The sequence below is a fragment of the Artemia franciscana genome, chromosome 1, assembly GCF_032884065.1.
Source record: "Artemia franciscana chromosome 1, ASM3288406v1, whole genome shotgun sequence".
In the NCBI taxonomy this organism is placed as follows: domain Eukaryota; kingdom Metazoa; phylum Arthropoda; class Branchiopoda; order Anostraca; family Artemiidae; genus Artemia; species Artemia franciscana.
In genome coordinates this window covers 11,242,149-11,353,737 of record NC_088863.1, presented here as the reverse complement: position 1 = coordinate 11,353,737, position 111,589 = coordinate 11,242,149, and the positions used below count along the sequence as shown (strand labels likewise).

At 34.2% G+C, this 111,589-nt stretch overlaps 2 protein-coding genes and 1 pseudogene across 3 annotated transcripts in view; 2 read left to right on the top strand and 1 right to left on the bottom strand.

The window, feature by feature from the left end:
* The first annotated feature begins 21,378 nt into the window (after positions 1-21,378).
* LOC136025508 (repetitive organellar protein-like) lies at positions 21,379-55,034 on the top strand. Of its 2 annotated transcripts, none has more exons than XM_065701547.1 (3): positions 21,379-21,525; positions 40,746-40,842; positions 53,927-55,034. In XM_065701547.1, exons 2-3 carry the CDS (start codon positions 40,764-40,766, stop codon positions 54,973-54,975), a joined length of 1,128 nt encoding a protein of 375 aa, XP_065557619.1. In that variant the 5' UTR covers positions 21,379-21,525; positions 40,746-40,763; the 3' UTR covers positions 54,976-55,034. The 2 variants fall into 2 exon arrangements, with proteins under 2 accessions (XP_065557619.1, XP_065557612.1); XM_065701540.1 differs by lacking the exon at positions 21,379-21,525 and adding an exon at positions 25,739-25,878.
* A 1,436-nt stretch (positions 55,035-56,470) lies between these two features.
* On the top strand, positions 56,471-57,608 carry LOC136025520 (actin, cytoplasmic A3a-like; annotated as a pseudogene).
* Positions 57,609-90,286: 32,678 nt separating this feature from the next.
* LOC136025501 (transportin-1-like) overlaps positions 90,287-111,589 on the bottom strand; it is a 73,938-nt gene continuing 52,635 nt past the window's right edge. The window contains 3 exon segments of the mRNA XM_065701532.1: positions 90,287-97,948; positions 104,271-104,404; positions 109,514-109,688. Of these exon segments, the coding sequence (XP_065557604.1) occupies positions 104,297-104,404; positions 109,514-109,688 (283 nt within the window). The 3' untranslated portion in view covers positions 90,287-97,948; positions 104,271-104,296.

Here is a 111,589-nt window from a genome sequence, read left to right as displayed (position 1 = left end):
AAGTGACTCAGGCCAGAGCAGCTCAAAAGTAAAATAGAAACAGTTTTCAAATATGATAACCAATCAACATTTATTTAAATTTATTTAGCTACTTATTAGTGTTAAAAGATTTAAAAAGGTAAAAACAACTAAAACATATGACTCAGAGGCAAAGCCTAAGCATGCCAAATATTTGAACCTTGTACAATATAAAAAGGAGACAAAACAGCATGTGGAGCAAGAAACCATCAATACACTACCAAGAAGAAAGAACAAAAACAAAGAATTAAACACTATAACCGTGCCTTAATTCATATAACTTTCTTTCTCAGCAGCATTTCTTGCAAGTGGATCATTTGTGAATCACCTGTTGTAATTGGACAGCCTTAGAAAACTTCGAAGGCTATGATTGCCTGTTCAGTCGAAGTAAGCCCTGCTACTCGCATGGTTAATAATGTTAATCAAGACAAGAGACTTTAGTTTACAATGGAATGATAGGCAATGACTATCAGAAACGGAGAAAGATTCAAAGGCTATAACTGAGCCACAGCGACAATTTCAAGCCAGACTTTCATAAAAGGGACCAAGCTGAAATCAAACTGCATACTGTTTTCGGTAGGTCAAGGGCTGTAGAACATAATTGGCACAGTGAACACTTATTGATATATTGAGAGACAAAGTTTGGAGTAGAGCTTGTAAGGGTTAAACTTGTGAGCTGAAGGTTTCTCAGTTGAATTATTTGCGAGAAGACGTTCATACGCAAATCAAAATACAAATCTATAAATGGGTGTAGTTGCAGAAGGCTAAAACTAGCATTTACGGCTAAAACATAGAAGAACAGTAAAAGTCACTTGGAATTTTTGAAGAGAAATAATGCATTTCAAGTATTTAATCTAGTTTTTGGTGAAAGTAATTGGCAGAGCACCAATATATAATCTTTTAAATATACACTTTCTAAGATATAAATTTGTGCTCAAACTCTCCCATACAATGACTTCTAGCTACTAGTTTTTCCGCAATTTTCTCTTTTTAAATAATATTTAAATAACTTCTTAAATACATTTACGGCCTAGTCAGAAAAAAATGCCATGCTATTGTTAACATTAACTTTGGTTTAGAGGAACTGAGATATTTTTCAAAATTTGTATAATTCCATTTACAATATATTTCATTATGAGGATGAATTTAAATAGTGGTTACAATTCTTGAATCAGCTAGATATGGCAATTTTTTTTACTTGTCAGTTTTTATAACACGTCATTTTAATTTTCGTTACTACTGGCTGAGGTTCATAACTTATTAGGCTATAGCTGTCACTGCAACCACAATATTGAAAATGTATGCACGCAATATGCAAATCGATATCAAATCACAGATGTCAAACAAATGTAAAAACATAAGAAATCATACAAATTCCTAAGAAACAAAAGATATCCTACAAATATATGCGAAAGTATTTATCTGCGTCTGGGTTACAGGATACACATTTTCATTTCAATTGCTAAGAATATATTTATTACGTAAATTCAACTTTAACTACTAAAGTGAATGCGTATTTCATGAAGCCGTTTAGCTAAAAAAGCAGCAAAAATCTGGACTCAACTAGTAGTTTGCTCATTGTTAGACATTTCATAACATTCCCTCACGAAAAAGTACAGAACCAAATCAAATCAGCATATCACCACATAAAACACAGAAAACAGGGAATGTAGCATCACACTACTGTGCTGAAATAATAAAAATCAACCATCATTCGTAATAATACAACCAATCGAATGGTATAATAGACCTCGCACCAATTTGGCCGTTATACCATCGCAATCATGAAATAGCTTAACATCTACTGTTCTATTACAAAGAAAAAATTGAAAAAGTAATCCAAATATGTGGAGGGGTTCCCCTCTGAGAGAATCGATATAGAGGGACAATTTTTCAAACATATCCAAAAATATAAACTACCAGCTCCTTGGACAAACGTTATTGCCATCGAATAAACAGAGAAGAAATTATGATTTCTTAGTCTTCATCTAGCTTCCAGCCTACAAGAATTTTGGCTCTTACCCAGTGAACCAAGTTTTTCTTTCGGGGTGTTAACTCTTGAAAAAGGATTGTTGGACATAGGCTTGTTTGTCCCGAATGTAGGCTGAGAGTCTTTGTAACCTCTGTGAAATGTGGGGGATATAAATACTCGTCCTATGCAGGAGCAAAACATAGTACCAAAATCGATGCAGTTAGTTGGAGTGAGAGCTGGTGTTGTCCTGACTGCTCCTCTAAGAAAATTTCAATCATACAGGGAAATTCTTTAAATTTACCTGGTTTACCTTCACCTCGCAACATCCCCCCCCCCTGTTCTCCAAATTCAAGAGGTAGGATACTTAATGTCCCAAGGAAATTAAATCACCCTTGCCCCAACCCCCTTCTGCAGAGAGTGAGATACACTTTTATTATACAAAATTTCCATATGCAAAAGAACCACATCAGCCACTTTAGAAAGTCAAAGACTTGTTAGTATTGGCTGACAAACATTCAACAATACCAACTTTACAAGCAAAACAAAATCATTAAAAAAAATGAAATGAGGCAAAAAGTGGGAAAAAAAGAAGATCAAGAAGAAAACAGAGAGAGAGAGAGAGTGAGAGAGAGAGAGAGAGAGAGAGAAAAAAAATCCTACTTAAAAAACAAGGCAATAAGCTATCCCATTTAAATTATTTACTTAATCGCTTCTCAGAAGGTGGCTCTTCAGTCTACTCTTAAACTGGCTAACATTTTCTGATAACCTTATACACTTTGTTTAAGAATTTTATACTACTTGTCTAGCAAACCCGGGACTAAAACTTACCCTGTTGGAGCTGCAATACTCATATACCAGGTCATCCATGTTTCTAGTCACATAACTGTGTTACGAAGAACTCCTTGTATGCACTTGACGAAAATTTTCAGAGGACAAACCATAAATACACGGAAATACAAAAATAGCAAGTTGATAATCATGAGGTTAGCTAATAATAAGAATCATGAGTTTTCTAAAACAATTAACTGTATCATTTTAACCAGGGACAAAATTTCCTAATAGTCTAATAGCTTTGTTTTGTAAAACCTGAACACTTTTAAAATTTGTATAAAATCCGCTAGTCCATACCACACAACCATAAGAAACATAAGGCATGATCATAGAATGATACAAAGTTAAAAGGGCAGAACAAGGGAACTGATTTCTCAGACTCCAAATCAGACCAAGTTCTCCAGGTATCCCAGCCACCACCTTATCACTATATGCTTTCTAACTCAGATTTTGATCAAGCTGGAAACCAAGGTATCTCATCACAGCTACTTGCTTCAATGACCTATTACAAAGGATTATTTTTTCACTTAAATCAACTGGACTTCCTTTCCGACTAAATATTATGAAAGGCGTTTTTAAAACATTCACCTATAAACGGCTAATCTTTGTAAAAAATTAAAAGATGACTTAAAGCCTGATTAATTTTCTCCAAAAGATCATCAGAATTTCTTAGAACAGGTGACAATACCGTGTCATCAGCGAAAGAAGTATTAACAGCCCCTGGAACATAAAACCGCATAGTATCTATATATACAATATATAACAAAGGACCCAAAACAGAACCATGCGGAAAACCACAATTTATAAAAAAATTTAGATTTAACATTATCAAAACATACACGTATAGACCTCCCTATCAAAAAAGATTCAAACCACTTTTAAATACTATCTGTGACTCCAAAGGACCTTAGCCTATCAATTAAAATTTGAAAATCAACTGTGTAAAACGCATTTTTTACATCTATAAAAACCGATAAAAACATTCCACCATTTTCCATTGGTGCATTCAGAAAATCAAGAAAATACTACATAGCATTAACAGTAGAGTGGCCTTTCCTGAATCCAAACTGACTATCACCTAAAAAACCATTTTTTTATGGCACTTGGTATTAACCAAGTGACATATAGCAATCGCAAATTCTGTCGGTCTGTCGGTCCCGATTTTGCTACTTTAGCAAAACTCTTCAATAATTTTTATCTCTTTGGCAATCTAAAACCAACTGATACAGTAGATTCCTCTTCTCAATCAACTCAATAAGTTCCAGTGTAACCCAGGGCTTTCTTGGTGATTCCTTTTTATTCCTAAACACTTTTGTTGGACATATTTTATCATATTTGGACTGGAGAATATTGTAATGCTATTGCTTTGTGAGATATTCATTCACAAAAGCACCAGATTGTGCAAGCTTAGACTTTGCTTCAAAGACAGTACAGGCAACATCTTTGTTAGAAAATTTGATAATCACGGGGGAACTCGACTTTCATCTGTATTCTGAGCTGTAGGGCTGGGTAAACGAAATCATTGTACAGAAATAATTTGATCACTCGTAATAGCACACAAGCCCATCTTGCCATGTATAATACTGTGCATTGTTGCTTTGAGGTCAACACCAGGGGCCTATTTGACCCCTACGAATACAAAGGAATCAAGCTGAGCTTCTTGTTGATATTCGTCAAGTCTATTTTCCGTTTTCGCAATAAGGTTTGCAACCGACTCGATTTGAGCTCTTAATCTCTTAAGTACTTTGCCAATCTAATCATATTTTCCAATGTATTCAACTGATATTCCATCATAAACTTGGGGCACACATGGGTTGATACTATTCTTTTGTACTACCTTTTCTGTGACCAATTTCTCGATGTCTTTAAGCATGTTTTCCTTTGTCTGGTACTAACTCTTGTTCCAAAAAACTAACTTTTTAACAAGAACAGCTACCGATGATTTCTCAGAAATTGGGTTAGTTTGCGTAGAGGGACTTTTTTTCAATACTGTAAGTAGATATCTGGGAATACCTCCAGGTCCTGAAATGCCTTGTTAACGCTCCGCTCTATTTTCTCTGATGCTTCTTTAGACCTTTCCGCACAGAAAACCAAATTCACTTCTAAGACTGTTTGAAGATCATGGGATGAGCACTAAGGAATTGTCTGATATTTGTAATGTGCATAACCTTGATGAAAAATTACTACCATTCACAAAAAGCTAAATGACAAATATATAATTTCTTCCGCTTAAAAACACTAAAGAACTGCTCCAGTGCCAAACCATTCAACCTATTGACGATCACGCCCCATAGTAAAAAAATATATTGCCCATAACTCCTAAAACTAGAATCAGATCAGAAAAATGACGTACTCTATTAGAACTCCCTTGTCTAGAACCCCCTATATAGGAAATGTACCTTCTGTTGGCTTAAACAACAAGGCTTGAAATATACTGTAATATACTGGCTTGAAAATCAAGAAGGGTGGCTGAAACCACGATATTCTGTATATACACCATTTTTGTATTTAATTTTTTCTTCCTTTCCAGAGATAACTTGGCACTAGAACATCGTAGAAGACTGTTTAACGGCTCATTTTAAAGGAAATTGCTATATCTAGTGTCTTTTGTAATTAAAAAAAAATAGTTTCTACAACAGAATCATTTTTTACCAATAATATAAAGGAAAGAACAAACTCTATATTAAGTGAAATATTAATCGTAATTGCTGAGGTAGATGTAACCTAGTAAAAGACGAGCATGTAGATGATGACTATATCTATCGATCTATCTATCTATATATATATAAATAAGTTGTCTGTGTGTGTGTGTCGAGTAACGTCATGTTTGTGTGTCAACTGACGTCATGTGTGTCGACTGACGTCATTATAAGGATTGAGCTGTATGCGTCAAGAAGTTGTTTGTCAACTGACGTCATGTGTGTCAACTGATGAAATTACATACCGGGACACCGGGACACAAATGACGACCGGGACACAGGGAATATAAATGACGACCGGGAACCTCAAAGAGAAATTACAGCCTGGAACACCCGGACACAAATCACGACCGGGACACAGGGAATATAAAAGACGACCGGAACACAGGGACACAACTACAACGGGGACGCTGGGGGCACAGGCGGGATATATAAATGACGACCGTGACACAGGGATTGTTCGAATAGAAATTACAGACCAGGACACCGGGGCACAAATGACGACCAGCACACCAGGACACAGGGAATATAAATGACGACCGGGACAATCAAAGAGAAATTACAAACTGGGACACCGGGACACAGATGACGACCGGGACACAGGGAATATAAATGACGACCGGGACACAGGGACACGTCATTAGAATAATGAGGTAGAGATCTGAATACGGATTGTTTTCCCCACAATATATATATATATATATATATATATATATATATATATATATATATATATATATATATATATATATATATATATATATATATATATATATATATATATATATATATATATATATATATATATATATATATATATATATATTCACAGGTGGGACACAACTACAATGGCGTGTAACTAATATGGCGCGTAACGACTTACGCGCGGGGGGGGGGGTTTGGGGGAGGTGCGAAGCGCCCCACAAACTAGGTGTTGGGGTGGCGCGAAGTGCCACCCCAACATCTAGTATATATATAAAAATAAGTTGTTTGTTTGTTTGTCTGTCTGTCTGTCCGCATATGACGTCTGAATTATTTCATCATATACCAATTCAAAAATGAATGTATTCAAGCCGAAGTAGCTGAGTTGGTAAAGCGTTATGTTCCAGGTTCTAGGTCCGAGAGGTTCCAGGTTCGAACCTTGGCTTTAGCATTATTACAAAAGAAGAAAAAAAGCTAAAAAAGGTAAAAACTACTACAAAAAAACTAAAAAGAAAATACTAAAAAACTAAAAACTAAAAAAAAACAAAAAAAAATAAAATAAAGGTAAAAAACTAAAAACATAAAAAGAAAAAAAACTAAGAAAACTAAAAAAAACTAAAAATAAAAAAACTAAAGACTAATAAAAAAAAATAAAAAAAACTAAAAACTGAAAAAGAAAACAAAAATAGAAAAAGGAAAAAAACTGAAAAATAAAGAAGAAAAATAAAACTAAAAAAATAAAAATTAAAATAAAAAAAAAACTAAAAAAGGTAAATGTATTCAAGCCGAAGCAGCTGAGCTGGTAAAGCGTTATGTTCCAGGTTCTAGGTCCGAGAGGTTCCAGGTTTGAACCTTGGCCTTATCATAATACAAAAGAAGAATAAAAATTAAAAAAAGTAAAAACTACAAAAAAACTAAAAAGAAAATATTAAAAAACTAAAAAAGCTAAAAAACTAAAAAAAAACTAAAAAAGGTGAAAAACTAAGAACTAAAAAAGAAAAAAAAAGAATAAAAAAGGGTAAAAACTTCAAAAACGAATGTATATACAGAACGGGACACAGGGAATATAAATGACGACCGGGACACTAAAAGAGAAATTACAGATTGGGACACCGGGACACAGATGACGACTGGGACGTGTGTGTCGGCTGACGTCATGTTTGTGTGTCGACTAACGTCATGTTTGTCAACTACAAATGATGACTGGGACACAGGAACTCGCCGGAGGGACACAGGGACACGCCGGGGGCACAGGGGGGATATATAAATGACGATGGGGACACAGGGAATGTTTTATTAGCAATCACTATCAACAAAGCTCAAGGGCAATCATTGGAATAATGAGGTATAGATCTGAATACGGATTGTTTTTCCCATGGACAATTATATGTTGCATGTTCAAGAGTCGGTAAACCTGGCAATCTATTTATATGTACAGACAATGGGACAGCGAAAAATGTTGTATATTCGCAAGTTTTACGTAGTTAAAAACATATATCTATATATATAAAAATAAGTTGTCTGTGTGTTATGCCTGTCGAGTGACGTCATGTCATCGTGTCGTCATGAAGTTAGTTGTCGTCATGTTTGTTATGACGATGACGTCATTAAAGGCATTTAAGAAAATCGTTCAAAGAAAAATTTTTAATTGTAAGAAGATCATGGACGGAAAATGTTTAATTCTAAAATGACTGAAGAACCTACAATGGCAACAGCCGAGGAAGATGCTCAAAGAGTCTATGCCAAAAAACTTGCCGCTGATAGAGAAAGTAAGAAAAGAAAGCGTGCCGAGAAATCACAAGAACAGCAAGAAAACTACTGACAAACCGGGACACTCAAAGAGAAATTATAGACTGGGACATCGGGACACAAATGACGACCGGGACACAGGGACACAACTACAACGGGGACGCCGGAGGGATATATAAATAACGATGGGGACACAGGGAATGTTCGATTAGCAATCACCATCAATAAAGCTCAAGGGCAATCAATAGAATAATGAGGTATAGATTTCAATACGGATTGTTTTTCCCATGGACAATTATATGTTGCATGTTCAAGAGTCGGTAAACCTGACAATCTATTTATATGCACAGACAATGGGACAGTGAAGAATGTTGTATATTCGCAAGTACTACGTAGTTAAAAACTGGTAATATATATATATATATATATACTAGCTGTTGGGGTGGCGCTTCGCGCCACCCCAACACCTAGTTGGTGGGGGCGCTTCGCGCCCCCCCCCCCAAGCCCCCCCGCGCGCGTAAGTCGTTACGCGCCATATTAGTTACGCGCCATTGTAGTTGTGTCCCTATGTCCCACCTGTGAATATATATATATATATATATATATATATATATATATATATATATATATATATATATATATATATATATATATATATATATATATATATATATATATATATATATATATATATATATATATATATATATATATATATATATATATATATATATATATATATATGTTTTTAACTACGTAAAACTTGCGAATATACAACATTCTTTGCTGTCCCATTGTCTGTGCATATAAATAGATTTTCAGGTTTACCGACTCTTGAACATGCAACATATAATGGTCCATGGGAAAACAATCCGTATTCAGATCTATACCTCATGATTCTAATGATTGCCCTTGAGCTTTGTTGATGGTGATTGCTAATCGACCATTCCCTGAGTCGCCATCGTCATTTATATATCCCCCTGTGCACCCCGGCGTCCCCTTTGTAGTTATGTCCCTGTGTCCCGGTCGTCATTTATATTCCCTGTGTCCCGGTCGTCATTTGTGTCCCAGTGTTCCAGTCTGTGATTTCTCTTTGAGTGTCCCGGGCGTCATTTATATTCCTTGTGTCCCGGTGTCCCGGTCGTCATTTATATCCCCCTGTGCCCCCCGGCGTCCCCATTGTAGTTGTGTCCCTGTGTCCCGGTCGTCATTTATATTCCCTGTGTCCCGGTCGTCATTTGTATCCCGGTGTCCCGGTCTGTATATACATTCGTTTTTTAGTTTTGTTTTTCTCCTTTATTTTTTTCCTTTTTTCTTTTTTTTCTTTTTTAGTTTATTTAGATTTTTAGATTTTTTAGTTTTTTTATTAGTTTTTAGTTTTTTTGTAGTTTTTACCATTTTTTAGCTTTTTTAGTTTTTTTTTTTTACTTATGTCCTGGTCGTCATTTATACTCCCTGTGTCCCGGTCGTCAGTTGTGTCTCGGTGCTTTGTTGATTGCTAATTTATATTATATTTATATTTATATTTTTTATATTTATTAATATTTTTTTAGTTTTCTTTTTCTCTTATTTTTCAGTTTTTTCCTTTTTTTTAGTTTTTTCTTTTTTAGTTTTTAGTTTTTTTTTGTTTTTTACCTTTTTTTAGTTTTTTTAGTTTTTTTAGTTTTTTAGCTTTTTTAGTTTTTTTATTAGTTTTTAGTTTTTTTTTTAGTTTTTGCCTTTTTTTAGTTTTTTCAGTTTTTTTTAGTTTTTAGTTTTTTAACCTTTTTTTAGTTTTTTTTAGTTTTTTAGCTTTTTTAGTTTTTTTTCTTTTTAGTTTTTTTTTGTAGTTTTTACCTTTTTTAGTTTTTTTTTCTTCTCTTGTATTAGTGTGAAATAATTCAGACGTCATATGCGGACAAACACGACGTCACTCGACAGACAGACAGACAGACATAACCCACAAACAACTTATTTTTATATATATTTATTCATATTTTTTTAGTTTTCTTTTTATCTTTTATTTTTCAGTTTTTTCCTTTTTTTAGTTTTTTTCTTTTTTAGTTTTTAGTTTTTTTTAGTTTTTTAACTTTTTTTAGTTTTTTTTTAGTTTTTTTAGTTTTTTAGCTTTTTTAGTTTTTTTATTAGTTTTTATTTTTTTGTAGTTTTTGCCTTTTTTTATTTTTTTCAGTTTTTTTTAGTTATTAGATTTTTACCTTTTTTTAGTTTTTTTTAGTTTTTTAGCTTTTTTAGTTTTTTTTTCTTTTTAGTTTTTTTTTGTAGTTTTTACCTTTTTTAGTTTTTTTCTTCTTTTGTATTAGTGTGAAATAATTTAGTGTGACGTCACCTGATCCACAGATCCACAGATCCACACACAGACAACTTATTTTTATATATATAAGAAGATATATATGTATGTATATATATATATATATATATATATATATATATATATATATATATATATATATATATATATATATATATATATATATATACATATATATATATATATATATACTAGCTGTTGGGGTGGCGCTTCGCGCCACCCCAACACATAGTTGGTGGAGGCGCTTCGCGCCCCCCAAGCCCCCCGCTCGCGTAAGTCGTTACGCGCCATATTAGTTACGTGCCATTGTAGTTGTGTCCCTATGTCCCACCTGTGAATATAGATAGATGTATAAATATTTTAACTACGTAAAACTTGCGAATATACAACATTCTTGGCTGTCCCATTGTCTGTGCATATAAATAGATTGTCAGGTTTACCGACTCTTGAACATGCAACATATAATTGTCCATGGGAAAAACAATCTGTATTCAGATCTATACCTCATTATTCTAATGATTGCCCTTGAGCTTTGTTGATGGTGATTGCTAATCGAACATTCCCTTTGTCCCCGTCGTCATTTTGTCCCAGTCTGTAATTTCTCTTTGAGTGTCGCGGTCGTCATTTATATTCCCTGTGTCCCGGTGTCCCGGTCGTCATTTTTGTCCCGGTCGCATTTGTGTGCCGTTGTCCCAGTCTGTAATTTCTCTTTGAGTGTCCCGGTCGTCATTTATATTCCCTGTGTCCCGTTCGTCATTTGTGTCCCGGTGCTTTGTTGATGGTGATTGCTAATCGAACATTCCCTGTGTCCCGGTCGCTTTTTCTTTGAGTGTCCCGGTCGTCATTTATATTCCCTATGTCCCGGTGTCCCGGTCGTCATTTGTGTCCCGATGTCCCGGTCTGTAATTTCGTCAGTCGACAAACATGACGTCAGTCGACACACAAACATGACGTCACTCGACAGACATAACACACAGACAACTTATTTTTATATATATAGAAGATATACTAGCTGTTGGGGTGGCGTGGGGGCGCTTCACGCCCCCCCCCCCAAGCCCCCCCCCCCGCGCGTAAGTCATTACGCGCCATATTAGTTACGCGCCATTGTAGTTGTGTCCCTGTGTCCAACCTGTGAATATATATATATATATATATATATATATATATATATATATATATATATATATATATATATATATATATATATATATATATATATATATATATATATATATATATATATATATATATATACTAGCTGTTGGGGTGGCGCATCGCGCCACCCCAACACCTAGTTGGTGGGGGAGCTTCGCGCCCCCCCCCCCCTCCAAGCCCCCACGCGCGCGTAAGTCGTTACGCGCCATTGTAGTTGTGACCCTATGTCCCACCTGTGAATATAGATAGATATATATATATATATGTTTTTAACTACGTAAAACTTGCGAATATACAACATTCTTTGCTGTCCCATTGTCTGTGCATATAAATAGATTGTCAGGTTTACCGACTCTTGAACATGCAACATATAATGGTCCATGGGAAAACAATCCGTATTCAGATCTATACCTCATGATTCTAATGATTGCCCTTGAGCTTTGTTGATGGTGATTGCTAATCGAACATTCTCTGTGTCCCCATCGTCATTTATATATCCCCCTGTGCCCCCCGGCGTCCCCGTTGTAGTTGTGTCCCTGTGTCCCGGTCGTCATTTATATTCCCTGTGTCCCGGTCGTCATTTGTATTCCGGTGTCCCAGTCTGTATATACATTCGTTTTTGAAATGGTAAATGATGAAATAAATTTTTGTATTTTTCCCCTTTTTTTCTTTTAGTTTTTTTTTTTGGTTTTTACATTTTTTTAGTTTTTTTTAGTTTTTTTTCTTTTTTCTTTTTATTTTTTTTTTTATTTTTATTTTTTTAGTTTTGTTTTTCTCCTTTATTTTTCTTTTTGTTTCCTTTTTTTAGTTTTTTTTATTTTTTAGTTTTTTTAGTTTTTTAGCTTTTTTAGTTTTTTATTAGTTTTTAGTTTGTTTTTTTCTTTTTAGTTTTTTTGTAGTTTTTACCTTTTTTTTAGTTTTTTTTTTTTTACTTATGTCCTGGTCGTCATTTATACTCCCTGTGTCCCGGTCGTCATTTGTGATGGTTTGTTGACGGTGTTTTGTTGATGCTGATTGCTAATTGAACATTCCTTGTGTCCCGGTCGCTTTCTCTTTGAGTGTCCCGGTCGTCATTTATATTCCCTATGTGCCGGTGTCCTGGTCGTCATTTGTGTCCCAATGTAATTTCGTAATTTCGTCAGTCGAAAACATGACGTCAGTCGACAAAGAAACATGACGTCACCTGACACACAGACAGACAGACAACTTATTTTTATATATATAGATATATATATATATATGTTTTAACTATGTAAAACTTGCGAATATACAACATTCTTCGCTGTCCCATTGTCTGTACATATAAATAGATTGTCAGGTTTACCGACTCTTGAACATGCAACATATAATTGCCCATGGGAAAAACAATCCGTATTCAGCTTTATACTCATTATTCTAATGATTGACCTTGAGCTTTGTTGATGGTGATTGCTAATCAAACATTCCCTGTGTCCCCATCGTCATTTATATATCCCCCTATGCTCCCCGGCTTCCCCGTTGTAGTTGTGTCCCTGTGTCCCAGGCGTCATATTATAGTCGACAAACATGACGTCAGTCAACACACAAACATGACGTCAGTCGACACACACGTCCCAGTCGTCATTTGTGTCCCGTTGTCCCAGTCTGTAATTTCTCTTCGAGTGTCCCAATCGTCATTTATATTCCCTGTGTCCCGGTCTGTATATACATTCGTTTTTGAATTGGTATATGATGAAATAAAAAAAAATCCTTTTTTCCTTTTTTTTTGGTTTTTACCTATTTTTTTGCTTTTTAGTTTCTTTTTTTCGTTTTTTTGTAGTTTTTATCTTTTCTAGTTTTTTTTTTATTTTTTTTTAGTCTTCTTTTTCTCCTTTATTTTTCAGTTTTTTTCCTTTTTTTAGTTTTTTTCAGTTTTTAGTTTTTTTTATTAGTTTTTAGTTTTTTTTTTCTTTTTAGTTTTTTTTGCTCTTTTTACCCTTTTTTAGTTTTTTAGTTTTTTTCCTTTTTTAGTTTTTAGTTTTTACCTTTTTTTAGTTTTTTTTTAGTTTTTTAGCTTTTTTAGTTTTTTTAGTAGTTTTTACCTGTTTTTTAGTTTTTTATTAGTTTTTTTCTTTTTTAATTTTTTTCTTCTTTTGTATTAATGCTAAAGCCAAGGTTCGAACCTGGAACCTTTCGGACCTAGAACCTGGAGCATAACGCTTTACCAACTCAGCTACTTCGGCTTGAATACATTTACCTTTTTTATTTTTTTTTTTTTTTTTTTTTTTTAGTTTGCGCCAACACAGGTAGTTATATAACTGAGCTACTTCGGCTTGAATAAATTCGTTTTTGAATTGGTATTTGATTAAATAACTCAGACGTCATATGCGGACAGTGACGTCACTCGAAACACAGTCACACAGACAACTTATTTTTATATATATATAGATATAGATATATATATATATATATATATATATATATATATATATATATATATATATATATATACACACACATATATATATATATATATATATATATATATATATATATATATATATATATATATATATATATATATATTTGTATTCACAGGTGGGACACAGGGTCACAACTACAATGGCGCGTAACTAATATGGCGCGTAACGACTTACGCTCGCGGGGGGGCTTGGGGGGCGCGAAGCGCCCCCACTAATTAGGTTTTGGGGTGGTGCGAAGCGCCACCCCAACAGCTTGTTTGATATAACCCGATATAACGGATATAACCCGTTTTATTTGATATAGCCCGATATAACTTCTCTAAGGTATGTCCTGGTTGCAGCGGTAGCTAGCATCCTAGTAAGAGCTCTATAAAGGATCACTTCAGTTAATCATAAATGGGGAATAGGTAAGTTTCATCGGTAACATAATTGTCTAAATGGCTGAAAACTAGTAAAGAACAAACCATGAAACATATTAATATATTAAAGAACGAACTCAAGCCTATAGTAATTGAACTACAAAGCACACCCTGAGACTAAACTGAAGGATTGATCTAGTCAACTACAGATGGGAATTATGTAAGTTCAATTGGTATCAAGGCTGTAGAGATACATGAGACCTGGTAAAGAATAAACTATTTCACATTTTGGGTTTAGTTGGCTGCCTGATTCTTTGAAGTTTATCTCTTACTATATAAGAAACTTACCGTTCCTTGGCTTGAACAACGAGGAAAGTATGTTGGCTTGAAAGTCAAGAAAAGTGACTGCAACTACAATATACTGCATTTATGGCATCTATTTACTTTTCTTTTTTTATTTTCGGTCGGTGGAAACACCCTCATCTAGCGTCTTTTGTAATAATGAAAAAAAAAATTTGTTTATGAAAAACTTCATTTTTCTATGGCACTGTAGTAGCTTTTGTTCAGATTTAGGTGACTCTCACAAAGAGCCTTTGTGCCTCAATTCTAATTAAAGGACCTTTGTGTTTCAGGACTCATTCTTAAGAAATCAGGACTAACAGTCAAACTTTTGCTTAAATAGCAAGGTATTGATGATATTTAAATATCTTGTATTTTCTGAACCTCAATTATTGTAGTTTCATTTAAGACTGCGTTATACGTCAAACTAATGCACCGCTAGTCCGTCCCAAATTATAAAACCTAACCCAAACTAAACTATTATTTCTAGTAATGAGGCATACACAAGTTTACACTAATTCAAGCACAAAATAACACATTTAAATTCTTTTACACATTTGATGATATAATCAATTTTGCCGTTAGTCAAACTAAATAGTTTCTAAAATAGGATCATTATTTTACAACAACAAAAATCCATTTTTCTATAGCACTGTAGTTGCTTATGTTATTATAAAATCAGGAATCATCGGATTCATCACATAATCGGATATACCTGAAACCTATTAAAGAAGAAACCACGGCAAATAGTGGGGGTTAACATAATAAAAGCATCTTTTGAGAATCGAGGTTCCAGCGGTAGCTTGGAACCTAGTAAGAGAAGATAACGTCCAAGTTTCACAAATAAAATAGCCCATAATTCCAAAAAATAATGTCCAAAACAAGAAGTACACTATTAGAACTGCCTTGTCCGAAATCTTTACATAAGTCGTTATGTTGCCAAGTTTTCAGAAATGCTATTAATTTTTAAAGTGACTGATAATCACATGAATAAAAAGTCAGAGTTATAAATTTTATTATATTCATGTAAGCAAGAATGTGAATTCAGCACCAAACACCACTAGCTAGAATCCCTTTTGACTAGCATTCTGAATGTCGTTGTTGTTGTTTTGAGGTTTGACACATTTGACCAATAGCTCAAATGCATTCGTATCACTCAATTTTTCTGTACGTCCGGTAATCACTACCTTTCTTGGGTGTCATTTTAGGCAATATTCACTGAACTTGGGTCACTTATCAGCACTTGCCTGCGTTGAGAAATGGGAATCAAGATAATGCAACTGTGTTTGTCACACATCAATTAAAATACATATAAAATAACATGATTTTACATTATAACCTGTCTCAGAAACCCAGGCATAAAAATGTAACAGATAAATGCTGATAATATTAATAAAGCCAGATACGTTCTGGATTATTTCAAAGTCCGATTCTCTTCCTCCCGTAAATAACAGTCTGGTAGCTTTTTGCTAGTCACAAATAATAAAAATAAACTATGGAAAGCAAAATTGGCTTTACTTTTCGTTAAAAAAGTCTTTAAATAATCCTAAGTTCCAATGGAACCTGACTGGGTACCAATTACAAAGAAATTGGTGATTCTAAATCTGAAATCGTGTGTTTTTTTAGTGTCACCTTATAAAAAATGTTCAAAAGGGAATTAAAAATTTTTTGTTTCAAAGTATGAACGGCGATCCCAAAGGTTGTTAACGAGCTAATATAAAAGGTAAAAACCAATCAAAATATAATCTTAAACCTTAAAAATAAAATAAAGATTCCATTTACTTTTGTAACTTATAAAACAATTATTGATTATGGAGAGGGTAAAAAAATTAAAACCTAGTATAATCTAGTAAGAATTTAAATAGAATATACTGTTTTAACATAATTATTACTGCGAGTAATGGCAGTTTTTTAAACAATTTCTGGAATTTTGTCTTTAAAATTTTGAAATATTTTTTGCGTCTCAGTTATGGGCTCAAACTTGGAGATCTCTTCATCTCAAATGTAGACAACTTGGCCATTCTAACGGGCTCCATCAATTCATTGCTGGAAGTGGTTTCTGGAAGTGCTTGCTGTCAATACTCCTGTCAGCTCAAGTAGAACAACTAGCATCAAAGTTGTCAGAATGTCCACCTATCTAGGCTCCACATTTTCGTCACATGACTTGTTTCTTTCCAAGCTGGAATCAATTATATATAAATTGTCTTCTGACAAGGGCAACATGAACTGTCACATTTGGCAAAAACCGAACATCAGTCATTCAACTAAACTGTGGATTTTCAACAGCCTCGTTGATTCTACAATGCTTCATTGAGCGGAGACATGGAATAAATCAACTGAAACACTAATGGTCATCGATGTATTTTATACAAGGAGCCTGAGAAGGATTAAAGGCTTAAGATGGTTTGATTTTATGGGTAATGAGAAGCTGATGCAGTTCACCAAGCAGTCTTGATTTTTTACTCAAGCAGCTGAGCGTACCTTAGGAAGGTTTAAAAACTAACACGAATTCTCCTGTACTTACCCGTAGAGACAGTCTTTAATTTTTACCCCATGAAAGCGGTTTGAAGTAACCTTAAGGACGACCAAAGAAACCATGGTCGGAAAGCCTATTCGAGTTTCTGGCGATGACAAAGATCAGATCTAACGAAGCACAGAACCAAGCAATGGAACGAAGCGGATAGAGGAGGGTGACATCACTCTCTACACTGAGCAGTGCCCGACAGGATACCTAGGTCAAGTAAGTCAAATCGTGTGGACGAAGATTTTCTGCCTATTTTTGTATGTCCGGCAATCGACAAAGGGCCGAGAAGAGCGATCGAAAACTTTTTATTTTTCAAGTGACAATGATGCATAAGAGCGCGAAAATTTGGATTATAAACACATTTTTAGGCTGTAAATAGACTAGATTGTTTTAATTTTGCTGTTTCTATTTTAAAGATGCTTCTTATAGAAATTACTAGTCAAATGAGAAAACTTTTAAATAGCCCATAATAAATTTGTCACCAGTTCTGTCTCAATTATGGGAATTCTTGAGAACCATGTAGGCCTAGCTGTCAACACCATCTAGATAGGAATGACCATAACAATAGGAAATGCTAAAAGCTGATACAGAGAGATTTTTTTGGGAAGTTTCAATTAAAACTAGATCAAGTGGTTTTGGCTAGGCTAGTGTATCTTGAAAAATAGGAGATTGACTTCCAGGAATGATTTCAGGCCTAATTGTGCCATGTAACTATGGAACTTGGGTAAAATACTAGTTAATTGACTTCTTGCTATCTCAGAAAGGGTTTAGGTTAGGAAAATGAAACTTTCAGGGATGAATCTACAGACTAAAGTATGTCCTGGGAAGGTATTTTGAAGCAACTACCTCCACTCCTCCCTCTAGAGGGCCCTGACCTTTGATGACCTTTAAAAATATGTGTGTTATAAAAGTGAAACCTTGCAAAATAGATCTTCTGCTTAATTGAAGTACAACGAAATTGTTTTTGCAATCATAACTTTGCTCAATTCCACTTTATAAAGTTTTAAAGATATGCACATACATTTCCTAAATTTTAAAAAAAAAAACATTGATATGGCTCAAAATTCTACTCAAATAACAGGAATTGCATTTTCAAAACCAAAGGCAGAGAAAAAGCAACTAGTAGCCTAACTGAAAATTAAGGTAAATTGCTGTTTTGTCAAAATTTCAATAGGTGTCAAACCTGTCATGTATGCAAATTTCAGGGCCCTCTAGAGGGAGAAGGAGTGGAGATGGGTACTTTAAAATACCTTTCCAGGACATACTTTAGCCTGTAGAACCATCCCTGAAAGTTTCGTTTTCCTAACCTAAACCCTTTCAGAGATAGCAAGAAGTCAATTAACTAGAATTTTACCGTGACATGAGCCTACTTTTCTTGGACTCTAGGTTTTGTCCCAACATTTCTGGTGATATGAGTATATTTTAAGCTATATTTTGGTATTTTTCTAAAGATACATTTGCTAAAGGTCTGGAATAGCAGCTCTTCAGAACAAGACATCCTTAGAAGGAAAAAAAAACACTTTTTTAGATAGCATATATTATGTACATTTTAATAGTTTTATCATAGGCTAGCCATAACCTTTTGATCATTTTTATGGTCCTGTTTGTAATTTTGGCAATTCATCCCCAGCCCTTCTCTAATAATCTCATCTACTTAGGGTACTGTAGCCTGTGTTATTTTTTTTTTTTAATCTAAAGATTCAAACCCTCTGGTATTGACAACAAGCTGTTAAGTCTAGGCCTGCTGAAATGCACCATCACCAGGCACTCTCATACAGTCTTCCTGAAACTTTAACAAGGCAATTGTTAGACCATTCTTTGATTTTTGAACATGTCTGACTTCCTGCTCCTACAAGCATGACACTAGAATAACTGGAAGAGTTCAAAGATATGCCACCAATTCTATCATGGGTCTAAAAAATATTAAGCATGATAAGAGACTAGAACAACCAAAACTAGCAACTCTGGTCTTCAGACATCACATATGTGATATGATGCTGACCCACAAATATAATAGTCAACCAACCAACACCCTATTCACAAAACACACAGGTCAACACAACACTAGAGGACACTCACATAAGCTAGAAAAGCAAAGATTGAAGATCAGAATGCTCCAAAACTTTTTTACCAAGTATATATATCCAAAAGCTAGAACATCTTTCAAGACAAAAATATGACTGCACCTGCTAGTGCCTCCCTCAAGTCAAGACTTAACAAAAAATGAAACAACAAGCTATGGAAATATAAGTGGAACAGTCCATCCCTATCAGTTGCCAAGTAATACAACATTACTGGGCCCATAATACAGTGACATTCTATATTATCATCATTGACACAGAGCAGAACAGATCCAGCATAGACCTTAATCTTGCTCTGAATTGTGAATTAAGGTAAATCTGATTGAAAAACAGGTGAAAATCAGAAAACAAAATAATGCAGTATGACTCAATGTCACTTTATGTTTACCATAAAGTAAGAATTCCATTGTTTTTTGTTATTTTTTTATTATTATAAAGCCTTGGGTTATATGAGACCATTACAGGGGGGGGGGGGGACTGAGGACTTATTGCCAAAACACAAACTAAAGCAAAAAAGATAAACATAAAATTAGTAATCTAAAGTGTCTCTGTTTTTGTCTTGGATTTCTCCTTCTGAAGAGCTGCTATTCTATACATTTACCTACATTTTTGTAAATTCTTTAAAATTTCTTAAGGATTTTGCCTAGTCATAGGTTTCAGAACACTTTCTGTTGGTGTTCATTCTTTGTATTTATTTATGGAAGTTTAAAATTTGTAATACATTGTTTGTGTAAGTTTATTGAAAATCATTGCTTTTTAGAGGGGGAAAGGTTAAGATAGGTACTACCAAAGATTTTCTATGCTATATGCTTGTTTATGTTGTGGAAACTCTTTGTTGATAGGAAAAAGTTTTGTCTATACATTAGGGCTATATGTAGGTATTAATTGGAGAGGGCTTGAGTGGAAGTATTAGTAGGCATATTAATTGTTATACACAGCAAAGGTATAGTTCTAGAATAGTGGTTTTTCAGCAGGGGACATGATAGAACAAAAAGAGAGACTCTTTTAGATTGCTAATTTTAGATTTGATTTTATTGTTTTGTTTGTATTTTTGAAAATTTGTCCCTAGCCTCACTCTAATACTTTCATATATCTCTAGGCTATATGAAAAAAAAAAACATACTAATTGATGAAAACTGATTGATAAACAGTTGAGAATGAGAAAAAAAGGAAATAGTATTCATTGATGCTTGCTCCAAACTGAAAAGTAAGAACTTAAATCATTTTTGGGTAGTTTTTCATGTTGGCTAAGGCTTATTGGATAAGAGGGGGCTATGGGTGAATTGTCAAAACTGCAAACAAAACCATAAAATTAGCAATCTGAAATACCTCTTTGTTTTAGTATATCTCCTTCTGAAGAGCTGCTATTATAGAACTTTACCATAGGAAGAGCTAGGAATAGAAAACTGTGTAAATTTGGAGTTTTTTCTATTACACAAGGCTTTTTTCTGCCATCTAATAGCTACTTATAACAAATTTTGTTGCAACAGCTAGGACAGAGCTGCTTGTTAGCATAATAATTTTGCTAAAAGTTTACAGAAAGATGATAATTGGGTAGGACATTGAAAAGCCATAATATTTGTAATAAACTTGAAACTTCTGAGGATTATTATGAGGTTAAGAGGACTTCAAGGCAAAAAAAAAATGCTAAGAATATGATAGTTTGAGAAATATTAGCAGTCCAAAATTCTATCAATATTATTAAAATGGAAACTAGTCATCCTACTTTGCTATTTTATCTAGTTTTTGAATATTATGCCTGAAATTTGTAATCAATTATTTAATTTGTTTCAGAAATTCTCTATTAGTTTTTGTCTGCATAATAGAGATTTAATTGTTCAAAAGATTGTTAGCTACTAGCTTTTGTTTCAATGGTTAAAAAAGAATGTTTGCTAGGTTGAGAGTGAACACACCACTAGATACATCTTTCTAAATATACTAATTGATTCCTATACTAATTTTATTTTGAACCCTTAAAGAAGTTTTTAAAGTGACTAGTTTTCATAGTCTTGCTTCAGTTTACCCCTCAATTATTGACACTGTATATTTTACTTGCCTCTGTTCATTTGCCTGCATATTTGCTTTTCAATACTCTGTGTATTGAGTCTCTTCTCTATTTATTCAAGGTGAAGATTGCATCAATCTCTCAGCATACCAACTCTGCAAAGCTTGTGGTCCTCAGCTTTAATTTGTAATCTGTCTATACATAACTGATATGCAAAGCTTTATTGAAAACTAATTCATAAATTGAGACTGTAGATTTGCAGATTCTGCCAGATGGAAATGCAGTTTACCACTATGTTTCCATTTGAAGTTTTACAGATGAATTGATAATGAAATCAGTCAGGTGAAAACTTTTTCCCTTGTTCTGTGCTAAAAAAGCTTTCCTGCATCTTAATTGGTTAGTTAACTGTCTGTAATGTCTTAAAAAAAAAAAAAAAAACTGCCCTTAAGTTAGATATAACTATAAATAATTTTTCTGTTGATTTAGATACAAGACAAGCCCATGGCCTACTCTGTTCCTTGTTTAAAATAAATGATTTGTTATGAAAGCAACATTTTAGTTCGGTTCTGATGCTTTTTGCTTATAATTTTGGTATTTTATAAAAAAAACTACTATAAATCTAAACTTCAATCTCCGTTTGGCAGATTCAGTCAATCTGCCTACTTGTCAATTCTATGAAGTTTGTAGTCTCTAATTACAGTTTGCAAACTGTGCAATACTAAATTGGCACACAAGCCTCCATTGAAACCCAATATTTAAATTAGGCTGGTATATTTGCGGAATATGTTGGATGGAAATATGCTTTACAACTTTTTTTTTGTTTCATGTTTTATAAACATATTGCCAGTAAAATCAAGTGATTAAAATCCTTCCTTTCTTAAGATATGCTAAAAATTAGCTTTCTCACATTTTCATTGGTTAGATAACTGTTCTAAGGTCCATAAAATACCAAGTGGAAGCAAGGCATAGCTTCTGGGGCTTGTGTGAAAAGTGTAGTCCTCAGTCCTGATTTGTGAATGTTACTTCACTTTTCAGAAATCTTTAGTAATTTTTAATTGAGGGTAAATAGTATTGTTTTACACTTCCTTTAGTGAGGGCCTTGTGTCACCTAAAGTGTATGTTAAAAAGAAATCACAGCTTCTGTTTCTTTGAGCAATGTTTCAAGTCTAAAGATATGTTCCAGCAAGCATGCAAGGAGACACTAGCCTGCCTTTTAGAGGTCAATGATATTTGGTGCATTTGGAACCAAAATTGTTGGAGATTCAGTGATAAGCAAGAAATTTTTCAAATCTTCAAAATGATCCTAAGGTCATTGAAAGAAATGCATGAAGGAAAGAAACATCATTATTTGGAAAGCTAGTAAAGATCATAGTAGTTTATTCAGAAAACTTAAGCCAAGAACATCATTGGATGGGAGGATCTGTTCCTTCCCCCAATGTCTTATTCACCAGGAGACACCAGAGGTCAAAAAGGAGCATTTCCCCTCAGATCAGAAATTGTAAGGGTGCAAAAATCCAAGAAAGGTGACAAACCCTTTTTTTGCGATCAACCATCATTTTACCTACCAATCAAAATCAATCTTTTAAATTTTTTTTACACATGAAAGAAGAAGAAGACAACCCATGAATTACCTATGCCAGCAACAATAGCTGTTTTACAGACCACCCTTAAGAGGTAAAAGGACTTTCATTGTGGTTAATATTCCTCATTAAATAAAAGAAGATGGCTGGGCCAATGCTGGGTCCAGGGGATATATTTCTTCTTGCCCTTGTATGTTTTGTTGAGTAATTGATAAATATGTGATATAATGTCTCTTACTATAACTGTGGATTTGGGTGAAGAATTCCAAGTAATGTTCCCTTGGCCCTCTCCTGCAACTATATTTTTGGGTATTTGAGTAGTATACTATGGTGTGAATTTTGGAAAAAAATTATTTAATGACAAATTTAATAAGGAAAATTGAACCTGTGTAAAGCCTGTGTGCAATTCAATAGATATTTCTCTTCGATTCAAGGCTGTAGTAGGTGGTATATTGCTTTTCAGTATATATTTGAAGATGATTTTAACACCTTGTAATGGTGTTTCTGTTTGGATAGGTTTCTGATCAGTATTTCTAAATTAGAAAGATAACTGCTATGGCAGCTACACTTTTGCAGAACCACCACATTGGGACGTTAACCCACTTCATTGGGATCTTTTCCACTGGCCAAATGAATAATTGTATAATTAAATGAATTGGACACAAAAATGTTTGAATAAAAAAATTGTTTAATTGTTTCCCTGACGATTTTGAAGTATATTGGGTCAAGTAAAGAACATGATACAGATTTTGCCTCGTTCCTCCCCACTTTAAATCCTCTGCCTACATATTATTCCATAGGCTACTTTAAGCAGAGCTCTAAGCAATTCAGATTTTTTTTTTTTTTTTTAATTTCTGGTTAATGACAACCTGACAACCTAAAATGTATTAGTTTGATTCACTGTCGGTTGGCTGTGTTTCTGTTGGGTCAGTCTATTTTTTCACCCTTGAGTCAAATCTGAAGGGAGTTTGTAACTTATATGTAAGTTAAGAAGCAAGTAAAATAAGGTCAAGGTCTTACAGACTGCCCTTAAGAGGTAAAAGGACTTTCGTTATGGTTACATACCTCATTAAATAAAGAAGATGGCTGGGCCAATAGGAGCCAGTGTTGGGTCCCAGGGATAGATTTCTTCTTGGCCCTGTGCGTTTTATTGTAGTAATCGATATAATTGTGATATAATGTCCCTGACTATAATTGTGGATTTGAGTATCAGAAGTAAGGAATTCCAAGTAATATTCCCTTGTCCCTCTCCTGCAACTATATTTTTGGGTATTTGGGTAGTGTATTATGGTGTGAATTTTGGAAAAAAATATTTTATGACAAATTCAATAAAGGAAATTGAACCTGTATTTGTAGTTTTGATATTTGGGACATAGCCTTGCTTTCCACTGGATAGTCCTGGACACAATTTAAAATGAATTAAAGGCTATTATTCAGTGGGAAAAACTATATTCCTGCTTTAACAACTTTGACAGAGAAGTACTTGAGTAATGCTAAGACCTTTCCCACCCATTGAATCGCCTAGGATAAAGAGTAGCTCTAAATACAATCAACAAAATAGAAGAATTCTTGGACAACGTCATAGTTGTCACATAAGCCTCAGATTTAATCAAATTTAATAAACACCTCGAATCTAATTAAAATGATTGGGAGAAGTTTAAAGAAAAATGAGGCCCAATTTAGAATGCTAATCCATTTCTGAATGACTTGTTTGACTTAAAACAACGAATAATATAATTTCTGCATGCATTTTTTTCTAAATTTGAAACCTATTTTGTTATATGAATGAAGCTTTCAGGAGTGCATCTACTGTCTACAAAGTCATAACTTTCTACCTTAATTCTCTCCCTCCTTTGAAGGCTTTAGATTCTTAAAAGAAAGTTTGGCTCAAAAGCTATTCGTCCTGACAATAAAAACACTAAAACGTCAAATTTGGCCTAATGTTTGCTTTTCTTGGATCATTGGTTTAAAAAAAAAAATCCGGGATTTGAGCTGGATTCAAACTATATTGGAAGAGTTTGTTCAAAGATGTTTTTTAGAATCATTCAAACGTTATATGTAGAGTAAGATTAGAGGTGTTTGACCGAAAACACCATCTTCTATCCTGATTTGGTCTGTAGATCGATTTCCTGAAGTCTGATTAATCTAATATACAGACTTTCTAACTTCATCAGTAGTTAAAACGAAAAAATTCGTAAGAAGAGAAAACGAGGATTTTAACAGCCAGTGTAAAATAGAACTTTTGCTTAAACGCCTTCAGTACAGAATAAAATAATAAAGAATATAGAAAAAAGTCCATGGGACAATATAAAAAGGACAAACCTTAAAACAAACAAAACAATTTAAAAGAAAATCAGTTACCCTTTCATTGTTACTTCGAAAGGGTCTTCTTTTAATTTAAGTGTTCTTTTTTAAGTTTGTCTTTTTTTATATTGTCCTGTAGAGTTCTATCTGTATCTTTTTATTTTATTCTGCACTGGAGATGATTAAGTGGAGGTCTCAACCAAAATATTTGTCTTGACCGAAATTGTTTCTTGTATTTTTCACTGGCTTTTATAATCCTCGTTTTCTTTTCTTTCTGATTTTTTTTTCGTTTTGTCATGCTTAGCCAATGTGGTCTCAGAAATTATTTTCATCAGTAATAGATCCCTCAGAATACCTTCACATGTCATTCTTTGGATTTTAGATCATTTTTGCTTAATTTTTGCTTTGAAGATTTGTCTTCAAGTTAGCAAAAGGTCTTAATAATAAAATTCAACCCAGCAATTTCCAAATAAATAAATGTCTTCAGAATGTACTCTTGATGAACATTAAGATGTCGTGTAATTTTCTTGTTTGCTTACCAATTGTGTAATTAATGATGCAATGCAATGGTGAGCCAAAACAACAACCTATTTGATGATAAGTCACCTTCTCTTATCTATTAGACATAAAACATTTTCACTAATATTTCTAGCTGCACTCTCAACTTTCTTTCCTGAGACATCATCACGTGACTTCACAAGCTATTTGCCTTAATTTATTCCATCCCAAATCAGAACAGTATTCAATTGTTCCTGGAAAGTTTATCTAAATTCTCATCCTGGAGTTTACCAGCATCATAGCTTCCTGGAAGGTAGTAACCCTTCCTATCTTTCAGCTTTAAACTAACCCTAGACACTGCTAGATAGTGATCACTACTTTTAACAGCACTACTATGCACCCTAGTATCTTGTATTGATCCTACCAGTCTTTCAGTTTACAGTAGGCCTAACATAATCAGTAAGGTTAGCTGTCATACTAGATTGTTACATCCTGCAAAATTACAGTAGTCTATAGCCATTGCTGTTTTCCTATACTAGATTTACCTAGACTAGGCATATTTTATGCTAATGAAAAATATTGTTTGAATATAACACCTTTTGTACGATTTATGTCGTCTTTAGGTGCATATTAAATAAAAAAAAACTTTTTTTCAGCTGAAATTAAAGAGCAACTTTAAAACTTAAAACAAACAGGAATTATTACGTATATGAAGGGGGCTGGCCTCTCCTCAACACCTTGGTCTTCACACTAAAGTTTTTTAGTATTAAAAAAAAAATTCTGATTGTTCTAATTAAACAGACCTTGTGTTTCAGTAGTCACTCCTAAATAATTCGGAGAAATTCAAACTTTAGCGTTGAGAGGAGGGGGCAACACCCTTGATATATCTAATAATTTCTGTTCGTTTTAAGTTTTAATATTGCTCCTTACTTTCAGTTGAAAAAAACTTGTGTTTCTATTTTATTTCTGATCGTTTTTTTTTAATAATGCCAAGAAATCTGGCTCCTCTTCCTCAGAAAATCCCTCCTCCCCATGGATATATCTTCTAGAAAATTAAATCCTTTTGAAAATTTACCCCAAACAATTACCCTTAAGATCTCCACGCGTAAAATTGGGTCACTAAAGAGAAAGCCAGAAATAAGAATAATTTCATGTAGGAATTCTGGAAAATTAACCCCCCTGATAATTTCCCTCCTCATGGAAATTTCTCCCTGTGGAAAATCCCCCAACCGACAGATGTATACATACTTTTCAATAACAAATACTGTACATAAGCAATGGGCAAATTTTTTAAGTTAAAGAGCTTTCTCCAGGGGTTGTGGAAGGCTAATTTATCTCAAAAGGCACAGTTATTCGACCTTTAAACTATGCTGAATAAAATGGCTTAAAATTTTGATTAGACAATTTTGAGAAAAATAGGAGATGGCCTAGTTGCCTTCCAATCTTTTTGGTCACTTAAAAAGGGTGCTAGAACTTTTTGTTTCCGTTTGAATGAGTCCTTTTGCGATATTAAATAAAAAAAAACAAGTTTTTTTAACTGAAAGTAAGGAGCGACATTAAAACTTAAAACGCACAGAAATTACTTCGTATATGAAAGAGGCTGCTTCCTCATCAACGCCCCGCTCTTTACGCTAAAGTTTGACTCTTTCTCTCAATTCTTCTTTTTAAAACAGTAAAAAACTTTAGCGTAAAGAGCGGGGCGTTGATGAGGAAGCAGCCTCTTTCATATACGAAGTAATTTCTGTGCGTTTTAAGTTTTAATGTCGCTCCTTACTTTCAGTTAAAAAAACTTGTTTTTTTTATTTAATTTCTAAACGTTTTTGAATCAGTGCATGTTTTGATTTTGGCTCTCCGCAGAGGAATAATCAAAACGAAATTTGCATTTTTTTTTTTTTTTGGCTTAATGGCTTTCTCATAATTTTGATCGAATGATTTTGAGAAAAAAAGAGCGGGGGACGAAACCTAGTTGCCCCCCGATTTTTTGGTTAATTAAAAAGGTAACTAGAACTTTTCATTTTTTACGAATCTTTTTATTGGTAAAAGATTTACGTAACTTATAAATTAGCTTACGTAAAGAACTTTTGTATTCTCATGTTTTTATTACATATATGAGGGGATTCGCCCCATCGTCAGTACCTCGCTCTTTACACTAAAGCTTAAATTTTATCCCAATTCATTAAGAATGACCCCCTGAATCACAAAAGCCGTAGAATAAGTAGTTGAAATTACTGAAAATACTTTAGCGTAAAGAGCGAGGTATTAGAAGGAGGTGAGCCCCTCATATGGGTAATAATTTCTGTTTGTTTTAAGTTTTATTGCTGTTCCTTACTTCCAGCTGAAAAAGCTTTTTCACCTTTATTTTTTAATTGTTTTTTTTTTAAATAATGCTAGTAGCCTATATCCTGCTCTCCCTTCATGGAAATGTTCTTCTCCCATTACAAATTCTCTAAGGAAAGTTCCCCCAGCATATCCCCCTCTTCTCAACCCCTCCCCCAAACCAAAAAAATCCTCCTGAAAACGCCTGTATACTTCCCAATAACCATTACTATATGTAAGCACAGGTCAAAGTTTGTAACTTGTTGCCCCTCCCACGGGGACTGTGGGGGAGTAAGGCGTCCCCAAAGACATAGTTATAAGGTTTTTCGACTACGCTGAATAAAATGGCTATCTCAGAATTTTGATCCGTTGACTTTGGGAAAATAATTAGCGTGGGAGGGGGCCTAGGTGCCCTCCAATTTTTTTGGTCACTTAAAAAGGGCACTAGAACTTTTCATTTCCGTTAGAATGAGCCCTCTTGCAACATTCTAGGACAACTGGGTCGATACGATCACCCCTGGGGAAAAAAAAACAAAAAACAAATAAACACGCATCCGTGATCTGCCTTCTGGCAAAAAATGCAAAATTCCACATTTTTGTAGATAGGAGCTCGAAACTTCTACAGTAGGGTTCTCTGATACGCTGAATCTGATGGTGTGATTTTCCTTAAGATTCTATGACTTTTAGGGGGCGTTTCGCCCTATTTTCTAAAATAACGCAAATTTTCTCAGGCTCGTAACTTTTGATGGGTAAGACTAAACTTGATGTAACTTATATATTTAAAACCAGCATTAAAATGCGATTCTTTTGATGTAGCTATTGGTATCAAAATTCCATTTTTTAGAGTTTTGGTTACTATTGAGCCGGGTCGCTCCTTACTACAGTTCGTTACCACGAACTGTTTGATTCTAGGACTGCTGGGTTGATATGATCATTCCTGGGGGAAAAGAACAAACAAATAAACACGCATCTGTGATATTTCTTCTGGCAAAAAATACAAAATCTTACATTTTTCACAATCAGATGGTGTGATTTTCATTAAGACTCTTTGACTTCTTGGAGGTAATTCTCCCTTTTTTTGAAAATCAGGCAATATTTTAGGCTCGTAGCCTTTAATACGTAATACTAAAATTAATGAAATTTATATGTTTGGAATCAGCATAATAAGCTGATTCTTTACACATGTCTATATGCTTATTTGTCCACTATTGAGCTGGGTTGCTCTTTACTTACAACTCATCACCATCAACAGTTTTATTAATGTGGCGTCCTTCACATGAAAAATGTTTTTTTTTCAAAATTAAGGCTTTAAAGTAGAGCCAGCTGAATGGTGCACGTCCTGCCCATGACCAAATAAAATATTGCCTTGTCCCACTAGGGGGACCTGCATTCTGCGTTGGAAATCATGGCTCTACACACTGAATTGTTTGCAAGCCTAAATGGTTTTTGTAAATAAGACCTTAAACTGTAAATTAAGCACATAAATAGGGTTTTATGGCACTTGGTATTAACCAAGTGACATATAGCAATCGCAAATTCTGTCGGTCTGTGTCGGTCCCGGTTTTGCTACTTTAGGCACTTCCAGGTAAAATAAAACGATGAAATTTGGCAAGCGTATCAGGGACCGGACCAGATTAAATTAGAAATAGTCGTTTTCTCGATTTGACCATCTGGGGGGAGAGTGGGGGGCCGGTTAATTCGGAAAAATAGAAAAAATGAAGTATTTTTAACTTATGAGTGGGTAGTGGGATCTTAATGAAATTTGATGTTTGGAATGATATTGTGTCTCAGAGGTCTTATTTTAAATCCCGACCGGATCTGATGACACTGGGGGGAGTTGGAGGGGGGAAACCTAGAATCTTGGAAAACGCTTAGAGTGGAGGGACCGGGATGAAACTTGGTGGGAAAAATAAGCACAAGTCCCAGATACATGATTGACATAATCGGAACGGATATGCTCTCTTTGGGGTAGTTGGGGGGGTTAATTCTGAAAAAATAGATAAAATGAGGTATTTTTAACTTACGAACGGGTGATCGGATCTCAATGAAATTTGATGTTTAGAAGGATAGCGTTTCTTAGAGCTCTTATTTTAAATCCCGACCGGATCTGGTGACATTGGGGGGGGGATTTGAGAGGGGGAAACCTAAAACTTGGAAAACACTTAGAGTGGAGGGATTGGGATGAAACTTGGTGGGAAAAATACACACAAGTCCTAGATACATGATTGACATAAACGGAACGGATCTGCTCTCTTGGGGTAGTTGGGGGGGGGGGTATTTCTGAAAAATTAGAAAAAATGAGGTATTTTTAACTTACGAACGGGTGATAGGATCTCAATGAAATTTGATATTTAGAAGGATATTATGTCTCAGAGCTCTTATTTTAAATCCTCACCGGATCTGGTGACATTGGGGGGGAGTTGTGAGGGGGAAACCTAAAACTTGGAAAACGCTTAGAGTGGAGGGATTGGGATGAAACTTGGTGGGAAAAATAAGCACAAGTCCTAGATACCTGGATGAAATTAATTCCCTCTCATTGGGGGAGCTGGGGGGAAGGGTTGATTCTGAAAAATTAGAAAAATGAGGTATTTTTAACTTACGAACGGGTGATCAGATCTCAATGAATTTTGATATTTAGAAGGATATCGTGTCTCAAAGCTCTTATTTTAAATCCTGACCAGATCTGGTGACATTGGGGGAAGTTTGGGGTGGGGGAACCTAAAACCATGGAAAACGCTTAGATTGGAGGGATAGGGATGAAACTTGGTGGGAAAAATAAGTAGAAGTCTTACATACGTGATTTACATAATTGGAACGGATCCGCTCTATTGGGGGGGGGGTAATTCTGAAAAATCAGAAAAAATTACGTATTTTTAATGAAGGAGTGATCGGATCTTCATGAAACTTCATATTTAGAAGGACCTCGTAACTCAGATCTCTTATTTTCAATCTCAACCGGATCAAGCGTAACTGGGGGGGGGGCAGTTGGGGGACCGGAAATCTTAGAAAATACTTAAAGCGGTGAGATCAGAATGAAACTGGATGGGAAGAATAGGAACCTATCTAAGATACGTGACTGACATAACCGGACCGGATCTGCTCTCTTTGGTGGAATTGAGGGGGGGGGGGGGGTAATTTTGAAAATTGAGGTATTTGTAACTTACGAAAGGGTGGCCAGATCTTAATGAAATTTGATATTTAGAAGGATCTTGTGCTTTAAAGTTCTAATTTTAAATTTCGACCAGATCCTGTGACATTGGGGGGGAGTTGGAGGGGGAAACAGGAGTTCTTGGAAAACGTGAAAATTGAGGTATTTTTATCTTACGAATACATGATCGGATCTTAATGAAATTTGATTTTTAGAAGGAATTCATGTCTCAGAGCTTTCATTTCAAATCCTGACCAGATCTTTTGACATTGGGGGGAGTTGGAGGGGGGAAATCTTGGAAAAACACTTGGAGTGGAGGAATCGGGATGAAGCTTGATGGATAGAATAAACAAATGTCCTTGATACGTGATTGACAGAATCGTACTAGATTCGCTCTCTTTGGAGGAGTTGGGGGGAGGGGTTCAGTGATTTGGCGAGTTTGGTACTTCTGGACGTGCTAGGACGATGAAAATTGGTAGGCGTGTCAGGGAGCTGCACAATTTGACTTGATAAAGTCCTTTTCCCAGATTCGACCATCTGGGGGGCTAAAAGGAGAGGAAAAATTAGAAAAAATTAGGGATTTATAACTTAAGAGTGGGTGATCGGATCTTAATGAATTTTGATATTTAGAAGGACATCGTGACTCAGAGCTCTTATTTTAAATCCTGACCGGCATTAAGCCTCTTATTTTCCTTTTTAAATCAATCTATTGATTCATAGAATTTTGTTATAGCTCATACCATATGATCTCTTGGCTCTTCTCGCCTCGTCACAAGTGCCATATGAGCTCTTAGCTCTTGTATTAATTAAATAAAAAAAACAAGTTTTTTCAACTGAAAGTAAGGAGTGACATCAAAACTTAAAACGCACAGAAATTACTTCGTATATGAAAGAGGCTGCTTCCTCATCAACACCCCGCTCTTTACGCTAAAGTTTTTTACTGTTTTAAAAAGAAGAATTGAGAGAAAGAGTCAAACTTTAGCGTAAAGAGCGGGGCGTTGATGAGGAAGCAGCCTCTTTCATATACGAAGTAATTTCTGTGCGTTTTAAGTTTTGATGTCACTCCTTACTTTCAGTTGAAAAAACTTGTTTTTTTTATTTAATTTCTGAACGTTTTTAAATCAATGCATGTTTTGATTTTGGCTCTCCGCAGAGGAATAATCAAAACGAAATTTGCATATTTTTTTTTTTGGCTCAATGGCTTTCTCATAATTTTGATCGACTGATTTTGAGAAAAAAAGAGCGGGGGACGAAGCCTAGTTGCCCCCCGATTTTTTGGTTAATTAAAAAGGCAACTAGAACTTTTAATTTTTTACGAATCTTTTTATTGGTAAAAGATTTACGTAACTTATAAATTAGCTTACGTAAAGAACTTTTGTATTCTCATGTTTTTATTACATATATGAGGGGATTCGCCCCATCGTCAGTACCTCGCTCTTTACACTAAAGCTTAAATTTTATCCCAATTCATTAAGAATGACCCCCTGAATCACAAAAGCCGTAGAATAAGTAGTTGAAATTACCGAAAATACTTTAGCGTAAAGAGCGAGGTATTAGAAGGAGGTGAGCCCCTCATATGGGTAATAATTTCTGTTTGTTTTAAGTTTTATTGCTGTTCCTTACTTCCAGCTGAAAAAGCTTTTTCACTTTTATTTTTTAATTGTTTTTTTTTTAAATAATGCTAGTAAATCCTGCTCTCCCTTCATGGAAATTTTCTTCTCCCATTAGAAATTCTCGAAGGAAAGTTCCCCCAGCATATCCCCCTCTTCTCAACCCCTCCCCAAAACCAAAAAAAAATCCTCCTGAAAACGCCTGTATACTTCCCAATAACCATTACTATATGTAAGCACAGGTCAAAGTTTGTAACTTGTTGCCCCTCCCACGGGGACTGTGGGGGAGTAAGTCGTCCCCAAAGACATAATTATAAGGTTTTTCGACTACGCTGAATAAAATGGCTATCTCAGAATTTTGATCCGTTGACTTTGGGAAAATAATTAGCGTGGGAGGGGGCCTAGGTGCCCTCCAATTTTTTTGGTCACTTAAAAAGGGCACTAGAACTTTTCATTTCCGTTAGAATGAGCCCTCTTGCAACATTCTAGGACAACTGGGTCGATACGATCACCCCTGGGGAAAAAAAACAAAAAAAAAAAACAAAAAAACAAATAAACACGCATCCGTGATCTGCCTTCTGGCAAAAAATGCAAAATTCCACATTTTTGTAGATAGGAGCTCGAAACTTCTACAGTAGGGTTCTCTGATACGCTGAATCTGATGGTGTGATTTTCGTTAAGATTCTATGACTTTTAGGGGGCGTTTCCCCCTATTTTCTAAAATAACGCAAATTTTCTCAGGCTCGTAACTTTTGATGGGTAACACTAAACTTGATGAAACTTATATATTTAAAACCAGCATTAAAATGCGATTCTTTTGATGTAGCTATTGGTATCAAAATTCCATTTTTTAGAGTTTTGGTTACTATTGAGCCGGGTCGCTCCTTACTACAGTTCGTTACCACGAACTGTTTGATACAAGTTTAAACCTGTTTTGCCAAAGTCTGATCAAATAGCCTTGTTATCTGGTATAGTTTTGTGAGTCCAAGTAAGTTTGCAGATGGTGTTTTGGTGTTCATTCATCAATGAGAATGATGTGTCTTTCTTGACAGTTCAGTACTGGGTACTGGGTTCGATCCTCTCCGCTGAAGTTTCTGTCCAACTCAGAAAAAGCAAAATAATGTAGATTGATAAAATATTGATGTGGTTTGTGATTTGTTTTGTAATTCTCCCTCTCGACCCCCCCCCCCCCCCAGCTCCCCTCGAACGAACTTTCTGGATACGCTTTTATCTGTCATGACTTTGAAGAAGCTTTCAATCTTAGGGCATGCTTTTTGCACAGCATAGGAATTAGCATTGGCAATTGTAGGGTTTTCTCTGTCTTTGCTATACTTTGATTTGGTTAAGTTTTTACTTATATTTCAAAAATTATGTAAAGCAAAAAGCTTGCTAGCAAAAAGTTTTTGTTCTATAAATCAGTTTAAGATTATCTATTCTGGAAGTTAAATCGACGAAGATGTGGTATGACTATGCTAAAGCTGATTATGATGGGTTTAAAAAATTTACTATTGATTTAAATTTATGTAATGAGTTTAGGAAACCTGGTCTATCTCTAGATATGATTTCCAATATTTTATTCAATGTAATATCACGGACGTTAAAATTTGTCCCCAAAATAAATTTCTGCCCAAGGTTGAAAAACAGAGTGACGCTTTCTAAACCTGTACTCAAGGCAATAAAAGGAAAAAATGCAGCTTGGAGGGGTTTCATTGCTGATAGGACTGATGTGAATATAGAAACTTATAAAAAAGCAAGAAATCATGTGACCAAACTGTTGCATGAAAATAGGCGGGAGCTTAAGTCAATTTTGATTAGGAATCCTGAACAAAATCCGAAAGGATTTTGGCGGTATGTTGGTCGTTTTTCAGGAGATAAGTCACCATCGTCCATTATTTTTAGGGAAGGCACCATTCTTATAAAAATGGACGTCTGTAAAACCGAGAAGTTCAAGTATGTTTTTAGCTGTAGTTTTGGAGTTTCTGGGACAGACAGTTCGACAAAAAATGAGTTGGAATCTAGTATCAGGAATGATTTAACTAGTCTGAATGGAGTACCTGATGACCGTTTATTTTCCATTTCCAAGGTTTTGAAAGTGCAGAGAACATTGAATACAGGTGAAAGCCCGGATATTGACGGTATTACAAATATTATGTTAAATAATTTGGCATCTGTTTTATGTGAACCGTTTGTCATACTGTTCAATCGGTTATTTTCGGCTTGATCTCTTCCAAGCAGAAGGAAAGAAGCTCTTCTGAAGCCACTATACAAGTCTGGTAGAAGCGATTCTTTTCAAAATTACAGACCAGTTTCTATTGCTTCAATATTTTGCAGAGTAATAGAAAAAATTTTGGTTAATCGTTTACAGTTACACTATGAAGAAAATAGGCTATGGTCAGAGGCTCACCATGCATACAGGCAGAAGCGTTCATGTAGTATGCAACTTTTGGGGGTCATAAAAGACTTCCAGCAATTTTCTGACGAAGGTGACCCATTTGATTGCATATATTTCAATTTTTCTTAGGCCTTCGACTAAATATGCCGCTCTAAGCTGCTTCAAAAACTCCAAAATCGTGGTGAGCGTACGCGCAGGTGGATTAAAAGTTTCATGATTGGTAGAAGTCAAGCTGTTTTTGTTCGTCAGGCAAAATCCTCAAGTATATTAGTTAGTTATGGGGCTTCACAGGGTAGTTGCTTGGGTCTAATTTTACTCTCCATATATATATAAATGATTTACTGTCAGTTATAAAAAATTACACAGTTAAAATTTTTGCTGATGATGTGAATTTGTATAGGAAAGTTGGCTTGGTACAAGATGGAGGATATAGAAAGTTTAAGTGAATGAGGCAGGGTAAACTATATGGTTTTAAACACTTCAAAGTGTGCTGTCATGCAGTATCTCCGTAGAAGGTCGGTTGGAAATTCGCATCCTCATTATTTGCTTGGAAGTACCAGGGTACCGGAGATGAGGACTACCCGCGATCTTGGCATAGTATTTGATCCGCTATTGTGTTGCGAGAGCAACACTTTGGTTTTGTCCCGTTTTTTTTCCTATGCCACCGATGTCGGTTTATTCCTTGAAACTGGTAAGGGTCTAACCTGCGCGGTTTTTACGGAAAGTGTGGACTTCAGGCTGGATTGATGAATATGACATTACGTTTTGGAAAGCTCCGCAGAACTCTTGCCTGGGGCCAAAAAGGTTGGTTTTTGCTTGTCCACGAGCTAGAGCCTATGGTGTGCGAAGTGAAGTGGAGTTATGTAGCCTATGTCAGAGAGGAGTATCTGAAGTTGTGCAGCCAAGCTTTCGCTTCATCAAACCATGTTTCTGCTTCGGAGTGGAAAGCTCCGTTCTAGCAGGCAAGCTGGCAGTCACCACTTTCAAATTGAAGATGGACTAAAATCTATAAGTCTTAAATATATGCGGCAGTTACCTGGCCCTACAGCCAATATATCTTCTTTGAGTGATAAATAGACAAATTTACAGAAGCAAAAAAGCGACATTTTCCCACGGGTCCGAAAGTGCTGCCGTGATTTTTGCTGGGTTTATCATTTGTTTTTTCGGACTTGGGATTGAGGTAGAGAAATGTTATCAGATGTACCTCTTAAACTTTAAAAGTTCCGTCATTGCTTAAAAAATTGATTCAAAATCAACTTTTGAACTAAGACAGATAGAATTGTTTTTTCGACGGCAATCGATAGCTCTTGATGAGCTGATCAAAGTATATGCCATCCATTTTTGATACACAAATTCCTTTATGAGATATACTAATTTGAAAGTTTTGAGGGGTTGACAACTTTAGTAGTAGGTTACACACTGAAACCAAAAATAAGCCGATACCAATTGTGAGAGATGTAGGGGACATAAGGAAAGGTCAGTTGTTAGCTCATAATCATCTTCGGCAGTGAGGGTTTGCAAATTTTGGTATTTGGTGTAGGCTACCTATTATTTGTTTCCAGTGTATTTGATAAGACCGAGTTGGTTCCAGTGGTAAGATATGTAGGGGACTTGTAAGTGATAATCGTCTGTTAGGCTACAATCATCTTTAGTGAAGAGGGGTTTGTAACTTTTGCTAGTTGGTGTAGCCTACCCATACTCACTGTAACCTAGAATTAAGTGTTTACGCAACGGGTACAAACGATAGCGTAAAACGAGGTAGTTTCGTAAGAATTAATAGAGTGTCATCTGTGGTATTTTGATCCTGAAAAGTTACGGATAGCTTTATTATACCAACTACATTATACAAGATATTGTTCCAAGTCTTGATCCGTCACGATGTCTACGATGGAAAAGGATAAAGTTCAACTGGCTGCAAAGTCAGTTTAGTCCCTTCTATCGACATTCTTTTGTTATTGTTGTTTTTTCAACGCTGAGGAATAGCCTTTGATCATGTGATTACTGATCGCGTTCTTCTTTGAACATAACGTTTTAAAAGCTTTAACGTTTTAAGAGTAAACCAAAGTGTTGCTCTCGCAACACTTTATTCGGCAAAGCCGGACAAAGGTTGCCGCAACACTTCACGTTGCTGTGAAAGAGTATTTTCGAAGTTTAATGTGAAACATTTTTTTAAATTATACAAGTCAAAAGTTCGTCCTATCCTTGAATATTGCTCTCCAGTATGTTACCTTATAAATAAAGATGATAGGACGAAAATTGAATCAGTACAAAGATTTGCTACAAGGCTAATTCCCTACCTGAGGCATTTGTCGTATTCAAAACGTTTAGAGGCGTTAGGATTGCCGAGTCTTCACTTCCGTCGGAAGCGCTCTGATCTTCTCAGTGTCCACAGTATTGTAAAAGGCATTGTAAATTTGGATTCAGAAATTTCCTTTCAAAGAAGCCATTATACATCAACCAGGCAAAACGCATTGAAATTTGACCCCCCCCCCCCCGCACCAAAATCTAAAATAGGTGAGATGTCTTTTGTAAATAGATCAATAAAATTTTGGAACTCATTACCTGATAGTTGTGTCACTGCTTGTACTGTTCCTAGTTTTAACACTGGGTTAGTAAAGACCTCTTTTTACAGTGATGTATATTGTCAACCATAAGTCTACCATTGATTTTTGTTAAATATTCCAGAAGTTGCTATTTTTTATTTTCATTTTGTGTGTTATGCTTACAAGCTACTAGCTTACAAGGGTGAATAAATAAATAAATAAAGTATGTTGAGCAAAAGAAAATAAAGAACTCAAAATTTTGGCCAATTTTGTGATTATCCAGTAATGTTACTGCTTGTTATGAATAGGTGGCATTGGAATTGAATTAGTTAAATTTGTGTGCGATTGGATAAACCGTAAAGGGGCTCATCTTTTTTCTTGGGACATCTGAAGGGTAACAGCAATCCCACATCAACAATAATTTGTTTGTTTAATATGAATTTTAAACAAATTGAATTTGTTTAAATTTGATAAAATATGAATTTCTTTGATCATGAATTTTGAAATGCTCCTTGGAATTGGTCTAAGTTTCGGTCAAAACAACAAATATTCTTACGGTAATACGGTACCTTAAAAACGATTTAACTGTTAACTGTTTAACTGTTAGATTTGACCGAAAAGGAATATTGCATCCCTTTTGTCGGTGAGCTTGTCTATCAAATGGGGTGGCACCACAGGTAAGTCTTAAAGTGGTCCAACTGTTTCAATGCTAATTCCTTCAATCTGATTTTTAGCATTTTCTAAGCAGGTATGGTAGGAGAATAGGAGAAATTGTGTGTTTGCAATTAATTTTTTTTGTAATTCATTTGGATCTCTTAGCCGAGCTCTAAACGTTATAGCTATAACACACACATATCATATATATATATATATATATATATATATATATATATATATATATATATATATATATATATATATATATATATATATATATATATATATATATATATATATATATATATATATATATATACTAGCTGTTGGGGTGGCGCGAAGCGCCACCCCACAACTAGTTGGTGGGGCGCTTCGTTCTCCCTCAAGCCCCCCCGCGCGCGTAAGTCGTTACGCGCCATATTTGTTACGCGCCATTGTAGTTGTGTCCCTGTGTCCCTGTGAATAGATATATATATATATATATATATATATATATATATATATATATATATATATATATATATATATATATATATATATATATATATATATATATATATATATATATATATATATATATATATATATATATATGTATATATATATATATATATGTGTGTTTTTAACTACGTAAAACATGCGAATATACAACATTCTTCGCTGTCCCATTGTCTGTGCATATAAATAGATTGTCAGGTTTACTTAATCTTGAACATGCAACATATAATTGTCCATGGGAAAAACAATCCGTATTCAAATCTATACCTCATGATTCTAATGATGTGTCCCTGTGTCCCGGTCGTCATTTATATTCCCTGTGTCCCGGTCGTCATTTGTGTCCCGGTATCCCAGTTTGTAATTTCTCTTTGAGTGTCCCGGTCGTCATTTATATTCCCTGTGTCCCGGTGTCCCGGTCGTCATTTGTGTCCCGGTCTGTAATTTCTATTCGAACAATCCCTGTGTCCCGGTCGTCATTTATATATCCCGCCTGTGCCCCCGGCGTTCCCGTTGTAGTTGTGTCCCTATGTCCCGGTCGTCATTTATATTCCCTGTGTCCCGGTCGTGATTTGTGTCCGGGTGTCCCAGTCTGTAATTTCTCTTTGATTTTTACTGTCGTCATTTATATTTTTGTGTCCCGGTCGTCATTTGTGTGCCGGTGTCCTGGTATGTAATTTCATCAGTTGACAAACATGACGTCAGTCGACAAACAACTTCATGACGCATACAGCTCAATCCTTCTAATGACGTCAGTCGACAAACATGACGTCAGTCAACACACAAACATGACGTCACTTGACACACACACACATACACACACAGACAACTTATTTGTATACTAGCTGTTAGGGTGGCGCTTCGCGCCACCCAACACCTAGTTGGTGGGGCGCTTCACGCCCCCCAAGCCCTCCCGCGCGCGTAAGTCGTTACGCGCCATATTAGTTACGTGCCATTGTAGTTGTGTCCCTGTGTCCCACCTGTGAATAGATATATATATATATATATATATATATATATATATATATATATATATATATATATATATATATATATATATATATATATATATATATATATATATATATTTAACTACGTAAAACATGCGAATATACAACATTCTTCGCTGTCCCATTGTCTGTGCATATAAATAGATTGTCAGGTTTACTGACTCTTGACCATGCAACATATAATTGTCCATGGAAAAAACAATCCGTATTCAGATCTATACCTCATTATTCTAATGATGTGTCCCTGTGTCCCGGTCGTTATTTATATTCCCTGTGTCCCGGTCGTCATTTGTGTCCCGGCGTCCCAGTTTGTAATTTCTCTTTGAGTGTCCCGGTCGTCATTTATATTCCCTGTGTCCCGGTGTCCCGGTCGTCATTTGTGTCCCGGTCTGTAATTTCTATTCGAACAATCCCTGTGTCCCGGTCGTCATTTATATATCCCGTCTGTGCCCCCGGCGTCCCCGTTGTAGTTGTGTCCCGGTCGTCATTTATATTCCCTGTGTCCCGGTCGTGATTTGTGTCCGGGTGTCCCAGTCTGTAATTTCTCTTTGAGGTTCCCGGTCGTCATTTATATTCCCTGTGTCTCGGTCGTCATTTGTGTCCCGGTGTCCCGGTATGTAATTTCATCAGTTGACAAACATGACGTTAGTCGACAAACAAATTCATGACGCATACAGCTCAATCCTTAAAATGACATCAGTCGACAAACATGACGTCAGTCGACACACAAACATGACGTCACTCGACACACAAACACACACACAGACAACTTATTTTTATATATATAGATATATAGATATATATGCATGAACTCATATATACATGAACTCGACATTGTTTGATTTGGAATATGCAAGACAGTTAAAGCTATGGTTTGACCTTTTTATATAATGTTTCCACTATAGACCTGTCTATTTAAAGCAAAATACTGTTTTATGTAAAAAAAAAAAAAAATCAAAAAAAAAAATCGTTTATTCATCCTTATAAGCTCTTTTCTTCTGTTTTTTAGACCAGATGAACTCTTGAAATGGACATTGGTAATGGCGAGAAATTCTGTGAACCAATGGAAATGACCCTTGAAGTTGATCTTGAAGAATGTGACAAATGTAATACTTCTTTTTTTGCATTATTGTCATCTGCTCTGTACCGTTTTTTTTCTAGGATACCATAACAATGTTAATTTCAGATGTTTCATGGACTGGCTCTTTTCAATGAATTAAATTTAAAAAGAAATTGTTTTCAAAATTTTCCAAATATATATCAAAATCTGCAATAAGCAAAAATTGCCATATGCTAAAACGAACTTGGAATGAACTGAAATTATGTCCTTGAATGAATATGACTCAAAGAGGTATGGCATTTTGTGTATACAAATTTCGGGTAGGACGAGTTAAGTCAGCATAAGCCCAAAGGCCTTGCTTTGGGTGATTCAATCATACACATTTAAAGCCTTTGAGTGACCTTTGTAGGGTGCCTTTTCTTTATAAAGCCCATTTGTTTGATTTTGGGGTCATTTCTCTTAAGGAGTCTTGGGGCTGTATTTGTCATATTGCCTCTAAATTAGGCTCTAAAGTATCATAGGCATTAGTATCTGCAAATGTAGGGTTTTTTTGCCTCGGCAATACTTTAATTTGGTTAAGTTTTTACCCTTGTAAGTTTTAAGTTTTTACCATTTGTCATGTTATCCTTTATTAAGGCATGATTTTCAACCTTTTGGTTGTTCTGATTGGCCCGTTCTCATTCAAGGGTGCGAGGGCATATGGAACGTGAAAGGGTTTGTAAATTTTCCTTTGATTTGCTTTGCCTCAACAAAGGTAACTAGAATAAATTATTAAGTAAGCCTTTTCCTACCATAAATATTTACAACTTTCTGTTTCATATGACGGCGCTTGGAAAAAAAGCAATGAGGCATGGGAGGCATATTGCTCTTTATTAAGTCTAAAAATTGTATTGACTATGAAATTTATTTATGAAGCTTCCGTTTAAGATGATTCTCATAATTTGAGACTTTTTTTTTTAAGAGCTCTCTCTCTCAGGTTTCTATGATCATACGTTCTGTATGATGAGGACAGGAGTTGGGGAAGGACATGTAAGCCAAATTGCGCTTTACTAGGGCATCACTATTGTGTTTTATCTTCTTTATTGACTATTAATAGAATTGTTTTGAAATTTTCAATATAAAATATTGACAGAAATCTATCAATTTTATACAATCAACTTTTAGCTTAAGTCCAGACCATGATAAATTGCGAGTAAGTTACCAAAGAAAAGTGCCACCTTTAGAATTTATTTTTTGTACTATAGTCAATATATCTTTACAGTAAAAAGCACCACGGATACAACAAGGAGACAAGGAGCTCTTACTCTCTCAGCATCTGTGTTACATATTTAGCCCAAAGAAGCTCGTTCAGCTGAAGAAAGAGTAGGGGGGCCCTTCTCCACCCATGTATATGGATTTGAAGGACCAATCACTGAAAGAGAGAAAACGTTGAACTAAAGTGTCCTTTTTTAGTCTTCAAGGACCTCTCTCCCCTCCCTGCATCCACAGACATATCAATTGACCTTATTTTAAATAGCTTATATGCAACTAAATAAAACTGATAAAAATGAATGAAAACTCTATAGCAGAAATCAGCACTTAATTGTGGTGTCACCTCATTAATAATAATAGTAATGTATTGATTGCGCACATGATACATAAAGTAAATATGGCAGAGCAAGAATAAATACAAAAAACACAAAGATAAAATAATTATACACACAAAATCAACGGATGAGACGATGGTGAGGGGATAGGCTCGCATAAGCTGTACTGGAGAGTTTTCTTTGAAGAATCTCCAACTTTAAAGTTATATCAGGAACTGAACATATGCTAACAAGAATCTAGTTTTTTTCTAAGGTAGAAGATACAGAAGAAATTGCAAAATGTGAAATAATTTATGCGGATTGTTTTTAAATTACCTCTGTTAAGAAGGGGGAAAAGACCTGATGCATAAAGGTCAGAATGATCACAAAAACTAAAATAAACTTTGGCGAGTGCACGTCTATTATACTTCCCTCTGTTTTTAACAATCTTTGCGTAGCCAATCTGGATCTTTTTACTTATATCATAAACAGCACGCTGACGCAAACTCGTAAGATTGTTAGTAATAGAGATACCAATGAAAGTTCTTAAGCCGAACTGGCCAGACATGACAATAAACAACAAGGCGTGCTGAGGACGCCTTGTTTGGATACAGGCGAAATATCCGCGTTGGTTTAGTCTTTCCTCCCTACTGGCCGTCGTCTCGTTTGAAGTTTTCTTTTTGTAGAGTTTTATCTCTCTTTGTTTTTTTATTAGAGATACCAAGCCAACGGATACAATCAACAAGAGAGTAGTGAAGTTATTACAGTGAGGGGGAGTAGCAGTAGTACAGTTATAGGGAGGAAACTCACATTTATCTATATTAAGTGAAAGGCCAATATCAGAAAGAGCATCAGAAACTGTAGAGACCAATTGGGAATGACCCTTTTTGGAACGGCTAATCAGAAGCAAATGGTTAGCATACGTAAGATAAGAAACATCCACAAGACCAGAAAGGTATATGCCTGAAATCTTAGCCAGCACACTAGAAATACAAATCTTAAAACATGTAGGGGGCAGAATACCACCCTGTCTAACACCTCTTCGTACCCTTATAATAGTGTCTGGTGCAGATCTTAGTTGAAGAAAAGAATTTGAATACCAAAACCTAAGAAGCATTATTACAGAAAGATTGACCCCAGAATCATACAGAGAAAAAAAAGAGCTGATATGAACCACACTATCAAATTCTTTCGAAAGATCCAAAGCCCAAATATAAAGACCATTTATCTTGGAAGAATCATCAACCAGTAAAGAAGACAGAATCTTAAGCGCCTGCTGACAACCCACCCCATGCCGAAAACCAAAATGGTTCTCACCCTCATTTATATTTTTAGTCAGAAAAGGTAGAAGGATGTACTCAAAATCCTTGCTAATGTTACAAGAAACAGTAATAGCTCGATAGCAGAAACAGTCAGTCGGTGAGTTTCCTCTTTTTAAAATTGACGAAATAGTGCCACATAGAAAACTCTCACGTATGCTTGAAGTACATAGACACATTTGAAAAAGAAGCTGAAGGTGAGATATAAGGGGGGGGGTGCAATCAATCAGCATATGCATCTTAGAAATACTATCCCTATCTATTGAATCAGATTTTAAACTTTTCACAGCATCAATTACGGAAGAAAAAGATAATAATAATAGTTTATTCGAGAAAAGCCCGTGGGCCATAGGAATTTTACAAAAAAAAAATAAAACAACAATTTAAACTAAAATAAATTAATGCTATTTAAAGAAAACGCTCACTATGTGCAGCTGCAATCCTTCCAAACCTTGCTATCCTTATAATACTTAGAAAATTTGTCTCTTTCATTCTATCTACCATCCATACCTCATTCAATTTTTTTTACCATACATCTCTTGCCTCCATTTATTCAATTCGACACATTCACACAAAAAATGTATCAAACTTTCATCCCGAGATTCACACAAAGGACAAGCAATAGATTCTTCTTTCTCCCCTTTCCTCCCTTGGTACTTTCTTTTCTCATCAATCAAAAATTCATTTCCCCTCCAGTCCAAATATGCCTTCAAATCCTCTGTCTCAACCCAACCTTCCAAAATACCTCCTCCCCCAGCTACCCTTTATCTGTCTATATAGTTTTATTGATATGGGTACTATATGGCGGTGCGGAAGGGTTGTACTGAAGAGGGGGGTAAGAAGGCGAGCATATACAGATTACACGGAATAGTTAATCACTGGAAAAATCGAAGAATAATATTTATGCCAATGTGAAGGTGGAAGGCAGTTACTTGTCATAGTATCATCATTTAACTTGTCAGAATTGATCGCTTTTCGCCAATCTTTCTTTGTCACAGGAGAAATCCATACCGCGGTAACGTGCCGACCTCAGATAACATTTATGTTCGGTTTTAGTTTTATGTTTGAGATCAGCCACACACCCAAAACCTGGCTGACTATATTCACTCCATATCTGGAGCCATAGTATCGCTTAAATTTTTATCGACTTTAAAGAAGGGTTCATTGACCAGATAAGTTTTTTTTTACGAATACGTTCCGAAGGTACGGCAGCTTCTTCGTTCCTTTTCATACACATCACAAGTTGGTTATAATAACAGTCAATATCGGCTTTACCATTCGTAGGTACCTGGCCCTGAAGAAGATGGTATGAAACACGTATGGTAGAAGGAAAGGCTGTCAAAGTAGATATTTAGTGTGGTATATTTGCTTTGTTCCAGTTACTTTTTTCAAACCACTTTGATTTTTCTCGCGAACATAGTTACTCAAGCATAGTGATCAAGTTTCCATTTCCGTTTGAATGAAAAAACCACTTCGATTTTCTCGCGAACATCGTTACTCAAGTAGAGCGATAAAGTTTCCATTTCTGTTTGAACGAGTATTCTCCCAATATTCTGTTACCACTGGTATAAGTTGACTCACGTCTTCACTTGGTGGTACATGAGTCAATTTTTTTTAATTAATGTGTCTCTCCTTATTAAGTGTTGTTTCTTAGTCTCCGAATGCAAAATAAATTGCAGTTAATTTATATGTGAACTTGTCGTCAAAAGAAGTTTGCCACCCTCGGAGTGGTCTACTTTTTCGAAAAGTTTAGTTTATTCGTGTTTTAATTTTGAAAATATTTGTTCCTGTTTTTGAATGTGTCTTTCTTTTTCCTGTTTTTCTTCTTTTTGATACTCCAGTGCCATGCCTTTGTGTTATTGATGGGCTATAAAATACATTCATTCATTCATTCAGTTAATTAAAACATTATAGAATAGATCGGATAGGTTTGGCATTTTTTGAGTTCATTTCAAAATATCCGCATTGTGTTAAGAATATGGGGCTGTTCTGATTCTTCTTCTAATAGTTTATATTAAAATTCCCTAGAAATATTTTTTGAATCTTTCAAACTTTATATTGATTTTGAAAATTTTATCAAAACCCCAAGATGGTGGAAACGACTTTAGTAAAAACTTTCTTTTTGATATGCCCAGATTATACATTATCTGAATAATATCAAAATAGTATTTGGGAATTATTCTTGATGTTTTTTTTTTTCTTCTCGTAATTACTCTAATAATTGTATATCTAATAATTTTAAATAATAATAATTTTAATATAATAAGTAACTATAATACAATAAAATGTAGCAAATAAAATAATTTAATATAATAATTTTAGTACAATTGACATGATATATTTAATATCATTAATAATAATACATAATAATTTAATCTGCTTATGAAATTGGCCTAAAATTTAGGTGATTTACATAAAAAAATAAGTTTCTTCTTTCCTAATTATTAAAATTATTTATTGTCCATTAATAGGATCATATCTAAGGTATATCCATATTAATCAATCCAGATAATCTAAACTAAAGTTATAAGAATTCTGGCACTTTCCATTATCACCCTATACAACTTCAAAGTCTTTCAGAAACAGACAATCTTTTCTTATAACTCAATCCTTAATATTACTTCATACTAAGTGCATTAAGCCTTAGTCAACTTAATGACTTACAGTTACAACTTTGCCATTATGATGTTCAGTCTCCAACGAATCATTTTTATGATTCAGATATTCTTGTCACCCCTCTCGCCCACTCGCTTCTTCCTTTCGCCCACTCACATATTCTTGTCACCCTATCACGCTCACTCGCTTCTTCCTCTCGGCCAATCTCATATTCTTTTCATCTCATCTCGCTTTCTCGCTTCTTCCTCTCCCCAATCACATATTCTTGTCAACTCTTCTCGCCCACTCGCTTCTTCCTCTCGCCCGCTCACATATTCTAGTCACCCCATCCCGCCCACTCGCTTCTTCCTCTCGCCCACTCTCATATTCTTTTCATCCCATCTCGCCTACTCGCTTCTTCCTCTCGCCCACTCACATATTCTTGCCACCTCTTCTCGCCCACTCGCATATTCTTGTCACCTCCTCTCGCCCACTCGCTTCTTTCTCTCGTCCCCTCAAATATTCTTGTCACCCCCTCTTGCCCACTCGCTTCTTCCTTTCGCCCACGCGCATATTCTTGTCACCCCATCACGCCCACTCGCTTCATCCTCTCGCCCACTCTCATATTCTTGTCATCCCACCTCGCCCACTCGCTTCTTCCTCTCGCCCGCTCACACATTCTTGTCACCCCCTCGCTTCTTCCTTTCGCCCACTCACATATTCTTGTCACCCCATTTCACCCACTTGCTTCTTCCTCTCGCCCACTCACATATTCTTGTCACCTCCTCTCGCCCAATCTCATATTCTTGTCATCCCATCTCGCCCACTCGCTTCTTCCTCTCGCCCGCTCACACATTCTTGTCACCACCTCGCTTCTTCCTTTCGCCCACTCACATATTCTTGTCACCCCATCTCACCCACTTGCTTCTTCCTCTCGCCCATTCACATATTCTTGTCACCCCCTCTCACCCACTCGCTTCTTCGTTTCGCCCACTCACTTCTTCCTCTCACCCACTCGCATATTCTTGTTAACTCGATTCATCTTCTCACCCACTCACATATTCTTGTCACCCCATCTCGCCCACTCGCTTCTTCCTCTCGCCCACTCACATATTCTTGTCACCTCCTTTCGCCCACTCGCTTCTTCCTCTCGCCCGTTCACATATTCTTGTCACATCTTCTCGCCCACTCGCTTTTTCCTCTCGCCCACTCATATATTCTTGTCACCTCTCTCGCCCACTTGCTTCTTCCTCTTGTCCACTCACATATTGTTGTCACCCCTCTCGCCCACTCGCTTCTTCCTCTCGCCAATTCTTGTCACCCCTCTCGCCCACTCGCTTCTTCCTCTCACTCACTCATATATTCTTGTCACCCCACCTCAACCACTCGCGTCTTCTTCTCCCCCTCTCATGTATTCTTTTCACCCCATCTCGCCCACTCGCTTCTTCCTCTGGCCCACTCATATATTCTTGCCACCCCATCTCGCCCACTCGCTTCTTCCTCTCGCCCACTCACATGTTCTTGTCACCCCGTCTCGGTTCTTCCTCTCGCTCACTCACATATTCTTGTCTCCTCCTCTCGCCCACTCACTTCTTCCTCTCACCCATTCATATACTCTTGTCCTCTTGCCCACTCTCTTCATCTTCTGCTCGTTTGGGAACACTTAGACTTCCCTCAGTGAATTGTGAAAGAGCTAGATATTCAATGTAATTTCAGATCGATTTTATAGAAAATTAAATAAAAAAACAAGTTTTTTCAACCGAAAGTAAGGAGCGACATTAAAACTTAAAACGAACAGAAATTACTTCGTATATGAAAGGGGCTGCTTCCTCATCAACGCCCCGCTCTTTACGCTAAAATTTGACTCTTTCTCTCAACTCTTCTTTTTAAAACAGTAAAAAACTTTAGCGTAAAGAGCGGGGCGTTGATGAGGAAGCAGCCCCTTTCATATACGAAGTAATTTCTGTTCGTTTTAAGCTTTAATGTCGCTCCTTACTTTCAGTTGAAAAAACTTGTTTTTTTATTTAATTTCTGAACGTTTTTGACTCAATGCATGTTTTGATCTTGGCTCTCCGCAGAGAAATAATTAAAACGAAAATTTGCATTTTTTTTTTTTTTTGGCTAAATGGCTTTCTCATAATTTTGATCGAATGATTTTGAGAAAAAAAGAGCGGGGGAGGAAGCCTAGTTGCCCTCCAATTTTTTGGTTAATAAAAAAGGCAACTAGAACTTTTAATTTTTTACGAATCTTTTTATTAGTAAAAGATATACATAGTTTATAAACTAGCTTACGTAAAGAATTTTTTATTCTCATGTTTTTATTACACATATGAGAGGGTTCGCCCCCTCGTCAGTACCTCTCTCTTTACACTAAATCTTAAATTTTGGCCCAATTCATTAAGAATGACCCCTGAATCACAAAAGCCGTAGAATAAATAGTTGACATTACTAAAAATACTTTAGCGTAAAGAGCGAGGTATTAGGAGGAGGTGAGCCTCTCGTATGGGTAATAATTTCTGTTCGTTTTAAGTTTTAATGCTGCTCCTTACTTCCAGCTGAAAAAAACTTTTTCATATTTATTTTTTCATTGTTTTTTTTAAATAATGCTAGTAAATCCTGCGCTCCCTTCATGGAAATTTTCTTCCCCCATGACAAATTCCTCGATGGAAAGTTCCCCCAGTATATCCCCCTCTTTTCAACCCCTCCCCCCCAACCAAAAAATCCTCCTGAAAACACCTGTACACTTCCCAATAACCATTACTATATGCAAGCACTGGTCAAAGTTTGTAACTTGTAACCCCTCCCACGGGGACTATGGAGGAGTAAGTCGTCCCCAAAGACATAGTTATAAGGTTTTTTGACTACGCTGAATAAAATGGCTATCTCAGAATTTTTATCCGTTGATTTTGGGAAAATAGTTAGCGTGGGAGGGGGCCTAGGTGCCCTCCAATTTTTTTGGTCACTTGAAAAGGGCACTAGAACTTTTCATTTCCGTTAGAATGAGCCCTCTCGCAACATTCTAGGACAACTGGGTCGATACGATCGCCCCTGGAAAAAAACAACAAAAAAACAAATAAACACGCGTCCGTGATCTTCCTTCTGGCAAAAAATACAAAATTCCACATTTTTGTAGATAGGAGCTTGAAACTTCTACAGTAGGGTTCTCTGATACGCTGAATCTGACGGTGTAATTTTCGTTAAAATTCTATGACTTTTAGGGGGTGTTTCCCCCTATTTTCTAAAATAACACAAATTTTCTCAGGCTCGTAACTTTTGGTGCGTAAGACTAAACTTGATGAAACTTATATATTTAAAATCAACATTAAAATGCGATTCTTTTGATGTAGCTATTGGTATCAAAATTCCATTTTTTAGAGTTTTGGTTTCTATTGAGCCGGGTCGCTCCTTACTACAGTTCGTTACCACGAACTGTTTGATTAAATAAAAAAGAACAAGTTTTTTGACTGAAAGTAAAGAGCAACATTAAGACTTAAAACGAACAGAAATTTCTCCGTATATGAGGGGCGCTGTTCCCCCCTCAATGCCCTGTTCTTTGCGCTAAAGTTTGACTCTTTCTCTCAACTTTACTTTTTAAAACAGTAATTTCTAAAAAAATTTCAATTAAAAAAAAAAACAAATGTAAAATTAAATTTTTTTTGGCTAAATGGCTATCTCATAGTTTTGATCGGACGATTTTGAAAAAAAAAGGAGCGGGGGAGGAGGCCTAGTTGTCCTCCAATTTTTTGGTTACTTAAAAAGGCAACTAGACCTTTTAATTTCTACGAACGTTTTTATTACGTATATGGGGGGGGGGTCGCCCCCTCGTCAATGCCTCGCTCTTTACACTAAAGCTTAAATTTTGTCCCAATTCATTAAGAATGACCCCTGAATCACAAAGGCCGTAGAATAAATATTTAAAATATCTAAAATACTTTACACTAAAGAGTGAGTTATTAGGAGGCGGTGAACCCCCTCATATTCGTAACAATTTCTGTTTGTTTTAAGTTTTAATGCTGCTCCTTACTTTCGATTGAAAAAACTTTTTCATATTTATTTTTTCATTGTTTTCTAAATAATGCCAGAAAATCCTGCGCCCCCTTCATGGAAATTCTCTTCCCCCATGACCAATTCCTCCATGGAAAGATCCTCCTAAGTAACCCCCTCCCCTCAACCCCCCCAAACCAAAAAAAAAAACCGGAAAGTCTGTACACTTCCCAAAAACCATTACTTTATGTAAACACTGGTCAAAGTTTTTAACTTGCAGCCCCTCCACTGGGAACTGTGGGGAAGTAAGTCGTCCCTAAATACAAAGCTATTAGGTCTTTCCACTATGCTGAATAAAACGGCTATCTCAGAATTTTGATCCGGTGACTTTGGGAAAAATGAGCGTAGGTGCCTAAAATGAGCCTAGGTGCCCTCCAATTTTTGGTCACTTAAAAAAGGCTCTAGAACTTATAATTTTTGTTAGAATGAGCTTTCTCGTGACATTCTAGGACCACTTGGTCAATACGATAACCCCTGAGAAAAAAAAAACAAACAATCAAATAAACACGGATCCGTGATCTGTCTTCTGGCAAAAAATACAACACTCCACATTAGCCTCACACCTCCTCAGTACGGTTCTCTGATACGATGAATCAGATGGTGTGATTTTCGTTAAGATTATATGACTTTCAGGGGGCGTTTCCCCCTATTTTCTAAAATAAGGCAAATATTTTCAGGCTCGTAACTTTTGATGGGGAAGACCAAACTTCATTAAACTTATATATTTAAAATCAACATAAAAATGTGATTCTTTTGATGTGGCTATTGGTATCAAAATGTGTTGTTTCTTTGACAAATGTGTCTGTTTTTTAGAGTTTCGGTTACTATTGAGCCGGGTCGCTCCTTACTACAGTTCGTTAGCACGAACTGTTTGATAGGCTAAAACAAACTCTAGATTCAGAAAACTCGCTCTCTGAAAATTTGAAAATTACCAAATTTTCTCTGAAATTCAGAAAATTACCGCTCTATTGAAATAGAAAATAATGGAACGCATTATTTATAATTGATGACGGCCTCAATTTAGGAACCACTGCCTGGACCATCAGTAGCGACAACACTAATATGGACAGCTTAAGCAAAGGCCATTTCTAAATTGTGTAAAGTACTCAAAATACAAATACATGTAAAAAATAAGAATGGCTGGAAGAAAATGGTTGGAAGATGTGCAAAAAACGACAATTAGAGCGTTTCAAAAGTGAAAATAAAGAGCAAAGACACTCGTGGTTAAAAGACATGCGACACCGAGCAAGTGAGCGTGTCAAAAATGAATATGAAGAGCAAAGACTCACGCGATTAGAAGTCATTTGACACCGAACATTTGAGCGAGTCAACAAAAATCAACCTGGACAGCGAGGATCAAAACGTGTTAAAATTGAAAATAATAGGGATGATGATTGGGTTTGGGATTTTGACATGGATAAGACCATTAATGCCTACTATACCTTTGAAAATCAAAATTCTGGACTTGATGAATCGTTGGAAGAACAAGAAGCTTTTGTCCCACCGCCTGAACAATTAAAAGAAAAAAAAAGGTTCGGTGATATTTCTTTCATAATGACAAAAGACAAGATAAGGTAAAAGAAGAAGCTTTTGTCCCACCACCTGAACAATAAAAGAAACAAAGGTGGTCATCAATGCCTACCACTCCTTTGAAAGTAAAAAACCTGGACTATATAAATCGTTGGAAGGAAAAACTTTCTTTTCTTAATTGGGTTTGGAGTATTTCCGTGATAGGGAGAGGGGCACAAAAAATATTTTACCTTATGTATTCTGATTTTAAGGATCATTGAGGTTTTCCAAATAATGACGGGTCACGCAGTTTCAGTCTTAAGAAGAGAAGACTCAATCCTCTAATGGAGAGGGGGAGGGACAGGAAATTAATCTTTTATAAAATCTATTCAAATTTTAACTGTGAGTGGGACTTCGTAGTAGAAACCAGTCGTTTTAATTTTATGTTTTCTGAAGAAAATCCTAGTATTTCAATTAAGAAGGTTCCCTTATAACGGAACACACGCAACACCGAAACAAAACACAGAAATACATAACATGTTTTTCTATAAACACATCAAAGGTAATAATCACTGCTATCATAGTTGTGTTCCAGTCCACCCTAATTGGGGTGAATATAGCTCTAGGCTGTATAAAAAGTTGGTAAGCTTTCCGATTAACTCACTCATGAGATAGCTAAGAACTAGGTACATCTTTAGAATCATAATTTCATCCTGAATCCAAAAATAATGTTCGTTAGTGTCGGAAATAAACTCTACTCCAACCCCCTAATGTGCAAATATATACCCTGAATAGTGTATATCAAATGAATTTTCTATTATTTTGACAAACTGTCAAATCAAATTGAAGAAAAGAGTGACTTTTGGAAAATTCAGTGTATATTTACAATTCAAGAAATATATTTGCACATTAGGAGGGGGCTGGGGTTAAGTTCATTTACTGCGTAAACAAATGTTATATTTGAATTCAGGATGAAATTCCGATTCTAAAGGTATGTGCATTTTTTAATGATCTCATTACTTAATCGGAAAATTTATTCAAAAGTTGGTTCTTTTTGTGGGTTTGCCTTACTTTTTTTTCTCACCAGCATTTGGTCCATATTGCTTGGAAACTAATTTGATTTTGGTTCCACGTTTAGGAATAACTGGAAAACTACGTTTTAGCATAGTCCTGTTAACCTGTGAACGTTAACAAGCAATATGGTCCCAATCTTCCTGTTAACTAGACCGAATTCACTCTTCCCATATTGCAAGACGATATTGTATAAAGACCTAAGTTATTCTTCACATATTTATGAATTATGGTTTTATTTTCGTTTTTTTATATATATAATAATTACATTTTAGACCGAATCTACTCTTCCCATATCTACGAACTATATAATATATTTTTTATTTTCGTTTTTTGATATATAATAGTTACATTTTAGTCCGAATTACTCTTCCCGTATTTTCGAAGTGTATAATAAATTTTTATATTTTCGTTTTTTGATATATATATTAATTATATTTTAGACCGAGCTCACTCTTCCCATATTTACGAAGTATATAATATATTTTTTATTTTCGCTTTTGATGTGATAAATTATATTTTAGACCAGAATTCACTCTTCCCATATCCACGAAATATATAATATATTTTTTTTCATTTTCGTTTTTTTTTATAAATATTGATTATCGAATTTACTCTTCCCCTATTTTCGAAGTATATAATTTATTTTATTTTTTTATTTCGTTTTTGATATGCATTAATTACATTTTAGGCCGAATTTATTCTTCCCATATTCAAGAAATATATAATATAGTTTTTTTATTTTCGTTTTTTGATATATATTAATTATATTTTAGACCGAATCTACTCTTCCCATTTTTACGAAATATATAAAATATTTTTTATTTTCTTTTTTTGATATATAATAATTATATTTTAGACCGAATTTACTCTTCCCATATTTACGAAGTATATAATACGTTTTTTTTATTTTCGTTTTCTGATATGTAATAATTATATTTTAGACCGAATTTACTCTTCCCATATTTACGAAGTATATAATATATTTTTGATTTTGATTTTTTGGTATATAATAATTATTTTTTAGTTAGTGAAATACTAATGGATAGACTTGAAGAGAAAGACAATGAAGTTTCAGATCTGCGACAGAGGATAGAAACTCTAGAAAAAGAACTGTCAGAAGGGAAATACCTCATTTCTGAGCTGAAAAGAGAAAAAGAATTTGATAAGTATCAGTTTGAGACAAACTTGACAGAGAAAGATGTGCATATCGACAAACAATCAGAAATGATAGCCAAACTGAGAACAGAATACGATCTACTGAAAGCGAAATGTGAACTGAATTTGCAAGATAATATTAAAGACGAAGAAATTAGAAGATTAAACAATGAGCTGAAAAAATGGCTACAAATAATATCTTCTTACTTTATTGGTGATACGCCTGAAAAATTTGCTGACGAAATAGTATGTCTACTTCGAGATAAGGAGGCCCTAGTTACTGAATGTCAAGAGTTGCACAATGAATTAGCTTTAGTTAAAAACCCTAAAAAAGTTCCTGATTTGAAACGGTTGAGGCGTTTGCAAGAAAAACCTCATGAATTACCCCTTGTTCCTAATGTACCTCAAAGTAGTGATGAAGATAGTGAAATTGGGGAGCTGAAAAAGAGAATATCGTCTGTTATGGATGAAAGATTGATGCTACTAGAAGAAAAAATTAAATATGAAGAATTGCGTGAGAAAGTGAAATGTATGCAGAGCGATATTGAGAAGCAGGAACAGAAAGTATTGGAGCTGAGTGGTGAAAATCAGAAGCTGAATGAAAATTATATGTATTACAAAGAATTTTTTGACAAAGTTTACTGTGAGATAAAAGGTTTTCAAGGGGAAGGCTTGGAAACCACTACAGAAACTGTTTCTTCTTTTTTATTCAATTTGTTAGGTCAGTTTAGGGAGTTGATGATTCAGTATCAGGGAAATTTGAAAGAATTGAAACTGGTGAAGCAATCCTATTCATTTACTTTGAAATCTCTAGTCCTTTGTAGAGCAGATTTAAGCCTAGCTTGCACCAGAAACGAAATTCGGAAGAAGAAGAAAGAAGCTGTAAAAACAAAAGCTGGATGGTTAATGGAATCTTAATTTTCTTTTTTTTTCTTTTTATGTATTAAGGTGTTTAAAATGAAGCCGCCAGGTTCTGGCCAGCTGGAGCCAGCACGAAGCCAGCTGGACTGCCAGTTCGTATATAATTCTTTTGTTATTGTTTGTATTCTTGTGACTATTTTTTGTAATAAGATTGTAAAATGGATTTGGAAAAAAAAAACTAATTTAGCTGTAAATCTGTTTTTTATAATCTTCTGATTTTTTTTTAATAAGATGATAAAATGGAAATCAGTGTGTGGAAAAAATAGGCACTGGGACAATTGCTGGACATCTAATATGTTTGTAAATGTTGTTTCGTTTTACCAGTGGCGCCAATTCACGAAAATGTAGGGGGGAGGATAGAAAAAAACTATGAACTAGAAATAGTAAATTCCACCCCCAACCCTTGTGTCTACTCTTCTGATTTTTGTAATAAGATAGTAAAATGAAGGGCTATAATAGAAAACTGGGTGTGTGAGCAGGAAGAATTGTGAATAAGCTTCAGGACAACAGTTGGACAATTAATTCGTTTGTAAGTCTGTTCTTTTCTGTATTCGTATGATTTTTTCAGTGTTAAGCGAATTTGAAGTTTCAGAAAGTATTGACCACGTCAAGGAAATGTTACAGATCGACTATAGAGAAATGGTTAAAATGAAAATGAAGATTTTACAAAAAAGAATAGATATGATATAAGCACCTAACCTGCATGAAATTGCAAACATTGGTTATTTTTACACTTCCAAGCATGCATATTATTAGTACAATAAAAGTGAATTTTGTCACGATTAGTTCCGGTTATTATCTAAGTTTATTCTCTTTCATAAAAATTCATTTATCAAAGTGAATAAATTAAAAATGTAATAAACGATTAGGATAAAATAGTATTATATTTAAATGATCATAAGAATAGTTATATGTCAAAAAGTAGCTTTTTAAAAGTTGTATTTTTGTTTTCTTGTGAGTTTTCAAATTTAAATCGAATCAAAATATTGATACTAAAACACCGGAAATGTGACAGTAAAACATCCAAACTGTGAGCTTGATCATATATAAAAAGACGCACTAAACTAAGTTTGAATGGCGCTTAACAGAACTCTGTAACCAAAGTCACTACACACAATATTTTGTTACTTTGCAGGGGCTTTTATCTTTACTTTATCTTTACTTTTCAGGAGCCTTTATCTTTATTTCTTTCCTTGTTTTTTCCAGCTTTTCTAAGAAACTCGTGAATTTCTTAGAACCAGTGGTGTAATTTTCTCAAAATCTTCGGGGGGGGGGGGCAAAGTTGGAGCCAGTATTCCCAAATGAAGTGAAAATGTTACTTTGTTACGAATGATCTGCAAATATACAGTTTCTATATTGATTCGAAAATTTTCTATAAGGAAAATGGAAATTACTGTTCAGCTGTTGTGGGGTTTATTGCTTCATTTTCAATTTCCTATAAGGAAAATGGCAAGACGAATTTGCTGCTTTTGTTGTTAACAGTGGATCCAGAATGTGCATAGCCACTTTAGCCGGTGATGTTTGCCGTCTACCCTTTGTTGATCGCCCAAGTCATCAGAGTGGTATAGTCGGCATGGGACAAATGGTCCGCTACATAAGAAATGAAGTCCATTCCCAAAGAGGCATCCGGACCCTAAAGTACCAGATCAATCATGGCATCGTTACCAATTGGGACGATACGGAAAAAAATCTGCCATCATAATTTTTCAATGAGCTCCGTGTAGCGCCAGAGGAATACTTGGCGCTGCTGACTGAAGTCCCGCTTAACCCAAAAGCCAACCGAGAAAAGATGGCTCGTATTATCCTTGGAACTTTCAACACACCAGCAAAATATTTTGCCATTCAAGCTGTCTTCTCTCTTCGCCTCTAGCAGAATCACTGGCATTATCTTGGATTCTGATGACGGTGTCTCTCACTCCGTACCTATCTGTGAAGGCTATGCTCTCCCTCCTGCCATCTTTCGTTTGAACTTGGCCTCTCGCCGTTTGACTGACTACCTCGTAAAAATTTTGACTGCGAGATTCTACTCTTTCACACAGCTGAAGGAGAAACTGTCCATGATATCAAAGGAGAATTCGGCTATGTAGGTATTGACTTCGAACAAGAAATGGCCATAGCTGCCAATATTTTTGGGGAAGAAGTATGAGTTTCTTGATTTACAGGTCATCATAGTTGCAAATGCGCACTTCAGGTGTCCCGAATCTCTATTCTAGCTATCCTTCTTTGGTATGAGAATCGGTAGCATCTATGAAACCCCTTACAACAGTATTATGAAGTGTGAAGTAGATATTAAGATTGTCCTGTATATCAATACTGTTCTTTCTAGTGGAACAACAATGTATCAAGGTATTACTATGAGAATGCTGAAAGAAATCACTGCTCTAGCACCATCTACAAGGAAAATTGAAATTATTGGATCCCACGACTGCAAGTGCTCTGTCTGGATCAGTGACTCCATCCTCGCCTCCCTCTCCACATTCCAACAAATATGTGTATGATAAAAACAAGAGTATGCTGAACTTGGCCCATCAGTTGCTCACATAAATCACAAATATATATATATATATATATATATATATATATATATATATATATATATATATATATATATATATATATATATATATATATATATTTGAATACGAATGAAATTTAAAATACAAGTTATATACAGGTCGATAAAAACCTATTTCTTCTTTTACAACTGTAAAACTAACGAACTTGTGCCACTAACAATCTGCAATGATGATTTCTTAGATTGTTAGTTGCACAAGATTGTTAAATAACACTCCTAAAACTAGCAAACCATTGGTTTGTAAAACCATCATCATTTGTCAATACAGTTTTTTTCAACCAAACCGTTTTTATTTAATTATTTTGTTTCCAGTTTAAATATTTACAGCATATTAAAGTATTAAACCGTTTATATTTTAGAGTTCGTTTTTAAGAAAGTATAAAACATTTCCTAGAAAAATAGTTTTCTACTTAATCAAGTGGTTTTGCTGCTCAATTGTATTTTGTCTTTCTTTAATTAGGGCAAATAGGGTGTTAAATAAAAATTTGTGATGCTCACAATTTGTGAAAACTTATATTGTGTAAAGTGCAGTACAATTTTTTGTCGACCGAACTGTTCTTGTATCACTTCTTTTTTTTCATGTGAAATTTGTAAAGCATGTTAAAGTATAACACTATTTATATTTTACAATTTCATTTTCAAGAAAGTAGTAAACAAATTTTTGAAAAACAGTTTTCTGCTTAGTCAATTGATCTTTGCTGCTCAATTGAATTTTTTCTTTTCTTTATTCAGGACAGTGGGAGCTTTCTAAATTTAAGGGAAATGGGAACTTCTTGGGAAGAGTTAAACAAGGAGGCTTTGAATAGATTGGGACGGAAGAGGAGCGTGCGTAGCTGTTTTGACCTCAGACAGCTTGGTGATGCACTGAGTTGTTAGTAGTAATAATAGCATTCAGTACAAGTTACACGTCTAAGCTACACGTATCTAGGTTACACGTATTGCGTTGTCAGATATAAAAGAAGCATAGCTTTAAAAAGGGTGGCGCTTTTCATCTCTTCAAAAATAAGGAATGGCGTGAATGACTTAATCCATTGGTTTATTTTAAGGATATATTTGATAAGTCATTATCATAATTTCTATTTGAAAAGAAGTCTCTAATGGTAAATGCTTTTCACGACAAAGCTAATTCTTTAAATCTGATAAATACGGATGGAGTTTTCACAAGTACGCTGTCTCAGCGGCCTGTCTATCCTATAAAATCGCAAAATGCTCTGCTAAAAAGATTTTTCATTAGTAAGTAATTGTGATTAGTTTTATGTGTCTTGCCTGAATCAGTAAAGAGACTCTAGCTATTAAAATATTAATTACTTTCATTTATAATTTTTAATTCGACTTTCCGATTAATTTGGTTTTCAACCTGTAATTTATAGATCTATAAATCGTATTTAAAACAACGGAAACAAACATTAATAATTATTTTGAAATAGTCGTGTACAATTTTCATTTCATATTTTTCCATTCTTTTCTACAAGCTACAATTTCGTATTTTTTTTTGTATTTGGTGATAAAGCTAGTTCTTTTGTTCTGGTAGTTGTCAATGGAGTGTTCGCCGGTGTCCTTGTCTCAGTTTACATCTGTGTTTGTTGTGTAATGTGAGAAAAAAAAAGTATTATTAAACCTTATCAACAAGTTTTTATTACCCTTTTTAAATTTTTTTTACAATAAAGCTAGCTTCTTTTGTTCTGGTAGTTGTCAATGGAGTGTTCGCCAGTGTCTGGTCTCTGTTTATATCTGTGTTTGTTCTATAATATGGAAAAAAAATCTTCAAGTACTATTAATTCTTATCGAAAAGATGTTACTACGCTTTTTACATATTAAATATTCCTATTTATGAATTTGATAGTGTCTTTCGGAAAAAGTAAACTTATTTCACCCGCCCCCTATCAGTTAACTTTTGCACCTGGTTAATGTTTACCAAGTTTTATATTTTGTTCAGTCGTAGTTAATTATTAGTTCTGGTATCTTTTTTGCTATGTTTTAGAAATAAACAACAGTAAGAAATATAAGATATTCCTGGAAAAACTTACTTAACTTAATTCACGTAATAACTTAATTCAGGACAAAATATCTACAACATTTATTTAATTTTCTTCTTATTTTTTTCACGATCTGCCAGGTCGTAATTGTTTTTGTTTTTTTCTTAAATACTAAAATTAGGAGTTATATGGATTAGGGACTTTTTCTGAAGCCAGCAATGAATATTTGATTCTAAATGAATATTTTGAATATGTGGCTAATTGTACTTCTTGACAAAACAGAAGACGAAACAAAAGCGTAAGAAATAGAAGAGAAAGAAGCCATACAAATATATCATCTGAATTGGAAAAAAAGCCTTAGCCCAAAAACGGAACTTATGTGAAGCTCGGACAAATTTAATTTTTTCTACTGTTAGATTTATTTGTTTCATTACTTTCTTCTATTTTGTTCAGAACTTCTATTGGTAGTAAAATCAAAGCATTCGCTTATGGAGAGACAATTCTACTCTTCCAAGGTCCCAGCCATACTGCCAGCCGTCGTAAGATGTGTCTTGCTCGACTGTTTTTGCGCGTCCTCTTGGGGTGGTACTCGTACATTGCTTTTGGGAGTGAATCCCCTGGCCTACGTCTGACGCAGCAAAAGTATGTGACTCCTCGGGAAAAATCTTCTTGATTTACTATGACTTCTTGAGTGTTTGTGAGACAAATTCTAAGGATCTTTATGTGGGATTTAGATTTTAAATCTTCCATTGAATTTTTGTATCTCATAGCTAAATTTCCTCTTCTTCCTTTTAAGCTCTAAATCAATTTTGTCACATGAAAGAAATGAAGCCAGTTTTTTTTTTATGCGACAAAAGTAGCCTAAAACTTAAAAGGAAGAAGATGAGATTTTAGTTTGCGTGTTGTTGGTAGGAAAATTTAAATGCTTCTTTAAAAAAATGTAGACGGCTATTTTATAATTTGGCTCAATATTAGATCGGTTGCAGCAATGGAAATGTAATATGGTACATGACATAACTTTTACGGGTGAAGTAAGTGAGTAAGCTTTTTTTAGGGATTCAACATTTGACAAGAACAATTTTGGTATCGAAAACTTTGATTTTTAACTATCTTTTTTAGTGAAAAAGGATAAAACTAATTTGGAAAAAAGTGAAGTAAAGGAAAAAAAGAATGAACTAATCAATTGGTTTCCTATTTGTATGGGGCGAAGCAAAAATCTTTGTTTTCCAAAAAATGAAGCATACCCACTTCAGGGTCCCCTTAGATTTATTTTCCGCCTCACCCTAGATTTTGGAAAAAAATTATTTCTATTTGAAATACCTTTTTTTTGTACTTTCACTGAGGAAATAAACAACTGCAAAAGTACTCTCCCCTTAGGATTTTAAAATACATTTTGCCTAACCTCTCACTACCTTTTCTTGAATTGATACTCTTGACTGACTTGGATTACCGTATCTGAGCTAACAATGGAGTGTTTGCCATTGTGCTTGCCCCACTACCATGGGCCAGTCTGAATAGTGTATAGAATATTTTTGTCGTGACATTTATGTCATTTCGACTGGCACCACAACGTCCTAAATCATTTACTTGGCATTTTCTGCCAGGTTATACCTTTCGACGTCAACCTTTCTGAAGAAATGCATATAAACCGGTAGTTAATGTATCTAAATCTATTGTTTGGGATATCCCACGGAGTCATAAAAGGCAACAAACTTTTCCCTAAGGTTATTTATTTATTTAAGAATTAACGACGCTTCTTGACTACTAAGGTCCCTGCGTCGGCCCTGCAGTGCATTCCTGCAGCGTGATTCGATCTCTGGATCCCGTATTACCAAGCTAAGGTCAAATCCACTGCGCCACCACAGGACTTTCCCTAAGGTGCATTGTGCCCGCCCTGCTTTCAAAAAATTCGCCTTTTCAACTTTACAGCTATTTTTTAAAGCTACTAATTTAGATATTCAGGTTTTGATCAAAAGTGAAAACTATTTGAAATTGAAACATTTTAGTCAGTCCAAGACTTTTTCTATTGATTAAACTTAATTGACGTTCTTGGAAATGAAAATACGCTCGAATAAAGTTGAAATTTTTTCCAAGTTTAATTAAAGCAGATAAAGTCTATGATTGTGCTCCTTTTTATATATGCTACATATCCCAAACTTTATCGTACTAATATTTATATATTAATAATATTTGTCAATAATTGGGAGCCTTTTTCTTGTGTTTTCTTTATTTCATTTTCTTTTCTATGTACGCAATTTTCGGACAGTCCGGATTTTTCAGTCTTTAACCTTTAGCCTTGATTTTTGTGCAACTTGGAAAATCCTTGAATGGGGGAGGGATGCACCGTTAAAAAGTGCACACGGCACGAGTAAATGTTTTGAGGAGTACTAATAGAATCCACATAAAAACAGTTCTTCAACAAATGGGTGAAGTAAGAGCAGGAGGAGGGGAGATAAGAAAACAGTTATACAATTAAACAATTACAAAACAGACAAAATATTACAAAATAGTTTACTACTTTATTACCTTTGTTGACGCTGTGAATGCAGCCATTTTATCACCCCCCCCCCCTCCTCGCATTTGCGCTTTATTGAAAATTATTTTTATTTTTAGATGTGTGATTTATTTTCAATAGTAACATAATAAGTGGAGAAAATCCCAATGCTAATGAAGGGTTACAAGAGAGAGGTGCTTCAAGTAGTAGTGGAGCTTCGTCGTTTATTTTTGAGACGTGAAATAAATAACTAAAAAAAACTTTTTAACTGTATTAATTGTGTATATACTATCATGCTTTTAAGATCATAGATTTAAGAAACCCTGCCAGGATTCCGAGCAAAGACATTTATCCCTGATATAGTTCTGAAAATTCAATTAGTGGCTGCAAGGCAAGGTTGGAGGAAGGATCTACTTTTCTTTTGTTAAATTTTATTTTATAGTATTTACATGTTTTGTTTTGTTGAGGGCTCCTCTTCGGTTTTCTTCTTTAGCTTTCGATTGCTTTTGTATTTTTGACTGCAGTTTGAGAGTTGTATCTTAATATTTCTTGTTTTTTCAGTGTTTGCCAAAATGAGTGATTTTATAAGTATGCGTCACCAGTAAAAAGAATTTTTGCTTTCCAACGCAGAAAATAAACACTTTTTTGAATATATATTATCCGAACCTAAGAAAACAAATAGGGGGCTGAAAGTGTGAGAGTAAATCCATGCTGACATTGGACTTGCTTTTGCTTTTCTCGTTGTTTCTTTGAACTGGAGGAAGCCAAGGGCGCCAATGTGGATATTTGGATAATATCTTATTTTATATTTCTACTGAAAAGATCGTAATAAATCTCCCCCCTCCTGAATTCTGAAGATAATATTTTTTCTTTGTATCTTCATGAAATAAAAACTGAAGGAAAATCCTTATGCCCTCTACTCCACCCTTACATTTTTCTTAATCGATGTTCATGGAAGAAGCACTTTCGTTCAAATATGCTTCGAGCCAGGAGTAGCGCTCAACTAGTTCTGAGTAGGAAAATCCTTATGCCCTCTACTCCACCCTTACATTTTTCTTAATCGATGTTCATGGAAGAAGCACTTTCGTTCAAATATGCTTCGAGGCAGGAGTAGCGCTCAACTAGTTCTGAGTAGGAAAATCCTTATGCCCTCTACTCCACCCTTACATTTTTCTTAATCGATGTTCATGGAAGAAGCACTTTCGTTCAAATATGCTTCGAGGCAGGAGTAGCGCTCAACTAGTTCTGAGTAGGAAAATCCTTATGCCCTCTACTCCACCCTTACATTTTTCTTAATCGATGTTCATGGAAGAAGCACTTTCGTTCAAATATGCTTCGAGGCAGGAGTAGCGCTCAACTAGTTCTGAGTAGGAAAATCCTTATGCCCTCTACTCCACCCTTACATTTTTCTTAATCGATGTTCATGGAAGAAGCACTTTCGTTCAAATATGCTTCGAGGCAGGAGTAGCGCTCAACTAGTTCTGAGTAGGAAAATCCTTATGCCCTCTACTCCACCCTTACATTTTTCTTAATCGATGTTCATGGAAGAAGCACTTTCGTTCAAATATGCTTCGAGCCAGGAGTAGCGCTTAACTAGTTCTGAGTTCTTAGTTCTTTATTTAACAATAAAATTCATAAACAAAAAATTACTTCAAGACAATCTCCCCATAAGGCTCCATGGCCGGGGAAGAACAGGGGAGAAAAAAATACCAACACAAAGAAAAAATATAAAAAAAATCCAAAAACAAAATTGAGTCACCCACCTTAATAATCCCCGGAAAATGACAAGCTGGGAAGGGAGTAGCACATGATTTCACCAACTCAATTAAATATCCAACTCAATCCAGAGACATCAACTCCAAGGGAAACCGGAATATAAAAGAAACAGTACTAGTACAGAAGCTTTTACCACAATAGATAAAATTTGAAGACAGTAACCTTTTGGTATACTTATAAGACTGAAACCTTTTGATAACTTTAACATAGTGATAACAATGACTTTTCCTCCATAAATAGAACATGGTGCATGGTACACTAAAGCATTTAAAGGTGCAACCTTTGTCAAAAGCCTTTGTCATCCTTTGTATTTACGTATATGCACTTGACACTTGCTCGAGAGTAACTTTACTTGAGACTAACTACTCGTGTCTGTGACAACTTATGACTACCACTACAACTAATTGTGATTGCGAATACAACTGTAACGCGAATACTATGGGGGCTACTTGCAACCGCGATTGCGACAACTTGCGACTCAAAATGTTATCAAAACTAGTTGCTATTTTGACTGCTACTAGTTGTACTGGTACTGCCAATACGAATGTAACTGTGACTGCAAATAATTCTGCTATTACAACTAGAACAATTGAATTAAATCCAAAGAGTTCAAATGTATCCTGCTTGTCAAAATGATGCAATACATCCGGGTTGTCAGAAGGGCCTGTCTGAAATATTTCTCCAATGGATAATGTTATTCAGCTGAAATTTTAAAAGTGCGAGTACGTATCTATATTGATCTCACTACTACGGATGTTAAGTTGAAACTCTCATGGAATGCTAAAAGGGATGTTGAACAAAATCAAAGACGTCTTATGAATACAGGTTGTCAAAACGGTGTATCTTCAGTATTCCAAGAACGGTTTGAGAAGAGCATGAAGTTGACACATTCAGGGAATTTTAAGGGGAATGTCAAACTTAAAGACACTATTTGTATCCAGTTGTTAATGAGTGGAACTGCAATATTTCAAGATTAGCTAAGATTGTTAACTTGAAACTTTCAGGAAATGTAGATTGGGATGTTGAATTAAGTCAAAAGATACCACATACATCCGGATTTTCATAATGGCATCTGTACGTTAGGTAAAATAGTGGATGTGTAGTTAAAACGTCCAGAGAATGGTTGAGGGGGATGTTGAACTTAATAAAAATAAAATTATGAGCATCCTGGTTGTGAATAGGGCGTATCTACCGTATCGCAGGATCAGCTAACGGTATTAAGTTGAAACTTCCAAAGATATTAAATTAAATAAAAAAAGGCTTAAGTATATAATTGCGCATTTATAATTGAAAAAACTTGGTGGTCCAATCTGTAGGGGGGAGTATACGATACCGAAAACTTTGTATTTCTGGAAAAAATTGTTGAACTTCCAAAGAGCATTCAGATAAATATAGAGATGGGGTGTGTGAGGGGAGGGGGTAAGAATTAATTTCATCTTCCTTTAGTTAGACTAAACCCGAATAAGATTGCTCTTGGGCAGGGCTTCTTAAACTATGGGTCGCGACCCCATTTGGGGTCGCGTAGCAAAATTATGGGGTCGCGAGTGATAAAAACACAATTTAACAAAAAATGTTTTTTAACTTGTATAATTATTGTTATAAAGAAAAATAACAATCATCGTAGGTAAATATATCATAAAATCTTCTGGTTCGAAAAGACTGTTTATACTAGCATTTCTATTCCAATCATTATAATATCTTTTATAAATTTACTATGAATCAGAAGATGTTATAGAAATTTTTAAAAAATGTAGATTTATTTTTGGCAATCTCTTAAAACCGAAATAATCCTGACAAACATTATCAACAAAATTTCTAAGTGTTATTTCGAAGAAACTATATAAACATTCCGTGTTATTTTCACTTAGCCATTGTGTGATTGTGAACAAAGTGCATGTAATTCCGAATTAGTCAGTTTAACCCTTTCGCGACCGACGGGACCTTACAGTCCCGGCATGTAAAAATCCTTTGGGCACTTCTTAATTGATCGATAGCACCAGAATTGAACGATATGCTTCAGGATGCTGTTAAGGTCATAAATCAAACAGTTCGTGGTAACGAACTGTAGTAACGAGCGACCCGGCTCAAAAGTAACCAAAACTCTAAAAAATGGAATTTTGATACCAATAGCTACATCAAAAGAATCGCATTTTATTGCTGAGTTTCATTGTATAAGTTTCATCAAGTTTAGTCTTACCCATCAAAAGTTACGAGCCTGAGAAAATTTGCCTTATTTTAGAAAATAGGGGGGAACACCCACTAAAAGTCACAGAATTTTAAAGAAAGTCACACAATCAGATTCAGCGTATCAGAGAACCCTATCGTAGAAGTTTCAAGCTCCTATCTACAAAAATATGGATTTTTTTTTGCCAGAAGGCAGATCACGGATGCGCGTTTATTTGTTTTTGTTTTTTTTCCCAGGGGTGATCGACCCAGTGGTCCTAGAATGTTGCGAGAGGGCTCATTCTAGCGTAAATTAAAAGTTCTAGTGCCCTTTTTAAGTGAACAAAAAAATTGGAGGGCACCTAGGCCCCCTCCCTCGCTAATTATTCTCCCAAAGCCAACGGATCAAAATTCTGAGATAGCCATTTTATTAAGCGTAGTCGAAAAACCTTATAACTATGTCTTTGGGGACGAATTACTCCCCCACAGTCCCCGTGGGAGGGGCTACAAGTTACAAGCTTTGACCAGTGCTTACGTATAGTAATGGCCATTGGGAAGTTGACAGACGTTTTCAGGGGGGATTTTGGTTGGGGGAGGGGCTGAGAATAGGGGGATATGTTGGGAGAACTTTCAATCGAGGAATTTGTCATGGGGGAAAAAAATTTCCCTGAAGGGAGCACGGAATTTTATAGCATTATTTAAAAAAAAACAATTAAAAAATAAATATGAAAAAGTTTTTTCAACTGGAAGTAAAGAGCGGCATTAAAACTTAAAACGAACAGAAATCATTACGCCTATGAGGAGCTCACCTCCTACTAATACCTCGCTCTTTACGCTAAAGTATTTTTAGTAATTTTAACTATTTATTCTACGGCTTTTGTGATTCAGGGGTCATTCTTAATGAATTGGGACAAAATTTAAGCTTTAGTGTAAAGAGCGAGGTACTGACGAGGGGGTGAACCCCCTCATATATGTAATAAAAACATGAGAATACAAAAGTTCGTTACGTAAGCTAATTTATAAGTTACGTATATCTTTTACTAATAAAACATTCATAAAAAATTGGAAGTTCTAGTTGCCTTTTTAAGTAACCCAAAAATCGGAGGGCAACTAGGCTTCCTCGCCCGCTCTTTTTTTCTCAAAATCATTCGATCAAAACTATAAGAAAGCCATTTAGCCAAAAAAAAAATATACAAATTTTATTTTTATTATTCATCTGCGGAGAGCCAAAATAAAAACATGCATTGATTCAAAAACGTTCAGAAATTAAATAAAAAAAAGTTTTTTTTAACGGAAATTAAGGAGCGACATTAAAACTTAAAACGAACAGAAATTACTTCGTATATGAAAGGGGCTGCTTCCTCATCAACGCCCCGCTCTTTACACTAAAGTTTTTTACTGTTTTAAAAAGAAGAGTTGAGAGAAAGAGTCAAAATTTAGTGTAAAGAGCGAGGCGTTGATGAGGAAGCAGCCCCTTTCATATACGAAGTAATTTCTGTTCGTTTTAAGTTTTAATGTCGCTCCTTACTTTCAGTTAAAAAAACTTGTTTTTTTTATATTTAATTTTATTAAGAGCCATGCCCTTAACAGTCGCTTATTTTCAAATCTCTGTAAGGATACGGATTCCAACTACACAACTTTTTTATTACATGCAGAAGCAAGATGGTTGTCAAGAGGTCAAAGTTTAGAAAGATTATCAAACAGTTCGTGGTAACGAACTGTAGTAAGGAGCGATCCAGCTCAATAGTAACCAAAACTCTAAAAAATTGAATTTTGATATCAATAGCTACATCAAAAGAATCACATTTTAATGTGGATTTTAAATATATAAGTTTCATCAAATTTAGTCTTACCCATCAAAAGTTACGAGCCTGAGAAAATTTGCCTTATTTAAGAAAATAGATGACACCATCAGATTCAGCTATCAGAGAACCCTACTGTAGAAGTTTCAAGCTCCTATCTAGAAAAATGTGGAATTTTGTATTTTTTGCCAGAAGACAAATCACGGGTGCGTGTTTATTTGTTTGTTTTGTTGTTTTTTTTCTTTGTCCCAGGGGACATCGTATCGACCAAGTTGTCCTAGAAAGTCGCAAGAGGGCTCATTCTAACGGAAATGAAAAGTTCTAGTGCCCTTTTTAAGTGACCAAAAAAATTGGAGGGCATCTAGGCCCCCTCCCACGCTCATTTTTTCCCAAAGTCAACGGATTAAAATTTTGAGATAGCCATTTTGTTCAGCATAGTCGAAAACCATAATAACTATGTCTTTGGGGATGACTTACTCCCCCACAATCCCTGGGGGACGGGCTGCAAGTTACAAACTTTGACCAGTGTTAACATATAGTAATGGTTATTGGGAAGTGTACAGACGTTTTCAGGGGGATTTTATTTTGTTTGAGGGTGGGGCTGAGGAAAGGGGACTATGTTGGAGGATCTTTCCTTGGAGGAATCTGTCACGGGGAAAGAAAAATTCAATGAAAAGGGCGCAGGATTTTCTAGCATTACTATAAGAAAACAATGAAAAATAAACATGAAAACTTTTTTCAAATGAAAGGAAGGAGTAGCATTGAAACTTAAAACGAACAGATATTATTACGAATATGAGGGGTTCTAATAATACTTTAGCATAAAGAGCGAGGTATTTAGGAGGAGATAAACACCTCGCTCTTTATGCTAAAGTATTTTTAGTAATTTCAACTATTTATTCAACGGCCTTTCTGATTCAGGGGTCATTCTTAAAGTATTGGGACAAAACTTACGATTTAGTGTAAAGAGCGAGGTATTAACGAGGGTACAAACCCCTCCTATACATAATAAAAATATAAGGTTATGAAAGTTTGTTACGTAAGTTAATTCTTAAGTTACGTATATTTTTTACTAATAAAAACGTTCGTTAAAAATTAAAAGTTCTAGTTGCCTTTTTAAGTAACCGAAAAATTGGAGGGCAACTAGGCCTCCTTCTCCACCCCTTATTTCTCAAAATCGTCTGATCAAAACTAAGAGAAAGCCATTTAGCCAAAAAAGAATTAATATACAAATTTCATTTTAATAATCTATGTGCGGAGAGCCAAAACCAAACATGCATTAATTCAAAAACGTTCAGAAATTAAATAAAAAAAAACTAATTTTTTTACATTACATGAAAACTTAAAACGAACAGAAATTAGTCCGTATATGAAATGGGTTGTCCCCTCCGCAATCCCTCGCTCTTTACGCTAAAGTTTGACTCTTTGCCACAATTCTACTTTTTAAAACAATTAAAAGCTTTAGCGTAAAGAGCGAGGGATTGCAGAGGGGACAACCATTTCATATACGGAGTAATTTCTGTTCGTTTTAAGTTTTAATGTCGCTCCTTACTTTCAGCTAAAAAAATTAGTTTTTTTTATTTAATTGTTATTAAAGGACGAGATCGAAATATTTTTAACTGAACAAAATGTGAATTTGCTGTTTTTTTCCAAATGACTTGTGGCTATCCAAGCTGTGTTATCTGTCAGATATTTTTGCGAAGTTAAACGATCTTAACTTGTCTCTTCAAGGAAAAAAATTGCGATATATTTACTTCAAACGATAAAATTGAAAGTTTTATTTAAAAAATCAGCATTTGGAAAAGTAGGGTCGAAAAAAATTCGTTCGAAATGTTTTCCAGTGTCGAAAATTTTTGTAATTGAGAAAATTCATCGAAAGACTTGTATTGCAAAACTACTGTTGATCACTTAAAGACGCTAGAAATACAGTTCTGGACATATTTTATATTAAATATTGATTTACAAAAAGTAGTTTGGATTCAAAAGCCGTTTTGGATTGGCTTAAGTGAGTTTGATTCATCTGCCACTTAAAGCTGAAGAGAAATTTGCTGAGCTTTCGTGTGACTCAAACTAAAACTACAATTCCAAAAAAAGCCCTTGATTGAATTCTGGATCGGAACTAGAACTGAATTTCCCACAATCGCCGATATGGTGTTAAATGTACTTCTGCCATTCAACACCACATATCTATGTAAAGTTACTTTTTCAGCTTTAACACACATTAAATCCCAATATCGTTCAGCGATAAAAATTGTTGAAGAGGTCTTACGTCCAGCAGTTTCAAACATTACACTAAGATTTGATTTGTAATGCAATAAAAAACAGGCACATCCATCTCATTAAATTTTTAACGTAAACTTTAATCTAATATTTACCTCGCAACTACTTGGATATATTCAAGAGATTTAAGACGGTCAGAATCCACTTTTGTTTTTGAAACTAATAAAAACATTTCTATAACATTTTTTCAAATTTCAATTTTAGATTTTTATATGTTTCAAAACGAATTCTAAATTTATTTAATTTCATATGCACATGTATATTGTTACCTAATAAATATATCATCAAAAAATATTAGTCTATTTTTCTTTTATATTTGTTGGGGTCGTTGAGAAACTCGCAATCATAAATGGGGTCGGGAATTACAAAAGTTTAGGAAGCCCTGCTCTAGGGTCATACCTTGCTTTTTATTTCAGAAAAATGTTTTCTGATATTTATTTAGATCAATTTTTATGAAGGATAGGCGGTGTTTTGCTTTGTAGGGGTTAGGGAGATGCCTCAAAGAGTGTATTTTAATGCTTAAGTTTTCTAATTTTAATTGAGGTTTCAAGTAAATACAAAATGAATTTTGAGGAAGGGTATTGACTTTTGTATCTCACAATAATAGCAGAAAGAAAAATCCTGACTCTGCCATGGGACTCGCCGTCTTAGGACTTGCCGAGGGATATTCCTAATAGCTCTTGTGTAGATATGAGGTTTTAGCAAAGGACAGCCAAAATGCATGGCTAGATAGTAATTGTTGCGTTGTCTCTACTGATGCCTTATTGGTTCTTCACCATTTGTTGGAAAAAATGTAAATTTTGGTCTATAAGTTCGCTTTTTTAGGTTTAACTTCTCGCTCTTTTTGGATTTTGTTTTTACATAATGATCGGTGTAAAATAAAAGAACTGTCTTTTGGCAATCCTCGCTGCTATAATAAAACTGACCCAAGTTATTCCTATCAAAGTAGTCAAGGTTTCTTTCTAGGTTAGTACTTAGTCAGAGGTGGTTTTCGGGGGACAGAGGGGTCACCTTCGCCAGGTGCAGAAATTTCCGAGGTGCAGACTTTCAAATAAATAATTGGATAGTTATAATTTTTTTGTAATTTCCGAAATTTACTTTTTATTAAAATAAAGTAGTGGTCGCGGTTGGCAGCAACCTTAAGCAAATAGAATCTAAAATTTTCATTTTGTCCCCATATGTTCATCACGATTCGTTGAAAATAAAAGTAAGTAGACTAAATTTAAGTAATTTTAATGTTGTTAGAATTAGCTCCTGGCGTATAGTCTATCTGAGGTGTATTAATATTAATTTAAGTTTACTAAACGACCGCTCCTTACTGGCAACAGACAAAGCAATCGCAATATTTGACAGGCAACTCTTGCGTTTGCTAAGACCCCTTCATCCCCGTGTTGCGCTATTAATTCTAGCAACATTAAAATTTCTTAAATTTGATCTACTTATTTTCAACGAATGGTGATGAACATACGGGGACAAAATGAAAATTTTAGATTCTATTTGCTTAAGGTTGCTGCCAACCGCGACCACTACTTTATTTTAATAAAAACAAAATTTCAGAAATTACAAAACATTACAACTATCCGATTATTTATTTGAAAGTCTACCCCCCCCTGAAACCACCTCTGACTAAGTACTAATCTAGAAAGAAACCTTGACTACTTTGATAGGAATAACTTGGGTCAGTTTTATTATAGCAGCGAGGATTGCCAAAAGACGGTTCTTTTATTTTACACCAATCATTATACAAAAACAAAATCCAAAAAGAGCGAGAAATTAAACCTAAAAAAAGCGAATTTATAGACCAAAATTTTAATTTTTTCCGAGAAATGATAAAGAACTAATAAGGCATCAGTAGAGAATACGAAAAACGCAACAATTACTATCTAGCCCTGACTTTCGGCTGTCCTTTGCCAAAACCTCATACCTACACAAAAGCTATTAGCAATATCCCTCGGCTAGTCCTAAGACAGCGAGTCTCATGGCAGAGTCAGAATTTTTCCTTCTACTATTATTGTGAGATAAAAAAGTTAATCCCCTTCCTCAAAATTCATTTTGTATTTACTTGAAACCTCAATTAAAATTAGAAAACTTAAGCATTTAAATACACTCTTTGAGGCATCTCCTTAACCCCTACAAAGCAAAACACCGCCTGTCCTTCATAAAAATTGATTTAATAAATATCAAAAAACATTTTTCTCCAATAAAAAGCAAGGTATGACCCTAAGGTGCTCTTATTCGGGTTTAGTCTAAAAAAAAAGAAGATGAAATTAATTCCTACCCCTCCCTTCACACATCCCATCTCTATGTTTATCTGAATGCTCTTTAGAAATTCAACAATTCAGTAGAATTATTTACCGTCACAGTTACATTCGTATTAGCAGTACCAGTACAACTAGTAGCAGTCACAATAGTAACTAGTTGTAATTACATTTTGAGCCGCAAGTTGTCGTAATCGCGGTTGCAAGTAGTCGTAGTTGCAAGTAGCCCCCGTTACATTCGCATTGCAGTCATATTCCCAATCACAATTAGTTGTAGCGGTAGTCATACGTTGTCACAGACACGAGTAGTTAGTCTCAAGTAAAGTTACTCTCGAGCAAGTATCAAGTGCATATACGTAAATACAAAGGATCACAAAGGCTTTTGACAAAGGTTGCACCTTTAAGGCTTTTGACAAAGGTTGCACCTTTAAATGCTTTAGTGTACCATGCACCATATTCTACTTATGGAGGAAAAGTCATCATTATCACTATATTTCAGCTGAATAACATTAGCCATTGGTGAAATATTTCAGACAAGCCCTTCTGACAACCCGGATGTATTGCATCATTTTGACAAGCAGGATACATTTGAACTCTTTGGATTTAATTCAATTGTTCTAGTTGTAATAGTAGAATTATATGCAGTCACAGTTACATTCGTATTGGCAGTACCAGTACAACTAGTAGCAGTCAAAATAGCAACTAGTTGTGATAACATTTTGATTCGCAAGTTGTCGCAATCGCAGTTGCAAGTAGCCCCCATAGTATTCGCGTTGCAGTTGTATTCGCAATCACAATTAGTTGTAGTGGTAGTCATAAGTTGTCACAGACACGAGTAGTTAGTCTCAAGTAAAGTTACTCTCGAGCAAGTATCAAGTGCATATACGTAAATACAAAGGATGACAAAGGCTTTTGACAAAGGTTGCACCTTTGAGGCTTTTGACAAAGGTTGTACCTTTAAATGCTTTAGTGTACCATGCACCATGTTCTATTTATGGAGGAAAAGTCATCGTTATCACTATATTAAAATTATTATTTTACCATCTTCGAGAGTTTTAGCAAACTTCCAAAATTTTCATTATTTTTTTTTCGCTATATGCTCTAGCGTTAAGATTAATCAAGATATAAGCTACCAGATGTCATTAAAGTCGCAACCAGCATGCAACCTTTTTTTGTAAATGACATCATTGACGGTATCATGACTTCATTTTTACTATATGGGTTCCCAGGGTATGTTATCCATTAAATTACTGAATCTTTTAAAGTAATTACCTATTAAACCCACCATGAACTCAGTATTATATAAGTGCTTTGCCGTTGGAATTTCCGCCTCCTGCGCTGTTGTATCCGTTTGGTGGGTCTTTAGAAAATATAGACAATCTGAAGCAGATTCTCAGGTTAAAGTCGACAATACCATTCTGATTGACAAAGACATAAGTAGTAAGAACTGTTTAAGCAAATCAACTCTTGAAAAAAAATCGTAAAGGATGAAGGAAACTCAAGTAAGCCAAGATATTTTTCTGTAAAAATTGAAAATGAAGTAATTGTTAAAGACCAAAATGAACCTTCTAATTTGTTCACTTCGCTTATCAATGAGCTCATCAAAACCCCGTCAAAAGTCGCTCCAGATGAGAGAGATGACGAAACCATTTCTCTACCTATTGACTTCTTGACAGAACTTACTGAAGCTAAAAAAGAAGGTCCTACCCAGCTTCAGAAAGTTTTCAGAGCTTTAGAAAAAAGAGAGCCCAGTGACGAAAAAGGAGCACCGGTTGAAGAGATCCTTAAGGACAAAGAAAATCCAACCGACCCAGGGCGTTCATCAGAAAATGTTGAAAACGAAGGAATTGCTACAGACCAAAATCAACCTTCTAATGTGCTCACTTTCCCAATCAATGAGCTCATCAAGATTTCTGCAAAAGTGGCTGCTGATGAGGGAGATGGTGAGCCCATTTCTCTTCCTATTGGCTTCTTGACAGAACCTACTAAATTTGAAAAAGAAGGTCCTACCAAGCTTACAAAATTTTTGGAAGCTTGAAGAAGGAGCACCGGTTGAAGAAATCATTAAGGACAAAGAAAATCCAACTAACCCAAGACGTTCATTAGAAAATGATGACAGTTAAGGAATTGTTAGAGACCAAAATCAACCTTCTGATTTGCTCATTTTGCCAATCATTGAGCTCATTAAGACTCCAAAAAAATGGCTCCAGATAAAGGGGGAAAAGAAACCATGTCTCATTTTGGTATGACTAATGAAGGAAAAGAGAAAAAGGCTATTGAGAAGACAGGAAAGGCCAATTCTCAAGATGATTTCTCGAGATATCCCAAAAGACATCTTTCAAAATACGAAATGCAGAGGAATGCAACATTCATTTCAAGAAACCTTCATACGAGATACATCAAGGTGCTATTATACTAATACATCAGATGGTGCTATTATAATGGTTTAATGGAAATAGCACCAGTCGCGATGTTGACAGGTTCTACTATTATCACAACCCATCTTTAAAAACTATGTCAATGGTTAGTCCACCTCGTAAAAGAAGAAAAACCGACGAACATAAGACTTTTAGTAAAAAAAATCGTATATGAAAGACATGAATTGTGTTGTTTTCATCAAGAAGGCTGTTGTAGTAGGAGTGACAGCTGCTATTATTATCACGATCCACATTTACAAACTAGGTCAAGTGTTAATCCACCTACAAAAGTACGGAAAGATGAAGAACACAAGACTTTTAGCAAAAAAACTGCAGAAGAAAAAACGGGGATTTTGTCGTTTTTATAAAGAAGGCTATTGTAGTAAAGTAATGGCTGCGGTTATTATCACGAATCAAGTTCCTTGCGACAATAGGTATTGAACCTCGGCACCGGTTGTTCCCAGGCGAGGCTTTAACCACTCCGCTGTCACAAGGTGAATACATAATATATTTATATGTTATTTGAAATGGATACGGAAGATTAGCAGCTCATCTCTGAGAACAAAATAAATTTATATAAGACAGAAAAAACCTAGTAACTAAAAATAAAGAGCGATATAAAAACTTGAAACGAACTGAAAATTATCCTGTTTATAAGGAGTAACGGAGGGATAGAAGGAAAGGTTCTTGCTGTGCATATGATTTCTTCAAAAGTTCTATTTTTTGGAGTTTTGATTTCTATTAGCACAGAACGCTATTTATGATTTGTTACCACAAAATATTACAAACTATTGAGTAGGACTAATTCTAAAATTAACAGTCAGGTTGAAGGATGGCCATTCTCTATGACGACTCTCTATTCTTAATAAGGAGAATAACGACAATTTAAGAAAACTAACGATCATTATTTAATATAAATGACAGAACAAGAAAATTCCATTATTATAATTCTCTTTTGCACAAATAATGTACACAATATACCCAGAAAATACAAAACATTAAAGAGCCTTATTATGATAACTAATTCTAAATATACCATCCAACCTTTCTCTAAAATCTCTAATTCGGCTACTATTTAAACAACAACAAAAATAGTTTAACTTCATGAACCGAAAAAAACTGAAAAGTCTGTTTTACTGACAAAACGTAAGTTTTGTGTAAGATGCTTTGATAGGCCTACTAGACGGAAAAAAAACCCATTTTTTTCTAAATTCAGAAGGAGGCATTCACTAGGCATACATCAGAAGTTTTTCCCGTCTTAAGTACATTTAAGGTTTTCTTTTTCAATTTCATTTTTTGAATAGCATGTATCCAAACTCCAAGTCAGAGACGAGAAAATTTCAGATGTACAGAACTCTTTATTCAAAATAAGCAAGCAAGTCATTACCTTTAACATATATTTGTCTACCCTGCATGGTGTACCCTGCCATGACAGGTCGACCCCAACCTGAAAACCCTATTGTTGTCGCCTAGAAAAATAACATTAATCGAAAACTTCATGACGATTTCTTCACAGCTACTAAACGTTTAATTTTAGATATCAGAATATTATATATTCAAGATGACAGAATAATGTTTCCAAAAAAGAGAGAGAGATGAAAGACCATACCAGTTTGCTGAGGCGTAAATATTATGAAATTTGACATTAAACTTATGCACAAAAAAAAAGATAAACACAACCAGTTACAGGACGCTACACTGGAATGAAACTATCCTACCTCCAAGTGGACGTCGATTCAAACTATCCTACCTCCAAATATGCTACCTGAATTTCAACTTGTTATAAAAAATTACAACAAAATCTATTAAACACTTAACTATTAGACTTGGAATATAAGGCTTAGACTAAAAACTTGGAAAGAACAACCACCTGCAACAGTCCATCAGAAATTTTGCTCAAAAAACATGTTTTGCCGATAAGAAGTCATCCTTCTTCTTACTGTTCTTCAAACAGTAAAAACAATTTTTTACTGTTTTAAAAAGAAGAGCTGAGAGAAAGAGTCAAACTTTAGCGTAAAGAGCGGGGCGTTGATGAGGAAGCAGCCCCTTTCATATACGAAGTAATTTCTGTTCGTTTTAAGTTTTAATGTCGCTCCTTACTTTCAGTTGAAAAAATTTGTTTTTTTTGTTTAATATATATTAGGGCCCGACCAATATTATCCAGTCAATACGAGGGTCAATGTCATTATCGAATATCGGAAAGAAATATCGGTTATCGGTCAATTTAATTTTTTTATTTGTAGCTTTTCCAGAAGGATGTCACCAGATTTCCTCAAGTAATTTTGCTTCTTCAGTCATTGGGAGGGGGTGGAAAAACCAGCTAAGTCTGACCATGGTGGGGAGAGCAGCATAGCTGAGTCAAATGACGTCAAAGTATATTTGTTGTCAAGACACGCCTGGTGTAGCAATGTTCTAAACGTATGGTGACTTCAAGAACATTCATATTCAACCAAAACAACTAAAAAGAATACAATAAACCGTACATTTCTGTTTGATGAATGTTTACTTGCGTGGGTGAAAGATCCAAGATTCAATCGGCTGAAACAATTATATCCAGTCAGGATCCCATCTAAGGGGGGAGGGGGTGTTGTAAGGTGAGGAGAGGGGAGTTTCAAGGTGTTCCTGCCGTGTATCGACACCTTGGAAAATTTACCTATTTACCTTGGAAACTTAGCTTGTGTGTCCGCAATTGTTGGCACACTGAACAATTCTGTCGACACACTCTTTAAATTCCTTTTCCAGACTTAAAACTCTAGCTGCACCCCTGTATCCAGTTTGCCTATCATTGATTCATTAGTAAGAGACCATTTCATATGAATATGAAATGAAGTTTTCACATTAAGACGTGAATGATTAAAATTAAAGCCCCACTGTTGAAAATTGGAATTGAATAATTAACTTCAATAAATATTGAATCATTCAAGTTCAAATACCCTATTTGCTCTGTGATTTTAGGGTTTCTTATAAACCAAAAATAGAAAGCTTGATTATCAACAAAGAAAAGTAGAGAATATTTGAATGTCGGGTAAAGCTGCGTCTACATTCAGCGTTTTCTGGAAAACCGGGGTGGAAAACCGCATGTAGTAGTCTATACTTTATAAATTGCAAAAAATCCAAAAAATCAAAATGCAGCCGTATGATACACTTATGATGGATTTGACCCAAAATCATAATTCAACAAACAAAGATCAACATTTCCTATTTCTGAACTAAATCTGAGATACTCATATGCATGTATATGTGTATGTCTATTTGATACAAAAAACTCCGCACAGCCATGATCACAAAGAACAAAAGAAAAAAAAGAAGACAACATACACAAGCAATTAAAAGAATCAAATGAAAAGAAAAACACACAATACCGATTAAAAGAAAAAACTAATTAAAAAATGAAAAGAAAAACACACAATACCGATTAAAAGAAAAAACTAACATAAACATAACCATCAAAGAACACCCTCCCATTGGGTCGTAACCATTCGAACAAACCGCACCGGATTTCTAATTTTCACAAAACACCCATGCTTCAACAATTTGTGAACCGAAAACTCTTCCCCCTCGCCCACTCCAAAAAAATCGTCTTTCAAATCCCTTAATCCCTCCCCCTAAAAAACAACAGATATAGGGGTAATTCTTTGTTCTAACCCTTTCCTAAATGCATCCTTCTTTCCCCAAGCGGCAAAAAATTACCGATACAAGAAATCGCCAATTGAATATCGTCCCTAGACAATCTAGCTATAAAATAGTTCTCAATGTTCGAGCTGGCACACATCAGAACACGCTTTCCCCATTTAGATGGTTCAGGTGGTACAACGGATACGTCTGAATTATAGTTTAAAAAATTCACTAGTTTTGACACACGAATATGATTGTCTTCAAAAATTTTTTGGGGAGGGGTTACTTTTTGGAGGCTTTAATACGGTAGTCCCTCAAATACTGCACACTGATGTTAATCTCCACAGTTTCTCTTTGTGAGAATTAATTATTTCTCCTTGATAACTCCTCTGCCATGGCTGAATAAGTTTGACCTTTAGGTCCTATTTTTCTCTAGGTCATCGGACTTGTCCTTCCAAACTTCAACTAGTAAGAAAGTTTCTACGTTCGACCATTTCTGAGAGTTTTTAAATGCTTCTCTGTCTTTCTTTGTAAGTCTCATGGCTTTATTTTCAAATTTATTGCTTGATTAGGCTTCCATAAAACAGAACATCCCGTCCTCACTTCCTGATTTTTAGCATGCCGACCCATTTTTGGCATCTTTCTGTGCCGTACACAGAACGGAAAAATAGAACGGCAGTAACAGTCTACACAACTTAGAAAACACCGAATATAGAAAAGGCTTAGGTGATTTGGTGTTGGTGGTTAAATACTATTTTAAAATGGGTCTTGCCTTAACATTCAAGGATGTAATCAACCACAGATTCACAAACACTTATTCAACCAATTGCTAGTCGACCTGATTCACGTACCTAAATGCGGAATAGTGTTGACTGTATTCGCTCCAATATAAATATGATGTAGCTTAAGCATGCTCTGTCTCAGAATTATGAGTCATGCTTACTTTAACAAAAGCTTGAATGGCAATAGCTAGGCACGCCTAATTTCACATGTGATAAGCAAGCTTACCGTAAAAAATTGTAGCATTATTTTGATGGCGGCTGTAAGTGTAGATGAAGCAGATGGAGGCGTAAGGGAGCACTAAATAAATATTTTACGACCTTTACTATATTAAATACAAAAAAACAAGTTTTTTCAACTGAAAGTAAGGAGTGACATCAAAACTTAAAACGCACAGAAATTACTTCGTATATGAAAGAGGCTGCTTCCTCATCAACGCCCCGCTCTTTACGCTAAAGTTTTTTACTGTTTTAGAAAGAAGAATTGAGAGAAAGAGTCAAACTTTAGCGTAAAGAGCGGGGCGTTGATGAGGAAGCAGCCTCTTTCATATACGAAGTAATTTCTGTGCGTTTTAAGTTTTGATGTCACTCCTTACTTTCAGTTGAAAAAACTTGTTTTTTTGTATTTAATTTCTGAACGTTTTTGAATCAATGCATGTTTTGATTTTGGCTCTCCGCAGAGGAATAATCAAAACGAAATTTGAATTTTTTTTTTTTTTGGGGGGGGGGGGCTAAATGGCTTTCTCATAATTTTGATCGAATGATTTTGAGAAAAAAAGAGCGGGGGCGAAGCCTAGTTGCCCTCCGATTTTTTGGTTAATTAAAAAGGCAACTAGAACTTTTAATTTTTTACGAATCTTTTTATTGGTAAAAGATTTACGTAGCTTATAAATTAGCTTACGTAAAGAACTTTTGTATTCTCATGTTTTTATTACATATATGAGGGGATTCGCCCCATCGTCAGTACCTCGCTCTTTACACTAAAGCTTAAATTTTATCCCAATTCATTAAGAATGACCCCTGAATCACAAAAGCCGTAGAATAAATAGTTGAAATTACTAAAAATACTTTAGCGTAAAGAGCTAGGTATCATAAGGAGGTGAGCCCCTTATATGGGTAATAATTTCTGTTTGTTTTAAGTTTTATTGCTGTTCCTTACTTCCAGCTGAAAAAGCTTTTTCACATTTATTTTTTATTTTTTTTTTTTAAATAATGCTAGTAAATCCTGCTCTCCCTTCATGGAAGTTTTCTTTTCCCATGACAAATTCTCGATGGAAAGTTCCCCCAGCATATCCCCCTCTTCTCAACCCCTCCCCCCAACCAAAAAAATCCTCCTGAAAACGCCTGTATACTTCCCAATAACCATTACTATATGTAAGCACAGGTCAAAGTTTGTAACTTGTTGCCCCTCCCACGGGGACTGTGGGGGAGTAAGTCGTCCCCAAAGACATAGTTATAAGGTTTTTCGACTACGTTGAATAAAATGGCTATCTCAGAATTTTGATCCGTTGACTTTGGGAAAATAATTAGCGTGGGAGGGGGCCTAGGTGCCCTCCAATTTTTTTGGTCACTTAAAAAGGGCACTAGAACTTTTCATTTCCGTTAGAATGAGCCCTCTTGCAACATTCTAGGACAACTGGGTCGATACGATCACCCCTGGGAAAAAAAAAAAAAAAAACAAAAAAAACAAAAAAACAAAAAAACAAATAAACACGCATCCGTGATCTGCCTTCTGGCAAAAAATGCAAAATTCCACATTTTTGTAGATAGGAGCTCGAAACTTCTACAATAGGGTTCTCTGATACGCTGAATCTGATGGTGTGATTTTCGTTAAGATTCTATGACTTTTAGGGGGTGTTTCCCCCTATTTTCTAAAATAACGCAAATTTTCTCAGGCTCGTAACTTTTGATGGGTAAGACTAAACTTGATGAAACTTATATATTTAAAACCAGCATTAAAATGCGATTCTTTTGATATAGCTATTGGTATCAAAATTCCATTTTTTAGAGTTTTGGTTACTATTGAGCCGGGTCGCTCCTTACTACAGTTCGTTACCACGAACTGTTTGATAGTATATGTTATAGTCTATACTATGGCGTCGTTGAGGGGGGTCAAGGCTGTTGCTTCCCCAATAATTTGAAAAAAAGCTATAATTTATTAAGTAGCTTTAAAACTGTAGCTCGTTTTTAGTGTTAAATTTGCTCTTTAATTTGAGGAGATAATTTTCTTTTGAAATAATCCATGGTCGTTTTTAACATAAGGAAACTGAGAAAAATAGGGGTTCATTACGCTTTATATGTTCCACATTAATATTTTTCCAAATATACTGCATTTGAAACCTTATCATTAAGTAAAAATGTGAGCCAGAGTACTTGCAAAACTGAAAAATGTTCCATGCTTCCAGTTTCGTCAAATTTGCTCAGATCAATTTTTCCTTCTGATATTTAAGGTGTTTTTACTTCCTAAAATGTATTAGTTCAACATTAGATTCTCTCGTTTTAAAAATTTCAAAAGTGGAAATGAATACACCCTCTACATCTGTAAATAGGACAGAAATGGAATCACTGAAGAATAAGAAGGTAGAGCAAAAATAATTCCCAGAATAAAAAAAATCGTTGAAAAAGAAAATAAGACTAAGTGTTTTTTATAATGATATTCGTACAACAACTTGTATGGTCAAATCGGTTGCAGTTTGTTCATGGGATTCGGTAGAGAAAAATCCACTCCAGGAATCATTTAATTGTTTTATTTTTATTTCCAGTATTTAATTGAAACTCCGATTCTCTTATTTGTAATTGAAATGCCTAATAGCACTGATAACAACCTATTCCTTACGTTTTGAATTCACATACTAGCCCACAAATGTAGAACTGCCTCTATGTACACTGCTATGCTGACTTATCGCTGTTTTCGCTTTTCTAAATATTTCTTTTAACCAGCTCCAAAAAAAGACTTGACATAAATGTACTAAGAATTATGACTGACATCGGTCACATTTGACGCAACGACAGCGCTACTTGTGGGACATTTATCTCTGCATTGCCATACTCTACGAAATGTCTGCTGAGAATAGAACAAAAGTGATTTTTTTTTTATTATCAGTTTTATCATGCAGTACTAAGAGACCGAGTTTTTTTTGTGAAGAGAATTATAGACATAAAAATGATATTCCGAGTAACTCCCCTCCGGAAATGTAAACCCCCATACCTTGATTTACGCAAGTAAAACTTTTTCGAAATTTTTAGATTTCGTTTTTCTCAATAAAGATACAAAGGGGAAGGTAATTTTCAAAGTCTAGGAGTCAATTTTCTCTTCCAATTGGCAATTTTAAAGTAGAATAGCCGAAGTCCGGGGTGTTTTTCACAGCTGAAAACTTATTGGAAGAATAAGAAGACGAGTCTGCGAAACAAGATTAGAATAGTACAAAAATAGTCAAAAAATAAAAGAGGAATTTTTTGCCCAATCCATGCATGGGTACGGGGAACTGTTTTCCAAGTTTGACGAGAATGGGCCTGGTATAAAAGGCTAGAGCTTTTTCTGATGTTGAGAGATTGTTTGGGGTCTCTGCTCCGTCAACAGTTTTATCTCTCTATCTCTACCCCCCAACGAGAAAATACAGCTTGCGTGGCTTCATAAATGCCACAGGATGGAATTTTTTATTCAAAAGTATTAGTGCTAAAATTCTTGTAGGGTGACCCTGGGGAATCGTACACTTCGGGAAAATTATAGCCTTGTAAATGATCCAGTATTTGCACTCGGCTCTGACGAATGTATTCTTTCTTTCCCGTTCTACTATACCGGCATAAGCGCCTCGGGTAGGCTTGAAAAAAATATGTTTTCTCTGTCCTGCGCTGGTTCTGGGGCCATGGCTTTTTCGTAGGCCACAGCCACTAAAACAAACAGACCGGGTCCAAGGTTGAAATATGGTTTGCTTATTATATGATATTAATGCTTAGGCTGGGAGAAATATGTATGGAGGGTGTTTTAGCCTAGGTACATTTGGTGTAGGAAAAGAAAACAGTAATGGTCGCAGAATGCTGCAAGTTTGCAGGTAGGACAATCAGGAAAAAAGAAAACAGTGAAAGAAAAGTGAAAGAAAGAAACAGTGAAAGAAAAGTGAAAAGAAAGCAAAAAGAATGCAGGAAAAAAGAAAACAGGAATGGTCGCAGAATGCTGCAAGTTTGCAGGTAGGACAATCAGGAAAAAAGAAAACAGTGAAAGAAAAGTGAAAGAAAGAAACAGTGAAAGAAAAGTGAAAAGAAAGCAAAAAGAATGCAGGAAAAAAGAAAACAGGAATGGTCGCAGAATGCTGCAAGTTTGCAGGTAGGACAATCTAATTTGAACCTATACAATATTTGGTCTTAAAATGGCCCACAAGCTAACATGGTATTTATATGACCGTTAAACTTACTAACTATGTTATTAAGAACATATGACTGCAGGATCGATAAAAAATACTAGGGTATACAGGTGTGCTATTATTGATTTTGAAAGTAAAGTTATCTATTTAGTAGTGCATTAGGGGGAGGGATGTCCATGGGAGGCCCTTTCCATGGAGGCACTTTTCGTGGGGCGAGGGAATTTTCCGTGGAGGGGAGCCAGATTTCCCGGCATTGTATGAAAAACGATCAGAGACTAAATAAACAAACAAGTTTTTTTCAACCTAAAGTAAGGAGTAATATTGAAGCTTAAAACCAACAGTAACCTTAATACCTCACTCTTTCCGCCAAAGTTCTGTCTTAGAACTTGGAGCGAGGTATTGAGGAGGGGACCACCCCCCCCCCTTATATGCGTAATAATGTTCGTTTTAAATTTTAATGTTGCTCCTTACGTACAGTTGAAAAAACTTGTTTTTATATTTATCAAAGAAAGGGCGTAACACCTTGCAGCACTAAGATTTTTATTGAAGACAAGGCATACAAGCTTCAAGAAGCCGCGATCAAAAGGACATAGGAGTCACACACAAGATCCTTTGTGAGCACTTAGGTCAGCACAATGAGATTACGACTTATCTCCAAAACGTCTTTTCGAAGAACAGGAATAAAATTTACGACCAATCATAGTGCCTCCGCCTCTGGGGAGATCACTTCGAGAAGCTACTAAACTAAGAGCCACCCGACCAAATTGACGGCCAACTTACTGGTTCGTTCAACACATCTAAAAGGTCCAGTAATTATGTCTTTGAGGATGACACCCTTCCCCCAGAGCCCTCAGGGCAAATTTTTCTAGTTACCCATTATTAAAATAAAGTTTTTATGAAAGGGGTGGTCGTAAACACTTAGGAGGAGGCTCAATTGACTAAAAAATAGAAGTTTTCAGGCTCTTTATAAGAACCACAAGTCTACAAAGCCATCTGAGGCCTACACAGCTACGCACGCTCCTCCGTCATCCCAATCTATTTAAAGCCCCTCTCTTTCCATCCTCCCAGACAGTTCCGTTTCTCTTAAATCCTTTTTTACGACATCCTCCCACCCCACCTGCTGACGACCCGCTTCTGTTTAGTCCTAGACGGCTAGCCGAAGAAGACAATCATCGGCAATCTTTCAACCTTAATTCGCAGAACGGGCACCCAAAACAATCCGTAGGTAATTCCTCTAAAAAACATCTAGCATATCTTCATCCGTTTTTTCGGAGCTCCCATGCCACGGAACCATATTTGACCACTGTCATTTTTGTAGCTTCCAATACACCCACAGCATTGGTTATTCTACTTTTAACATCTTCATTGCTCCCACTGTCTTTACTAATAATTCGACCAAGGTAAGTGAAACTGTCCACTTGATGAATCTTTTCACTACCCAACGTTACCTTTTATTCTTCCCTTGTTTTTAGCCTTAGCGACTAAGTATTCTCAATATTAACTTCCAAACCTATTCTAGCACCCTGAATTCACAAAACCTCTAAAAGTTCATTCATTTTGCTCAAACTTTTATCTAGGACACTTAAATCATCAGTATAATCTATGTCCAGGAAAATTTTTCTTCCCCATTTGAATCCGTGTTCTTATAGAACACAACCCTGCTAAACTCCGGATCTAATACGAAACGACCTGCTAGCCTCATTTCCTACCTTAACCGCAGCAGTGGCATTCTCATACATATCACTAATCACATTCATATATTTGTCTGGATAAACCTTCGCTAAAGCTCTTCTATTGACAGAATCGGATGGTTGCTCATAAACTATAAAACTGCGGACCAAAGGTGTTAGATAACTCATGCACTTCTCAATTATTAACCTAAGACTGAAAATTTGGTCGACATATCCTCTACCCTTTCTAAAACCACACTGTTTCTTCTCTTTTAAAAATTTTGTCTGCAGCATTACTCAGTGCAAAAGTTATCATAATACTACGTAATTTACTTCCTAACGAGACTAAGTTAATGCCTCTATAATTACCACACTCTTATCATCTGTCTTATACAGAGGTTTGATTATAATTTTTCTAAAACCGCTAGGTACTTCCTCTTTTTCAAAAATCATATTCATAATATTCAGTAGCTTATATATCACCTCAGAGCCATTATATTTAAGAAATTCATTTACCATATTATCCTTAGTATTTTTAAATCCTCCTAATAGTGTCGATAATTCTTCTTCACAACACAAATCTTCCTTCACATCCAAGGTATCACAAAGTTTTTCCTTTTCTTCTATATCTTTTCCTGCAGCTCTGTCACGGTTTAGCCTATTCTAAATGCTCCACCCATCTCTCTTTAACTCTTTCCTTATTACCTTCACTCCTTTTAAATTGCGTGAAAGGTTTTTTTTCTTCTTCTTACTATTATACATTGAGATGTCCCAAACCTATGAAATTTTTTACCGTCCAATTTCGAAAAAACCTTGTCTCTTATCTTCTAATAATTCATTGCTTTTCTTTGAACTTTACTCCAATTCTTTTTTCAGTAATTGGGGATTCAGGTTTGTCACTATTCCTTTTCACTTTGTTTGGTTGTGATACCGTCCCTCTGCCTTTTTTTACATCTTAAAAAATATTACTTATTGGCAAGTCTTCAAAACCGTAACACACTCCTGCAGCGTCAGTAACTCTGTCGTAAATGCCTCAAGACTGTTTGAGGAGGAACTCCTCGTGTATCTTTTAGAGCGACGTAGAGCTTTCAGGTAAATACATTCTAAGACTACGCCTGCTATACATGACGTATGAAACAAAGAAGAAGAAAAAAAATCTAAAAGCAGAGAAAAACGAGGGTAGTGTAAGCTAGTGGAACTATATGAAGAGAAAATAAGCAAATATCTCGATAACCTCCGCCAAGTCGTCCTTAGTGCTAAAAAAAAACTTATGAAGTAAACTTCACGAGAGACAAACAGACACTGAATCAAAACAAACCAGGAAAAATGAGACATTAACCAATTGGATTGCGCAGAAATTCTTTGCTTATGAGTAGAAAAATAAAATTGAAAATAAATAAACTGAAAGCAATAAAGCTTTCAGGTAAGCTCTTTCTTTTTCCATTAATTTACATAGATAGATTACCACAAATTTAGATAAACCATGGGGGGAGGGGGTCGAAAGTAAGTTTTTTCTTATATTTGTATCTTAGAAATATTGGCAGGTCCAGTGTTTCTGGAGGGGGGGGGTCGGCTAAGAAGTAAAATTAGAATCCTTGGATTGAGTACTTATAGTTAGTTATAGTCAAGGGTGTCACTAACCCCTTTCCTTTCGGAATGGACCATGAAAATGTGCCTACATAATCAAAAAGCATACCCAATCGTATTCTTAAAACAAAAGCTTGAAGTGGTAACAATGTCCATAGTAGAGCAAGCGTATGGGTTGGACAACGTATTTTCTGCCACGAAGCAACCGAAATTTTCGAAAAAGTGCAACTGTCCTTTATTTGCATCCCTTTGGAAACCTATTTAAGAGAAGAGAATCCTTAAGATAGCATTATGTGTATTTATATTGCAGTGTTTCGTTGTTTATTTTTATGTTGGTTTCGGTAAATGGTCTCATGTTCCATACCTTTTTTTTTTTTTTTTTTTTTAGCACATCCTCGTAAGCTCCACTTTTGTTGTGCTATTACATAAAAATGACTATTTTCAATAAAATTGTTCCACTACTACTACTATGTAGCAAAGGGTCTAAGTATCTTTGAAATCAAGAATTTGAGAAATCTAATTGTACTTCTTTGCTTAAGAATGAGCCCAGTGAATGGCCTAGAACAGTATATTTTGGCAAGAAGCACCGTAAAAAGATGGGAAGTACCTTTAAACCATGCATTTTTCCTTGTGTCTCGCACACATTTGCTCGGAAATAATTAACCGTAAAAGATTGTTTTAACCTGGTTGGCAACGAAAATATTTGAATTATCAGTAAAAAGTGTATTTTTCTCGTGCATTTTTATTTTTTCATACTTTTGTTTAAGATGGTTTGCAAAAATAAGGATGGGGAAAGGGGTAGCTCATGGTCTGGGGGGGAGGGAAACTGCCCCCTCTCAAAGCAACTATGGGCTCTGCTTAAAGATTAATTACTTTGAGCTGACTGCATAAATTGACGACTTTTTTATTATTATCGAAATATTATAACTAGTAATATCTAGTAATAGTAATACCTATTATGGATTTCCAATAAGTTCAAGAAGATGTAGTATAAACATAATAGCACATTTTTCAAAAAAAGGACGGAAAAATGGAAGAAAAAAAACTATAAAAAACGGATTGCAATGTTTGTCTGCATAGACTGTTTTTCTACCCTTTATTAGAAAAACTGTTCTTTTTGCGTAAAAAGTGCTGAATGCTATTACACTTTCTCAAAAGTGTTACTGCCAGAAAAAATGCTACCCATGGCAAGCGACAACCCTGACGAGAAGTTATTGAGAGGCTAAAAGTTAATGTTGTCAGATTGAAGACCCATTTATTTTCTGGCCTCAAAACAGAGAAATTTTCCCGGAGCAGCCTGTTGGTGCCCTACAGCGTCTTAGCATATATACTACTAGTCTGTCGAGGGAACAAGCATTTTTGATCGCCGAAAGCTGTATTATTGCACGCGAAAGCAGTATACCCCTATAATGTCCAAAACACTGAAAAGCACATGTTTTAAGGAATAAGCTTTAAGGCATGAACAAATGATCTTATTGCTAGCTTTTTGATAATACACCAAAACTTATCGGATGTTTTGGTGTCGTAATACTAAATGAGTCAGAGTTCGGTTTCAGAACTAAACATTCAACTGTTCATGCGGCATACCATCTAACGGAGTGCGTTTATAGTGCCCTAGAAAGGGATTTTATCTCTCTTTCTGTGTTCATAGATTTTAGAAAAACATTTGATACCATTGGTTTTAATCTTTTATTAAGTTGGTTAGCTTGTTTAGGAGTCCGTGAAAAGTGTTTGGAATGGTTTAGGTCGTACCTGCATGTTATGTCCATCAAAGTTATGATAGATGATGTGGTAGGGAAAGCCTTCAATGTGAATTGTGGAGTGCCCCAAGGTTTTCAATTGTTCATCCTTATTTAGTGTATGGTTGTCCATTGTATTCAAGCAATTTTTCTAGTCATGTGAAAAGGGTCCAGATTATGCAGAATAAGGCAATTAGAAGTTTGGGTGAGTATCTTGCGTGTGGTAGTACTAGAGATTGTTTTAGAGATTTAGATATTTTGACTATTGATTTTATTAAGTCTCAGCAGATTTTAATTTTTGTATACCAAGTTTTAAATGGATTGTCTCTTTAGTCTTTTAGAAGTTTTTATCGATGTAATTCAAATTATCACAATTATTCTACTAGGAACTCTGAACAGTTGATTAGTGAAATCAGGCATACAACGCGATCTGGGTTTATGATTAAACATGTTGGTGTTGATATTTGGAACTCAATTCCAGAGAGTGTTAGGTGGTCTGAAAACCTTATGTTATTTAAAGGAAGAATAAATATTTTTTTAAATAAATTGTAAATTATATTAGTTAAAAATGTATCCCTTTTTTTAAGATCAGAGATAGCTGTTTAGAGATTGCATAGTGTTTCGTCTGTTTTTTCTTTGCGTATTTCTTTAATTTTGAATGAATAGTTATCATTTATATGTTGTTATTTTGCTGCTGAACAGGGACATTTTAGGTCCCTAAATTTAGCAGCATATTATTGATTGTAAGTACAATTTTAGTAGTTTTTTTTTTATGAAATAAACGCATACCTACCTACCTAGCTACCAGTAACATATAAATATGTTATTTCTTATTACATATTACTTCATATTACAAAACTTGTTTCTTTTTAAGCTTTAAGCGTCCAGCAAAAAACAGCTGTTTTTTATTGTCGAATTTGAAATTATGAAACAATTTACCGAACTCAGAATAGTAAATTCATACAAAACGATTTGATTCAATCGAATTCATCTTATTGCGGATGAACTTAGCGTGATGCTAACAATTCAGTCATTCTCAGCTCTGTTTTCATCAGCACTTACCTTAATTCACCACGATTCACTATTTCTAGTGTATCTGTCATGCACTACTCGCAACCTCCATACTCTAACTATGGCCATCAATGACCCCCCCCCCGAGTAACTCGGGGGGGGGGGGGGGTAAAAACAGTGACTTTTCTGTTTTTACTAAAAAACAGAACAGGAAAGGAATCTGGTTCTTGTTGACCTGTCCTTTTTCATTCAGGCCCTGTTTATTTCTTTTTATGTTCCTTCAGAAAGACACAATAGTGCCCATACTTAGAGGGGACTGACCAGGTAGGGAAGGAACCACTTCTCTCCAAAATTAGCTTTTGAGCATATTTCGTGGGGGGAGTCCTCCTCTTAGCCATGCCAATGATTATATGATTGAATTCATCACATAACCAGGTCCTTATTTAGACAGATTTTAATAAAAACCCTGGAGTTAGATTTGGCTGCTCTTTCCAACACGGGTTAATAAATTCGTCAACGAAACTTAGAAATCTTGTAACCAGATTCAAAAAAATTATGAAATAATTTTGAAATAATATTTTGAAACGTTTGCGCACTATTTTTTTTTTAATCGGAACATTTTTTGGAGGGAGGATCATTCATTTTCACTTTTCTGGTGCCGTAACTTAAAACCAAACATCTGACAACAATGGGCTCACATTGTTGCCAGATGTGATGGGCAACGACAACAATTTATAACCTTAACGTTGGAACGTTGGAAATCCCTGGTACTAGATTTCAAAAGGATAAATTAACAGAGAGTATGTCTATCAACCAATTATTTCAGCTATAATTTCGAAATTTGACACAAAAATTTAAGGGACCTACAGGAACACAAAAATAGGCACAAGTAACAATTAGCACAGCGATTTAAATCAGTGTCTACACATACGCAAAAATCAGCATAAAGCTCACCTATTGCAAATTAAAAAATACTGGCTATTTTAGTTATTACAGGCAACTAGTATTATTGAAACTTGAAAATTTAATATATATATATATATATATATATATATATATATATATATATATATATATATATATATATATATATATATATATATATATATATATACGAAAAATATGATCCAAATGCACACTTTTAAGGCATTACACGGACCTTTTTAAGTATTTTATTACAATTAATTAGACTAGTGAAAGCATCTTGCTTCGTTTGTTGGATTTAGTGAAATTACCACTGTTCCTTTAAATTAATAATATTAGCAATAATAAATTCAATTTTTTTTTGGCACATGGACAACCAGTTCCATTTTCTTATGGCAAGCAAAAAAAGTGATAATATTAAAAAAAGAGTAATAATATTAAAAAAAATCCAGCAGTTCATCAAAAAATACATAATCAGAGAGCAAGTAAGTATTAGCGATTAATTAAAGTCATAAGTTAAACTTCCACGACCAAATGTCCCTTACTTTCACAAATTTGTTCCCGAGTATTTTATCCATAAATTCATATTTACTAAAAAAAATTTTGGAGCACAAGATGCCCCTGAAGAATTAGTCCCCTTAGCACTTTTCTCTGACACCCATCGTGTGATATTCACTCAGAAAGCATGTTTTTAAGTCCAATACATTAAAATCGTGACAAAAATTTTAATTTTTTTTAATTTTCTTCCTTTTTTTTAGCGTCTACAACGGCTTTTAGTTTCTACTTAGGCCAGGAAACGACTTATGATACACTGTGCAAATATTTACTCATGCTTGCTTGCAACTCTCAAATTCAACGTCCTACCAAAAAAAAAACGTTAGACTAACCGTTTGTTGCTTAAAAGACATTTAACCTAACCGTTCTTAGCCTCTGTTTTTAACTATTTTTTAAGTAATTACAGCTTTTTAAAACCATTTCTAATATGTAAAATATAAATATTTACTCAACGTCTAAACGTCTTACCAAAAAAACGTTTAAACTAATCGATTGCTGCTTATATGAGAAATTAAGTGATTACTGCTTTTGTAAACTGTGTCGCATAGTGAAAAGATTTACTCAGCATCTAAACGTCTGACCAAAAAGACATTTAACCTAACCATTTTTAGCTTCTGTTTTTTAATTATTTTTTAAGTAATTATAGCTTTTTAAAACCATTTCTAAGACGTAAAATACAAATATTTACTCAACGTCTAAACGTCTTACCAAAAAAAAAACGTTTAAACTAACTGTTATTTTGCTTATATGAGCAACTGAGTGGTTGCAGCTTTTGTAAACTATGTCTAACATACACAGTGCAAATATTCACTCATGTTCTCACAAAACTCTAAGGGGGGCTCACCCTAATTTTGCTCTACTACTTGCCGGGTAATTTTCTTATTCCAGTAGTTTCTGGTAAATTGAAAAATCCTAAAATTAGGTAGTGATCGAAAAACAACAAAACGATCAAAGCTTTCACTAAATTCATTGATACCACTAGGCTGGTAATTACTAGCCTGGTGATTACTAGGCTGGTAATTACTAGGCTGGTAATTTCTGGTATTTTTTGTACCTGGTAGTTTCTAATAAATTGCAGAAGTTTAGAACTAGGCAGTGGTTGAAAAACAACAAAATGATAAATAGTGTCGCTAACTTCACTTATACTACTTGTTTGATAACTTTTGCTTAATTTTGTACATGGCATTATCTGGTAAAAAGCAGGTAGTAGTTGAAAAAAAAATGAAAAGACCGACAAATACTTCGCTAAATTCGGATATACTGCTTGCAAGGTAATTTCTGGTATTTTTTATTGCCTATTAATTTCTGGTAAATTAAAAAAAAAATTCAAGTAGATAGTGGTTGGAAAACAACGAAACGATAAATGCTTTCGCTAAATTCAGTTTAATACTTGCATGGCAATTTCTGGTAAATTACAAAATTTAGAAGTAAGTAGTGGCTGAAAAACAACAAAAGGGTAAATGCATTCACTAAATTTACTTATACTTGTTGCCTGGTAATTTCAGGTAATTAAAGAAAAATTTAAATAAAAGTCAGAAAATTTAAAAGTAGTTAGTGACTGAAAAATAAAGAAACGTTAAATGCATTCACTAAATTCAGTTATACTTGTTGCCTGGTAATTTCTGGTAATTAAAGAAAAATTTAAATAAAACAGTCAATACTCAATCAAATTCAAGAGTAAAGGACATAAAAGAAAGCAATATCTAGCCTAATCATAATAAGCACATATCGGTCAACTAGCTAGAAAACTTTCATATGAAAATCAATAATAAAAAATAGTTGAAAAACAACCAACAAAAATCTTACTTAAATGTTAGATGAAACATAGAATTCAGTTCACAAGAAAACCATCATATAAAAAAACCTTCAACTTCTTAGTGGTTTTCAACTTAGACCAATTAGAATCATGAAAAATTAAATATCATAGTTTTAAATTAGTAAAAAATATAAATGAAAAAAAAAACAGGAAAGCAATAATAACATTATAAAAAAAGCTTTTGTTTGAAGAAAGTTTTTTTTTATGCTTTAGAGGAAACTCCCCTTGCTAAATCAAAACGCAATAATAACTTTTACCTGAACAGTCCGCACATAATTTTCAAACTTCGAGAAGTTTCGAAGTTTTATATTCTTTGCATTACTAAGGACGGTTTTACTAATCCAACTTTATACATTTAAATATATTCAGACTTTTTCTAGCATCAATAATCTTTGTACAATGATTGCTTGAGTTTTACCGTTGAAATTTTTATACTTAATGTTATTGATTTAAAATCATATATACAAAGGAATTATTACGCAAATTTGTAGGAGAAGAGAAAATTATAATTTCATTTTAGTTTTAGACTAAAATCATAAATAGCAAACATAAATCTTTAGAGTAATTATGGTAATTGTTTCTCCAATTTGAAGTGAGTAGTTAAAGATACGTCCAAAATTTTATATATATATATATATATATATATATATATATATATATATATATATATATATATATATATATATATATATATATTGAATTAAAGGAACACAATGAAACTTTCCTAACATTAAAATACAAATGAAAAAATTCAAAATATACGAATTTTGCCAAAAAAATAAAAACAAGGACGGTGAACAAAAATTACTGTTACTTCTAAAATTTAGCGTGAAAGGTTTTGATTAGTGACATTTAATTCAAGAGCTATTAAACGAAATACAATTTTGTTCCCGAAGTACAATAAACAGGAAATATTTTGAATAATTATAGTGCCAGAGCAGAAACGGATAGCTTCGGAAATAACTTCAGGGCAGAAAACTGCAACTTCTTAAAATATTCAATGCTTCTTTTGAAGTTTTTTTTATTGCTCATTTTTAAAACATACCAAAAAATGAACAAACTTTATTAAGGAACTTGCAATGGTAGACATGAATAAATTTTTGACCTAAATGAAACAAAGTCAAAAATAAACAAAGAAGAACAAAGCAATATGATATGCAAAATATTGGAATATTTTTTTTTTTAATTTATTAATATGAAATTAAATTCTTGCACAAGAGAAATAGATCACATTAAATTACGTACCAAAGTTTAAGCTAATAATAAAAAAAAAAAGGAAAACTGAGAGGAATTAAAAGCTAGAAGTCTTTTAAGATTAATCTGTTAAGAAGGAAAGAGATTAAATTGCAGTTTAAAAGAGAAACTGCCGGAGAAGCATACTATTCATTTCCGTTTGTTACGAAACACAAGACTTTTCGTTTATTTTAAGCCTCCTAAAGGGAGTGGACAACCCTTAGCTTACCACTTGGTTGACAGGATGATCCGTGAAGTTTAAAAAAAAAATTCACCTAAAATGGTTCCACATAATGTTAAAAAAAACTAATTAAGGTATAAGACTTGAAGCCTCAAAAACTGGAATTTATCATTTTTTAGAAAATACTATAAAAAAGTACAAAAATATTAAATGATAATGATCCAAAATCATTTTAATCTAAAAAAATTAGCATGTTGAGATAATACATTTCGGGCTGCAATGTATTGGGCTGCAAGGCACTGGGAAAATTAACCATTATTATACTCCGAGAGATTAAGAGATAGAGGGATATAAAAAGAACCAGTATTTAAAATTGGATAAATACAAATTATTGATTGTTTAAAAATATATCAAATAAATGAATTATTAATTGGCCAAGGTAAATTTTTAAATCTTCTCAAAAAATTGTAAATAATACCCAAGGCAATTTCTTTTTGAAAAATTTTCAGTATACAGAGCTATTATAGTATTGTAAAAAATTACTAAATTATAAAATTCTTTGCATTTTATTTTATCAAATATTACTTTTTAAAAAATATGATTCAAATTCATCTTAATTAGAAAAATTTAGCAAGTTGAGATGATACATTTTGAAAACGTATTGGGCTGGGAAGTACTGGCAAAATTAGCGATTGCTACATTTGGAAACATTAGGGAAGGGGCAGGGCTAGTGGGGACTGCAAAACAATGGCAATATTAGCGATTATTATATTTCAAAAAATGTACAATATTAATTATAGTATAATTATTATACTAATAATTTTATTATCCCAGTTTGGGATAAATAAAAATTATTAGGTATTTAAAAATATATTAATAAACGAATTATTAATTGGTGGAGGAGAATTTTAAATCTTTTCAAACATTTGTAAGCAATATCCAAGGCAAATTTTCGTTTTTCTTTTGGAATATTTTGAGCACACCGAACTATGTGGAATTGTAGGAAATAATGGAATTACAGAATTTTGAGCTTGCCAAATAAAGACACTTGCATTAAATATATACTTTCAAATAAAATTTGCTTTTTCTTCTAAAAGTGAAGCAATGACAACCAACCGATTTGAATCTTAAGATATTTTATTTAAAGATACTTATTGACAACTAACGATTTCCATTGATTCACTTGTAGCTCTTACTTTTCTATAATTAGGCCCCGAAACACGAAAAAATAAGAAAAAAGAAGGGGAAAATAAGAAGGAAGAAAAAAGAGGACGAAAAAAGGAAGAAAAAATAAGAAAAAGAAGGAATAACAGAAAATGAAGACCTGCATCCAGTATCAATTTCTAAACAATCCAAAGAAACTGCGAAAAATAAGCAATATTTTTTAAAAGAAAAGTCTAACTAAAACGAAAAAAGGTGGATCTACAGACTGTGTCAATTAATAACTCATTTGGCCCAGAATTAAGTAAACAAGATGTTCTTTTTTATCATCCTTCTATGAAAAAAAAGGTTCTACCGGCCTCTATCAAACATAAACTTCTTTCATGAGAAAAAAAAAACTCGAAAGACACCACTCCTAATCCTTCTCCCCCAACAAATCGAAAAAAGATCCTATATGTCTTGCCATATTTCTCTCAAGTACATTTTAGCGAAAACAAACAAAAAACATACAGAACAAAAACAGCCTACCCTGACAAATCAAAAACCAAAAAAGATAAAAATAGGAGAGCCTACATTTTAAATATCAACGTTTAAACTTCTTTCACAAAAATTCGTAAAAAAACAACAACAACAACAAAACACTTATAAGTATTTATTTCCAAATACTCCTTCCCCAAACAGATTGAAAAAAAAAATATAAAAAAAACGATAGGAAAAATGAAAAATGAAATGACAGAAAAAACAAAATGAAAAACAAAAAACGAAAGGAAAGGGACCTACATCATGTGTCAATTTCTAAATTTCATTCGCGATATCAGTATAAAATAAATAGCCCAAGTCAATTATTTCTTTTCTATTCAACGCCATATTTATTGGGTATAGGGTTCGATCCCTCTACAAGAAATTGTTTTTTTTTTTACTTAAAAAAAAAATTCATATAAACAAATTTTGATGCGTTTTCTAAAGTTTCAAGTTTCCATTATTCCTTCCCAACAAATCAAAAGCCCTTTTTTGAAATAACTTTTATATAGTTAATACAATAAATTGGACCCTTTTTAATACTCTTTACTGCTTTCTTTATCAAACCACAACAGAATGTAAAGTCAGGAACATAAAAAAAAGGAAAAAGAGAAAAAAGAGACCGAAGATTTGAAACTTGACTGTTAACGTTAAATATTTACAAATATTCAAATTTGAATATTCAAATATAATGCCAACAATTCAAGTTCAATTTTCCTAAAAAGTTGAAGGTTTTTTTTTTACACCAATAAAAATCTAGCCAAAAACTTAGCCTAAAATAGTCCTAAATGGCAGCTTTAAACTACCTCCCACACACCCATATAGGAGAAAGAAGCCGGAAAAAATATTAAAACTGTATTATTAAAAAACTAAAAAAGTGACATGGTTGGAAGTCAATAAATAAATGGTCCCCTATTAACTACAATTATATTTTAAAGTCACCATGTAGACACCTATCAAATTGCATTTAAAAACCCTCTTTTAATTTAAGTAATATATTTTTGTACTAAAGAGAACACCCCTTAATTGAGGACAATGTAATTTTACTGACATAGTGAGGAGTTCTATGCAAATATTCATTTTAAGCTATCACAGTTAAGTCAATCACAATTTACCAACCGGTAATCTAATATATCTTCAAAAAAATATCGGTAAAAGTTTGGCAATAACACCCAGAGTTTAAAAAAATGGAATTAAAAAAACTCATAAATTAACCACTTACATAAAACGAAGAGAATCATAATAAATAATAAAAAATGTACCGGCGGGAGTTTATGGATAACCCTCCCCCTAATTGTAAAAATCCTAAAAAAAAATAGCCTAAGCACTATTTGCACTTGTAAAATAATAGGCTGCGTTCCCGACTTAATTGTCAGGTTAATTACCGAGTATAGTTAATTACCGAGTATAGTTAATTACCGAGTCATTTAGTCCAACTCTCATACAGAAGCATCAATTCACCAAAAATGTAGGGAGGTGACAAAATATGTTTTTCAAAATCTATGGGGGGGGGGAAATCAAGGATAAAGAACACAAGAGATTAAAAATACAAAAATATACATTCATTGCTTAAAGTATATTTTTTTTTACGATGTTGTATATATTATATATAATGCATATATACATATTTTAAACCATATACACTATTTAATTATATTAAACTCATTATTTGTGTATCTAAATTCCTTCTTAGAACCCAATTTAAGTGCTTAGTTTTTTATCCTCTTTGCTGTCATTAAATACGCCGTACAACACTCTAAGTTGATAATTAGATTAATTATTAGATTATTCCCGTAACTTTCAGCATCCCAAGGGCTTCTAACTCTAAAATATTGAGTTAATTTTAGGCGTATTAGAACATTTAAGAGTTACTCGGAGTCACACAGGGTTAAGTCAGGAACGCAGCCAAAATAAGCTTCGCAGTGGCAGAGTGATACTGTCACAAGTTGTCATTCGAAAACCCAACAGATGGTGAAGTAGGAGAAAAATACAAACGTCGAAAAGCACAATCCCTATTGGCTGCCATGCGCCTAGCTTAAATTGGATGTCCTAGAGCCTAATTGACCAACAAGATTAGCCTGAAAAAGAATAAGGTAAATATAACAATATAACAAAAGAATATGATAAATATAATATAATATATACATATATAATATACATTAGTAATACACAAACCGTATTGTATAAAATCATCATAAGCAAAAAAAAAAAGATGTCTCCGGAACCCAAGATTTCAGCAAAAAAGCGAAAAAATAAATCCCTAGAAATTTAATTATTTGCAAAAAAAAGCTTTCAGAGAACTTTTTTAAAACTTAATAAACCGTCTCCAAAAAAAAAAACAACAAAAAGACAAACTTTAAAAAAAAACATGAGGAAAAAAACAGCTAATATTTGGTTATTTGCAAAAAATTGGCAAACTTTTTAAAACCTCAAATAAAATTTTTTTATACAAACAAAACAAAACAAAACAAAGACAGGACACAAAGAACTTATGCATTTACATTTTAAAGAAACATTAAACTTAGAAGATCTCTTTGAGCAAAAAAAGAACTACTAACGAAGAACTAAAACTAACGCAGTTTTGTTGCGCAAAATTTTTTTGATGCGAGTTATAAGATGTTTTTTTTTTTTTTTTTTTTTTTTTTTTTTTTTTTTTTTTTTTTTTTTTTTTTTTTTTTTTTTTTTTTTTAGTTTTGATTCATGTTTTACGACATCCCTAAAATATCAGTTTTTGTAACTGACAATATCATCAACGGTAAAATATCTTTTTCCATAGCGATATTAAAATTTACAATTATTCTTTTCAATTTTTCAAATTTATTATACTGGGACCAGAAAAACGTTAATCTAAATGACTTCTGGCATTTTAGTTTTTTTCTAGCCTTGGTCTTAATGCCTCAGCGTAAACTTGCTATTCTAAGATAGCTTACTAATTTAAGGAATTTGATTTTTTTTTATACTTCTAATTCTTGTTTTTGAGTATAATGACTGCGAGAAGAGGTGAAAACATCTGAAACTCGACTACTTTCCCTAATTCTTCAAGGCGGTGCGATACCTTAGAAGATTTCACCCACGATAAATTTTTTTTAGTTTGTATGGGCAACTATTAAAACTGACTGGGCGATTTTGTCACAGCTTGGACCAGAGATCCAATTAAACGACATAAGACTAAAAGCCACATTTCCCGGAAATTCTAGAAAGACAATCCAAGTTCCCTAGTTTTCCTTTACAAGTACCCTGACGAGAAGAGGCTGGGTATAAAAGGTTGGAGTTATTGTGAGATGGTTTGATTTTTCTGTTCCATCACAAGTTGCTTCCTCTCTTCATATCCCCGAAAGGGGAATCCTGCTCAGGGGTCACATAGTGGCGTCACGGTGGTCCTTTCACGAGTTTATTAAATCAGAACCATGACTGCAAATGACGCCGCAGTGACGTTGAGATGTTGTGCTACATTATAAATTTATAGCCAAGTAAATGACACAGCATTTGCCTTGAATTCTAGTTGATTTATAATTCTTGTGGGTTTTGTTTGTTTTGGTGGGCTATTATGTTATTGTAGAAAGAAGACAGGTAGGATCGATACAAGATACTAGGATATAGGAGTGCTGTTATTGATCTTAAAACAAAGATCACCATCTAGTAATGTCTAGGGTTAATTTCAGGGTGAGATTTAGTAAAGGTAACTACCTTCCGGGAAGCTATGGCATTGTTGGACTCCAGGATGAGAATTTGAGGAAAGATTCCCAGTAACAGTTGAGCATTTAACTAGAGTTTAAAATGAGACCAAATAGAAGGAGGATAGAATACTTTTATGAAAATAGTTTTTGAAGTAAGGAAAGTTAGAAACATAGCTAGGAATATTAGAGAAAATGCTTAAAGTTTAGTAGAGAAGAGAAGGGCCCTGTATAAGAAGAATTTTAGTGACAGATGAAATGAAAATAAGAGACATACAAGGAAAGTAGAAATATGAAAATAAGAGGCATACAAGGAAAGTAGAAATATGAAAATAAGAGGCATACAAGGAAAGTAGAAATATGAATATAAGAGGCACACAAGGACAGTAGAAATATGAAAATAAGAGGCATACAAGGAAAGTAGAAATATTGCTAAAACACGAACCGAGGTAAGAAATAGATGGTCATGGATAAAATTGCTGAAGATTTAGAACATGAGGCCAGACGGCATAGTAGTTTTGTTGGTCAACAACATCAAGACAATTAGAAATTAAAACTTAAGAAATTAATTCTTGTGAATATTTATCTTGGTTTATCAGCAGTCAACCCAGCCAATCGTGCACCAAACCTTCTTTTGGACCACACTGTGGTGGTTTTTTGCGGATGGTGAAGTCCTTCCTTCACAAGAGTGCAGATGGTCTGGTATTATAATTTCCTTTTGTTATTATTAAAGCTTATTTCAATAGGCAATACATAGAACACCCCCAAAAAGTCCCCCACACCCTACCCCAAATGCTTCCGAATCCACTATCCCAAAGCTCACATGATGGGTCAAATTCAAAACATAACACAATGGATGAGATGGGGCTTTTGTCACTATCCGTGATGGAAATGAAAATGACTTTCAAGAGGTCCCTTCTAGGAGCTCCAAAAAAGGAAAAAAACTCCAATCGAAAATAATTACCCTCTCCTTGCTCCAACTCCTCCTTCAAAAAACCTTGGAATATACTTGAAAAAAAATTCTGATACCCCATTTGATATAAAGATTTACAATTTTCAAATTGTCGATTAAGATTATAGAGAATAAGGGCTGCAATTTTCAAATTTCTAAAATCAATGTTTTCTTAAAACATTAACCGTGACTGCTAATAGCTCTCCAAGATTCTAAATTAACTGAGATACTTCTTTACTTAAAAACCCTTCTTAACATCCCAATAAAGTCTGCTCTTTGGACCCCATACGCCTACCCAACAAAACTAGTTGTGTACAATTTCCCTCCAGAGATACCTATTCAGGAGCTAAAGAAAATGCTCTATGACAGAAATGGTAACCCAATCCCAGTTCCAGATGTCACCCAACTGTGCAAACCAGATGCTGATGGCCAAAGGTCAAGCAAGTCTTCCTTTTTCACACTTGGAGAAAAAAACAATATCCCAAGACACCTAAAACCTCTTTGGACAAATCAACCTCACAAGCCCTGCAAGCCAAAACCAATCCAGTGTCAAAGGTGTCTAGGACACACAATGAGGAAAGGCAGTAAATGAGGAAAGGCAGTAAATGTAAGAGTTCCTATCGCAATTAGTAAAAATGATCAGCCTACATGGAAAAACTGCAAAGGCATCCATGATTCTTTCAATAAAACGTTATGCCCTGCACATAAAAAACGAGTGTAAACACTCCAAATAGCAATAGAGAAAGCTATATCATATCCATTTGTCACTCAGGAAGCAAACGCAGCGCAATCACACAAAACTAAACCCTTTATGAAACCACCCAATACCTTCACTCACAGAACACCCAGTCCCAACCCTCTCAAAGCAACTAGCTCCCCCACAAGACTCCTTCCTCAAAATATTCCAGCTCACAATCCTATCGGAAAAAATTACCAAGGCTGAGCAAACAAGCCTCCACATGCAATGAGATGACGTTTGCCTGGCCACCCCTCCCAAGCTCCGGCACCTCTTGCTCCTTGGGAAAAACCTTGATTAGACCCCCCCCCCACCGTCTTCCACAAAATTTTCGGGCCAATTTTTAAAAAAAACTTTCATTTATTAATAAAAATTATTTTCAATTCTTTAACTAATTAATATTTTTTGATTATTTTTCACTAATTATTTAAATTATCTAAGTACTTTCATTTAATTATTGGTATTTCGTTATCATTATTTGATCATTTCTATTTTTTGAATTTATTATTATTTTATTAATTAATCAATAAGTTTAGTTATTTTCATCTATTAACTGCACCTTCTATTTTATTTAAATAAAAATAGAAATTCAAAAATTACAAAATGACTATAACCGTTAGATTAGTTAATTGAAATTTTGTGCCACTGAAATTTCTGCACCCGGGGCAAGTGTCATCCCCCTCCCCAAAAAAAAAACCACCCCTTTAGGCTATACCAATCCATTCAAAGGCTCTTTGGCCTATAGACAAGGAGGGAGACATAGAAGTCACTTGCAATAATTCAGAGAAAAAAAACACACAATTTTGTCAATTATTCGTTACATGGGCCTCTGATACTCGACATCAAGAAACACTTGTCAGGACGATGGGTCCCTCACTTGGAGAACAGATACTCAATTTCTTTTGAGCAGAATCCTTGCCATGATGGTTGCTCATTACACCTGAGTGGCTGGGAATACATTTGCGGTTAATCTTCATACTCTTAGAGGCAATTGGATTTTAAAGTGTTACAAAATGGAAAGTATTTATGTTCAAACTGTACTGTTAGACTTCAGAAACATGAAGACAAAACATCTGTATTTTCACCTGTTTCTCCTGTTCTAAAAATTCAAAAATTACTTTTTTGCAATTTTCTCGAAAACTCGAAAAATGTAGATACTACGTTTTTTTGGAAGAGAATAGCCAAGCTTTGGGTTATGACTAATAATTAAAAACGTCTTAAACAGCAACACAAGACTCCATACAATAAAATAACAAATTCAATAGATTTTTAGAAACTTCAAATAACAAAAACACATTTTTAGGAACTTCATTACATTTTCAGGAACTTCAGATATAAGAAATATTAGTGCTTGTATGATAAACGCCTAACCTCTCTTGGGCTATATATTTGCACATTAAGGGGGGGGGATGAAGTTATAAAATAATTCTTACTACATAATATGCAGAATAATTATACCTAACACATTAGGCAGCCAGACCTGCTGTACTCTAGCACTCCCTCCCCCCTAATGAGCAAATATTTAGCTCAAATTTTGTTTCTAAGGTATTATATTTTTATCTTACTTTGGTGAATTTCATTAGGATCGAGTGTCAGAGAAACATATCAAACATTAGGTAGGGAGTATATCATACAAGTACCAAAATATTTATTCTGCAATCTTTAGGAAACTCGGAAAATGTACATACTAGGTTTTTGGCTGAGGGCAGCCAAGCTATGGGTTGTGGCTAATAAGTAAAACATCTTAAACATTAATACAGCACTCCATACAACAGAATAATAAATTCATTATATTTCAAAATCTAAGTATAAAAAAGTAGTTCTTCTGCAATTTTCTCGAAAACTCGGAAAATGCCGATACTATGTTTTAGCTGAGTACCACCATGGGTGAATTAGTTTTTTTGTGTATTATGGTATTACGAGTTTGTCAAACCAATGTCCCTTCCCTGGCCCTCTTTCTAATTTAGTGTTATTTTTTATGCATTCTTTTAGAGGGCGAAATTTAGTATTAAAAAAAAAAAAAAAAAAAAAAAAAAAAAAAAAAAAAAAAAAAAAAAAAAAAAAAAAAAAAAAAAAAAAAAAAAAAAAAAAAAAAAAAAATATAAAAAAGTAGTAAAATTTGAACAAATTGTACAAACATACATTTTTAAAGCAGCCAATTTAGAATTTTTAGCCTAATTTAGCAAAAAAAAATAAAATGGAATTCTGATAATCTAAATGAAATACAAAGTCTTACTCTAGTATTTATATAACACTTTTTTATTTACTTTACACTACCGGGAGGGGGGGGTAGTGAATTCGCAAGGACCCCTTCAAGGTGCCATACTGGTTATAGCTAATAATCTCCCACGATCTTAAAATTGACAGTATCATCATCATTTAGTTGTATTTAATTTAATGCTGCAAAACGATGGGGTATATTTTCTCCGGTTAATGAGGACAGCTTGTGCATTATTCATTTAATTAAAACATATTTATAATTGAAATTTGATATATCATTCTGGTTTTGCTAAGTTTTATTTGTTAATTATAGCTTTGTCATTATTTATACTATTCCGCTTCTAGCATCGAGAAAAGCTTTAACTGTTCCCTTTTTCCTATTTACAATTGCAAATTAGAGATCTTTATAAAATACTTGATTTATTGAAGTTTAGTTTAGATTGACTAGTTCATATATGGAAAATTTTCCATTATAATTGAAATTTTCAATTATAATGGAAGAACCCAGCGTGTATTCTCCCCGGGGAGACCCTCCAACAGATTGACTCTAGTTCGGCATTGTGGAGTGACATGAGAGGTGGTAGCATAAGTGGGAGATGGTAACGTTGGCAATGAATGGGGGGAAAATTAATGCCAGGTTTTTCTTCTCACTCAATTGGACTATCTGTCTTGGCTTTTTCTACAATTAGCCATGACTTGATGCCCCACAATTAGTCCATTTTAATTCAAAAATCAACGGACTCACCTTGAATGAGATGGTAGGCCCTTATTTTCAAAAATAAGTTAAACAAAATAAACAAACAAAAACAACAACTCACCTAACTTATCCTAATTTTATTTTGAATCAAACGCCATAAATCTGGGTGATACGCTCCTTAAGAGCTGCAGGAAATTGATCAGAAAAGCGAGTCCAACTTTCAGTACCAACTTGAGTTTTAAAGCCAGTCAATATCTATACAAAAATTAAGCAAACTAAATGAAATGTATTTATAAATATAAAAAAAATACAAACAAATATAAAAATAAGTATAATATAACCATAAGTGTTTATAAATAAAATAAAATTTGTGCAAATTAAACGTTTTAAACCAGTGAATAAGCTCAAATATAGGATCTTCAAAATGTCTGAAAGATTCATTTACAACAACTCAACTACTTATCTTTTCTGCTTATCTTATCTTTTTTGAAAGCAAACTAAATGAAATGTTTTTATAAATTTATAAAAACAAATAAGTATAATGTAACTATAAATGCTTACAAATAAAATAAAATTTGTAAAAATTATATACCAGTTATATACCAGTGAATTAGCTCAAATATTGGATCTTCAAAATGCCTGAAAGATTCATTTACACCAACTCAATTACTTATCTTAATAACATAAAGGAATGTTTGTCCATAAACAAGGGAAGTTTATTTCCGTTAATTTTATTAAATAATGATGATTATTTTTTTCTTAAATGATTATTATTTTTCATCATTCTCCTTTTTGAGAATGAAGGGATTTTTCTTTTTCAGTGCGGGGACATGACGGGCCACCATTCAGAAAAGGTTTGAAATACTAAGAAAGGTCACCGTTAGAAGGCCTTCCTGTCAAAGGAGGACACCCTTTATTACGGGAAAGTCAATTTCTTTTTTTTGACTTTTTTTAAAGACTTTTCATTTAGAAAAGGTTTGAAATACTAAGATATATATATATATATATATATATATATATATATATATATATATATATATATATATATATATATATATATATATATATATATATATATATATATATATATATAAACTCGGAGAATCAAGTCTTTACTGAGGATCTAAGCGTCAACCAAAGTTTTAAAACCAATATATTTTAAAGGTGTCAATAATTCTTAGTCCTGTTTATCAATAGACTTTAGTACTTATCGTTAAGTATATTAGAAATGTTGGAAAGGTTCAATTATTAGCATACAAAACTTTTAGCAAAGTTAACCATAGTCCTCATTAGAAAATCTAAGCTAATTTAGAAAAGTTGTAATAATTTAACTAGTCTTAGAAAAAAAAGCTGAAAAAGAAATTTTTAGCAAGAAAACAAAAACAAAACAAAAAACTATTAGCAAAGAGAAACTTTCAACAAACTTTAAAAAAAATGGGGTTGGGGTAGATTAGTCAAAACACCAGAAAAAAATCATCTAGGAAAGATCACGATACTGTCTTAATAATAACAAATATTATAAACATATAATAAGATGTATATATAATAATATATATATATATATATATAATATAATATATAATAATAATATATAATAATAAATAATAATAATATATATATAATAAGATATATATATAATATAATATTCGGCAGATAAGTGACAGCAGATTGTTCAATTATATAATGCATTTCTTGGTACTAAGACGTTTAATGGGGGGGGAGGGCTCCCACGGCGTCAATAAAGTTTTTCATTAAAGTCCAAACCACAAAGTTTGTCCCTCTCATACAAGGATTTTACCTTTTTAACTTTACAGCAATTTTCTTTTTAGTGATAAATGAATTTTTTTTTTGTGTGACCTTTATCCTATTAACAAGCAAAATATTTAAACAAGTATACACTATTATATATGTAGACACCTATTTATGTAGGCTTCATTTGAAGTTTTCCATAAATCTTCTGCTATTGGCTGAACTTTACGGACTTGCTTAAAAAAGTTAAATAAAGTTCAGCTTTTTTTCAACAGCAATAAAGCCAACTGTTATGCTAGGAAAACGGTTGATTTACTTTGTGGACAGCTTTTCTTTTTAACTTAATTGACACCGTTGGAGCCGCATATAAAAACCGCTAAGGTACAAGACGTTTAATAGACACTGTCAAGGTATATTCTGATACGAGATTCTAATCAAATCTCGTAAAATACCTTAGAATAGAGAAGCTGTACACTTTCTTGTGTTTACTATAATAATGAAGCTATATACTTTCTTGTATGTACTATAATAATGAAAATATATACTCTCTTGTATTTAATATAATAGTGAATCTATGTACTCTCTTGTATATAATATAATAATGAAGCTAAATACCCTCTTGAATTCAATATAATAATGAAGCTATATAATTATAGCTTCTGGGGCGAAGAAATTTACCTAAAAATTGGATTGGCTCCAGAAGATTTGAAATGGGTAATGTATCTAAAGGGAAATTCTATGCCTCTTGGAGAACATAGGAAACATTTAGGGAGAAATAGATTGAGGGATGATCCCTACAGTTGCCCTATGTGTGGAAAGATGGATGATTCTTTGCATCATTTTTTAGGGAATTGTAGGGAGTTGAGGGAGTGGCGCTTGGAAATATTTGGTAGGGAGGTCGGGGGGAGAGATTGAATTTTGGAAATTTTGAGAAGTAGATTTTACTTAAGTATAAATTATATAGAAAGTTGGCATAGTCGCCCGGGTAGGTATAGGGTATCGTGATGACATTTCTTAAATAATTAGTTTTAGTGTCTTTTCAGTCTATGTCTTATTGCTTTACTTTTTCGCTTGTTTTGTGTATGTCATCATGGCCCCATTGGGCTTTCGTGTGAATAAATCTATCTATCTATACTCTCTTATATTTAATAGTCTGCCATGTACCAACAATGAATCTGTAAGTTCGAATTTGTTTTTGTAAGCAAAGAATTGGTGACTAAATTGATTTTTCCAGAGGCAAGAATGTCTATTGGATTAATCTCAGGTAAAATTCCCTCTTCAAATTTTTCAGAACTTCAAATTGCGTGTCGGGGGAAGGGCGACAATTTTCTCCAATTCTCACAAAAGAGCACACACTACATTTTTCCGACAATTTTCGCTGGTAGTAACAAAATAAATGAATTTTAGAATAAAAAAATAGAACAGTATAAGAAATATAAGAGCAGAGAAGCTAGAGTAAAGAATAAGGAAGTTCGAATACTAAATTAAGAGCAAAGAACAAAGAAGATAGAATAAAATAAATGAGTTTTAGAATAAATAGAATAAAAAAATTGGATAAAGATTTTCACAAAAAAGCACACACTACAATTATTTTTCCTGTCTTTTCCGACAGGTTTCGCTGGTAGTAACAACATAAAATGAATTTTAGAATAAACAAAACATAGAACAGTGTAAGAAATATAAGAAATATAAGAGTAGAGAAGCTAGAGTAAGAATAAGGAAGTTAGAATAAAAAATTAAAGTAGAGATAAAGAAGCTGGAATAAAATAAATGACTTTTAGAATAAATAGAATAAAATAATTGGATAAAGATTCTCACAAAAGAGCACACACTACAATTTTTTTTTTATCTTTTTCCGACAGGTTTCGCTGGTAGTAACAAAATAAATGAATTTTCGAATAGAAAAAATAGAACAGTATAAACGAATAATGAAATATAAGAGCAGAGAAGCCATAGTAAAGAATAAGGAAGTTAGAATAAAAAATTAAGAGTAAAGAATAAAGAAGCTAGAATAAAATAAATGACTTTTAGAATAAACAGAATAAAATAAGTGGATAAAGATTCTCACAAAAGAGCACACACTACAATTTTTTTTTTCATCCTTTTCCGACAGGTTTCGCTGGTAGTAACAAAATAAATGAATTTTCGAATAGAAAAAATAGAACAGTATAAACGAATAATAAAATATAAGAGCAGAGAAGCTAGAGTAAAGAATAAGGAAGTTAGAATAAAAAATTAAGAGTAAAGAATAAAGAAGCTAGAATAAAATAAATGAATTTTACAATAAATAGAATAAAATAATTGGATAAAGAATCGATGAGTAAAGGAGCTAGAAGGTATTTATATAATAAAATAAATAAATAACGAACTATAGGGACAAAGAAACTAAAGAACACAGAAGTTAGATTAAAATAAATAGAACAAAGTAAATAAACGAAAAATGGAAGAGTAAAGAAAAGTTGAGTGAAGAGTAAAGAGACTAGAATAACATGAATACATAAAACAAACTAATTTTTGAATGAAATAAATAGAATAAAATAAATGGATAAAGAGTCGAAGAACAAAGAAAAGTAACCAAAGGAAAGTCAGAGTAAAGGAAAGTTAGAGTAAAGAGTAAAAAAGTTAGAATAACATAAATGCGTAAAATGTATTAACTTTAGAACGACATAAATAGAACAAAATAACTGAATAAAGAAATATAAGGACAAAGAAGCTAGAGTAAAGATTACAGAAGCTAGAATAAAATAAATAGAACAAAGGAATAGACAAAAAATGGAAGAGTAAAGAAGACTTGAACAAAGAAGAAAGAAGAGTAAAAAATAGTGGCTTTATTCTAGCTACTAAAGCAAAAAAGCTATAAAAAATATAAATATGAATTTTAAAATGTAATAAATAGAATAAAATAAATGGATACAGAATAGAAGAGTAAAGGAGCTAGAGGCTCGATTTAAGAATGAACAAGCTAGAATACAATAAATGAATAAAAAAGAATAAGGAAACTAGAATAAGACAAATGAATTTTAGAATAAAATAAATGGATAAAGAATCGAAGAGTAAAGAAAAGTAGCTAGAGCAAAACTGGAGTAAACAGAAGTTGAGTGAAGAGTAAAGAAGCTAGAATAACATAAATACATAAAAAAAACTAATTTTAGTATGAAATAAATGGATGAAGAATCGAAGAGTAAAGAAAAGTAACTAAAGTATGGCTGAAATAAAGGAAGTTGAGTAGAGAGTAAAGAAGCTAGAATAAAACATATGCGTCAAATATAGTAATTTTAGACTGGCATATATAAAACAAAATAAATGAATAAAGAATAGAAAAGCAAATAAGCTAGAAGCTAGAGTTAAAAATAAAAAAGAGTAAAGAATTCAGAAATTATAATTAAGTTAATAGAATAAAGTAGATAATTAAAGAGGGAAAGAGTAAAAAAGCTAGAGTAAAGAATAAAAAAGCTAGAATAAAATAAAATGAATGTGATAAATCTAAGAAAAATACATGAATAAGAAATAAATAAATGAATATGTAAACATTTAGGTCATCAATTAATTGTTGACCTAAAAATTCATGACTGAAACATGTTACGATCGAGGAGAAAAAAGTTATAATAGATATACCTTTTGAAACATTTCCTTCAAATCCTGTTTTGGGTTGGACCAAGAAGCCACTGCATCGCAGAAGAAGATGAAGTCTTGAATAATACCAGCCGGATTAACACTGATCATTAGACACATCCCGCGAAAAGCACCGTCCTTTTCCTCATTGTCACGGATATTCCGTAAGGATAAACACCTATAAAAATTAAAAATACGACAAATCTAGTTACAGACTTGAAGACCCCCCTCCCCCCTCGTAAGTACATGAGGGCATTTGGCTAAAGTATCATATTGGAACTTAAATATCCCGTATACATTACAATTAAAAGCCAGACATTTCTAATTTTTGAACTTTGACCTAAAGAGAGAGAGAGAAAGAAAAAAAATATATATACCTAAAGAACATAACAAATCGAAAACCCTGTTTTAAAACAATAGTTTTGCTGGACAATATATGGTATTATTTTCCAGTTATATTAGCTTTTTTTCAAATCCAGAGTGTTGCTCAGAAAGGAACAAGTAAAACTCAAATGCATGAAAAAAAATTGTATTTTACCGACAAATATCCAATTGTACCAAGAACTTTCGAACTTGACGGACGACAGGTAATTTTTGAAAAACGTGAAAGTTCTGAAAAATTGAAACCAAGACAAAAAAGTTTAACTTAAAGGGACGTACCCTTTCATTTTGCAAAAAAAGAAAGACTACAATTAAATAATAGAGCATATGGACCCCAATTTGATAAATGAAGAGCAAGACAGAGAGAAAGAGAGAACAAAATTGCATTTATAATGTCCGGGAAGAGCTAGAAAGATTAGATTTATTGGAGTAAAATTGTAAAAAAAATAATAGAGAGACATGACAGAAGAAATCAAAGAAAAAGAAAGACAGATAGGAACAGATAATGATCCAACATACAAAAATGTAATCGAGTGGAAAACTGAGGATTGAAGGCCCAAGAAAGAATGATAAACTTATTCCATCGATTTACTATAAAAAAAAATACTGGGGGGGAGGGAAGGAACTCAACCACCTCCTAAAAATTTTGCGATTCACACTGTAACACATCATATGTTTTGACTTTTTGACGAATTTACCAAGATCCCATGAACAAGGTTTATTGATAGATTTCTGTTTATGAATGTAAACAATTCCTCAAAAGCTTTATCTACCTACAAAATAATCTGAAAAGGGTCATTTTATTAATGTTTATTATTAATTTTATTGCTGCTACTACTGCTAACAACTCATTGAAGCACAGAACCACCTGATGCCAGCACAACTACGCAAGCTCCTCCTCCATCCCAATTTATACAAAGCCTCCTTCTTTACACCCTCCCGAGAAGATATACTTCTTTCTATTGTGTCCATTTTTAATTTTATATTTTTACTTCGTTTTTATATTTATCTTGAATAAATATTCCTTAATTGGATAAATATAACAATTACTACAAATAAATAAATAAAATACGAATAAAATATTGATAAATAAATAAAACATTTGCTCTTGTATTTGACTATATTTACTCTAATTTTCGTCTTCACTGTTTATTCTACTTACAATAAACACGGATAAATATTCAAAAAAAAAAGAAAGAAAAAAAGGGCACAATAAACACTGACAACAAAAATCAAATTCTGAATTTGAAAAGTGGGTACGCAAATATCACGTAGTCATTGTGTATTTACACCTTAAATTGCATATAGGATGTGTATGTGTGGTTTAAATTGGAACGTGGTGGACAAATACGTATTTAAAACCCATTGTCCATTTACATCCTAAATTGCATATAGGGTGTGTATGTATGGTTTAAATTAGAACGTAGTGTAAAATACGCATTTACACCCCATTGTACATTCATACCCATTTTATATTTACATCTTACGACAATGTGGAAGTTGGAGGCACTGGCCCTTTGAGGCCTGCGTTTTAATCAGGTTTTGTGGGTCCACTCCGGCATTTGGCCCTGACAATGCCTTTAGTGGGTCAATCCAATATCTGTTAAAAATGCAAGAATTTCTCACGTGTGAGGAATTGGAACCAATCCCAGCACGTATGCATCAGCTTATTTCGGAGGTAGAGAGGAAAAAAATAAA

Coding starts and splice junctions, on each gene's coding strand:
- LOC136025508 (XM_065701547.1), top strand. CDS start 40,764: ATGGACATTGGTAATGGCGAGAAATTCTGTGAACCAATGGAAATGACC. Junction 40,843..53,926: donor TCTTGAAGAATGTGACAAAT/GTAATACTTCTT, acceptor ATTATTTTTTAG/TTAGTGAAATACTAATGGAT.